The sequence below is a fragment of the Periophthalmus magnuspinnatus genome, chromosome 15 (assembly GCF_009829125.3).
Source record: "Periophthalmus magnuspinnatus isolate fPerMag1 chromosome 15, fPerMag1.2.pri, whole genome shotgun sequence".
Lineage (NCBI taxonomy): Eukaryota > Metazoa > Chordata > Actinopteri > Gobiiformes > Gobiidae > Periophthalmus > Periophthalmus magnuspinnatus.
The window spans coordinates 10,056,621-10,200,799 of NC_047140.1; the positions used below are offsets into that span (position 1 = coordinate 10,056,621).

The window sequence follows — 144,179 nt, forward strand, 5'->3', positions numbered from 1 at the left end:
GAATGTCCTCAAATGAGGACATTTTAATAATTTAAAAACATTTGAATAATGATTTGCAAAAACTATTTATTAAGACCCTGAACACAGCAACATTTGTCCTGAATGTAAAATCAAAATGAGAAACAACACTTGTGCCTCTTGGAACAATGTGTCTCATGTGAAATGCTGCTGACAGAAGGAGGAAGACATGTGCCTTAACAATAAAATAAATACAAAAAATATTCTAAACATTCTTAACTCTTAAAAATGTTCACAATTGAATATATTTAAATTGTTGCTGTTCTTGTATGCTGTTGTATTCTTCTTTTAAAAATCTGAATTGTAGCATAGACAACCCAAAATGTGTTGTCCACATATGAGGACGCCAGGTCCTAGGAGGACACTAACACTTATCAGCCTGTATTCAGTGTGTGTGGTGTGTGCAGGAGCTGCTCTGCTGGACCTCAGCACAGAAGACCGTGAAAACATCTCACCAAATGCCCCAAAGTCCACCTGGGATTTGGATTAAACAGGCTAGATTTTCCTTGTGAGCACATCTACAGACTGCTGTTTTAATCATGTGTTATGCTAAAATAATGCATGATTAGGCTCCTCAAAAATAGACCTGGAGTTGTGTTTTGTGTCATTCACACATGTTTGAGTAACATTTTATTATTATTCTGTCTACATTTCCAAAGCTCAAAATGCTCTATTCCACCTTGTGATGTCTTGAAGTGGTAGTTTTCAAGTTAACAGCTCCTTACTTTTTTAGTAGAGTTTGGCAAGTCCAGGGCTAAAATTATGCTAATTATTCTAGTGAAGGTGTATGGAGTTTAAAAACACAGCAGAGCACTTCCTGTATTACCACATGGCATCACAAGGTGGAATAGGGTGTTTTCAGTCTGAGAGAAGAATACAGCCTAAATATGCAGGGTTTGTGTGTTAAACATGTGTGAATGAAACAACAGTGTAATATTGTTAGTGCCCCAATCAACAGGCTTAAGTAAATATATCTAGAATGCACAAGTAACTTTTCTAGTGGAGGATCTGCTACCTGCTTTTTTCTGTAGAGATGTCATAATTTCTTTATCTGAATTGATCCACAGTGTGGCATTAAACAGATCTATCTCCATGGAGACAAACAGGTCAAGTTACAGGTCAGATCATATATTCTTGTTCCTGAACTTTTAGCAAGATGTTGTAGGGTTTTGTAACCCCCAGCTAGCATCACACCTCCAGGCACTGTTGATGACATCAGCAGCAAAGCGTCAATAATTCTAAGGGGGGAGGGTACCTGTAATTCAACACATACAAGTTTAATGCCATACAGTTGGACATTCCAGGCAAAGCCGTAACATCTCCATGGGACAAGCAGGAGGTGGACCCTCCAGTAGAAAATGCATATAGTGCACCTTTAAATACTATAAAAAGCACATGAAGCAAACAAACATTTATTCATTTATAAAACATGAACTACTGATGCAAAGGGCAAAAAGTCCTAATTCAGACCTATTCTGCAGAATGGACTTTTCACAGTTTTTCCACCATGTTCTAATCGTTTATTCTCATTGAGCCTCTGCAGTTTTATTTGGAGTGATTCATGTTTGAGCAATCTTTAATTGATTATTTTCAACCCCCCGTTTTCACCTCCACTGATACACTCCCACTGTGACTTATGCACTTTGTTTTTAAAATTTTTCGTTTTTAATTTGTGATACTCGTAGGATTCAGCAGCGTTGCGTAGTAATTTTTGTACAAAAATGGGCTGTTCCCTTGTGTGATGTGCAGCTATCCATAGGGGGCGTCAACAGTATGTGGCACTTTGTTGTGATAACGTTCACAATGACGTCAGCTCTCATTGGGCAACACAATTTTCTAACGCGGAAGTCAGTGGACTTGTTTCTTTTATTACGTTGTTTTAGATGAATATTGTGATTTAAAATGTGCAAATTATAACATAATGACCCACAAGTGTCATAGATGAGGGCATATACAAGCAGAGTAGGCCTGTCTTAAAGAACACATATGATGCATCCTTCAGAAGGATTTGTTGATGTATAATTCCAAGCCTGGCTCTTACAAGACTGAAATCCAATAAATTTGACAAACCTTGAATTTTTAGGGACATTTTCAGCCAGATCTAGTTTACTCAAATACTAAATAAATATATAATAATATAATAAAAAATATAAAATAAAATAAAATAAAAAAAATTTAGTTTGTATTATATATGCTAACAAAATGAATCAAGAAATTTTAACCTGTAAGTCTGAATTTTTATTTGTTTCTTAACAATGTCTTAATTTGTTTTATCTATGATGCCACAGTCTGGGCAAAATGTGAACATGCTCTCGTTAGGCCAGTTAATACGCAGCAATAATGTGTCCTACCACAACTATGCAGATGACACTCAGATCTATATCTCACTGGCAGCAGGTGAATATGGACCAGTGGATTCACTCTGCCACTGCATCCAACAGATCAGTGTGTGGATGTGAAACAACTTTCTTCTGCTAAACTCAGACAAGACTGAAGTCATCATCTTTGGCCCACAGAAACATAGAGAAAGTGTCAGCAGTCACCTCCAGTCTCTCTCTCTAAAACCTTCAGATCAGGCTGGAAATCTAGGGATAATAATGGACTCAGACTTGAACTTTAACAGCCACATCAAATCAATAACATCTGCAGCTTTTTACCATCTAAAAACATTGCAAAAATCTAAAGTTTACTGTCAAAACCAGACTTAGAGCAGCTCTGCTCTAAAGTCTGTTCTATCTCCATGGCCTAGCACCAAAGTACATCTCCCACACGTTAGATCAGGGGTGGGCAAACGTTTTGACACACAGGCAACAGTGGGTTCTAAAATTTGACAGAGGGGCCGGACCTTTAGTAATGATCCTGTCACGAGGATGTTATCAAAATACAAAACTAAAGCTAAATAACAGTAATTTAATCAACAAAATAGCACTGGGGAAGAAAAAAAACAAGTCCAATCTCACAGAATCACAGAAAATTAACAAACAGCAGGACTAGACAATGACAATACAGTGGTCCCTCGTTTATCGTGGGGGTTACGTTCTAGAAATAACCCACAATAGGCCAAATCCGCGAAGTAGTCAGCTTTATTTTTTACAATTCTTATGTTTTAAGGCTGTAAAACTTCTCACCACACACTTTAGACACTTTTCTCAGACAGGCATCAACTTTTTCTCACATTTCTCTCTTGTTTAAACACTCTCAAAAGTCAAACCTTCGTAGATTATATCCCTCTTCCTCGATGAACACTTTAAATGTGTTGTTCACGTGCCTCTGCTCCAGCGGTATTTGCAGAAGCACCTCTCTGTGCAGAGAAACACTTTTAAGTCCAAAGCGTTTCTGAAAATTGTCGGTGCAGAACATTTCATCAACATTGTGGGTTTTGTCGGGTAGAAAACTTGCAAACATACAGCACTTAAGAGTCACGCTGTGATCTAACATTTATGTAAATTTGCCTGAACACATTCTGTACTGTGCAGGAGACATGGCATGTCCCTTAACCAATCAGTCTGTAAAAAGCATGCAGAATTGCACTAAGAAAAAATCTGCGAAACAGCAACACCGCGAAAGGTGAACCACGTTATAGCGAGAGACAACTGTACATCAACAAAGGACAAGGAGAAACATGAGGCTAAAATACACCAGGAAATAAGAAACAGGTGGAACACATGAGGGAGGGCAGAAATCAACAGACAAGAAGTAAAACTCAAAAACACAAGCACACAGGACACATGTCAAATTAAAACTATAGCCATGTCCCAGTTCAACAGTGACACACCTCATCGGCTGCATTTAAAGAGCAATTACTTAACTTCCGGTGCGACAAGGCCTGTCTCAAAAGAACATTGTCAAATTTATCACATTTATAGACATTACACTAATTTTAATGTTTGTCTTTTTAGTCATAAGATTTGGATGACATTTATTTTAATATCTTGGTCTCATGGTTCAACTATTTGATCACTAGAGCGTAAGCTTTTTAATTGATCCATGTACATAATATGTGTGGTGCATGTGTCTAACGTTCACATTTGCTTAGCATTTGTTTTAGCATTAGCAGCGTGTCTCGGTTGCTGGGTGACTCTGTGGGCTAGACCTGTCCCATTTCGGCACGGCCTATGCGGTCCACGGAGGCTACACCGTAAGTGAAAGACACGAGTATTCGATAAGACTTTGGTGAAGACAGTCACAGAGCAGAGAGCAGAGACCACCTGATATTAACGCACAGTTAGCGGTTTATATAACACAGCTGACAAATTAGTGCACAGTTAACGGTTTATAGCCCCATTTTTAAAGACTTTTTTCAACATTCATAGCCGTATTTAGGCACAATGGAAAAAGTACAGAAGTTGAAATTAGGTGGTGTTCTAATGGAGACGGAACAGGAAAGGAGTTCTCCATCCTCAACAAAGCAGTTGAGACACATGGAAAAAGAAGTGAAGGCAGCTTTGGAGACAGTGGCCAAACTCGAAGCAGAAAACGCCAGTGTGAAGAAAGAACTGAAAGCACTGAAAGACTCATATCAACATGGACTCAGACATGTTGGTAAAACAATTACAAGAGGAGCTCAAGAAACTTCAGATGGAGAACAAAAAGCTGAAAGAGACCTCCAGGAACAGTCATCAGGAGCAGCAGCCCTCCATGAATACTTCTCGCCAGGGTCAAGTCAAAAGGGACAGACAGAAATATGAAAATCTCCTCAACGACTTTAACAAGCAGAAAGAGGAGATTAAACGTTTGCAGAGGACAAGCAACATTCTGATTTGCAGTAACCAGGAGCTAAAGAGGCAGGTTGAAGACTTGGAGGCCCATATTTCCAACCCTAAAGGAGTCCCACTGATCGAGAAAGCCAAAGTGGAGCAGGCTGTCCAGTGTGAGATGGAGTTGGACTCAGTAAAAGAGCTCAAGGACCAGCTAGAGCGTTTACAGAAGGAGAAGGCCTTTTTTAAGACTCGCCTGGACAGAAATATCTGGGAATTACACCAATCTAAGATCACCATAAGTGACTACATTGTGGAAAATAACAAAATTAAAGATCAAATCCACAAAGTAGGAGCACAGCCAGCAGCTGAAGTAAAAGGACTCCAAGATGAGCTCAAACGGGAGCAAGAAAAATCCAAAAAAACTCCTGGCTGAGAAGAACTCCTTGGAGACGTTGGTGGTGAAAGTGAAATCTGATTTGGCCCAGCAGCGAAGTGACCGAAACAACAAAGAAGCAAAGGTCAAAGAGCTCGAGAAGAGACTCGAGGACGAGCGATCAGTTTTCAAGGTCGTAATGGAAAAGTGCCACGCTGCCTATCAGAAGCTCGCAGCCAAAGTCCAGTAAAGACACACACCCACACACAAACACACACACACATAAACACAAGCATATGGAAGAACCCCCCCTCCCTCTGCCCCCCAAAAAACTAACAAAAAAACTGTCTTGACTACTGGGACTTGAATACAGGGAGAGATTATATAATTGTAGTCTGACCTGAGAGTACAGACCATGGACCTATATGAGATTCACGATCTGTTCTAGGGTCAGGAGTCTGGAGTCTGGCAAAACAAAATCTAATCCCAACAACTAAAAGCCCAAACAAAACCATTTAGTTAACAGCCCCCCACCCCAACCCCTCAAAATAAACAAAAATAAAACTTACAAAAAAAGATGATTTATAATGTGTCTTTTATTCTGTTTTAATATTTGACTTGTTCTTGCACAGTGTTCTTGGTTTTGAAGGTGTTTTTAAAGGAAATGTGTTATTATCTACTACACACCCTCATTTTGCTCCGTTCCCATTGTGTAATAAATCTTATTTTTAAAAAACATCAGATTGTATTTTTTTCAACTGGATTATTTACAACACATCAGTGTGTAGAATTCCATCTGATCCACTGACCATTCTTGATATTACATCCAGCATCACAATTTCACAGTAAAATACATATAAAGATGCTATTGGCAAGAACATGTAACAGATAAAAAGTCACCTGTCCCACACACACCAACAAATCAGTCAGTGTTAAGTTCCTCTTGTCTCCATGGATATGTTATTGCTTATATATCAGATTTTATTTTATTACCATTCAATGAAATCGTAGACAATGATTTAACTTAAAACTAATCCGATTAAACATTAGTGACCCTTCCTGGCACTGGTGTTATTGTAAAGAGTATAGATAGAGCAGATTTAGCCTTAACTCTGCAATATCTGAACATCTGGTTTACTTTTCACCTTCTTAAATATCAAAAAAGAGTCCCAGGAGATATTTGTGAAAAATAAAGCCCTATACCTATAATATTTTTTGTTTGTTTTTTTAATAAATAGTAAAAGCCAAAAGTAAAATCTGTCAACTGGACAAAAAGTTTTAGAGTGAAGACTGTCATCCAAGTTGCTTCTTCAGTTGTGGTCAGATTACTGCTGGACACTGCCTTATATGTGTCTGAAGGGAGGAGCTAACTACACTCAAACTGTAAACAGCTATTGTTTACAGTTTCTGTATGTAGGCTAGGTCTTTTAAATAAATGCATCTGTCTGAAAAAAAAAATAAAATAAAAAAAATTTTAATGTATTGTTAGATTCTGTACAAATCAAAGAAAGTAAAACCAAATCTGTGAGATTTTTAAAAAACATTTTTAGTAATGATACTTTATTTCACATTAGCTCAATCTAGCTCTTTCTTCAAAATTCTTGTACATTTAAGTAAACTAACCTCGCTCTGCTCAGTTACATGTTTCAACAGAACATTTTTTCAAAATGGAGCAGGTTCAAATCATAACAACTATTCAGCATATATATATATATATATATATATATATATATATATATATATATATATATATATATACACACACACATTACATTAGAGATTTGGTCTGTAACATGTACCAAAGCATGAATATGCAAGGCTCATTGTACAAATTGTTATAAACACAGCAGAAAAACTTTGAACAAGGTTTACCCTTACCTATTTTAATATAATTTGGTCACACTCAGCGGGCCGGATTAATAAGCCCAAAGGGCTCTGTGTGGCCCTCGCGCCATAATTTGCCCATGTCTCTGTTCGTGCCATATGAACCATCTCACACACGACGTCAGGGACCAGCCTCCTGCTGGACTCAACCAGGACTAAACATGGGGAATTGGCATTTCAGTTTGATGCAGCTAATACCTGGAACAGAACATGCAAATTCCACTGGATTAATGAAACAAGCATGGATAAAGCAAAAATACAACTTTTTTTGATCAAGTGTTCTTTAAATGAAATGCACAAAAATATGTAGTGTATGTCTTTTAAAAAAGAGTGTGTTGTGAGCGTTACACAAGAGCCTTCATTATGAGCCTGACTGTTACCATGGAGATGCTGCACACATTTCTGTCTTTGTCTTTATTCATATATATTACACTTTATTCCAGTTATGTATGTTGTTATATTCACACAGACTCTCCTCTCACGGCCCGGCTTCAGATGGTCCAAACACACTTGAGGTGAGACGACCTCAAAAGAGTCCATGGGAACAAGTCATAAACACAACACCATAATAATAATAATAATAATAATAATAATAATAATAATAATAATAATAATAATAATAATAATAATAATAATAATAAATTTATTTTTCAAGAAAAATACGTGGTCATATTTTGGGATGTGTCAGAGGTTTTTCACTACTCTTTGAATTATAATGGAGTGCAGTCATTATACTAGACCCTCCAACACTAGAGCTGCACTCCTGCCATGCACAGTATAAAGTATGTGAAGTACACTGTGACAGGCCAAGAATAGCAACTATAAATATTCATAATATTTCATAATATTCATAATTCTGTTATTACACAAGTCCATCCATTTTCTAGAGGACGTGGAACTCAGCCAAGTGAAAGAATATCTAGACTAGATATTTTTCAAGCGTTTAAGTGTCCGATATCAGGAAATGTGTGTTCACATTACTGTGACGGCTCTGGCCAGTGAAAGTTGTGAAAATTGCTTATAAGCTCATCATGGTGAATAATTAGAATGCATAAGGTAATTGAGGAATAACTTTGAACCACTGCAAACTGTTTGAAATGAACTAGTTCTTTTTTCACATGGATTATAAAGTGTTTGTCTGATGATAGGAAGTGTGTGTTAGCATGCTAGTTGTTAACATTACCGCGACAGCTTTGGTGTCTGAGAGTTGTGAAAAGCGCTTATAAACTCATTGTGTTGAATAATTAGGATGTTCTGAATGCATAAGGTAAGTGAGGAATAACTTTGGACGACTACAAAACTCTTGAACTCTGAACTAGTTCTGGTTTTACATGGATTAGAAAGCATTTAATATCAGGAAGTGCACGTTAGCATGTTAGTTGGACCAATGCAAACTGTTTAAAATGAACTAGTTCTGTTTTTCATGTCATCAAATCAGGTACAGCACCTTTAATTACAGCTAACTTCGCTTCTGTAGCTCCAGAACCGGTCTCACCACATTTCACCGAGACTCTGATACCACTCACCTGTCGCACCCGTCACACCAAGTTCACGCACACTTAAAATATGAAATAAACACTCACAACTCCTCCTCACGGATACGACACATTTAATTTTTACTATTTATTCAGCTCTCAAAGTCAACATGCTCCTCCCTGTACAGCACGTCTGGCACACGGGACAAAAACACAAAAGACAAACCAGAAGACTGTACAAACACACACCTTTAATACTGTTTATTGGATGAAATAAAAATAAAAACATGTCAAACGTTCAGTGGCATTAAGGAGAGACTGGCAAAATTCTTTCTTTTCAGTTTTTTTTTGTTTTGTTTTTTGGTCAGTTTGGTCAAGCTTTCATATGGAAACTGCGAAACCGTCTGCTGCTAAAGATGTTTTATCAATGAGTAGGGATATTTAAAGGGATGTAAAGATCAGTCTGTGTAATCCCTCTGTCGTCCAGGTTTGATCCATAGTAAAAGAAAAATTTTATTTTGTAACTGGACAAAAAGTTGTAGGAGCGAAGACGTTTGGCTGCTCATCCAAGCCGTGGCTTGGATGAGCAGCCAAACGTTTTCACTTTAATAAAGGATCAGCCCTTAAAGCACACCTATACACACCAAACTTTAGTCTTTTACGCTCTAGTTTACTCAAACACTGAATAGGACGCTAACAAAATTAAAAAATTTAAACCTGGCTCTGACTGAAATGTCCCATACTGCTACATTATGGCCATTTTTACATATTTATATGAAAACATTACACCATGAAAAAGTCATCATACACTTTTACTTACATTCAAACAGTGGTGGAAGGCAACGAAGTAAAAGGAGTAAAGTACTGTACTTATGTTAAACATTTTAGGTATCTGTACTTTACTTGAGTACATTTTACAGTGGATACTTTTTACTTTACGTTCACTACGTTTGAGAGCAGATATCTGTACTTTCTACTCCACTATATTTTTTTAACCGGACTGAAAAGTAAAAGTATTTTTTAATAGTTTGAGACCCGCTAAAAAGGCTGAGGGTTTATTTTAACACGTTCATAATTTGAGCAAACAAAAATATAAAAAAAACCCCGATTGATTCAGGTGTTTCTGTTGAACAAAATTACCACAATTGAAGCCTTATAAGATCTCAAAATCTGCTTCAAATACTTACTTTTTACTCTTTAAGTACATTTTTAAACAGGTACTTTATTACTTTTACTTAAATAGATTTTTTCATGTTTTTTTCACTTTTATTTATTTTTTGCTCCAGTATCTATACTTTTACTTAAGTAACAGAATGGAGTACTTCTTCCACCACTGCATTTAAAAAAACTACAGAAGAAATTTCAAACTGACGTCCCTACGTGTAAGACATTTTGGCGTTGACCTGCCGCGTCTCGCCTTAATGCTTACAAACCGGAACACGTTGGAAACATGGAGGACCTCTGGAGAAGAGCAGGTATGCAGGTCTCTACTCTACCTACAATACCAGGACTCCATTGCTTTGAATGATTGAAAATTGTCCCACTAAATGAAGTGTAAAGTGTCTGGTGATGGAGTGGTTAGCATTACCGTAGCATCTGGCTGAGGGCCAAACATAACAGGGTTTTGCGTATACAGAGCCGCTATGCAGACATGTTTAAATGTCTTGACATGTTTAGGAGGACACACGGGCCTTGTCTTCAGACGGCATATTCACAGCACAACTGAAATCACTGTCAGGTTCTTTGTTTAAGCAGGAAAGTTGCATGAAGCCTTGGAATTCTGGGTTTATAGTAAGGAAAACCTATGACACAGGGAGAACATGCAGACTCCAGAGAAAGACCTTGTGTCGCCCAGGACTTGAACCCAGGACCTTCTGGCTGCAAGGCTGAATTGTGTACCGGTGCAAAATGGACTTTTCAGAGCTTTTAACCATGTTCTAGTTGTTTCTTCTCATTGAGCCTCTGAAGTTGTATTTGGAGTGATTCATGTTTGATTAATCTTTAATCTCTTATTTTGCTGATCTACCCCCGTTTTGACCTCCACTGATACACGGCCACTGTGACATACGCACTTTTTCTCCAGTTTTATTTTCTTAATTGGAGATAGGACTCGGCAGCGTCGCATAGTGATTTTCGCACAAAAAAGTGTGACGTGCAGCTATCCATAGGGGGCGCCGACAGCATGCAGCGCTTTGTTGTGATGACGTTTAAGGCAACATCAGTTCCCATTGGGCACCGCAGTTTCTTGTTTCTTTTATTAAGTCGTTTTTAGATTAATTTAAAATGTGCAAATTATAACATAATGATCCACGAATGTCAGATATTATAACTATAGAGCTGGCACAAGCAAAACAGACATGGTTTAATGGTCAGTGCAAACAACATCCAAGGAGCAGAATGTACAGAACTACAACTTCTGTGAAAATACTTCTGAAGTCCAGACTCACTATGAACATAACATCTCATTTATGATTTATGACTCTTTGTCCTAATCAGACCGAATATGAGAAAAGAATGAAATATTAAGAACATTTCAGAACATGTGTGTAGAAATCCGAATTACTGAACAGGGATGGACTATCTACCCAAACCTGCGGTGAGGTCAAAATGAGGATGTAATCGGGTAATAGGGAAATAAAGCTCACGTCTTCTGTAGTGCACCTCACTGTGATGGGTTCAGGTTCACAAACTTTCTCTCTGAGTGACTTTTATTTTCTCAGTGGATGAGCTGGTGACACAACACTCAACTTCAGCTATTGTCTATTATGAAAATATTGTTATACTGGTTATTCTGGTTATTCTGTTATTCTTGTGATTCAGTTAATCTGCTTTTAAACTCTTTTTCAAAAACACTCTGTTAAAGGAACGGTATGTAACATTTTGATTTTAAATTTCATAATCAACCCCATTGATATAGATTTTATTCATAACAAGTATAATGTTGATTTATTCTTAGTTACAAAAACTGTTTATTTGGTGTTTTGTTTCAAGATGATTGTCCAATCAGAAAGCAGAATGAGCCTCACATGACTCTCTCATTTGGGTTGCCAGTTCCAATGCTGTAACCCAGTTGATTTAAACCTAAAAGGACTCTCTCTGATCTGAATGCTCACTAAACTCCAGCCTCTGCAGCTCAGTGAGTGAACTGGAGGTTCTTTCACATGAGGCCTGTCCATAAACTGAGAATGAGAAAATATATATGTTATATTCAAATCCTCAAAGTAGATACACTTTATTTTGTGGACAGCTCAAACCCTTATGCTTCTCTCAATGAGCTTCATGATGAAGTCTCCTGAAATGTTTTTCACTTCACAGCTGAGCCTCAGGGTCAAGAAACACCAAGAGTCCAAAGCAGTGACCAAAGCAGTGGGTGGATATTTTATAAAATCTAAAACATGTTTTCAGTTTCAGACGTTTTGTGTTTACTACTACTCTGAGTGAGAATCTACAATGTGAATAATGATGAAAATAAAGAAAAAAGCAAAAAAAATAAAATGGTCGTGTATTTAGTCACGACATTCGTGGGCAGTAGTGGACATATCTGACTTATAAACCTTTAACTGACCTATTTGGGCTTAGCTTAAACCAGGCACCGTGTTGTTTTCCTCCTGAATGCTCTGTATCACCTTACACTGCAGCTTGATAACAGAGTGAAATCCCTGCAGAGCCTCCCTGTACTCCCGAGTGTGCTCCAACACAATGACTACAACAGAGATCATTAACATGCTTACATAAAAATATTATTATGGGAAAAATATATGTAGGCCTGTGGTGTAGGGTGGCAATGGTTTATGTAATCTTAAACATCTTGGCACACATGGCTGGTATTATCTATAACACACACAACAATCAGCATGTGTCCCACTAATGAAACTACTGCACATCACATCAGATTTGTCAAGTCATAGTGTATTCTTTTGCATTCTGCTTTTGTATATTTATGGATCGTTGTGTGGTAACATGGATTAAGCTTTGGACAGAATCTTGCCGCTAACAGTGAGGAGGGTTCGAATAAAACCCAAGGAAAGATCGCTAGATTACTCAAACATGCATGGACGACATCTAAAACCTCTTGAGTCATGTTTTTGCTCAGGGAACAACGTTATAACATGGTACAAAAGCTCCAAAAAGTCGATTTTGCATAGTACCCCCTCATATAAGAGAACTTGTTCAATCATTCTTGGGCAGTTGAGGATGAGAAATGCTCCAGAGGTCCCAGGAAAAGATCTCATTCATTTACCAGTGCTCCTCCTCTGTCCTATGAGTATGTGCGTGTGGGATGTTCCTCAGGTTCCTTAGGTTCTTTGGGTTCTCTTCAGGCTGTTGTCTCATCCCCACAGTAAGAGAACCCTCTGAACTCATCCTGGTTGATCTGCTTGATGATGTTGTCCTCCACTGGGGTCAGAACTGGCTCCTCACGGGTAAAGTCCTGGTCAAAGTTGTTCACGTCCCGTTTGGTTTTCTACAACATTAGAATAAACATAGTGAGGAATGTCATAAAACTGAGGTAAGCAAACACAAGATTCTAGCGCTAATATGGATGTTGGTGACAGGTGTGAATGAAACAAAACACAACTCCAGGTCTGTTTGTGATGAGGAAACAACATCAGAACAGAGATTTTAAAAAATAGCCTAAGATGGGCCCTTTAAAAATGGAAACGATATAAGATCATATTCTAAAAACTCAGTAATTCCTGTTTGAAAATAAGATATAAAATTCCCCAAAAGCCTGATTACAACATATTAGCAGTAGCACGCACAATCCGAGGTTTGAAGGGTGGTGTGATCTTCCTTTGCTCCAGCAGGGTCCAGTCCATCTCTGCGAAGAACGGCTGCTCTTTGATGGCCTCCTCTTTGCCCTGGCTCGCCACACAGCCCAGCCGCTTGTGAGGGCTCTTTGTCATGAACTACAAACACAAAACACAAACATTAACAGGCCCATATTACACTGTTTTCTGATGTTACACTGCTTTTGGATCAGAATCAGAAGTCAGAACCGAAAAAGCAGCTGGTAAAGTACAAGTTCCTACCCCCTTTTTCAACAGTTTCCATCAAGATACAATGATGGTTCAACTAAAATTTTCTCTCAACTGCTCATAGGTCTGTACACGATAACACATAAGTAAATATAGACCATAAATGATAATACCGAAACTCATTTATGCCACTGATACAAAAACCCAAGAGCAGATTTAAACCACAAAACCACAAAATCTACAATATTGTTAAAAATCATGAGCTGCAACAAATAAACAGCAGAATGAAACACATTAGTTGTTAGTTTGCACCTGTAACGAGTCACACAAGTTATTAATTCAACCTTCGACAGACTACAATCTTATCGTGTAGCCAAAAAAATACAAATTTACCCAGGGCCAGTGCAGGGACACGCCCAAACAAACTCAGTAATATGCATTTTTCATAAGTTAATATGTAGTGCGGGCCCCCAAGATGATTTTTACTTAGGACCCAGAATTTGCTGCTACACCCCTGCTGAAATCATAAGCCTTTTATTACAGAGGAACAAAATCATGCAGGACACCCAGCTGAACCCACCATGGAGACTCAAAATGACCAGGGAATAAAGCATTTCCCATAAACTGTAGAAGAAATGGATTTAGCGAGAGTAACTTCAGGGAAAGAAGGTGCTTGAGTCATCTGTTATTAATGTTCATAACTTGATTTACAGACACAATAGTGAAATAAAAAACACTAGGATCACGTAGGGTGAGAGAGGGGCTACGGTTTTTTAGCTATGTCCATTTGTAGTTGTTAGTTACCGAGCTATTCCTGTTATTATCATGTTATTATTACGTTATTAATGAGCTGTAAAGTAAAGTACATTCTCAGTTCTTCTGTGAAAAAGACGTATGGGGGGGTTTATTTATCTGAAAATAGCCAACACGTTTAAGAATTATTCACTAAATATTGCTCCGCCTTTGACTTAATTATAAGGAAATGAATAGCGTAGACAGACACAAGACGGAACAATACGTGACCTCATCTCCTATAATGTTTTATTATTATTATTATTATTATTATTAAACTTAAACTGTAAATGAAGTGTCTGTGTATTTTTGGACTTGTTTACAGCAGGAACATTGTGCTATTATCTGCAGACGAGTGAAAGATTAGACGACGCATTTGGAAAACAATTATAATGATGGGACTGAAGCGCAATAAAGCAAAGAGGGACATGTTTAGCTTGTTTATGCTATATTCCGTTAGCCTGAGTATAGCATCAGTATAAGTTTTCTATATCCTCGGCAAGGTAAGGTAAGTTTATATAGAACAATTGATCCACAAAGTAATTCAAAGTGCTTTACAGAATAAGTAAGACATTAAAATCAAATCAAATAATACACCGGGACTAAATGAGGACTAAACCGGGACTAAGGCAGGATTAAACCAGGACCAAATCAGGTCTAAACCGCATCTAAACTGGGACTAAACTGGGACTAAACAAGGACTAAATCAGGACTAAACCGGGACTAAACTGGGAAAAAAAACGTGACTAAAGTGGGAATAAACCGGGAATAATACAGGGCTAAACCAGGACTAAACCAGGTCTAAACCAGGTCTAAACCAGGACTAAACCAGGTCTAAACTAGAAGTAAACCAGGTCTAAACCAGTACTACAGCAGGAGGCCGGTCCCTGAGGTCCTAATCTAATTACCTGTGATATTTTCAGTATAATTGTTCAAACATGTCTACCTTTATCCTGATTTGAGGGACATGTGCTTTACCTGGAATGTGACGCAGTAAGGCATTTAATTTATTTATTATTTTACATTTGTCAAGTTGAGGTGTTTTATTGTCTGCATATGCCACATGGTTGGAGAGTTTGTAATGTCGATAATGCATGTTGGTGTAACATTTCAAGCAAAGCATTAACATCTTCATGGAGACGTGCAGATGATGAACGTTCCACCAAAAGGTTACATAGTGAAAATTACTTTTTACTTTAGACTGATTTGAACATTTGCCTTTGCATTTCCAGTAGTACAAATTAAAGAGGGGGGTATTATGCAAAATCAACTTTTTGGGGCTTTCTACCATGTTATAATGTTGTTCCCTCATCAAAAACATGCCTGAAGAGGTTTTAGGTGTCATCCATACATGTTTGAGTAATCTAGTGATCTCTCCCGGGCCCTAATCAAACCCTCCTTGCTGTTAAGTGTAAGATTTTGTCCAAGGCTCCGCCCACAAGCCAACGTCATCTATACTCCCACATGACAATTATCCATAAATGTAACCTGATATGTCCAGTAGCATTAGGACATCAAAATTGAAAGCGAAACTTATAAAATATGTTGTACATTGTAAATATGTTTTATGTTAGTAGTTAATGCCCCATAGAAGTAATATACCCCGTCTTTAACACAATGTGTGTGTGAAATATATTTTCTGACCCCAGGAGACTGGACTGGCCTCTTCTGGTACACTGAAGAGTAAAGCAGTTTGAATAAACCTGAAAATAATAGCAGTGAGCTAAGCTTAGGTAAGTTGCTAAGACATCACAAGGTGGAACAGAGCATTCTGAGCTTTGGAGATGTAGACTGACTAATAATAAAGTGTTACTCAAACGTGTGAATGAAACAAAACACAACTCCAGGTCTGTTTTTGAGGAGGCAACAACATTATAACATGGCTTAAAGCTCACAAGAGTCAAAGCTTCCTGCTAAACCAGCGGTGCAGGCGCGGGAAGGTACCTTACCTTCAACAGCCTCACTTTGGATTGGCTCTTTGGTTGCTATGATACTTGCAGTCAGACTTCCTCATATGCAGCTTATCTCCAAATTGGCCCCTATAACAGCTCTAGCCTCGATGAGCTTCATTTGACTGGAGCCAAACACTGTGGGTGACGTCACACTCACTTTTTTATACAGACTGTGATGCAGACAGCGCACAGTGGCCTCATTTTGTTTTTAATTCTTTTACAATAAATCTGTACTGGGACAAAATACATGGAGAGAGATGGAGTACTGCCAATTTAACTTCATACAGATTTGAAGTTCAGACTCCAGAGGTCACATGACTTTCCCCAATCCTCCGATCAGAGTCCTTCCAAGCACTGCTAGTCACTCAGCCCCTCTGCAGAATAAACACTCTTGCACTTTCCCACAAGGCTTTGCAGCAGAGCCGGACAAACTGCCAAGGTAAACGGAGGGGTCGCGATGGAAAAAGTGGAAGCCCAAATAAACAAACTGACAACAAGGGGCATTTCATACACACAGACGGACACACGCCTACGCACAAACCACACACTGAGGGGACACTGGGGGATAGCTGTGGTCAACAGGAAGCACACAGGAACATGGGACACAAGGGCATAGCAGCAAGGGCCCCGAGGAACTAAGCAAGCATGCGACTGCACTGCACTGATGTGCGAAACATGTCCTACTGTTGGACGGCAACAACAAAATATTATGTAAGTGTGATCTGATCTCCTATTGGTCCACCTGAGTGACTGACCACTTTGTCACTATAGAGATATTTGATGCTTTGACTTTAATGTTCCATAGTGTGGACTGAAGTTCCAATCCTTAGTATGGCATTTATCTTTTTTGCATAATTTATGTATTTTTATTAGTTTGTATTGAATTTGCATCTCCTGTCAAGAGGAAACAAGAGGAGCAGACTGGCCCATGTTCCATTCACAAAATTCTCTTTTTACTCAAAAAAGTCTCCTGTGTTTTTTATCTGGACACTGAAGGACACAACAACAGTATGCACCAGAGCCGGCTGTCTCCCATCCCAACTTCTTCCCCCAAGGTCGCTCCCAGCAGCATTAGTAACAGGTTTTATTGATGACGTTCCTAAGCGCCCGCTCCCTGCTAAACCAGCGGTGCGTACAAGAAGAGACGTTCAACAGCCTCACTCCAGATTGGCTCATTGGTTGCTATGATACTTGTGGTCGGAATTACAGATATGGAACTCTGCCCCAAATTCACCCCTGGAACTGCTGTAGCCTCGATGAGCTTCATTTGACTGGAGCTGAACACTATGGGTGATGTCATACTGCCTTAGTCTACTTCTTCTACAGTCTATGGGTCAAACTCATGACATACTTGCAGACCAGGTCACCGCACTTCACTTGGCACCATATACCTGTGTGATTTCTCATGGACCCAAACCAAAACAAATACACATAAATCAGACGGAATAGAAGGCTATGTTTGGAATGTAGTCCTGCAAAACAACAAATGAAAGTAGGTCTGTGGTAGAAGTCAGAATGCTGCGTGTGGTTTTGGATCAGGAGCAGAACATGTTCATTCTTTTACCACAAGCTGACCACAGGTTTGTACAATACAGCCTCTGCATTCACAAACAGGGAGGTGGAGCAATCGCAACAGTTTATAAAGTTATTCATCACTTTGTCCTAAAAGCTTCAGATGTGGGCAGAGTATCCACTAATTGTACTGAAGTAAGAATAACATTGCTTCAAAATTATACAACTAGACGGTGTAAGAGTAAAAAAGTATTTGGGAAAAGTAATAATCTTTATTTAAAATTTGAAGTTAATGTGTAAATGTAGCTGAGTCCTCTTCACCACTGTAAATCTAAAAAACACACTGCAGGCGAAACACAAATATCTTACTGATTGATAAAACATACAGTTTCGTGCTCAGAAATTTCCAAACTAAATTGTACAACAGTTTATTTATGTTTGGTTTACAGCCCATCGGCCCCACTTCAACACTTCAGTCTAACCAAAAGCAGCTACACTTCTGAAGGATTGTCATGTCTTACCTAATTATCGTCATGGGGATACTGAAAAAATCAATAAATAAATAAAAAATGCACTTTCTATATCAAGAACAGCATTGCGTGAGATGGGGTGAAGAGTGGGGAGAGACATTTAGCAGTTAGTTGGAGCTCAGCACAACTGGCTGTGTGTGTGTTTTATAAATTTATTACAGTTTTATGTTGTTGCTTGTATTTGATGTCACTGTTTTATGATTAGTAACATTAACTTAATCATTTATTACTTTTTTGCCGTCTCTTTGCAGGACTTTGGAAACAGTTTTGTTGATGAAATGGGCAGTTAGAGACATATAATGGATTTGTATTTAGTTATTTTTATTTATTTATTCTTTATTTCTCAGGGGCCATATACAAATTAATCTTACAAAAGAAAAGATGATTTGTACCTGATTTAACTACTGCTGCACAGACATTAAAATGACATATTTCATTACAATGACATTATAAGACTAATTTAGATCATTATTAACATTAGCAGCAAAATACAATAAACTGTTTTCCAAAACGTGATGTTTCATACAGGTATTAAAAAACATTATATGGAAGTCTTTACAGTGAATACACAACAAATGAACTAAACTGATGTGGACACACTGGATTATATAAAATGTGCATTTTCAAATTTCTAGTAAAATTATTCAGATCTACAGACAGTAGACAGAAGTAGATCAGGGAGATAAATACATTTTTCAATGGAGGTGGAGCTGCATTATTAATCATTTTGAAAAGGGCTCTTAGATTTTAGATCAGGATTAAATTGTCCAAATCTGATAACTATAATAATCACATAACGCATTATTGGATCTGATATTTGCTGTAGAGAAATTTGATCATCAAAAACCTGGTGTTATGTGAATCAGTGGATTTTTGAAGTAACTGTTGTATTTGGAGGACAAAATAGTAAATGGTGACATTTTTATATAGTGCTTTTCCACCTTCAATGCACTCAAAGTACTCATTCACACACACATTCATACCTACAGGTGGGTTAAGTGTCTTGCCCAAGGTCACAACAACAGCATTCATTTGTGGAGGATGGAATCACACCCCAACCTGTGGGTCAGTGGACAAACTCTACCAACTGAGCTACTGTTGCACAGTACAATACATAACTCTTTAGGTCTTTAATATTTTCTGTCATATTTGCCTTTGTCATATTCGTTACCCATTAGTCAAATGTGCATAATTTAACTTAAAAAATAAACCAGATTACCTCAGATGTCGCTGTCGACATGACATTTCAATAATCTGAAAACTCAAAAGCAGATCAGATTTTCAGGTGAGCATGTAAACATAGAAGGAGGCGGGCCTTACCGCTCGGAGTATAGCCACGGCCTCTTTGCTGAGCCACACGGGGTACAGCACGTCGTCATGGAGGATCGACTCAAACAGGTCGTCCTCATTCTCTGCCTCAAAAGGCGGCTGTCCACACATCATCTCATACATGAGCACACCCAGAGCCCACCAGTCCACAGAGGGCCCGTACTCCAGCTCCTGTAGGATCTATACAACATACACACGGACACAATATTAGAACACATCACCTCATACATGAGCACTCCCAGGGCCCACTGGTCCACAGAGGGCCCTGAAAGATCTACACATATATATCAGTCAGCATTACATCAGAAATATCATGTTTTCTTTCTGCTTGACATAGTGATATAATCTGTTACAGTACTGTGTTACAGCGTTACAGTGGCGTAACAGTGCAGTTACAGAGCTTTGTTATGGTTCTGTGTAATAGAACGGTGTTATGATCCTGTGCTACAGTGTTACAGTGCTGTGCTATGGTGCTGTGTTATAGATCTGTGTTAGGATGCTTGTCAGAGATGTATTATGGTGCTGTGTTCTGTGTGGGGTGTCACCTCTGGGGCGATGTAGTCTGGGGTCCCACAGAAGGTGGTGGTGGTGACCCCATTCAGGATGCCCTCTTTGCACATGCCAAAGTCTGCCAGTTTACAGTGGCCCTCAGCGTCCAGCAGGATGTTGTCCAGCTTCAGGTCTCTGAAGGAGCACAGGGAAACATCTTCATTATATCTGACACAGGTCAATAAAACATACATTACAGATTGTAGGTCTTTCCCATGTTAAATAAAAACAAGTTTTGTTTGATGGCTGGAGAGAAAACATTGCATCACCTCCTCTTTGTTGCATTAATTAAATCTCTCCTAAGGCTGTTGGTTAGGGATGGGAATATCAGTATCAAAGTATTGATTTTTTTGATAGTGAGTCAGCACAAATGTGGGTATTGATGCTGTTATGCAAATATTTTTTATTGTTTTGCATCAAAACACTTGCAACAGCAGCTTATTAGACTACCCCATGTGTGTCAGGTGTCCTGCTTGGCCTTTAGGGCAAATTTCAAACAAGTTTTTATACATCTATTTACTGAAATCCCTTGACCCACAAGGTTAGACCAGTATCAAGAAAATACTTGGCATCGTATCATTAGCAATAACTGTGTTATCACCCATCCCTACTGTCTGCTGCTGGTATCGGGCTGTTGTATTAGCTCCTTCAAGTAAAAAAAAAAACAAAAACATTTAAAGAACGAACATGAGCATGGGATGTACAGTACAGATTTCCTCTGGGCATTTAGTAAACTGTCACAGAGATCACTGGCTGGTGTTCTTTAACTTACATCCTGTTGAAAACTGAATATTGATTTAAAATGCATAATAAAACACTGCCTGTTCAAAACTGCTGTTTTCAGTTGTCCAGGTATGATCCATGGTAAAAAAAAATAATTCTGTAATGCAACAAAATGTTTTTCAGTGAAGACATTTCTCTCCTTATTCAAGGAGCTTCTTCAGTTCAGGTCAGGCAGTGTCCACCAATTGACAGAATTGAAATTTTCTTTTATCATTGTCACAAACATATTTTCATTTGCCTGTGTTTATTTTTGAAAAATGGCTCTGAAAAAGTTTAACCCTCCATTTTATGACCTAGTGTCCAATTTTATTTTATTTTTTCCAATTAAAAAAAGTACAGGGCAGTGGGTGGAGAAAAGGGGTAGGTGAAAACTTTTTTTTCAGAGCAGTCGTGTCTTGTTTTTTAAATGTATTTAACCAGGAAAGTCCCATTGAGATTATATCATCAGGTTTATAAGACATTCAGGTGTGAGGTAAGTCCAAAAGTTAAACTTAAACTGCTGGCAATTTGCTGCTATAAGCAGCTTCTTCTGGGTTTAAGTGGCTGATTGTGACTCCCATTGAGGTCACTAATGTCTTTATCAAGGCAGTTCTGGCCAGGACAGCAGCACAGATCAGACAGGACAATTTACAAGTAGAACACTACAAGAATACGTTAGCTAAAACAGTTACGAGCCATAGACCTCATTTCCAAACCTTTTAACAGTCATTTAAAGTGACAAATTGATATGGAGCAGACACAGAACGCCCTTGTACAGGAACACAATGCAGCACAATAGAGCATGTATTCAAAAATGTACATTTTTGAGAAGATTTACACAATTGTACTTGTACTACTGTTCACATGTAAGTGTAATTAGTCCATTTAAAATCATAGGAGTCTCACAATATGTGGCCGTGTCTTGAACTCAATGAACTGTTGCTACTTGCTGCATTCGTCACATTCTGTAGCTGAGCTGCAGAATGACGATTATGATAAATGATTACATGTTTAGCACTGGATATACCTCCTCCTCCGCCTCTGGGCCCTCTCCGCCCCCTATAGGAGGAAGTATTGGCCCCGTGTACATGCACAAACCCCAGCGCTTTTAGCCTGAGACCCTGATAAAGTGGCGCGATGAGAGAGGTGGGGTTGGACATGAATGCGAACGCTCCGGGTTTGATGGTTGATTGCTACAAAAATGTCAACATGGCCGTCGAAGCCATTCAGAGCGCACTGTTTTTGAAAATATAGGAGCGAAGGGGACATGTGTTTGTCCAGAGCTTATGCAACTGTTCTGTTTTCTCAAGGGCCCAAAAATAAAAGGCGGCTGGAATAATGGGCCGAAGAGCTGCTGCTGACAAGTTTGTTCTCCTGTGCACAATCACGCTCTGATGGGGCCGATACGGAGACCACCTCAGGGTATTTAAAATGTTGGGGAACAGTGACTGATAAAAATACATTTAAGCTAATAGTCTGGTTAGAGGGGTGTTTTTTAAAGTTTTTGTGAAGCAGCAGGTTTTGGTTGAAAAGATTCTAAATTGGATTTGTTTACAGTAACCAGGACATTCTTTATATATTATAAAGATGCTGTACCTGATTTTTGCTGTCTTTAAAAGTGAAAACAGAACTAGTTCACTTCAAGTGGTTTGCAATAGTCCAAAGTTTTACCTTATGCATTCTGAACATCCTAATTACTCACCTGAATGAGTTTAAAAGAGCTTTTTTTACAACTATCAGAGACCAGAGTTTGCTGTCACAGTAAAGCTAACAACAACTAGCATGCTAACGGTACATTTTCTGATTATTGGACAACAAAATTTGATCATAATTAGATGCAGACCGTACACAGTGGACTCATTTTGAAGAGCTGCTTTTACAATATATATGTACTGGGGAAAGACACATTTTGGTCAGATACATGGGAAAGAATCAGAAAGGTGCACTGGGTAACTTTTCACCATGAATATGTTGTCCATGGGTTTCGGAATAATAAAAAAAAATATGATATCTATGAATAGGAAAAAGTTCTCAAGTCACTGTCAGTCTCAGTGTCAGTCTCAGTCTCAGTCTCAGTGTCAGTTTCAGTGTCAGTTTCAGTGTCAGTCTCACTGTCAGTGTCAGTCTCAGTGTCAGTCTCAGTGTCAGTCTCAGTGTCAGTTTCAGTGTCAGTCTCAGTGTCAGTCTCAGTGTCAGTCTCAGTGTCAGTCTCAGTCTCAGCGTCAGTCTCAGTGTCAGTGTCAGTCTCAGTGTCAGTATCAGTGTCAGTCTCAGTCTCAGTGTCAGTGTCAGTCTCAGTCTCAGTCTCAGTCTCAGTGTCAGTCTTCTACTCAGAGGAGTTCAAAAATTGAAGAGCCTGTTTCCTCTTTTACAGAGCTTTCACAGTGTCTGTTTAAAACACTTTAAAATGTCTGCTTCTGAATAACTGCACTTTTCCATTTGGCATTTCCTGTTTGTGTTTATCACATTTAAGCCCCTGAGGGTTTTTGGAGACCATCCTTCACATTTTATTGTATAAAGCTTCTTATTCTGTATTGTGCCAAGTGAAAATAAATGAAACTAAACTAATTATTATTGTTGATTACATAATTATTATGCACTTGGCAACGGTGTTTGTGTACACTGGTGTATGAATGTGTGTGTGAATGTGTGTGTGAATGTGAGTGTGAATGTGAGTGGTTCTATGATGTAAAGCGCTTTGAACCTTGAACGTATAAAAGCGCTATATAAAAATGTGACTATTTACACATTGACATTTTGACTTGATAAACTGTATTCTTAACTGGTTTTGTTTTGCCAAATTTTGCAAAGTTGTTTGCTGTATATCATACGCACATATTGTCCCCTCCCTGTTTTATCAGCCCTGTTAAAAACACACAGGCTGTGTCCGAACATCCACACTATTCCCTACAGGGGGCACTATTTAGGGGTCACACCATTTTTAGTGGTGTCCGAATGTCCAGTTGTTGAGAAAATAGTGCACTCAAAATTTCCCACAATGCACCTTGAAAAGTTGTTGGCATCAGTGGACCAGTCAAATATAGACCACAATGTACAGTGGGAGCTGGAAAAACAATAACAGACAGAGATAGGTGTTTAACTGGACACAACACGACTGAATGAAACAGAAAGAAGAGCTGATTTATCACACTTTTGATCCTGATCATGAATAAAACACTCTTAAATAAACTGCTTGCTGTGTAAAGCTGCTAGTGTAGTTTAGTTTGAGCTGTTAACTGAGCGATCATTTCCACATCTCAGTCTGTTTACAGGAGATCCAGCTTGACATAAACTTGTATGATTATTATTAGTCCATAAATAGGTGTGCTAATCCAGTCTGATCAATATTTATGACAGAAATAAAGTTTTATCAGAGTTTACCTTTAGACTGTTTTTCACCCAGATGCCAGAGTCACACGACCTGAGTGTAGTGAGCTGTGTGTCTGAACCTCTTGCTGACTGAGTGCAGTATAGAGTCTGCTGAAGAGTATAGGTCTGTATGTGTGTGAGGGGTTAGGGGAGAGGCTCACCTGTCCAGCCAGAACCACACGCTTTGACAAAACTTTACAAAGACGAGTGAATCTGGAGCAGTGTCCTGTGTCCCCAGTCGCAGGAGGGAGACAGGGACTGGCTGATCAGGACACAGCCTCAGTTGTAGCTCAGACTGTTGTTGCGTGTGGAGCAGGTATGAAGCAGTCATGTGGATAATCTCGCAGTGAGCCAGAGCCAGGATCTATGGCCCTGGGGCCTGTACCTGTCATGTTCAGAAGGCTTTTGGACTGGCACCAAGCCCACATGGAGAGGATCAGTCTGGGGTCACTAGGATCACAGAGAGGCTATAGACTGTATACGTAAATGGGCATAGCTAACCTGCGAGCCGCCACGTTCCAAATAGGAAGTGATCATGGGCACGCTCCCCGTTTATTCCAAAAGGGATTTTATTGAGTAACTATTTATCAGTAAAGCAGTTAATATTCCAAGAGTAAATTACACTGGGAGAGGGAAAGGTCACTGTGGGGTCAGAGATAAACCAGGGTCACATGGAGAGCTCATTGTAAATTCGGTTGTAATTGTCCTACAGATAAATTGACCTGTGTCTGGGGCTTAGTGGTTTTAAACTATATACTATATAATTGGGTTTTTGTTGTACTGTGGTGGTTGCCTGTTGTCTGTGTTAGGGACATGCTGTCTGTCCGTGATGGCGTGGCCTATTAAAGGTGCCTACAGGGGGCACTATTTAGGGGTCACACCATTTTGAGTGGTGTCCAAATGTCCAGTTTTGGAAAAAGTAGCACACTTAACATTTCCCACAATACGGTGGGAAATACAGTAAAGTAGTGAACATCACTAGTCACTAGACTGGTCAATATAGACCACAATGCATTGCGAGAGTTTGAAAAACAACAGTGGACAGAGACAGGTCTGGACAGAACACGACTGAATAAAGCAGATAGAAGCACTGGTTTATCACACTGCTGATCCTGATCATGAATAAAACACTTAAATAATCCGTTGCTGTGTAAAGCTGCTAGCTGCTGCTTACCTTAGCTTGAGCTGTTTTTTTGCACAGCTCAGATACAAAAGCTGAATAATCCAAGGCAAGGCAAGGCAAGTTTATTTGTATAGCACAATTCGTACACAAGGTAATTCAAAGTGCTTTACAGAATAAGAAAGACATTAAAATCACACAAATCAAACATAAATAATCACAAATAATCATCATAAAATCAACATTAAAAGAGAAGAGTGCAGAATAAAAACCTGTCAGTCATATGCACAGCTAAACAGAACTGTTTTGAGTCTGGATTTAAACATTGTCAAAGTAGAGGCCTGTCTCACATCTTCAGGAAGACTGTTCCAAGTTTTAGCTGCATAAAATTTAAACGCTGATTCCCCATGTTTAGTCCTGACTCTGGGCACCAGCAGGAGGCCGATCCCTGAAGTCCTCAAATTGCGAGATGGTTCATATGGCACTAACATGTCGGAGATATACTTTGGACTTAGGCCATGGAGAGACTTATACACAAGCAGAGCTGCTTTAAAGTCTATTCTTTGAGCTACAGGAAGCCAGTGCAGAGACCTGAGCACAGGACTTATGTGCTCATACTTCCTGGTTCTAGTCAGGACCCGAGCAGCAGCATTCTGGATGTACTGCAGCTGTGTTAAGGCTCGTTTGGAGAGGCCAGTGAGCAGGCCGTTACAGTAGTCTAACCTACTGGAGACAAATGCATGGATAAGTCTCTCTAAGTCTGGCTTTGACAGTATACCTTTGATTTTTGCAATGTTTTTTAGGTGGTAAAAAGCTGCAGATGTTATTGATTTGATGTGGCTGTTAAAGTTCAAGTCTGAGTCCATTATTACCCCTAGATTTCTAGCCTGATTTGAAGGTTTTAGAGAGAGAGACTGGAGGTGACTGCTGACACTTTCTCTATGTTTCTGTGGGCCAAAGATGATAACTTCAGTCTTGTCTGAGTTTAGCTGGAGAAAGTTGTTTTGCATCCACACACTGATCTGTTGGATGCAGTGGCAGAGTGAATCCACTGGTCCATATTCACCTGCTGCTAGTGAGACATAGATCTGAGTGTCATCTGCATAGTTGTGGTAAGACACATTATTGCTGCGTATTAACTGGCCTAATGGCAGCATGTAGAGATTGAACAGCAGGGGTCCCAGGATTGAACCCTGGGGCACCCCACAGGTCAGGGACATTTTATCTGATATACATTTTCCAATTTCAACAAAGTACTCCCTGTTTTCTAAATAGGACTTGAACCAGTTTAGTGCCGTACCAGAGATGCCCACCCAGTCCTCCAGTCTCTGTAAGAGGATCCCATGATCAACAGTGTCAAAAGCAGCACTCAGATCTAACAGGATCAAGACTGAGACTTTGCCTGCATCAGTGTTCAGGCGGATGTCATTTGCCACCTTGATAAGAGCAGTCTCAGTGCTGTGGTGGGGTCTAAAACCTGATTGGAAAACATCAAAGGAGTTGTTCATTTCAAGGAAGTTAATAAGCTGTTGGTAAACAACTTTTTCAAGGACTTTGCCTAAAAATGGCAGATTTGAGATTGGTCGATAATTGTTCAATATTGTGGCATCAAGACTGCTCTTCTTTAGGAGAGGCTTGATAACCGCAGTTTTCAAAGCACTTGGGAATGTTCCAGATTGAAGTGACATATTAACTATGTGAGTGAGTGGTGACAGCAAACTGTTGAGCACAGACTTTAAAAATTTAGTGGGTAGCACATCGAGGCAGCATGTAGATGAACTCAGACTGGTGACAATCTCTTGGACAGTTTTATCAGTTACAGGTGTAAAGTGAGTCAGCTCTAAGTGTCTAGGTGGGTGCTGGGTTGTTATTTGTGTTGTGGAATTTATGGCATTTTTAATACCCTGAACCTTGTCATTAAAGAATACTGCAAACTCATTGCACTTAGATGTGGAAATTAGTTCCAGTCCATTTACGTGAAATCCAGTTTGACATAAACTTTATTGTATCATTATTATCATTATTTATGACACAAATCAAGTTTTCATCAGAGTTAAGCCATTAGACTTTTTATTTTTCTCTGTATGTCGAAATTGCTCTCTGAATGAGACACTATATAATCTGCTAAAGAGTGTGGGGCTATGCAGTGAATGGGGGGTTAGGGGCTGGTGGAGACATTCAGACACAGCTTCTGAGTTTCATTTATCTTTACACAGTAATGCAATGTAAATGCAATAAGAGGTCACCTGTATGGCTATTGTGAGCTCAATGAAGTTGATCCATATGAGACACATCTGACTCCACATTAAAAACTACACAGCCTGAGCTGAAGCACACTGACGCTCACTGTTGAAGCAGTAAAGTCCTGTTGTGTTCATATTAAAGGTGAGGCCCCTGAGGGCCCAGGACCTCAGTGGGCCACTCCATCCTCTGTCCAGAGGGCCGTCTGCAGCTGCTCAGATCCAGTGTAATGTAATGAGATTACATTTACATGGCCTGACAGTAATGAGGATTACCTGTGGCCTTGTGCTAAATGTAATATGTGAGGCTGCACACAGCGTATGCTCTGAGGCACTAACACTGTTATGTGTGACACAATAATGTGAGATGTGAGAATATATCTGTGTGAACCAAACGAACTGTGTAAGAGTCTGATCAAACTGAGCATTTTGGATTTTAACTTTAACAAACACACAATAGTTTTCACTATGGACTCCAAATGTGTCGTTATCTGAAGGGGCCATTCACAGCCTTTAAGGACAAAACACTGACACCAGTCTGACAACAGGCAGAATTAATACATAGTTTCATGGAGGGGTTTTTAGAAAGAAACTCTTTACTACTGTGAAATACCCCTGTGTGCATGTTCTGTGTGCAGTGTGGCCTCCTCTCACTTAGACTCTGTCTGGTCTGGATGGATCTTGGCTGTGCGTGTATTGCAGTCATTGTTATAACCGATCACAGCAGCTCAGGGATTCACCCAGAGCAGTGGACCATGTGCAGGGGGCACCAGGTCCACTCACCAGCCTTCTGTCCCAAAGTGCACTTGAACCACTCAGAGCTCTGGCAACATTACATAGATACTGTAATGTGGAATTATTGTTTTCTAGTTGCCTCTTTAGCTAAATATTCATGTGTGTGCTGTTTTATATGAGTGGCCACTATTGTCGATTGGATCACAGGGCAATATGAATATAGTGGATGGGTAAAAGTGGAAGACAGGGGGACTGATGATGCAGAACGGAGAATCGTAATAAAAACTATGACTTTAAAGTACCTCAGTGGGGACATAGTTCCCGGATCCTGTTCCAGCTCATATTTAGCCCTGCGTTGGACCCTCTACTTCTCTTTGAGGATCTCCTCAATCTCACTTCTTTAAGTCTTCTGAGGAGGAAGCAGAAACTGAGAACAGAGGCAAACTCATCCATCACCCAGACTGAAGGTGAGACTGAGGTGGTCACAGCTCCTTTTAAGCTCCAGGGGTGGATGAGATCCGTCCTGAAATCTAAAATCTCTAAAATCTCTAAAAGTTTTGGGTCTTGGCTGGCACGCCTCTGTAACATCCTGTGGTGGTCAGGGACAGCACTTCTGGCCTAACAGACCGAGGTCCCTCTGTTTAAGAAGGGGGTCCGGAGGGTGTGCTCCAACAACAGGGGAATACACTCCTTACCCTAAGCGGTAAGGTCCAGGGACTGGAGACTCCAACCGATACTCCAAGCTCAGATTCAGAAAGAGCAGTGTGGTTTTCGTCTCAGTCTCTGTATTGGACTGTTGTGATGAAGAAAGAGCTGAGTTGAAAGGCAAAGCTCTCGAGTGACCGGTGAGCTCTGGTTTAGTCCTGGTTTAGATCTCTGGTCCTATTTTCAGCTATGGACAGGAGTTTTGGGTAGTGATCCAAAAGGACAAGGTGGCAGATTCAAGTGGCTGCCCTTAGGGTGAGCAGCTCTGTCACACAGGAGGAGCTCGGAGTAGAGCCGCTGCTCCTCCACGTCATCTGTTCTGGATGCCTCCTGGATGCCTCCCTGGAGAGATGTTCATGTCCCACCAGGAGGAGGCCCCGAGGAAAACCCAGGACACGGTGGAGGGACTATGTCCCTCAGCTGGCCCGGAACCATCTTGAGGTGTCCCTGGAGGAGCTGGAGAAAATGTGTGAGGGAAGTCTGGGGCTCCTGCTCAGACTGCTGCCTCCACACGTTGAGCCTTATCATTATTTGTTAGAGATTGGTTTAACAAAAGTGTCATATTGAACTTAAGGTTCAATAAGTCCTCACAACTGACGTCAATCATGTCTTTGAGGTCGAATATTGGCTACACTTTCTGACGTTATGGTGAAAAAATCATTTCACTTTTGTTTGTTTAAACTGACAGAAGACGCTGAATGCTGAGCCAGTTTTTGTTTGATGTGGATAGGCTCAGTAATTGCAGAGATATTAACCGTAAACCAGGTCAACACATCTGCAGTCTGACAGTTACACAGAATCCATAGTATGCACCAGCATTCTGACCTGTCTCCAACTCAGTTTAAACTATCATGCTAATGCACTCTTCCTGATTCTAAAACAATAAAATGCTTTATAATTACATGCAGACAGTACACAGCAGACTTGACCTGCTTACCGCTGCTTATACAATATATTTCTACAAAAGGGGGAAAGGGAACAGCCCGTTTATAAACCTCTAGCATTAAGGTCATTTATTTTTAAATGAAGTATAGTCTATTTCAACTACACATTGATGACAGCTTTTTAAATGCTCTACACAGCATAATAAATAGCCCATTGTATTATTAAGTCAGTACGATCTGTTAGAGCTTTGGGCGTAGAACTTTTACATCTTATGGAACAAAGCATAATATGGTGAAACACAAACATCATACAGGAGGGCAAGCTGTGAGGGCTGAGGTACTTTCAGCAGGTTCATTAGAGGAGCATTGTGAGGTTAAGTGGTAGAGCATATGAGAAGAACAATGATCCAGGCCCATAGGCTCCACACAGACTGGACTGGACAGTTAAAGAACTACCAAATGCTACACCGACAATTGGGCTGTGGACACATGGAGCCAAACATCTGACTGGAAAATGGTGCTGCTTGTCTTCATGGAGATGTTATTGCCTTGGCTGGAATGTTCCACTGTATTTAAATGCCCCTCACCAGATTGATATGTGTAGCCCTCTGAGTAGAGTTCTACACATCCATCTGGGATGGCTCTCACTAAAAGAGATCAGACCCTGTGATGGGAAGGTTCAAAGCAAGACTTCACGCTGGGTGGAAGCATCACAAACATAGATTGTACATATAAACTGACATAACTAACCTGCTACCTGCCGCACTCCAAATAGGTATTGAGCATGGTACATCATCTTGGTGTTTTCAGTTCACTATTGTGTCCGTAACTTAAGATATAAACATTAATAACTTTCTTTCCCCAAGGCCCCTAACATGTTTGACTGATAGCGTTGCTAAGCATCTGCTCTTTGCAAACCAGCGGTACGGTCGGGAAGTGGTGTTACCTTCAACAGCCTCACTCTGGATTGGCTCTTTGGTTGCTATGATATTCGTGGTTGGAATTCCAAATATGGAACTTTGCTCCAAATTTGTCACACTCATTGGTTTACTTCTTTATAGTTTTTATGGTCACAACAGTAGAACAAGCTTCAGTTAAATCCAGTTGAGAGAACAGCATCTTTCTTCCACTGATACTTAAAGCTCTGACATTCTGCACATTTTTCACAAACTAAATAGTTTGTATTTTCACTAAAATAAGCTGATGTATGTTTGTTGGTGTCGCCATATTCGTTTTGGTTAGTTCGGCACTGGCTTCTGCCCAAACCACAATGCTGCCCTGTGACTGGTCACTATCACAAGTGTTTGTTTCAGCTGGAGCCGAACAAGACAGATTCTAAGGACTTTGTCTCGCAATAATTCCTGTTGTGGACAAGGTTACCATTGTATGACATTAAACTGATCTTTCTCCACGGAAATAACTAGATGACACCCCAGGGCCTAATGACCTGAGATCTGTGGAGAGGTGAGCCCACTTGCAGTAAGAATGTATATATGAGTAATAAATCCAACTCTAGGCGGATGAATGCTAGTTATATAGGTTTAATGAAATACTATGGAACATCCCAGGCAATGCACTAACATCTCCATGGATACAAGCAGGGAACGGCGAAAATTACATTGCACACCTTTAATTAAAAAAAAAGTAAAAATGCTTTCTCATTTACACATAACTGGTCATATTGTGTGTGTGTCCAGAAGGGACATACAAACACACATCCTATTATTTTTATCCTCTCACTGCTTCACCCTTGAGTGTTTTATTTGTTTTCTATCCATTAAAGGTGCACTATGTAACTTTTCTGGTGGTGGCATCTGCCTCCTGCTTGTCTCCAAGGAGATGATATTGCTTTGCCTGGAATGTTCCACAGTACAGCTCGCCTATCCATAGATCTGACCTGTAACTTGGCCTGGTGCAGTGAGCATTTTGTGTGTGGATAGGTAAATGTCATACTGTGGTTATGTCATATAGAGGTGCAGTCTCGTCTGATCTCAGAACCTAAGCAGCGTGAGGCCTGGTTAGTACTTTGGTGTAATCTGAGGGTCACATCATTCAACTCAAAAAATTCTGGCTGTACTTTTCTGTACATCATATTTACAACAGATCAGTTACAGAAAACTCCAGACATTCCCATACAAACACACACAGGTCAGCAGTTACAGGTGGATATACTTTTGTTTTTATTTAATTCTCATGACCTCATGCACAATAACTTTTAACTTGTGAAGTTGTTGTGCATGAGACTTGACCTGGGACGACCTCGTAAACATCTGCTCCCATAATACACTGCTCAGCGCTTAATGACTTCCTGACTCCTTTAGGGGTAACATAAGGTCACATACAGTTTCATTTTTCTGATATATGAAAGTGAAACATGAGCAGTGTTGGAAACTATAGGCCAGAAGTACATATCTGGAAACTTTTTACTTTTTGAGAGCAGGTGTCTATACTTTCTACTCCATTACATTTTTTTAACTGGACTGAAAAGTAAAAAGTACTTTTCATATGACTTGAGGGGTTATTTTTACCATGTTCGAGTTCAAGCTTCTCACAAAATTCATAAGCAAAATTAAGAAAGTGATTTGTATTGTTACTGTGATCAAAATATATGTATATATATATATGTATAATTTTAAATCTATATCACTACATTTACACACATTAAATTACGTCTGTATCTGTACTTTTACTTAAGTAACAAAACTGAGTCCTACATCCATCACTGGTTACCAACAATCAATGAGTGTTTTGATAACACTCTACCGGCGGCTCATCTCCTCCCTCCTATTCCATATCCAACAGGAGGCGCTCTCTGCTGCCTCCCTGAGTCCTTTGTCCTTTCTGCTCCTCTTAGTTCAGTAGCTGTCTGTGGTTTCTAAGGTAATTGGGCTGGGACACCCCTGTATCCCACCTCGACAGGGTAAGGCCACACCTGCCACTCAGTAGCTCTGCATTCCTGCACTAGCTCCCTGTAGCGTTTTCTTCACACCTCTCTTCTCATGGCATTCCAAGTGGGAAGTCAGCATGGTGCGCTTCCGGCTCCAATGAGTCTGGCTCCATTTCACTTTACACTGAAAAACTGTGTCCCCTCTCTCTGTAACTGCCACTGTCAGGCTCGTCACTTTGGTCTTAAAATGTTTGTATAAACCTGCTCTACATGATTATTTCACTACTGTGTGCGTAAATTAAGATATGAACATTAATAACAGACAAGTCAGGAGCCTTCTTTCCCCAAGTTCACTCCAGCTAGCATTAGGAACAGGTTTGATTGACAGCGTTGCTAAACACTCGCCCCCTGCTAAACGAGCAGTGCGGGCAGCAACAGATGTTACTTTCAACAGCCTCACTCTGGATTGGCTCTTTTGTTGCTGTGATACTCAGAGTCGGAATTCCAAATATGGAACATGGCTCCAAATTAGCCCTTATAACTGTTAGCTTTGATGAGATTCATTTGACTGGAGGCGAACAAAGTAAGTGACGTCACACTCTCTCAGTCAACTTCTTTACACAGTCTATAGTAGCGAGTAGTAACTATCTCAACGTAGCGTGGACAAAGTTTTTTCTTTAGGTTTACTTTGAGCTCTCACACTGACTTTGGGCAGACCACACAGTGCTTGAGCTGGACTTGGCCCTGGAGCTTTGACCCCTCCTTGACAAAAGCTGTTGCAGAGGGCACCTTGATCTTATGTTGACATTTCCTGCTCCAAAACATCAGTGAGGACTGTTAGTACCTTGTTCTGATGCCAGCTGTATCTGCCCTGGGCAAGCGCTGTGCTACCTGTCAGAATGTGAGCCACTGTCCCATTCTGGCCACAGAGCTGACACAGTGGCCCATCTCTAATTCGGAATGGCTCACTCCTCCAGAGATCATTCCAGGACTGTATGGAAGCTGGTCCGATGTCGACAAACTACAAGGCAGACTAAAAGAAATAATAGATTTTTTTACCAAACGGAATTTATTCAAAGATGGCTCCGACTGAGATGCAAAACAATATAAACTCTTCACACAACTAAACAGAAAATAAGAAACTTAAATTAAATCTTAAAAAGTTCCACAGTATGATATTAAACATATCTATTGTGCAATTTTCCAGTTGTGCAGTTTTTACTGCACAAAAGTACCTTGAAAAAATACATTCTTTCTGTCAGCTGGGTTGCCTCTCCACAGTTCTGACCTGTAACCTGGGCTGGTGGCATCACCTTCTTGTCTCAATTGAGATAGATACATTTAATGCCATACTGCGAAATTATCCAGGCAAAGTGGTAACATCCATGGACCCAAGCAGGTGCTGGACCCAGACAAGTGACTTTAACGTGAACATATCGCGCTTTAGGTAATGTTCTTATTAGTTTTGTTCAGATCGTGTCACTGTTTAAAACAACCACTGATAACAGCCGTCTCACTGAGCTAACATTAAACATTAGCCAATAGCTGCGCACTAGCTTGACTTGCATGTTATTTGCAGCTGTGGGACAATAGTGTTATGATTGTCCATCCGTGTGTTTGCAGCAGATTCACAATGATATTATGACTGGGGCATCCTCGCTCACCTCCAAAAGACATTTTTAGTTCACATTTTAGCAAGAATGTACAGTTACGCAAAATGTTATGTCATTGTTTAGCTGTGAGCGGGTCTGTGATGTAAGGACTTGAATAGGGTTTTGTGAGGAAACACGTCTAGATAGTATGTTATGTTTCCTCATCATTGACTTCCTCAGACTTGTATTTTCATTGATTCATGTATGTTTGAGTAACAATGTTTTGTCCTGCATCTGAAGTTTGAGTCTTCTAAAATAAACAGTTTTACCCGCCACGTATCCCCGCCCACATCTATGTACTTATAAATTCTTTGAAAAATTCAGACTCCAGGTCATAGATGCAGTTTGGAACATGTTATTGGACAATGAATGAACCTGTGTGTCCAGAGCCTAAACCTGCAGACAGAGGACTCATTCTCAGTATATGGACAGGTCCTCTAAGCTCAGAATGCTCTGTTCCACCTTGTGATGTCATGGAGCGGTAGTTTTCAAGTTAACAGCTCCTTTTACATTTAGTTCATTTGAGAGTGGAAATTCCAGCGCTGAAATCAACCAAATGATTCCAGTGAAGGTGTGTGGAGTTGAAAAACACAGTGGAGCACTTCCTGTATAATCACTCGATAACATCACTAGCTGGAACAGAACCTTTTCTATTTGAGAGAAGAACTCAATATAAATATGCAGGGTTTGTGTGTTAAACATGTGTGAATGAACAAAAACACACCTCCAGGTATATTTGTGATGTGGAAACAGCATTAGAACAGAGATCAGAGAATAGCATAATATGGGCCCTTTAATGATTAGCCGCAGTTGCTGTGGTTTAAGGAGTGACCATTCAGATCAGAGAGAGTCCTTTTATTTTCAAACCAAATGGATTTCAGTTGAATCTGGCAACACAAATGTCAGGCTCATTCTGCTTTCTGAGAACTAAAACACCAAATTATAACAAACCTTGGCCCTCATGTTTAGTGTTTTTGTAATTAAGAATAAATCAGCTTTACAATCGTGACTTGTAAAAGATGAACTTGATTTGAACCTATTTACCTCGTATCTACGGACACAGATAGGTCATGTTTATGGAATTTAAAATCTTCGTCTTATAATAATAATAATACTAATAATTATAGTTTTTTTGTTTTCAGTGGAGCTGTCAGACCAGGGCTGAGTAAAAAACAGCCGGTCTCAGCATGAAGGATTACTCAAAGATGTGTGAATGAAACAGAACACGGCTCCAGGTGCCTTCTGGGCCAAACGGCATCATAAAAGCTCTGTGTGCAGAACAGGAGACAAAAACAGGGCAGAGCAGCAGCACGTCAAACTAAACCATCCAATGAATAGAGTGTGGTGAGATCAGCTCCAGGAATTACATTACACTGTTTTTCAGTTCATCCAGGTACAAACATGTGACCTCTACATAAAACTGAGCAGGACACTTACATTTACTCAAGTACATTTACTCGAGTAACCTATAACTAACTAGATACGATTGTACTTCTCAGAGTAGTTTACAGACAACATACTTTTACTCTCACTTGAGTATTATATAGTACAGTGTAACAGTACTATTACTTGAGTAAATCTATACTAACTTGAGCTTTACATTTGTGTTTCTTGCAGCTCCTTCAGATGTGATTTAGTTTGGCTCATTTTTGTGTCTCTTTGAAAATAAAAAATGACATCCAATTAAAATTATAAATCAGATCTTTTTTATAAATCAAATCAGACTTTTACTTTTGCTTTAAACTTTTTTAGTCTTACTTTTACTTACTCTTACCCACTTCTATCTAAATATGTTTTGGTAATGGAGGGATTCATAAGTTTAAAGTCTCTGTACCTGATTTTTACCGTTTTAAAACGTGAAAAACAGAACTAGTTCATTTTAAACAGTTTGCAGTGATCCAAAGTTGTTCCTCACTTCCCTTATGCATTCAGAGCATCCTAATGATTCACAGAGATGAGTTTATAAGCACTTTTCACAATTTTCAGAAATCAGAGCAGAGTTTTGCCTTCACTGTAAAGCTAACAACAACTAGCATGCTAACCACACTTCCTAATTCTCCAGCAGAAAATCCTTTATATTTAGATGCAGACAGCACCTGCTCCTACAATATATCTGTACTGGGGCATGGCACATTTTGCTCTGAGAAGTAAGTTTTTTGGTACCAGACTCACCCAATTATTTCTGTGCCTACTTGCAACTGAGTATTGGTGCTCAGCTCTACCTGGGGCAGTAAAGTGAGTAAGGGGCCATTATAATGTTTTCCGTGGGAGCTGTAGGTGTGTACCTGTATATGACTCCATGGAGATGCAGGAACATAAGCGCAGACGTCACCTCTGCAGCGTAGAACCTGGAGCGGGCCTCATCAAACTTCCTGGACCTTTGGATCTGGAACATCAGGTCTCCTCCATTCACATACTCCATCACGAAGAACAACCGCTCCTGGAGAAGTACAAACACACACGGACACACACACATTTAACACGTGTGCGAGGGGACATGTCTGGAAATGTGTACTCTGTCATCTATGTACGTCACTGCAAAAGTTGCCAAACCTTCTTGTCAAAGCCTGATCTTGCCAGATCTCAAAACTAAACAAGTCTGGGCCTGGTTAGCACTTAGATGGGAGACTGCTGTGAATACCAGGGACCACAGTGGGGCATCAGTGGCAAAAACTGTCCTAATGTGTGATGTGTGGGTGAATGTTGGTGGTGATGGTGCAGATTGTCAGCCTCACTTCAATTTGCTCCAGGACAGATGTGGCTACAATAGAAGTTTAACACCCCCGAGTGTGGAGTGAATGAATTGTGAATGAAAGTTTAGATTCTATTAACTGGCCTAAAGTTTTTTTTTGTACTTGTCACTTGTTCAGCTCTGACAGGGTTCTTTAAGTCACTGCCTTATATCTGTCTGAAGTGAGGAGCTAACTACACTGACACTAACACACTCTAGTTGTTTTACAGTAAGGCAGGCATGACCAAACTGGCCCAGGGGCCAAATGCGGCCCTCAGACCAATTTTTTTTGGCCCTCAAGTGTCCAGGTGAATTGGCCCGTATTACCTTAAACAGACCTTTTTATTTTACATTTCTGAAAATCTACTTACTGCCCATATCAAATATTTAATGGGTCCCATTGAGGATGAGCATGAATAAAGATCTAATGATTCAATCTAACTTGTAATAATAACACAGATATTGACTGTATTGGCCACCAGTCTATGGCCCTCAATTGGCCCTCAGCTTTGTCTGTGTTTTTATATGTGGCCCTTAATGAGAAAAGTTTGGACACCCCTGCCGTAAGGAGTATTGGTTATTAGTTAAGTCCACTGCACGGTCACCTGAGTAATCAGTCCAAACCAAAGAAAACAATATGGCTAATTAGAGTATGCTATTTATTTGTTAGATTACAAATTAGGAAAGGAACGATGCAACAAATGACCTAGGAACAATTCACACCTTAGGGAAGTTCAATGGACTTAACTAATAACAGATACTCATTGCTCTAACAACTATGGTGTGTTAATTTCAGTGTAGTTAATCAATTTTCCATGAATCTCTTATTGCGCCGTCTGGAGTGTTCCACAGTATAGCATCAATGTAGCTATTGTTGTGGAGAAAGGAGATAGTTGTCTCTTTTTTTTTTTTTTTAGCAATACACCTTTTGAAGGGAGAAGGGAGCGAAGTTCAGGGAAAGAAGGAGTCTGATTTGTTTGTTATTAATGTTCATATCTTGAGTTGCGGACACAATTGCAAAATAAAAATACCAGGATCATGTAGAGCAGGTTAACACGAACATTTTAAGACCAAAATGAAGAGTGTGACAGCAACAGTTACAGAGAGAGTTAATTAATTGGAGCCAGAGTCTATTGGAGCCAGAAGCACGCTAACGATCACTTCCTCTTTGGAACATGGCTAGCAGGTTAGCTATGTCCATTTGTATGTACAGTCTATGGATTATGTAGACACATTCCCACTCTCAGTTTAAACTATTTTAAACAGGTCTGAGTCTTGGTTGTTTCTCTCAGTGATTAGTTTGTTGTTAAAATGAGTTCTCTGTCATATAAATACATATTTTTTTAAGTATTTTAAACGGCTCTTTGAGATGAACAGATCTAAAAAATTTGGATTACATAAAAGAGTCCCATCACTATAACAAAGTAAATGTTTAAATCCCACCATAATGGACACAGATAAACTTGGCTTTAACATGTCTCCTTTGACCCAGTTCCCGAGCGCCCAGCAGGTGTCCGGGAAATTCCTGAGTCATATTTACCGCAGTTAACCTACACTATTTAAACACAAAACATAAGACCCCCCTCCACCCCCATCCACCCCCTCTCCACCCCCCTCCACCCCCTCTCCACAATCTGCACACCGCACCCTCGGCTCTGTTCCTCTGGTACTGTAATGGGCGCAAGGGAGAATGGACCACTTCCTGAATTCCTGCCTGTTTTCTTCATATAGGAAATGTGTGTTATATATGTGTGTGTGTGTGTGTGTGTGTGTGTGTGTGTGTGTGGTCATGATATTTACAGCTCGTATATAAGCCACAGGAGGAGTCTGCTGAACTCAAATGAGGGGCTGTGACTGAGGCTGGTTTGATTAGACGTTTTTAGCCGATGCCATTATCCGATATGTGTCTTGTTTTCATTGTTCTAGAAATAGTTACAAATTATATCTGTAATTAATTTGTATCAGTGGACAAACACTGAGCCACTGTCGCCCTCAACTGTCGTTATCATTTTCTATGTCCTTGAGGGTGATTTTGAAGCATTTAAAATCACTATCAAATGCACAAACTGCAGCAGCTCCTGTGTAAAAAGTTTGCCCCTGTCTCTCCTGTACTACATTATCTCAAAGTTGGAGCTCTCATGGTTGTGATAGCACCAGCAAAACAGCTTCATTTGCATGTCCTCTGCCTCAGATTCTGTGCATGTTGGTTAAAAAAGGCCCCATTTTGCAGATTCATTCACTCATTGGAGCAAAACTGTGCTGTGTCTTCTGTAGCGCCTCTGTAAGAAACACTGTTGGGTTTTTGCTCCACTTTTAGCATTATGCAAAAACACTTTATAAATTAGGCCCATAGCGAATCTTCAGACATATTCTACAAAACTGACTTTTCAGAGCTTTTAAACATGTTCTATTTGTTTCTTCTCATTAAGCGTCTGAAGTTGTATTTGGGGTAATTCATGTTTGACTAAACTTTATTCTTCTGTATTCAAAACATCATAATTCTGATCTACCCCTGTTTTCACAGACGTACACACTTCAGTCTCCTTTTATTTTCTTAATTTGTGATACCCGTAAGATTCGGCAGCATCACATAGTCATGTCAACACACATTTTTAAAAAATCCACAACTCACAAGTGTGATGTGCAGCTATACATCATTTTTTTATGATGATGTTTATGGCGACATCAGCTCCCACTGGGCACAGCAGTTTTCTAACGCAGAAGTCAGATATTACATGAAATAGACTCTTGTGAGCTTTAAACCATGTTATAATGCTGTTACCTTCTCAAAAACAGACCTAGAGTTGTGTTTTGTTTCATTTACACATGCCAAAGTAACACTTTATTATCATCTGTCTACATCTCCAATGCTCAAAATGCTCTGTTCCACCTTATGATGTCATCAAGTGGTAGTTTTCAAGTTAACAGCTTCTTTTACCTTTAGTTCAGTAGAGATGGGCAATTCCAGGGCTGAAATGATCCAAATGATTCTAGTGAAGGTGTATGGAGTTTAAAAAACACAGTAGAGCACTTCCTGTATTACCACATGATGACATCACAAGGTAGAACAGAGTGTTGTTGTTTTTTTTGAGAGAAGAAATATGCAAGGTTTGTGTATTAAACATGTGTGAATGAAACAAAACAAAACTCCAGGTCTGTTTGTGATGAGGAAACAACATCAGAACAGAAATAAGAAAACAGTGTAACATGGGCCCTTTAAATAGTTTCAGATGAATATTTTGATTTAAAATGTGCAAATTATATCATAATGATCCACAGGTGTCAGAGATTATAACTACAGAGCACACACAAGAACAATATGTCTGCTTTAAAAGGCGTTCAAAGATTTTTGGTGTTAATAATAATAAAGAATAATTGAAAACATTCTGCCTGAAAACAAAATACTCATATTTCCAGAATTTTACAAACTGTATATAGTCTGATTAGTACAAAATGTGAAATAACTTTGAGTTCAGTTGTCTGCTTGTGCCCCTTTAAACTAGCAGGCCTCCTCTTTGACTCATACCACACAAAATTACAAAGGCAGCTTTCAGTTTCAGCCAATCAGAGCGAAGGACACTTACACAACCGCCCGCATTGGCTGTGCAGGCTCTTATCTGACCCAAAAACTCACATCTCGCCTGGCCACTTTTCTGACAGAGGGTAGAGCAGCCAAAACTGTACTCGAGTGAGAATACAGTTACTTCAAACACTATAACTCAAGAAGAAGTACAAAATAGTGGTCCAAAACAATACTCAAGTAGGAGGAAAGAGTTTAACTGTTTGGCTATAAGACAAAATGGACTCTGATGAGCTTTAAGTCATGTTATGATGCTGCTACCTCATCAAAAACAGACCTGGAGCTGTGTTTTGTTTCATTCACACAAATCTCCAAAACTGAAAATGCTCTGTTTCACCTTGTGATGTCATATAGTAGTTTTCAAGTTGACAGCTCCTTTTACCTTTAGTTCAATAGAGTTGGGCAATTCCAGGGTTGAAATGATCCAAATGATTCTAGTGAAGATGCATTGACACAGAGGAGCACTTCCTGTATTATCAAGTGACATCACAAGGTGGAACAGGGGTTTTCACAAGTGTTTTCTGTCTGAGAGAAGAACTCAGCCTAAATGTGCAGGGTTTGTGTGTTGAACATGTGTGAATGAAATGAAACACAACTCCAGGTCTGTTTGTGATGAGGAAACAACATGTAGAACTTAAAATAATGGCTATAAGTAGAAAAAGACATTATTTTCCCTGTACTGGAATCTGGTGTAGAGCTCCGTCTACTGACATCAAAGGGAATTACCATGGTAAAAAACTAATCTTAGCTAATAATGAACATGCCCCCACATGCTAAAGTTGGCAAGCAGCAGTAATGCACATAATCTGATGGCAGAAATGCTTTGAAAGAGTCAAATTGCATATTTTCGAAGAGTTAGGAAAATGACTTTTTTACAGAGTCGTAGAAGGTTGAATAAATAACTTATATGATTTATTATAAACACCAAATAAGTACGAATGTTGTAGATTTAGAATAGTTTTTTATGGTTTAAATCTGCTCTTGGTTTTTGTGTCAGTGGCATAAATGAGTATCAATATTATCGTTTATGGTCTATATTTACTTCAGTGATATATCAAACTTCAAAATGTGTTATCAGCTATCTGTATGAGGTACCGACAACTGCATGGCTGTTTCCATATTGTCAACATAAAATATATAACTGATGTTGGAGTAGAAGTACAGTCTCAGGAAGCTACTCAGAGAAGTACAATGCCATGAAAAAGTAGCTGAGGTAAATGCGGTGTCTCCATTCCCACACAGGTGATGAGTGTCTGCTCCTGACATAATGACGTCAGGTAACAGCCGGATTCGTTGGAGAGAGTGGCGTCTGGTCCGAGCCAAGCCAAAGCGAAGGAGCTCCAGGATAAATGTGCTATGGTTTATTCTGGTGAAGACAAAAACAGGGCTGCTCCAAATGTCCACACAATTATAGGACAATTTCAGCTCATTGTTGCCAATTCAGCTCAACTGGATTGTGAACGTCTGACCATGTTTATAGCCTAATGTTTGATTCTGCATCAAGTTTGCCTTCTGCATTTGACCCATCTTCTACTCATAAAGAACTGGATAGTAGCAGTTATAGAATTTGGCGCCGCTTTCCACATTTGGAATTCTGACCGTGAGTATCATAGCAACCAAAGAGCCAATCAGGAGCGAGGCTGTTGAAGGTAACGTCCCTAATGTTCATATCTTGATTTGCGGACACAATAGCGAAATAAAACTACCAGGATCATGTAGAGCGGGTTAATACGAACATTTTAAGACCAAAATGACGACCCGGATAGCAGCATTTACAGAGAGAGGGGCGACAGCTTTCCAATGTAAAGTGAATTGAAGCCTGAGTCGATGGAGCCGGAAGTGCGTCCATGATCACTTCCTGTTTAGAATGCGGCGACTAGCAGGTTATCTATGTCTTTTTATATATACAGTCTATGTCTTCAATGTCGCTGGGGTGACGTGTCAGGAGCAATAGGGGCCCGTCTCCAGGACTTGAGTTATGGCTTGTTCAGGACAACCTTAGCTGTAGGATTTGATCCATTAGGTATGGGAGTTTTGTTTCATTCGTGCTTGTTTTAGTGATGCGGGACTGAAATCATGGTTGACAGCTATTTGGAGTTGACTTTTTGGGGCTTTTAAACAAGTCATACTGTTATATCCTCATCAAGAACATACCTGGAGTTGGATTTTGCTTCATTCACACTTGTTTCACAAACCCATTAATCCAAAGTCGTCTTCTCTGAACACTCAAAAATGCTCAATTCACATTTCACCTGGATTGTTGCCTCACAGGTAAATATCCAGACTTCTCCTGTAGTTTTTAAGCCCATAAACCATCACCAGACTCATTCTACAGTCAAATGTGTCCAAATATATTTTAATGGGCCCATTTATAATGCTGTTTCCTCATCACAAACATGTAACTTGCATAATCTAGGGCCTTTGAAACTGATTAAACATGTCAAAGTAATAAACCATGTGTTACCTATAATCTCTGATATATGAAAAACTAAATAATTTTACTAACAAGACAAGATGACTATTCTTAATGCATGGCTTTTGCCAACATGGCGCCAACAGATAGATGCTCTGTAGTTTGAGCGGGTTTAAGTGAGCTGTGTGTTTGCTCAGACGATGATCTCGCCAAACGGGTTTACTCAAAGTTGTTGAACCTAAATACAACTCCAGGTACAGTCATTTAAATAACGGCTGTTTGATCACACTTCCTCATACTTTTGAAGTACTTGAATTTTTTTTTAGTCCTTCTCAAGTTTAACCGTTGTTTCCAGCAGCACCCTCTATCAGTAGACTGTCTGTACCAAACAGCAGAACAAACTAATATGGAGAGAAAATCAAACTGATGATATGATATTTTGGTAATGGTTTGGTTATTTCTTTCTTGAATGCAGCTCTATGTTCAAACAAAGACTCTTTTCCCCACCTACACCTCCTACTGGCCAGACTCAGTAATGCTCTGAGTGGTGCATTATGTAACATTTCGGTAGAGGGCTACTTTATTTATTTATTTATTTATTTATTTATTGGTTTATTTGACAGGGACAGTGTACATTAATAGCACTTGACTCCATATACATGTTATTGTTTTTCTTGGAATGTTCTACAGTGTGGCATTTAATAGAGACAAGCAGCCCACATTATTATTATTATTAATTATATCGGCTTTTGGTATTATTTTTGTTTTTGTTTATGTTTGTAAAGTTGTTGTGAAAGACAGGCCCAGTGTAGAGATTTTAGAACAGATCTGTGGTAGAGATGCACAATATTACTCTCAAAAGACATAGCCCACAGTTAGCGTCAGAGGAAGTCAAGCTGTTACTACCCACATTTATACCGCGCCCCATGGAGCGTGTCCTCGCTGGTTGGCAGCATGGCAAAAGAATCTTTCCTCAATAGATTTAGAATGATCTTGAGCTGTATCAGAACAAGTATAAGACACATAGACTAGTGTACACCCATGGACCACTATGGAACCTACTGGACCATATGGAAGTATAAAAGAAAGTACTACCATTCAAAAAACTTTAAGAAAGGCGGGTGGTTTGAGTCATCATGAGAATATTTCCAGATGTGCTATCTGCTGATAGCAGAGGATACGTCACATGTTGCGATAGCTGTTGTCGCCTGTGTGCCTGTGCCTGTGTGATCCCTCAGGTGTGATCAGAGTAAAACTCATTTTATTTTTTTCTCACTAGACAAAAGGTGATTTGAGTTTTTTTGTCCTGTTAACAGAATAGAAATTTCTTTTACTATTCCCTGATAAGTGGAGACCTAACTACACCAAAAAAGCTGTTGGCCCAGCGCTTATATCAGTCCCCACTCAAATGAGGATCTTTTTGTTTCATTCACACATGTCTAACACACCTTCACTAAAATCATTTGGATCATTTCACACCTGGAATTTCTGATCTGAACTAAAAGTAAAAAAGTAGTTGTTAACTTGAAAACTACCACTTCATGACATCACAAGGTGGAACAGAGCATTTTGAGCTTTGGAGATGTAGACAGATGAATAATAAAGTGTTACTCAAACATGTGTGAATGAAACAAAACACAACTCCAGGTCTGTTTTTGAGGAGGTAAGAACATGTAATATGGCTTAAAGCTCAAAAGAGTCAATTTGTGTAATATAGGAGCTTTAAGTTTAAGCATGTAGTCAGTGTTGGAACGTAACAGAGTAAAAGTAGTAAAGTACTGTACTTAAGTATAAGTTTTAGGTATCTGTACTTTACTTAAGTAAATTGTTAAGTGGATACTTTACTTTTACTTCACAACATTTGAGAGCAGTATCTGTACTTTCTACTCCACTACATTTTTAACAGGACTGAAAAGTAAAAGTATTTTTTATTATTATCTGAAAGCTGCTGAAAAGGCTGAGGGTTTATTTTTAATACATTCAGAATTTGAGCAAAAATACACAAATAAAACAGAAACACAATTGATCCAGTGGTTTCTGTTGAACAAAATCCAGCACAGATTTTTATCAAAATGACTACATTTGAAGCCTTATAAGAACGCAAAATCTGCACTAAATACTTTTACTTTTTAAATAAATTGTTAAAAATGTACTTTTATACTTTTACTTTTGTTTTTCTTGTGATACTTTTACTTTTACTTGAGTATACTTTGCTCCAATATCTGTACTTTTGCTTAAGTAACAGAACTGAGTACTTCTTCCATCACTACATGTAGTTTTGATATTAGTTTTAGTACTGTTCCGTATCTGACTCCAGGTGTGTTTCTAAGTTGAAACCCACTTTTCAAACTAAACAGACCAGAGTTGGCAGAACATGGAGAGTTTCCTCGACATCCTCCAGTCACTGTCACTGGGCCTCACAATTAGCTGTTACATAAGTGTCCGCCTAGCAACCTCTTCTCTCCCTCTATTTCTCTCTCTCTCCCTCCTCATTCTCTCCGTCTCTCTCCCCCTCCCTCCCTCTCTGCTCCCCATGACTTTAAACAGGATGTGCAAATAGTTTGTTTAAATGTACCCGAGTCCCAGCTGGACCCACCCAATCAAACATGAAGAAACATTTCCTGTGTGCAATTACAAATGTACAGACACTGCTTCCACACGCTGGAGTCAGATAGCATGTTATTGTCTACGCTCAGCTAAATCAGCTAGAGCCAATGCTACACTATCCTTACACTAATCAGTACACAGGGTTTTATAGCTCTGGAGAATTAACGCCAACGTTTACAAAAACACTGCAGTTAGTCTCTGCTGTGAGAATCAGTTAAAGGAGCTGTACCTGATTTTTAACATCTTTAAAACTTGAAGAACTGAACTAGCTCTCAACTGTTTATTCTCAGTGATGGATGAAGTACAGATACAGAGGTAAAAAGTTACTCAAGTAAAAGTAAAAGTATCATGTGAAAAAATCTGCTTAAGTAAAAGTATTTAAAAATGTACTGTAAGAGTAAAAAGTAAAGTGTTGTTCATTTCATAAAGTGTAAATGTAGTGATATAGAATTAAAATGATACATATTTTGGTCAACAGCAACAATATGAATCAATGTCTTCATTTTTCTTATGATTTTGTATGTATTTATTTATGTTTTGCTCAAAGCCGAAGCTTAAACTCAAAAATTTTAGTCAGGATATTACAGTGAACATGGTCAAAATAACCCCTCAGATCATATGAAATTTACTTTTTACTTTTCTGTCCAGTTTAAAAATTAATTAAGTAGAAAGCACAGATACACAGATCTCAAATGTAATGAAGTAAAAGTAAAAAAGTATCTACTGTAAAATGTCCTTAAGTAAAGTACAGATATCTAAAAATACCCCTTAAGGTCAGTACTTGTACTTCATTATGATCCGCCACTGTTTATTTGTAAAGGTCCAAAGTTATCCCTCACTTCCCTAACACATCACTAGCATGCTAATCATTCACGTGTCTATAAGAGAGTTTCAGCCGTCACAGTGATGCTAACACAAGCTGTTTGTGCAGGATAAAGTGCTTTATATTAGGATGCAGACAGTACACAGAGGTCCCATTTTAACATTTATTACATGAAAAAATTAGCTGACCTATTTACTTCTTTGACTGAGCACAATTTAAACATGCACAGTGTAACTTTTCTGCTGGAGGGTCTGCCACCAGCTTGTCTCCATGGAAACTAGGGCTGTCAAAAGTTTTGAAAATCTGATATTAATCAATACTAAAAATAGTATCAAAACTAGAGCAGGTATCGATACAAAAAAGTCCCATTGACAGGACAGAAACAAATCTTTCCTGAAGATTTTTAGAATGATTTCAATGTTCGAATGCTCCACAGTCAGGCGTTAAACTGTTCTAGTCAAATTACAGGTTAGCTCTATGGAGAGGCACCTGTAATTGTGTAAATGCAGGATAAGTCTAACACCAAACTGTGCAGCAGAGGGTAGATCCCCCACCAGAAATGTTACATGGTGCAGCTTTAAACATCTGCAGAAGCATTAAAAATAAAAAATACTCATCTTTGCAAATGTGGTTTTAAGAGGAGACACTAAGGCAAAACATTTTTGTTTGTTTTTTTGTTTTTGTTTTTTATCTCAGCACACAAGCTTTCAAAATGTTCCAAAAGCATTCATATGAATTTGGCAAAACATAAAGAAGGATTTGTTCTCTTATTCCAAGTCTCATTTATTAAAGTTTTAACTCAAAAAATCCCTCTGTGTAGTTTTTAGTATCTAGTATGACAACAAGATGAAGCAAGAAATTTAAACCTGGCTCTACACATGTTTCTGTTTTGAATGCCCCAAATTTGGTCATTTTTGGTAATTTTTACTCATAAAACGCCTTATTTCTATATGAAAACATTGCAGGATTAAAAACCTGTAATACATTTTGTTTCTTACATTTATGTGAGTGAACTACAGCAGAAGTTTCAAATGGATATCTCTAAATGTAAGCTTTTTCCTAGTCACCTGCTGCATCTGGCCTTAAAGCATTTTTCTACATCCATATCACAGACTGTATATACACATGGACATAGCTCCAGTTCACTTTACATTGAAAAACTAAAAAATGCTCTACATGATCCTGGTATTTTTATATTTATTTCAGGTGCCTTTTTTTCCCTGAGGTCACTTCCGCTAACACGTTTGATTGACAGCGTTGCAAAGTGTCTGCTCCCAACCAGTGATGAAAGGGCGTTACCTTCAACAGCCTCACTCCACATTGGCTCTTTGGTTGCTATACTCACGCTCAGACTTCCAAATATGGAACTCTGCTCCAAATTCGCCCGTATAATCTTTAGCCTCGATGAGCTGCATTTGACTGGAGCTGAACTGTGGGTGACCTCACGCTCACTTCTTTATACAGTCTATTGTCTCGCTTTAAAGTCCTTTTCTACGTTCATCTGTCCTTGAGGAAATGAGTTGAGAAATATGACCTCTGACCTTTTGTACAAGAGTCTACTTTCAGTGGTACATTTAATGTGAACAGTCAGAGGGTTTCTCGGACTACTGTGATACTGAGCCAACACGGAACACTGAAATCAGCCTGTTTTATGAGCTATGAAGTATTTTTTTATATTTTCAAGCCCAAGGGATTTATTGGACAGAACAGTAGCGTGAAATGGGGGGAGAGGGGAGAGATTTGTGGGCTACTGCATATGTGGAGTGTTGTTCTTTCATTCAAACACTGACCTGTTTTATGAGGTCTCTTTTACATTTCACAGATCACATTTTGTTTATTGGCGCTGTTTAGGCACTCACCTACTATCTGCTGCTAGAAGGGGGAATGAAGGTCAGATGCCCTCCCTGTGTGTCAGATGCCCTCCCTGTGTCTCCATGAGGTCTTATTCTGCATAAAAGCTGCAAACCCTGTAGCTTAGATCTTTACAAACATGTTATGAAATGTGATTTTAATATTAGTTTGTCAGATTTCAGTCTTTTTGGCAGTTCTTCAAGGAGTTTGAACAGAATACTAACACTGAAACATAAATCACAAATCTAATTATAGTAGCAATGCTTTCCAAAAAAATTGCAATGCGATATTTTGTCCAAGTTGTTCAGTTCTAACCACTTCTGCCTCGCTCCGACGGCACACAGAGCTTCAGCGCAGACGAGTCTTGATGAATGTATTTTTTGTAGCTTTTAATAATTCCTGCGTTTCAGATCACAACATTCTATAGATACTTTATACAGATGGGGGCAGCTAAAATGAATATCGTTAACATGCAGATTTTTACTGCAATATAGCCAGGACTTGGGTCTAGTCACTGATAGAAATGATCAGGTTCAGCGTTTATGATACGGGTCCAGATTATACACTGTATAAAGAAGTGGACTAAGTGAGTGTGACGTCCCCCAGTGTTCAGCTCCAAATGAAGCTCATTGAGGCTAGAGCAGTTATAGGGCGAATTTGGAGTCAAGTTGCATATTAGGAATTCTGGTCACGAGTATCATAGCAACCAAAGAGCCAATCTGGAGCAAGGTTGTTGAAGGTAACGCCCCTTCCTGCCTGCACAGCTGGTTTAGCACAGAGCGGGCGTTATTAATGTTCCTATCTTGATTTACAGATACAATAGCTAAATAAAAATATATAAATAAAAATGGATGGATGAATAATCAATCAGCAGCTCGTGTTTAGTTGATCAAGAATCTCTTTAGTCGACTACAGCCCTAGAATAAATGCAAGATAAGTTTAATGCCATGGCAACAAGCATGTGGCATTGACTCCTCCAGAGAGTTGCATAGTGCACCTTTACAGCAAAGCAAAGTTGAAAAACAAATTCTCTACGGCATGCAGTGGACTTGCTGACCTCCTCTCCCGATGGGACATGGCAGGTTTGGTGTTAAGTGTCCTGAGGAATGTACCATGAGGACACAGTGGAGACAGAGCAGAGCTGGCATATGTTTGGCACCGTGCAGAGCCTCTGGATGGCACTTGTTCACTAACTTGAGCTCATTTGTCAGGATTAAGTTTTTCAAAAACTAATCTTGGGCAAGAATACACTCTTATAACTAACGTGAAAGTTCTAACCACAGCCTGTATAAAGAAGTGGACTGAGTGTGACGTCACCCATAGAGTTCAGCCTATGGGGACCCCGGGGAAAGAAGGCGACCGATTTGTCTGTTATTATTGTTCATATCTTGTATTATGGACACAACAGCAAAATAAAAAACCCCAGGATCACGTTGAATTAAACACGTAGGTTAATATGAACTTTTTGAGATACTACACAGCCCTGCTCTCTTTAGCGGACTCTATAAAGTCTCAATCCCAGTGCGATTGGGACAGCTCACTACATTCGGGTCATGTGACTCTGCCGTACATAATGCAACTCAATACTTACAGTATAAAGTTCTCTGATTGGACCATGTAACAACATACATTTATAAAGTATTCCTCATCACTGAACATGAGTGAATGAAACAAACCAAAACTCCTAGTTAAAAGACTGGGACTGTAATGTCAAGATCCACCCACAAGACTTGGTCAACACACCCTGCCGCACTGACCTCTGCACCTGCCACACTCACTTCTGCACCTGCCACACTCACTTCTGCACCTGCCACACTGACCTCTGCACCTGTCACACTCACTTCTGCACCTGCCACACTTATCTCTGCATCTGGCACACTGACCTCTGTAGCTGCCACACTGACCTTGGTGGAGTGCCAGTGCAGGTCTGGGAGAGTCTGCAGAGAGAATCCACAAGAAGCGTATTTTCCTGGACTCTGTGGCAGTCTGCTGTGGTTTTCAGATCATTAGTCATATGTCATCACATTAACGCACATGAAATAGCATTGTTTTGGTCAAATACGCACCACAGTTTTCATAGTTGTTGTAATAGACAGTCTGCAAGTAACCTGCTCAAAGTACCGCCTTGCAGTCAGTATAAACCCAGTGTAATGGTGTCTGTGGTCTGTTCCGTCTGCTGTGTGTCTGCTGTGTCCTTGTCATATCTGTGTGTCTGCTGTGTCCCTGTCATATCTGTGTGTCTGCTGTCTCTGATCTCCTCTCACAGCTCTTCAAAAGCCCGGTGCTCTGGGCTCTGCTCTGGGCTAACTCGATGCTCCTGGTAACCATCCTCCTGCCAACAAAGTCCAATCTCTGACTTTGTGTCTCTCTTGCACAGCAGCCATCTTGGGACACTCTCTGTCTCAGCAGCCATCTTGGGACACTTGGTGTTGCTAAGGTCGTCCCTAACAACTGAGAAAAATACCATTCTAATTGTAAAAAAAAAAAAAAAAAAAAAAAAAAAAAAAAAAAAAATATATATATATATATATATATATATATATATATATATATATATATATATATATATATATATATATATATATATATATATATATATATATATATATATATATATATATATATATATATATATATATATATATGACGGGACAGTTCCATAGTTATTAAAACTAATGCTAGAGACATATTAAGTCATTTATTAGAATTTTTTAATGTGGCAGATTTGAAGTGAGTGTCCAGCAGGGGGCAGGAGAGGTTACATCACAGGGCAGGTTCACATGGCTCAAAAAGAGTTGTAATATCTGTGAAAAGGCTCTTTACAATTGCTGTAGAACTGATTTGTTTTTTACATTTTTATTTTTTATTATTTTTTTTTCTACCAAGGTGAGTCACACTGCAGGACAGACAAAAGGCTCCCCCCCCCAAACATCAAGTCCCTCCATTCATTTTGCAGTTACTTGTGCCTCAGTGCTGCTCTTGTATAATCTTATTTACATTTCTCAGAGGTAATTGGGCCGGTAGGGTACAGCCGTGATCACAGAGCTGATTAGGAACCAGGAGGGAGGGGCTACAACACAGAGGGGAGGGGCTACAGGAGAGAGAGTTTAGGGGTCAGACAGAGTACAGACGATGATGTCACCTCAGCCTGCACAACATGAGGGAGAACACCCACCCAGGAGCAGAGGACAATGGTGCTGTGTGTGAGGAACTGATCAAATGGGGTATTATAGATTATGTCACTCTTCATTTTTAATTTTTAGGCTTTACGTTTACATGGGTATTTCACGTTTGCAGTTCTTGAACCAATATCTTGGTCATGATTACACAAGTTGGATACGCCTACTGCATGTTTCCGGGTGATTGCAAAACTGGGGTACATGAGGAGAACACGCAGTCTCCACAAAGTAAGGCCTCGTGCCACCCAGGACTTGGGACAGTGCTAGAAACTCTGTCACTGTGTTGCCATGTCAAAAAAAAAAAAAACTTCATCATGGACACACTACTGACCAGTAAAAAGCATGCACTGTAGATATCTTTATTGCAGACTCAAAGTCCATAGTAATAAAATAAATGGGCTCAAAATGTTTTTATTCAGACTGGCTTTTAATACAGTGTCCGGATGTCACACTTCTCTCTACTTAGGACAATATTTCGGGGTCACTCCATTTTTAAGGGTGTCTGAACAATAGTTTTTCACTATAGGTAAAAAAGTAATACACTCAAAATTTCCCACAATGCACCTTGAAAAGTAGTGTCCAGCACTGGTCAATATAGGCCACAATGCACTGTGAGTCAGAAAAACAACAGTGGACAGCGACAGGTGTTTAACTGGACACAACACGACTGAATGAAGCAGATAGAAGTGCTGGTTTATTGCACTTTTGATCCTGATTATGAATAAAACACTCTTAAACAAACCGTTGCTGTGTAAAGCTGCTAGCATAGTTTAGCTTGAGCTGTTAACTGAGCGATCTTAGACAATCCGTCCGTTTACGTAAGATCCAGGTTGGCAAAAACTTGTATGATTATTGTTAGTCCATAAATACTTGCGCCAGTCTAATCTGATCAATATTTATGACAGAAATTAATCAATTATCCTTTAGACTTTTTTTCATCCAGAGTCACATGACCTGAATGTAGTGAATTTGAATGTGAAGTGAATGAGGAGTTAAGTGAAGGGGGAGACATTCAGACACAGCCTTTGTTTTATTATTTCACTATTTAATGTTTTTATACCGATGACTTCATGAGAAAGTACTTTGGTCACCTTGAGTGTTACACAGGGGTCTATACATAAACACCAACACTAATGAACAAACCACATTCATATAGGCAATGAGGATGAAGTGCTTTGCCGAAGGACACAACAACAGCTTTTTTTCTCTCCTACTGGCGCCCCACTGTGGCACCTGGTATTCACAGCGGTCTCCCATCCAAGTACTAACCGGTATTTACTGTAGAAGACACAAACAGTGTCAATGATTCATCTGGGCGAGTGGAGTCTTGCAGCATCATTGCAGGCCACTCTCAGTCTTTGTAGGCTTTTATAATCCACTTACAGATGAGCAGAGAGTCGATGAGTAGAGGCGCGACTCTCTAAATACTCGGCATTTTGTCTGGGGGCGGGGCTTAGCATTCCATGTCAATCAAAACTGACTGCCGCATGCTGTGTTTTCCAAGGAAGATGTTAATTTCATTATCAGCAAAAGTGATTACAGCAAATGTACAGTGACATTACCCAACCCTCATCCTGGTCCTCACCCTGGTCCTCACCCTGGTCCTCACCCTGATCCTCACCCTGGTCCTCACCCTGGTCCTGACTCTAACCTTTACTTGATGTGAATAAATATATAATCATAAACCCACATTTTTGCAAAAAGAGTCTTTTGTTTGATGTAACTGTGTTTGGGGAAAATAGAGTCTCTGATGCATCAACAGAAAGACAAATTCACTTTCACCTGCAGGAGCCGCTCAAGTGAACAGGAAAACACCATTTAAATGTGGGTTGTCATGTTGTAACAGAACATTAGGTCCCGCACCTCAACGAAATGCCAAGGTTTTAGTGAATCTCCTGTAGCAACATTGTATTGATAAAATCCTATCCCAATGGCACAGTAGAAGTGCACTCTGAGCCTGAGGTCCCTCTGTATCAGTGCTCTGAGCCTGAGGTCCCTCTGTATCAGCAGACTTCCTCTGGTCCATAGAACATGTCATAAACAGATGAAAAGCTGCTCTCTGCTCTTCCTGCATACTTTCCCAGTGCTGCTGTTTGTTTTCTCATCTCTCATCTAAGCTCGTTTTAATGAGCCTCACGCTATTCAGTCTGCTAGAATAAACAGCCTCCAGAACATGCCGTCATACAGTTTTGTAATTCAAAAATCTTTGTTCCGTTGACGCCATTTAACAAATAATTATGATTTTTACTTCGATACTACTTGAATGAATGAGGAATTATGTGACTCCAGAGCTAACAAAAAAGATTCACTTCATTCAACTGGACTCCTCCAGGACAGGGGAGTTACATAGATACACTAAACAGCTTTTATAAGTTAAGCAAGTAATGATGATTTATCCTAAAACTAATCAGATTAAACATTAGTGGTGTTATTTTAAAGAGTATAGATCATGTTGATTTTGCTCTGCAATATCTGGACACTTGGTTTACTTTTCATCCTCTTATAGCAAACAAAATCCCTGAAGATGTTTGTGAAAAATGTACTTTATTACAAAGCGCTGCACCTATAATAGTATAGTTAAAAACACTGTTTTACCACATGACATCACAAGGTGGAACAGAGTGTTTTCTGTGTTTTCTGAAGAATGTAGTCTAAATATGCAGGGTTTGTGTGTTAAACATGTGAAAGAAACAAAACATAACTCCATGTATGTTTGTGATGAGGAAATAACATTAGACGATAGATCTGAAAGTAGTCTCATATGGGCCCGTTAAAGACATAACACTTTTCTCAAACCCATTCTCTCTATGGCGTAGCCTCCATCTTGTTCCAAAAATACCAGGGCTGTGCTCGGTCTAATCTAATCTGATGATCTTCAGCAGTAACAACTGTTCTGCTCTGAACTGTCGGGACATGCTGTTCCTCTTTGTTCCTCTAGGTTTGACAAAGGCCCTGTACTCTAACCTTGTACTCCTGTGTGTACTCTAGCCCTGTACTGCTGTGTGTACTCTGGCCCTGTACTCCTGTGTGTACTCTAGCCCTGTACTGCTGTACTGTAACCTAGCCCTGTATTGCTGTGTGTACTCTAGCCCTGTACTGCTGTGTGTACTCCTGTCTGTACTCTGGCCCTATACTTCTGTGTACATGCTCTACACAGGCTCAGTACACTGCATCTGCTGTCTAATACTTTATGCTGACAATATGAAATGATTTGAATATGTGCATTTCTTGCAGCTCTTCTTCAAATATGATTTAGTTTGGCTCATTTTTGTGTTTAATTGAAAATACCACATTTTGTGCATTATTTTGCGTTTCATCTGTGCAATTTTCCAAATTATTCTGGGTTGTTATTGTTCCACAGTATGACATTAAACATATACATACATATATATATATATATATATACATACATACATACATACATACATACATACATACATATATATATATATATATATATATATATATATATATATATATATATATATATATATATATATATATATATATATATATATATATATATATATATATATATATATATATATATATATATATATATATATATATATATATATATTGCATTAATCCAGTTACAACTGTTTCTATCGCCCTTGTTAAACATGCATTTTTACAGCCACCTATACATAGATCTGGCCTGTAACTTAGTCTGGTGGCATTTCCGTGGAAATAGGTAAATTTAATGCAAAACTGTGCAACATTCTAAATAAATAACATCATCACAGAGACAAGAAAACTTCAAACTGGCCAGCACCGTTGTTGCGGTTACGATACACGCACCTGTAATAAGTACAATAGATGAGTAATGCCATACTGTGGAATATTCAATTTACTCTTACAATCACTCTTTCTTGAATAGTACTTCTACTAATGTGCTGGACCACTACTTTGTACTTGCACTAGAGTGTTATGATTTAGCAGCAGCATTAATCTTGCCTCTCATCTCTCTTCTGGGCAGTATGGAGCGGGGCGTATACATTTCCTGACGGGACACTTATGCAACATGTGATAGACCAAACATACACAACCTGAGCCTGTGTCTGTCAGAGTCCTACAGCGGCACACACACACAGACACGCACACTTAACCTGCCCCGAGACCGCTACATCCTTGGGTTTATAGGGATAGAATATAGATACAGGTAATATTGTTATGGAGCTCAACAGACCGCTCACTCAGGTTCCAGAAGTACATTTTCTATTCATTTTTCTCATAGACTTTTCAAAAAATCAAAGACAAAGACATTGCGAAGGCTAACAGCTGCATGCTAACTAATATTCATAATATTGAAACCTAAACAAGGAAAACAATAGAGCTAGTCAGTTTGCTAATACGTGTGAGAGCACCCATTAGGGGTTAATTTATCAATATTGTTCCACTATCAACAATTTTGATCTACTGCTTTAACTCATTGCTTTCCCTTGTATAAATAAAGATAAAGAACAGAAGATGAGGTCCATGTGTCATTCCCAGTTTGTCCTCAGTGTGTCAGATGTGTCTTTTTAAACTTATGCGAAACAATGGAAATAAAAGAGACATAAACTATAGAGGTGGCTATAATGGCTATAAAGAACTTAAACCTGAAAAATACAACTAGGACTGTATGTCCCAGAGAAATATGTTTTGAATTATGTTTTACTTTAAACTTAACTCATATTCAGTGGTTCGCTGTTGGTTCTATACTGATACTGATTGACATAAGCAAAATCGTTTATCGGCACAGGCACATTTTGGATATTGGCATCAGACCATCCCTATCTTTGAGCTCTGAGTTGTATTAATGCATGAGAATCGACACATTTCGATATCTCAGTTTGTATCGATATTGCTGCGTTTCACATGTCATCACAACATTTTATAGGCCAATAACATTTAATACAGATGGAGGCAGCTAAAATGAATATAGTTAATATCCAGACGTGTGTTGTAATACAGAGAGTTTTTGTGTCCAGTCACTGATAGAAATGATCAGGTTCAACATTTGTAAATTTACCTTGTGGATATTTCATGGTAAAGTACAATGTGATCTATGGAGAAAACTGCGCCCCCATCTGAGAGTATTACCAATGCTTGTGTTATCACCCATTTGCCCCTGTTTATTCTGGTCAAATTAAATCCAGTGACACAATGAGCTATTCAAATAAACACCATTAAACCAGAAAAAAGAGTCAAAAAAGGTCCAAGGCAATATCTGAAGACATTATAAAAAGTGCTTTATTAGTTACATGGGGCGGGTAGAGTATTTTTTTTTTAAGATGTTGAATTTTTAAGTAAAGACGGTATAACAGTTTTGTGATGTTTCATTTCCAGATATTTAGGCCATAAAGTAGAAAGGAGACCTCAGTTGGTAGTACAAAGTGTGGATGTACACAGTTTGGTTTGCTTCTGATCTTGTGTTTTGGAGCTTTTACAGAAAATGGTCACTAAAGTTTAGAACTGAACAAACTCTGTCAGCTCCAGCCATTCTACCAGTGAGCCCGTGCTGCCCTCTGCTGGTATAAGTGTGTATAAGGCCTTACGGGGGTCGGGAGTGGATGCCGCAATAGAGCTGTGTGATGTATGGCTGTGTTATATTTAGAGCGAGTATGTCATCAACATTCCCTGGGGCGCTGAAGCTAACTGGAGGCACTAGTATGTCTAAGACTCTTTTTGCTCATGTTAGACTTTAATCTGAGCTTTGTTTAAACAATCTGACCACAAAGAGTTGAAGCTACTGGGTGAGGAAGCAGCAGTAGAGCTGGGTGAGTTAGGGTGTGTTATAGTGAAAGCATAGACTGTATATATAAATGGGCTTAGCTAGCCTTTTATTTTGCTAAATCAAGATATAAAAATTAATAACAGAAAAATTAGGCGCCTTCTTTCGCCAAGGTCGCTCCCACTAGTGTTAGCAACAGGTTTAATTGACAGCATTGCCATGTGCCTGCTCAGTGTGGGACAGCGTTACCTTCAACAGCGTTGCTCTGGATTGGCTCTTTGGTTGCTATGATACTCAAATGGAACTCAGCTTCAAATTAGCCCCTATAACTGCTCTAGCCTTGATGAGCTTCATTTGACTGAAGCCCAACGCTATGAGTGACGTCACACTCACTTAATCCACTTCTGTATTCAGTCTATGAGTGAGAGTATCCAGTAGGGGTCTTATGGGGGTCTGGGTGAGGTAGGGGTGTATCATGTTGAGAGTATAGGGGTCTTACTGGGGTCTGGAAGCAGCAGTAGAGCTGGGTGAGGTAGGGGTGTCTTCGGGCCAGGGCCAGGATGCGTTTTTCAGTCATGGTGCAGTCCACATCGTCGTCCTGGAGGATCACGTCCTTCTTCAGGACTTTGACAGCGTACACCTCGTCCGTACCTCTGCGCTCGGCCAGCATCACCTGTGCATGAGGAGGATGACTTAGAGACTTAGACTACTGGTGGGACATAGCCTATAGTGAAAAATTGTTGTTATGGAGAGATGCAAAATTAGAAGGTCGACTACCATAAACCGCCTGATAAAAACAAATAAAAAGTCTGCATAGAGGGTATAAAGTGATGTTTCGGCACTTTACCTTTTTATCATGTCAGAGCAATTTTTAGTATTTGAACTGCAGTCCAGAGCATTTAAGCACATTTCTTATGGATTACTATAATATTGTCTGAAATACTGTCACTGAGATAAAAAAAAAAAAGTTACTTTTTAAATGATATAAATAAAAGCTCAAATTATAAAAACGCCTTACTTTCTTCACCAATTAGAGGATGTACTCTTAACAGTATATTATATAAGTAATCTCAGCATTTGAAGTATTTCCATCTGTAATTGTTCTACATTATGTTCTATTATGTTACTGTTCTATACTTTCAGTTAATCATGTTCAACACGCTCACAAACTGCTATTCCTGAACCCAGTTCATTCCTGATTTAGAGCAGGTTTAAGTCTATCATGATCCTGATTAAATCCAGATTAAATCTCGGAACAAGATTGTTTGGGAACAAATTCATCAACTAATAATGCTACCAACTTGTACTGACAGTCTTTTTACCCATCGTGTACGATCTATTTCGTCATATGTTATAAGAACTACATCTTGAAGGGCCTGTACTTCCTTTCCCATGTATTTGAGCAAAATATGTCTTGGCCCATATGTCTGCATCTAATTATGAAGCGTTTTACTGTCTGAGAATCAGGAAGTGTGCATTAGCATACTAGTTGTTGTTAGCTTTATCATGACAGCAAAGCTTCACTCTAATCACTGAAAGTGGTGAAAAGCACTTATAAACTCATTGTGGTAAATAATTAGGATGCTCAGAATGCATAACGTAAGTCAGGAGAAACTTTGGACCGCTGCAAACTGTTTAAAATTAACTAGTTTTGTTTTTTTCACATTTTAAGACAGTAAAATATCAGGGACACTGCATATTTAATTTTCCTTCGTAAAGCATGAGGAAAGACTTAAAATAATCAGTTAGTGAAACTAGTTCACACCTCCGACACTGACTCACCTTCCCGAAGCTCCCTTTGCCCAGCACTTTGATGAAGACAAAGTCCTGCAGGTCCATGCGTCTGCTCTGGGTCTTTCTCTGGGTCTGACTCTGGACCTGTCCATTCTGCTTGTTCTGTCCCTCCTCTGCTCCGTCCTGTCCCGTGTCCTCTGTTACCGTCACAACAGGACAGGGCAGGGACAGGGTGTGTGTGTGGTGGTCCAAAGACATGGCCTTCCTCATGCTCTCTAGCTCCTTCACATCTGAACACAAGTCAAAGAAGTGATCGTGTACATAGATCCTGTTGATATAGTATCATGTATATCTATACTATATTGATATAGTATGGATATACAAACGCTGAAAAGCTGCAGTACATGTATTTGTCCAGGACACAGTGTTGTTCCCTAATGACAAATGTCACCATACCACAGAAGTAGTCTTACTCCTGTTTACAACTTTGGGATCACTTTTAGACCTTGCACTTTTCTGAGCTATTGCTGGAACACTCAAATTTTTAAGTAAGTAATGAGGCATGGTTTTCTGACAGTTTCTTGGGTAAATACAATGAGGCCTAAAGGTGTTATATTTTAGGATCACAGGTCAGCTGCCTGCTGAGTGCAGACAGCCAATGACTGCAGATCAGGGCTGCACTCTCATCATGGCTGTGAATGCAGCCCCTTATAAAAAGCATGAACACCTTATTCACATGGGGAGGGAGGAGCAGACTGTTACCTTGGTCACATGGAGAGGTAGGAGCAGACTGTTACCTTATTCACATGGGGAGGGAGGAGCAGACTGTTACCTTGTTCACATGGGGAGGGAGGAGCAGACTGTTACCTTGGTCACATGGGGAGGGAGGAGCAGACTGTTACCTTATTCACATGGGGAGGGAGGAGCAGACTGTTACCTTGGTCACATGGGGAGGGAGGAGCAGACTGTTACCTTGGTCACATGGGGAGGTAGGAGCAGACTGTTACCTTGGTCACATGGGGAGGTAGGAGCAGACTGTTACCTTGGTCACATGGGGAGGTAGGAGCAGACTGTTACCTTGGTCACATGGAGAGGTAGGAGCAGACTGTTACCTTGGTCACATGGAGAGGTAGGAGCAGACTGGGACTCATCTTCTGAGTTCTGAGGTAACTCTGTCAGGGGTGGGGGCTCCTGGCCACGAGGAAGCTGAAAAACAAGATAATGATATAAAATGATACCAATCAGTGCCATAGTGAGTACTTTTTCAATACAGAATTTTCAACATGATAAAAGGATAACATGATGATCTAAATATGTAATGTTTTAAGAATTAAAACCCCATAGAAGTGTAATACTAGCTCTGGACATCTGGACATGTGGATTAGGGACCAATAATCAATCAATGTTTATTTATAGAGCACTTTACAACACTCATGGTGACCAAAGTGCATTCCAGTAAAATCAAATTAAAAACAAGTTAAAATCATACTAAAACACTAAAATAGGAGAATAAAATAAAATACATTAATACAACAAAATATAAATAATGATAATGTGTCACAACATTACTAAGTGTTGAAAGCCAGTCTGAATAAATATGTTTTAAGCCTGGATTTAAAAAGACCAAAGTCAGTAATGGTGCGCACATCAGGAGGCAGTTTGTTCCAAAGTTTGGGCCCAGCCACAGAGAAGGCCCAATGTTTGGATTTTGTTTTTGAAACTTCCAAAAGGAGTTGATTAGATGACCTCAAGGCCGGTTTGGATTTCGGACCAACAGTTCAGCCAGGTAGGGCGGGGCGAGGCCATTAAGAACTTTAAAAACAAAAAGTAAAATTTTAAAATCAACTCTAAAAGAAACAGGAAGCCAATGGAGCGAATAAATGACTGGGATGATGTGTTGGCGTCTGGATGTGTTGGTTAACAATCGTGCTGCAGCATTTTGCACAAGTTGGAGGCAACCCAGGGACGACTGGGAGACACCAAAATAAAGTGAATTGGAATAATCTATTCTAGAGCTAATAAAAGCATGAATCATTTTCTCAAGATCGTTGCGATTTAAAAATGGCTTGACTTTTGTTAAAAGACGTAGTTGAAAAACGCTTGCTCTGACCACGCTGTCAATTTGTTTGTCAAATTTAAAAGTGTTGTCAAGAATGACCCCGAGAATAATTGTGATGACATTTCGAGCTGCACTTAAATTAATTAATAATAGGTCACGATTCTTATTTTAATGGTAAATTTGTTAAATACCCCTTATAAGAAGCACCTTTCTACCACTGTTGAGCACTCATGACTCAAACCTATACAACAGTGGACACAAGGACTGAAAGCAGTGAGCATAAAAGGGCTTGTGCATTGACAGAATCAAACCACCAACCTTTGGGGAGATAATAAGAATTAAATGAGCAAGTTCATTATGTACTGAACAAACATAGGGTCCCCTTTAGACTGAGTAAAGACTACCTTCTTGCGTCTGTGTGTGGTGCTGGAGATCTTGTCGGGGGTAACTCCCAGGTCAGACAGGACTTTGGCGATCCCTCGGGCGTCCACTCCACAGGTGGGGGCCATATTCTGCTCACAGCGCCGATGGATGTTCACCTTACACACTGACACACACACACGTACAAGCTAGAGTGAGCAGACTGGAGTGAGCAGACTGGTGTATACACACTGGAGTGTACAGACCGGAATGAGCAGACTGGAGTGTGCAGACTGGAGTGAGCAGACTGGAGTGTGCAGACTGGAGTGAGCAGACTGGAGTGTGCAGACTGGAGTGAGCAGACTGGAGTGTACAGACTGGAGTGAGCAGACTGGAGTGACTGGAGTGTGCAGACTGGAGTGAGCAGACTGGAGTGTACAGACTGGAGTGTGCAGACTGGAGTGTACAGACTGGAGTGAGCAGACTGGAGTGTACAGACTGGAGTGACTGGAGTGTACAGACCAGAATGAGCAGACTGGAGTGTACAGACTGGAGTGAGCAGACTGGAGTGACTGGAGTGTGCAGACTGGAGTGAGCAGACTGGAGTGTACAGACTGGAGTGTACAGACTGGAGTGTGCAGACTGGAGTGTACAGACTGGAGTGAGCAGACTGGAGTGTACAGACTGGAGTGACTGGAGTGTACAGACTGGAGTGAGCAGACTGGAGTGTACAGACTGGAGTGAGCAGACTGGAGTGACTGGAGTGTGCAGACTGGAGTGAGCAGACTGGAGTGTACAGACTGGAGTGTACAGACTGGAGTGTACAGACTGGAGTGTGCAGACTGGAGTGTGCAGACTGGAGTGTACAGACTGGAGTGAGCAGACTGGAGTGTACAGACTGGAGTGTACAGACTGGAGTGACTGGAGTGTACAGACCAGAATGAGCAGACTGGTGTATACACACTGGAGTGTACAGACCGGAATGAGCAGACTGGAGTGTGCAGACTGGAGTGAGCAGACTGGAGTGTGCAGACTGGAGTGAGCAGACTGGAGTGTGCAGACTGGAGTGAGCAGACTGGAGTGTACAGACTGGAGTGAGCAGACTGGAGTGACTGGAGTGTGCAGACTGGAGTGAGCAGACTGGAGTGTACAGACTGGAGTGTGCAGACTGGAGTGTACAGACTGGAGTGAGCAGACTGGAGTGTACAGACTGGAGTGACTGGAGTGTACAGACCAGAATGAGCAGACTGGAGTGTACAGACTGGAGTGAGCAGACTGGAGTGACTGGAGTGTGCAGACTGGAGTGAGCAGACTGGAGTGTACAGACTGGAGTGTACAGACTGGAGTGTACAGACTGGAGTGTGCAGACTGGAGTGTACAGACTGGAGTGAGCAGACTGGAGTGTACAGACTGGAGTGACTGGAGTGTACAGACTGGAGTGAGCAGACTGGAGTGTACAGACTGGAGTGAGCAGACTGGAGTGACTGGAGTGTGCAGACTGGAGTGAGCAGACTGGAGTGTACAGACTGGAGTGTACAGACTGGAGTGTGCAGACTGGAGTGTGCAGACTGGAGTGTACAGACTGGAGTGAGCAGACTGGAGTGTACAGACTGGAGTGTACAGACTGGAGTGACTGGAGTGTACAGACCAGAATGAGCAGACTGGAGTGTACAGACTGGAGTGTACAGACTGGAGTGACTGGAGTGTACAGACCAGAATGAGCAGACTGGAGTGTACAGACTGGAGTGTACAGACTGGAGTGTGCAGACTGGAGTGTACAGACTGGAGTGAGCAGACTGGAGTGTGCAGACTGGAGTGAGCAGACTGGAGTGTACAGACTGGAGTGAGCAGACTGGAGTGTACAGACTGGAGTGTACAGACTGGAGTGAGCAGACTGGAGTGTGCAGACTGGAGTGAGCAGACTGGAGTGTACAGACTGGAGTGAGCAGACTGGAGTGACTGGAGTGTACAGACCAGAATGAGCAGACTGGAGTGTACAGACTGGAGTGTGCAGACTGGAGTGTACAGACTGGAGTGTACAGACTGGAGTGAGCAGACTGGAGTGTGCAGACTGGAGTGAGCAGACTGGAGTGTACAGACTGGAGTGAGCAGACTGGAGTGACTGGAGTGTGCAGACTGGAGTGAGCAGACTGGAGTGTACAGACTGGAGTGTGCAGACTGGAGTGTGCAGACTGGAGTGTACAGACTGGAGTGTGCAGACTGGAGTGTACAGACTGGAGTGAGCAGACTGGAGTGTACAGACTGGAGTGACTGGAGTGTACAGACCAGAATGAGCAGACTGGAGTGTACAGACTGGAGTGTACAGACTGGAGTGTACAGACTGGAGTGTACAGACTGGAGTGTGCAGACTGGAGTGTACAGACTGGAGTGAGCAGACTGGAGTGTGCAGACTGGAGTGAGCAGACTGGAGTGACTGGAGTGTGCAGACTGGAGTGTACAGACAGGTATGAGCAGACTGGAGTGTGCAGACTGGAGTGAGCAGACTGGAGTGACTGGAGTGTGCAGACTGGAGTGAGCAGACTGGAGTGTGCAGACCTGAGTGCAGCTGGTCCTGTACCTTTGCACTGTAGGCCCTGGCGCAGCAGCCCCCACAGCAGAGAGCCACAGTGGTCACAGAAGGTCAGCACCTTGAAGCTGTGGATGCTGAACTTGTGAGGGAGGTTCACACTGAACCTCTGACTCCCCACGGCCTGACAACAGGAGACAACACACACAGGAAAAGTGTTATATAAAAATCATCAGGTATCATAAACGGCTTGTTCAGAACCTACTTTTCTGCAAAGAGAGCATAATTATTTAATTGGTTAGTTTATTAATTGGAGAGTTTGATCAAATACATCCCTAAATCAAATTATTCCATTATTATATTAATTATGAACAGAATTTAAACACATTCTGCAGGTGCACTGTTATAGACCTCATAATGTGTCGACCCCCAACTAATCAATTCTCGCCTGAATAAAAAAAACATTGATAGAGTTAGTAGCACTGCCAGGAAAATTGGTTTGAAATTGCTTTGGTTTTCATCCATCAGATGTACAGCTGATCACAATTTATGTGAAACATGCAAGCAGATCGTCATGGCTAAGGGAGAAAAGACAACAAATATGTTTCATCATTTAAAGGGTTTAAATAAGACAAGACAGCCAGGATTTGGCAGCCTATTTATTTTTATTTGAAATGCCTTTTCATTACACAAATTATAGTTGATACTGCTGCCTGATACTGTGCCAGCTTTGCCCTAATAGAAGAAAACCAGAGAGCAAAGAGAACTTGCTCCACCTATTTTACCGGGGATGCATCAGAGGAGACTTGTCTATATTCGTGTCCCGGTATATTTCCCACAATGCACTTCACATAGTGCACACAGCTTGTAACAGTTCTCCTCATTGTGGTACATTTTTCATTCAGCCTGTTATAAACCTATGTCTAATTACATGTCAGGCCATATGTATCTTTTTATTTTCATTGCTCCCATTTCCTCACAATGAGTTAGTTTAAATAAACAATTATATGAACATATGAGGATAAATTCATGCTTTTCATGTTTTATATAGTGATAGTTTTTGGCCCTATTGCTCAAGCCTATGCCAAGAGTGTCCTCATGCACATTTGTTTACTACTGTTTTTATTTCCATTGCGCTGTATGGATTTAAATACAGTTCAGTGGCTGAGTAACATTGTATTTCTGGTTTAAGTTTATAACAAATAAGAAATAGACTAAAGTGTATTCAGACTGTTCTGAAGTGGTGTGGGAGTGCATGTTTTGCGTTCAGCCTTTTCAAAATGAACCACACTAATTTTCAGGCTGATTCCACATCATGCAGCTCCATTGTCCTGGGCCGCGACCGCCACATTCACCTGAAATTTACACCTGGAGCGACAGCGACATGTAACATAGACACATGTATTTAAAAGCATCAGTTTACTTCAGAGGCATCAGATGCTCCTGCTATGCTAACCTCTGTATGTGGTCACGTTTATTTCTTATTTTATTTATTTGTACAGGGATAGCACATATTAATGAACATTTAAAAATGTAAATATGTAAAGATTATAGCCAATGCGACTAATTTCCATCTTCAGTCCCTCCCTGCTCCCAGCTCCCTGTGAATAGACCTGTGCACTATAGTCCCAGTGGACTGTGAATAGGCCTGTGCACTACTGCTCCAGTGGTGACTGAATAGGCCTGTGCACTATAGTCTTTGGTGTGTGAATAAGCCTGCGTATGTGCAGTACCTCGGGCTGCCTGTCGTCCTTGTTCTTCACACCAGCACACTTTGTTATGATGAGCTCGTGGCAGCGTTTGTGGACCACACAGGTGCACACTGCAGAGGACATATGGGGACACATATTAAACACTACTTGAGTTATACTTGGTATGCTAAGTAATTATTCAGGTATTAGCATTTATAAAACCACCAAGATTAGTGTGCATATGAACTTTTGGGTTAGTACAAACAGATCCCTTTATGTTTCACATCCCAGAAGCTTTTATCAGATGGTGGACACAGTATAAATTTCAAAGTGTATGTGATTCCCAAATGTTTATTTAATTTGGTGGGATAAAACCTGTTGTAAATATAAATTATAGATTTACACAAAACCAAGAAGCAGTTTGTTAACTGTGTTTTAGTAAAATTAGTCAAACCTGTCATAGGAACTTTAAGGCTAAGGAAATAGCTAATGGTTGCATACTTAAACTTAAAATACTACTAATATGGCCATAGACAAAATCACATAGACATAATGAAGCACTTATACCTCACTGTACTTTACCTTGACACTGGTAGCCCTGCTTTCCCAGAACGCCCCTGAGGGAGAGAAGGACAAAATCAACAGTGTAAACCACAACCTGTATAAAGAAGTCACTAAGTGAGTGTGATGTCACCCACAGTGTTCTGCTCCAGTCAAATGACGCTCAGGCTGCAGTTATAGGGACCAATTTGGAGTCAAGTTCCATATTTGGATTTCTGAGTATCATAGCAACCAAAGAACCAATCGGAAGTCAGATGGTTGAAGGTAACGCCCCTTCCCACCCACACCTCTCGTTTAGCGAGAGTGACCTCATAGAAAGAAGGCGCCTGATTTCTTAATGTTCATATCTTGATTTATAGACAAAATAGCAAAAACACCAGGATCATGTAGAGCGGTTTAATATGAACGTTTTAAGACCAAAATGATGACCGTGATAGCAACAGTTACAGAGAGAGGGGCCACAGTTTTTCAACAGAATTAGAGCCAGAGTCGATGAAGCCGGAAACGTGCCCATGCTCACTTTGAAATGTGGCAGCTAGCAGGTTAGCTATGTCCATTTATATATTCAATGTTTATTTTTTATGTTTACTACTTTCTATTTACACACAGAAGACATCAAATATAGTTCTGTCATTGTGTCCTTAGGCAAGACACTTCACCCACCTTGCCTAGTATGAAAGTGGTGAGTGGGTGAGTGACTGGTGATGGTTGGAGGGGCCAATGGCGTAGATGGGCAGCCTTGCTTCTGTTAGTCTGCCCCAGGGCACCTGTGTATGGAGTGAATGAATAATGACTACAGTGTTGATGAGCCTGTAGGCAGCTGCTCCCTGCGTGTTTAAACCTGTTTACATGTGACTATAGTGTTCAGAGCAGAGGGCACGTGTCTGAAAGTTTTCTACTCCTGTCTCATGTCTGCTTCTATTCAGATCAACTTCACTTACCATTTTTTGCTAAATATTTTATTAAAGAGGTGGTATTATGCCAAATCTATTTTTTTTAAACTTTCTCCCATGTTATAAAGTTGTTCCCTCATTAAAAACATACCTGAAGATTTCATGCATGCTTGAGTATTTTTACAATTTCTTCTGGACCTTATTCAAACCCTCCTTAGCTAGCTGTAGTTAGCTTAGTTAGCTGTAAGATTCTGTGCAAGGCTCTGCCCACAAGCCTACGTCACCCATGCTCCCACATGACAATTGTCCATAAATATACAAAAACATGATACAAAACTGATCGGTTAGCAGTTAATACCCCATCCAAGTAAAATACCCCATCTTTACTACTCCACAGAAGTGAAATACCCCCTCTTTAACCCTCTGACACTCCAGTATTTTAAATCCCACTTGTATCTTTTGTGCAAATGATTTCTGACAATTTAAAGTGCTATACATTTTTCTTTTTTTTTTCTACTTTCAATGGCTCAAATCTGCTGTCAGCTTTTAGATGTGGGACATTTTGGGTGCAAAAGTCATTCTTTAAAGATGTTAAACACAAAATATGCTTAAAAAAAAAAAAAAAGAAAGCTGTAAGTGACTCCCCAAGTGAGTCAGAGTTAATATGTGTCATAAGATATGAAATTTACTTAACAAATGTAATGCTGATTCATTCTTAATTAATAAAAAGCATGGACATACTACTCTTATGACTAAAACCAGATGAAATTTTCTCTGAATACCCAGTATCTGAATGGTCACTACATAAACCCCAGCACCTGCAGCCAATCATGACTCAGTGCTAGTGCAGCCTCTGCAGCTCAGGGAGTGAATTCTGGAGGTTTTTTCACATGAGGCCTGTCCATAAACTGAGTGTATATTGTCTTTTAATAGTATTATGCTCTGTTCCTATTTCATTGTTGCCAATTTTAGTGCAAAGTAGATACATTTGCAACTTTATGGTTGAAAAACAGTCAAAAACTGAGGGAGATGCAAGTACTATGTGACATCACACAGGACTATTCTGATTACAGCCAGGTGTTTCTGATTATAAACACCTTGCTGCAGGGGCCGAGTTGGAAGTGTGGATACCTGTTAAACCAATGACACTGTTCCTTGTACGCTGCATACTGTTGGCCCCTCCTATGGATAGCACACTAGCGAGCAGATGATTAAAAAAAAATATTTGTACCAAAATGACTACTCGACACTGCCAAATCCTGAGTATCACAGATTCAAAAAATTCAATTGGAGAATAAAGTAATAAGTTTGTCTGTGTACTTGTAGTGTAAAGTTTGTCTGTGTACTCGTAGTGTAAAGTTTGTCTGTGTACTCGTAGTGTAAAGTTTGTCTGTGTACTCGTAGTGTAAAGTTTGTCTGTGTACTCGTAGTGTAAAGTTTGTCTGTGTACTCGTAGTGTAAAGTTTGTCTGTGTAGTCATAGTGTAAAGTTTGTCTGTGTACTCGTAGTGTAAAGTTGTGTAGATGTGAGTGTATACAGACCAGATGAAGTCTCTGCAGTGGGAGCAGTAGGTGGGCTGTCTCAGGTATGTGGCCATAAACTTGTGCCCGTTGACCTGGTGCACCCTCCTGCGGACAGCACCCTGGCGTTTCCGGGGACCCATCCTCTGCCGGAACACCCGCTCCTCATGGTCCCCGCATGGCACCGGGGCCTCTGCACACACATACACAAACACACACATGCTGGGTGTCAGTGCTGTTTAGGGACATTTCATTGACTTTCATTCATTTCCTGGAGACTGATCCAAACCTTAAACATAATGAGTATTTGTGGGGGAGACAGTAGCTCAGTTGGTAGAGCGTTTCTTCATTGATTTGAAGTTTGGCAGTGCAATTCCAGCTCCCACAGATGAATGCTGTCATTGTGTCCTTGGGCAATACACTTCAGTCCCCTTGCCTCCAGTGTATGCGTACACTGTTGTATAAATGTGTGTGAATGGGTGAGAGGTTCCTTAATGTAAAGCGCTTTCACTCCCTTGAAGGTGGAAAAGCTCTATATAAAAAATTAAGACACTGTCAATCTCAATATTGATCTAAAACAACAATACACCAACAATACCACCTACAATATGTGACCACATTCTAAACAGACACATATGAATCCAGTTCACTGATATAATCCCATGATTAAATATCAAATGGATTCATCTGGATAGCCTTAGTTTAGTGAGTTTACTCTGTTCCTTATTTGGCAGGGACCATGTACAAATTCATTCATTTCACAAAAGAATATATTATCTGATTTCTGATTTCCATCTGCAGTGCCTGGCCAGGCGCCTGGGCAGGCGCAGGCTCTGGGCATATACACTTCATTATAGGACTAACTTAGATAATCATTAAAAACACAATAAAATGTCACCACAGTTATATAAATATTAAAGATCATTATGTGCATATTTTCACACTGAACTGCTGTGTTTCAGATAACATCACAGAATTCTATCACAGATGGAGTTTTGTTGTTATAAAACCAGATCTAGTCTAGTCACAAATGAAAATAATAGGATTCAACATTTATTAATTTACGTTTTAGATATTTAGACATTAAAATGTCAAAATAAAATAAAATATCGTGATTTTGATCAATAATATCAAAATTTGAAAATATTCTCCATTAGTCATCATATTCCAGCTTGTATTTGGTCAAAAATGTGCTACAAAAATCTCAATCTGCAATAGAAATAATATAACTAGTTAAAATAATCAGTAGCTGCAGCTTTAACATGCCCACTAGGAGGCACAATCTCACTGTGTGTATTAGACGCTCCTCACACGGACTCTGTGTATTAGTGAGGGGTCCGGACAATAAGGCAACAGATTAATAATAACACAAATATAGAGAACGTATTATAGCAGCTTCATACTTAAAACTTAAAACAGACAAAAGTATTTATGTTAAAGTTTATTATTAAAGATGACCTATCTGCTCTGTAGTCCTAATGTCTGACACCCGTGGATCATTATGTCATAATTTGGACATTTAAATCACAATAGCCATCTAAAACAAATGAGCTGACCAATGGGAGCTGACGTCGCTGTAAACATCATCACAACAAAGCGCCGCATGTTGCCAGCGCCCCCTATGGATAGCTGCACATCACACTAGTGAGCAGCCCATTATTTTATTTTTTTATTTGCACCAAAATGACTATGCCATGCTGAGGAATCCTACAAGTATCACCAATTAAGAAAATAAACAGAATAAAATACCAGCCATATATGACTTGAACATATTTACCTTGTGTCTGGGGACAAGTCAGGCAAAGTTTATGACATTTTTAATCAAAATCGTACATACAGTTTACATATAATTATCTGAAATAGTCAGTGTGTGTGTGTGTGTGTATATATATATATATATATATATATATATATATATATATATATATATATATATATACATAATGTGATATAAGAATAGGGTGCATGTGTCTCTGCAGCACTAGTCTCACTGTGTGCACACATTTACATAAAGACAACAGTACTTCACATAAACCATCACTATAACACATATATACACTGTATCTATAGACTATATATTCTACGTGCTGACTGGACCTCTAACACTCAGCCTCTGTGGGGATGATGTCAGCTCCATTAACCACACTCCTCCCTGCACTTAACTAATCAATTTATCACCCTGCCCTCCATGTGGCCCTGTGCAGCTCTTCAGTGGGGTTAATCCTGCGTTTGTGATCCAATTCTGCTTTAGTGGGGTTTTTTTATCAAATTGAGATGATCCGTCTCAAATGTACAAAAAGTGCTTTTTTTTTTGGAGGCCATAAAATGGTGCCTGTAATGTTCCACAGTATGCCATTTTTGTACTAAAATAATAAATTAAATTGTGCATTATTACTGGGACTGGCTTGAGTCTCCACAGATCTAACCTGTAACTTAACCTGTTGATCTAACAGAGACAGCTAGGCTTAGATGAGGCGTGGTTAGATGACTTTGAACCATTACTGGACAAAGGTTACGTATCTACAGTATTGATACTTTGCAGCTGATGTCATCAACATTCCCTGGAGGTGTGACGCTAACTGTAGGCACTGCTCTGTCTGAGGCTTTGTTAGACTTCAATCTGGGTTTTGTTTTAACACAACCTGACCAGACAGAACTAACTTTAGCTGGAACTACAACAGATGAGCTGATTTGTGCTATTAAACAAGTCCCTTTGAAATAACATTACAGTCACAAGCTAACTAGCATTAGCCAACAGTTTTTCAGAAAATCAAACTCTTAATCACAGGCTGCTGAAAACGTGCTCTTTAAATCAACTTTGTATTTTTTCTTGAGTTTTCAGATGGTCTTAAAACGGTTTTGACTGTATTTGCTAATGTGTGCAATGTGTCACCGTGGAAACAGCTGAACATTCCCCCATAGACATACATATAGAACACCCCCAAGATGTCACTGCAAAGTATCAATACACTTATGTCCATAATTAGCATGTGATGCATTTTGGTCCGTTAAAATCAGTGTAATGTGGTAGATCCTACAGGCTGGAGACCCCTGCCATGGACAGACATCATTTTATTGTCGTACTGTGGAGAATTACAGACGTAGCAATAACATCTCCATGGAAACAAGCAGGTGACCCTCCACCAGAAATGTTACAAAATGCACCTTTGAATGCCCCTGTCACTCATTCATGACAGCGGCAGGAGGAGTGGGTGTGTCTGTGTTTGAGCATAGAGATGTATCCAACAGAGAATCAGCGAATCTCCACAGAACCACCACTTCAGATCCTTATTCACTATAATGTGTCGCATGTATTACCCAGCCCTGTATTTCCTCTGTGCACCTGCAGAGCCAATCACAGTCTGCTACTTCTGCCTCTCAACTAAGGATGGTGATATTGACAAAAAATTATATCCCTATATTTTTGCATTATCTTCATAACCATTTTCAGATATTTTAACAGTGCATCAGGAATGTGCTAAAATGTCCTGGTTAAAGGTCCTGTACGTGATTTTATTTATTTATTTTTATTCACGTGTTTGAGCAAAATGTGTCTTTCCCCAGTACAGATATATTGTATAAGCAACTTTTGAGGTCAAAATAAGGCCACTGTGTACTGTCCTTATCTAATTATAAAGCTTAGAATGGCAAAAAGTGCTTATAAACTCATCATGGTGAATACTTTGGATGCTCAGAATGCGTAAGGTAAGTGAGGAATAACTTTGTACCACTGCAAACCGTTTAAAATGAACTATTTGTGTTTCTCATGTTTTTAAGACAGTAAAAAAAATCAGGTACAACACTTTTGAAGTTCAGGTATGGCACAAAGAGTGAATGGACCAGCAGAACCATCAGCCCCCTCACCCTCTCCACCAACACCAGAGACAGCGCTCCAGAGTCTGTCCTGGTTATAGAAGTTCTCATACTGCAGAACAGTGGTGATATTACTCATGCTAATCAAACAGACTTTAGCAGGAGTTAGCTAGAAATACTCGTTCTGTCCCACTCTGAGCCTGATAGACATTCTGCTTAAGAGAATGGCCTTCAGGGCTATCTGCTAAATATCATATGTGAATCTTTTTACTTTATTTTACATCAAGCCACAAGTTAAAGTTTTTCAACTGTTAAGATTTATCTAATGAATCAATGGCTTCACTTTTTCAAGGTTCCGACTAAAATGAATTATATTCCTTTCAAACCTTTATTTAACCAAGAAAGTTCCACTGAGATTCAGACTCTTTTACAGAAGAGTTGTGACCTCAAATGTGCTTTTAGTGGGAGGGGTGAGCCTTTACTTATGAAAGCCGCATGCTGTGGAACTCACTATCTACAGAAAGTTAAGGACAAACATTATTGCTCTGGTATCTCATGTTTTCAAACTTAAAATAGTTGATATGTTCTGATAATAGGCCCCATGTTCCTACAGATGAGCTTCCTAAACTGATCTGATGTTAGGACACCATCTGCAGGCAGCAGAAGAAACAATGAAGAAACAATGTTTTAAGGCTCAAATAATCATTATTTTATAATATATGTCCTTCATTAATATTCTGAATGTTTCTGTTGTTCCTGGACTTTGCTCTGCAACACTGAATTTTTTGTTTCTTTGTGTTTCTTTGACACAACTAAAATGTGACATTGTGCCTCCATTAAACTCTAACTGGAACATTACAGTCTCCTGCCTGGTTAAGCACTAGTGCTGTCAAAAGTATCAAAAATACTAATATTAATCGATACTAAAACTAGTATCGAAAGAACATACTCATTTGAGCAGGTCTCAATACTAAAAAGTCACATTCACAGGAGAGAAATTTATCTTTCCTGAATAGCTTTAGAATGATCTTGAGCTGTATCAGTATCAGTATAAGACACATAGACTAGTGTACACACATGGGCCACTATGGAACCTACCAATATACAAGAAAGTACTACCATTTAATGTTGAAAATCCCAGTACATTGTTTAAAGAAAGAGTGTTTTTATTCCATCATTGTGGTATGATAAAGGTCCATCTGCAGACAGACCTTTACACAGGACATGATCTCACCTTCAGTGGAGGAGCCTATCAGGTCGATCACCACGTACACTCTGCCCTCCGGCTCCAGCTCCATCTGAGGACAGCACAGGACACAGAGACACCATTACTGCATGAACAGGGACGCAGGGCTTTCCAACTAATACTGTGCAGCTCACGTCATCAACATTCTCTGGGGGTGTGAAGGTAACACTTACTACGGCAACACGCACATGGACAAACGACGTGAAATATGTTATCTATTTTATATTATTCTTAAAAATGTTTTTTTGAAGTTAAATATGAGCCTAGCGTTGTTTCATGCTATCATCACCTTTAACTAGTAAAAAGCTTGAGCAAACCGATCAGACAAGAGAAACAACGAGGCCAACTGATCTGAGCCTAATATTTCATGTGGTTTGTGATTACAGCGCTAAACTATTTTACCAATTTTACTTAAACGAATGGAAAACTTAGGTTTCAACTGACCATAGACTGTGTATATAAATGTACGTAGCAAACCCGCTAGCCGCCGCTTTCCAAAAACAAAGTGATCATGGGCGCACTTCCAGCTCCATCGACTCTGGCTCCAATTCACTTTACATTAAAAAACTGTCAGACTCATCATTTTGGTCTTAAAATGTTCGTATTAACCCGCTCTACATGATCCTGATATTTTTATTTCTCTATTTTGTCCATAAATTAATATATGAACATTAATAACAGACAAATCAGGCGCCTTCTATCCCTGAGGTCACTCCCACTAGTGTTAGCAACAGGACCATGAAAGCTCAGATTGATCACAGGCTCCTCAGACAGTCTTCAAACGTTTTTGTCTTTTTTGTCTTTGCTAATGTGTGCATTGTGTCACCATGGTAACTGCCGAACATTCACCACGGAGATGTCACTGCAAAGTACAATGTCACAATATCACATTTGAGTGTTACAATTATTGTGAGAAGAAACAACATGATTTAACAAGTATTCACAATAAAATAAAAAATAAAAAATAAAATAGCACAGAGACAAAAAGACTTGTCTTTATAAACAGAGAAGTGTCCTCTGGTGAAGTATTCATCTCATTTAAATGTGATATATTACACAAAAGTGACTTTTGTGATCTTAAATCCATGTTATAATGTTGTTACCTCCTCAAAAACAGACCTGGAGTTGTGTTTTGTTTAAATCACATATTTGAGTAACCCGTCTACATCTTCAAAGCTCAAAATCCTCTGTTCCACCTTGTGATGTCATGAAGTGGTAGTTTTCAAGTTAACAGCTCCTTTTACCTTTAGTTCAGGAGATTGACAATTCCAGGGTTGAAATAATCCAAATGATTCTAGTGAAGGTGTGTGGAGTTTATAAACACAGTGGAGCACTTCCTGTATCGCCACATGACATCACAGGGTGGAACAGGGTGTTTTATAGAAGAACTCAGCCCAAATATGCAGGGTTTGTGTGTTAAACATGTGTGAATGAAACAAAACACAACTCCAGGTCTGTGATGAGTAAACAACATTATAACAGAGATCAGAGAATAGAGTGAAATGGTCCCTTTAAGTTTTAATTCATTTTAGTGTAACTTGACAAAATCTCCATAGAAATACAACTGGACATGCTAACAGTGAGCTAGTTGTCCGGCCTTGTGCACAGAGCCAATTGAACTTTCTAAATGACGATGTAAAGTTCATGTGACATAAACACCCACGTAATAAAGTTTACATTCAGATGTATTTTTAGATGAGCGATCCTTAAAGCCACAGTTCAAACGTACTACTCCAGTCAAGAATAAGATGTTATGGGTGATGATAGCGATGGGGGGCAGGAGCAGAGGCAGGGGCGGGCAGGTGCAGCAAACAGTGGCAGGAGAAGGTCAGCAGGAGAGGCACGACCAAGAGCAGGGACAGGACAAGAGCAGGGCAGCAGAAGGGCAGGAGCAGTAGTGACAGGAGCAGCAGCAGAAGCAGTGACAGGAGCAGGGGCAAAAGCAGTAACAGGGGCAGGAGCAGGGACACAAGCAGGAGCAGAGACAAAACCAGGGGTAGAGGCAGGGCTCTGTACTGTATGTGACAGAGACAGAACACAGGACACACAGAGCGGGAAGTGTGTTGGCAAACAGCAGCTATTGTCACTGCTCAGGGCCTCCAGCAGAGGGCTTATCATTATTTACACAATTTGAATTGAACTGTAAAGGCTGTAGTTACCAAAGTATTACTGATTTACAATATTTAGCCGGCATGTTATAATGGAACTTAAAGGACTGGATGTAAGATTTTGATTTGAAATTTCATAAACCTAACTATGACCTAACTATGTCCCCAGATATGAGGTAAGCAAGTTCAAATCAAATACAGCATTTACTAGCCACAATTGTAATGCTGATTTATTACAAAAACAGTGGACAAGATGGACCATTTACTTATATAATGATCTGGTATAATCATGGATATAATCATCCAATCAGAAAGCAGAATGAGCATCACATGAGCCTCTCATTTGGGTTGCCCGTTTCAATGCTAAAATCCAGTTGGTTTAAACCTAAAATGCCTCTCTCTGACCTGAATGGTCACTACCTAAACTCCAGCACCTGCAGCCAATCATGACTCAGTGCTAGTGCAGCCTCTGCAGCTCAGTGAGTGAATTCTGGAGGTTCTGAGCTGTCACATGAGGCCTGTCCATATACTGAGAATGTGAAAATCTTGTACATGTCCTCTATCTGTAGGTTAAGGCTCTGGCAACACTTGTTCACTTGTTCATAAAATATTTCTGATTAATTTTGTTTTTCCATAATCAGTATTGTCTCCTCAAAGAAGCTAATTCTCTGCAGATCCAAATAGAGAGAAAAAAAACAAGCAAATATCCTTTCTGGATAGGTAGCAAACCTGGAGCAGTACACTCGGCTGTGGTTGCAGATAATGAAAGGAAACACAGTGAGCAGGACACCAACTCTGCAGAGGGACCGTCAGAGAGGATCCAACTTTACTGTAACAACATCGAGGCATCAAGGTCTTCTGTAAATTTATTTTCATCGATTCTTTTTAAGATCAAGGTTTAGTTTGTTTTCATACCTGACAGTTTGGACTGCTCACTAGTGCCTCAGAGTGGTCACATGATGTTGCTGTGATGTGTCCGGTCAGCTGATTTAAACAGGTTTTGGTGCTGTCTCCCTACTGGTGGAGGCAGGACGACTACATCAACGCATCTGCAATCCGACTTCTTCAGGACAGTACCCAGGTGTGTGAGTAAAAAGGCCACTCGTCCTTGTCTCAAATCTGTGTAAATCAGCTGACCAGACACATAGCAACCTCACGTGACCACTCTGAGGACGAGTGCTAGTGAGCAGTCCAAATTGTCAAACATGAAAACAACCTAAACCTTGGTCTGGAAAAATAATCTTTTAAAAAAACATTGAGGCATGCCACCCCTTACCCAACAAAGCCTCCAGTGAGCTTTACCAACAGGAACAGAAAGACAGAGCTGCCACTCAAGTATTCATAAACACCTAACAAATGCAATGGTGACATTGCTAGAACAAACAAAACAACAAAATGCCAAAGGTATCAAATAAACTTTTGGGAGCTTTCTCTATAGCATTGTTTCCTCATCAAAAGCATGCTTGAAGAGATTTTAGATGTCATCTATGTATCTATGATGATTCTGTCCAAAGCTCCGCCCACAAGCCTACGTCACCCATGCTCCCATACGACAAGTCTCCATAAATAAACAAAAACATGATACAAAAGTCTACCTGATGTGATGTGCAGTAGTTTCATTTATGGGATGCACACTAATTGTGTTGTGATGGTGCTCTGACGGGGGAGTGACTTAACACAAAGAGCAAAGGAAGGTGAGATTCAGCGCATCACTGAAACTTAATAAAACTTAATAAAATAATTTAATCCCCAGTTTATAACAAAGCAGTAACACTGCATAAGCGCAGCATACACACACAAATCACTTTTCCAGTAGTGTGATACGTGTGTAACATAAGTGTGTCCAATGGCAAAAATATGCCACACAGCGCTCGGATTTTTCAGATTTTTCAGCATCAACGTTCCCTGGCATTTTAGCAGGAAAAACAGGAAGTAAGCGCACTGTCAAAATAAACTTCAAAAACTGTCAAAATAAGTTTCTAAAAACACTACAGTTGAGCTGAATCCAGGAGCTCGGGGAATGACTCGTGATGGACTGAAAAGTTTATAGTTGTGAGATGTGCTGACACTTTCTGATGCCCCTGTTGTAAACTGATGCTTTTAAAAATACTGCTATGCAGCATTGCCTACGTTATGTGTCGCTGGGTAATATGTTGTTTTAGGCGAATATAGAATTTTCAAAAACAATAAATGCCCCACTATCCCATAGAAGTAAAATACCCCCTCTTTAAGTTGAACAGGACACCAGAGGAGGCAGAAGTACTGCTCATCGGGAAAACTGAAGATCTGGACAAGTTTCAGTAACACAAAACATCAGATAAACTAAACACACAATGTGACTAAACACACACTATGACTGACTGAAACAGATTCATCTGGAGACACAACGTACAAAACTGACTTTTTAGACAACAACTTTTACAATACAATGAGGCTGTGCCAGTAATAAACTGTCTATTCTCCATATCAATGTATCAATCTATGCCAATTTCAACAATAAAAAGGATTATCTGCAGCAATTTCAACGGAGCCGGAAGTGCACCCATGATCACTTCCTATTTGGAACGCGGCGGCTAGCAGGTTAGCTATGTGCATTGATACATACAGTCTATGGTGTGGACTTTGGCCTGGATGGTTACAACCAAAAGATTCCACACGGTATAGACGAATAAGAACAGAAGAATCGATCAAGAGTCAAAAAAATATCTGAATATGCAGCACTGAGAATGTGTTTATAGGTCACAAGCACCTGCAAAAAAATATAAACCAGGTTGAGGATTTATAAATAAATTGGTATATATTTAAAGAATTAGCAAGTCTAGATCTTCAATATATCATTCCATGTCATTTTGGTGACTACACAAGGCTGCTGAATCCTATCAATGATTAAGAAAATGAAACTGGAGAACGAAGTAAGTAGAGAGCAGCAGTGGCAGTGAAAATGGTGGTTGATATATGGCAGCTTGAAAATAAGTGATTTAAGAATGCTTAAAAACTATAAGATGGTTAAAAGCTGAATTCTTTATAATGAGGTGATCAGTGGAGTCACACTGTGAACCAGACTGTGCATTTTACAGTGTATAACTATAACACCTTTTCTAATGTCTTTATGAGTCACTACCCTGCAGTGAATCCAATAAAGTACTTTAAGCAAGTATAAACCAAACATCATGTAGGCAAACGTCCCGGGTCCTGTGTGAAGCCCTTTTATAGAGGCTGCTGTGTGATGTGTGGACACTGAGGTACAGATGCAGCTCCTCTGACACTGAGCTAAGGGGACAGGAATGTGATGGCAACTACGCTTATGCTTCTCTATATGAGATATTCAAGGGGACGTATTCTGCAAAATGAGCTTTTAGCCATGTTATTACAGGGTTCAATCATCACTGGCTTTGTCAAACCTGCCGAGGAAAACTGGACCAAGTGTGAGCTCAGTATGAGCTCTGTCCTATGTCCTTTCCACATGTCACACATGTCCACATGTGCATATGTCCTGTCCATGTTTCAGTATGTCCTGTTCACATGTCCATATTTCCTGTCCACATGTCCTGTCCACGTGTCCACATGTCCTGTCCACGTGTCCACATGTCCTGTTCACGTGTCCACATGTCCTGTCCACGTGTCCACATGTCCTGTCCACGTGTCCACATGTCCTGTTCACGTGTCCACATGTCCTGTTCACATGTCCTCTCCACATGTCCTCTCCACATATCCTGTCCACATGTACACAGTAATAACATTAGAGCTGATGATTGGATTGAGCATACAGGCTCCATCCTGTCCTCATGCATCACACTAACTGTCCTCATGTTATCTCCTGCTGCCGAGGGAACAGGGTGGTTCCAACACAAGGAAAAAGAGAAATCTTCTCCTTCTGTCATTTACACTGACTTATGTAATAATAATAATAATAATAATAATAATAATAATAATAATAATAATAATAATAATAATAATAATAATAATACATTAAAGTCACACAAATCAAAACTTGTTCAGCCCTTGATATGTGTCTGTCCCAGTTTGTTCTCAGTACATCAGATGTGCATTTTTGCAGTCATTAAGAAACAATGGAAATAGAAAAGACATTAAGCTAAAAATATGGCTGTACGTTTACACAATCATGCAACAAATCAAACAAATATTCCAGGTAAATAGACCTTGTTATTATTACAAACATGGAAAGTTAACATAAACTTGTGGCCCTTGCTTTGTATTTTAAAGAGGGGGTATTAAGCAAAATCATTTTATTTTGTTTTTTCAGTTTTCTCCCATGTTACAACGTTCCTCCTTCATGAAAAACATGCCTGAAGAGGTTTTAGATGTCATGCGTGCATGAGTAATCTAGCAATCTCTCGCCCTATTCAAACCCTCATTACAGTTAGCTATATGAGCCGGTACAATGCTCTGCCCACTAGCCTATGTCACTCATGCTCCCACACGATAATTCTCCATGAATATATAAAACCACGATACAAAACTGTACACAGCAACTACACACATATGCTGTGATGTGCAGGGGTTTCATTAGTTGGATGTCTAATCAAAAACAAAACAGTTTTCAACAATTTTAGCATTTTCAAAAAAAACAAAACAATAAAAGGTAACATGGTCATCTAAATATCTCATGTTTTTAGCTGTTAATAAAATAGTCTCTCTTTAATATTGGTTATCAGTATTGGCTCCAAAAAAATCCTTATCAGACCATCTTTAATAAGAAACCTCTAGGCTGAACGATAGAGCACACAGCAGGTCGCAGACAATATGGCCGCCTCACATTTGTCGTAGCTGTCATGTGGAATGCTCCGGAACATGCCGCAGTGTCCTGGCTTATCTTACACTTGTACAGTACACACACATACCGCCAGCATTACTCGCATACACAGATTCTGAGACGACCTCGGAGTCTGCGACAATAATAGACTGACATTTTAAAAACCTCAACACAACCTTCATCTTATTCTATTGCTTGTCATGTTGTGGTGCATCCAAGAGGAGAGGAGGAGAATTTCAGTGACAGGGGGTATTGGGTTTACGCTCAACCTCTGCCTTAGGACTGAAAAGCAGTTCCCATCATCACACTTACTGTAACTATGATACAGCACTACAGTCACTCACTAATCTGGTGAAGTTTGATGAACGCTTTTCAGCCAGTACCAATATCGGTGTCAGGTCAGGTGTCAGCTCTAACCATAAACTGTATAATCAAGTGGACTAAGTGAGTGTGACGTCACCCACAGCGTTCGGCTCCAGTCAAATGAAGCTCATCGAGGCAAGAGCAGGTAAATATAAACATTTTAAGACCAAAATGATGAGTCTGACGGCAGAAGTTACAGAGATAGGGGCCACAGTTTTTTTTATGTAAAGTGAATGTGAGTCGATGGAGTTGGAAGTGCGTCCATGCTCACTCTCTATTTGGAACGCAGCGGCTAGCCCTCTTTGTTTCTGTGGTCTGTGCTTTTTGTCGCACATTTAAAAATCTTGCATTGTGTGGTGGGTTTATCAGCTTTGACAATAAAGGACACAGCGTTTACAGTAAGTGTCTTTATAATGCTTAGAGATGCACCAATCCAGCTTTTTCAGCTCCAATATATTGATACTTTGAAAATGGCTCCTATTCCCTTAAAGAACAGTTTTAAGAATTATTGCACAAGAAATACAATAGTGTTAAGTAACTGTTATTTCTCCTTCACATTACAACTGAACAGCTTTGTGTGAAGAACAATTCAGATATTATGAGACTTCTAGGCCAAAATCAGCCTGTAAATTGTCTTATTACGTCTTATGAAAGGCCCAACCAGCATATCGATACTTAACCAATATTACAGAATACGATACGATACCTGATCCAGCTAATTTTGCAGTATCGGTGGCGACGTTTGGTATCAGTTTTAGTGCATCTCTAAACTCTTCTAAAAATTCAGGCAGATCAGATTGGTTATAATTATTTATTAATGTATTATTATCATTATTATTATTATTATTATTATTATTATTATTATTATTATTATTATTATCTCACAAAAAAAATCACAAAACAAGTCAAATGACAATGGGTTGAACACACAGGGACAGACACACATTCACAGTAACCCAACAAGCCAAATCCAACACCTTTCTTCTCTCTATGGCTTTTATCATTTGTTGTTGTAAATCAAAGTGTATCTAGGATGAAGCCTCCCTCTTTGCACAGCTAAACACATGCAAATACAAAAGCCATGTGCCCAATAGTTTCATAAACAGGGCCACAAAGCATGTATTATAGATGAGGATTATTAATTGGACCCACCCTCTGGACTTCTTCTCATTGAGCTATCCGCCCCGCCCAAGCCTACACTCTCATCATCACCTAAGCAACGGGACAAACTGTTTCTGGGGCTATGTGAAAAACTGCTCGGACTGAAGGCTGTAGGAGATGATATACGCATGAGGAAAAGTAGACAATGCATTCCAGCAAATTCCAGTTACTAGAAATTATCAGGAATACTCTTCTAAACTTCAGTATACCGAGATATTTCTCAAAGGAATAATTAAGTTAAGAAAGAAGAAGTTAAGAAATTACTGTTTGTAAATGAAGATGCTAATGTTGATGTACACCAAGCACTGTGACTAACTGCCCCATTCTTTTATGACGGAACCCGTTGTGCTCTGTATTGACTGTCAGTGACACCCATACACTGCCTGGCCAAAAAAAAAAGTTGCTACCTGGATTTAACTAAGCAAATAGATACGAGCCTCCTGCAGTTGGTCAGGTCTAGGTTCAGCAACAGTCTGTGCTAAAAGAATGAGGTCAGCTGACACCTGAATATACTGAATGACCAGGTTATTCCATCAATGGATTTTTTGTTCCCTGATGACACAGGCATATTCCACGATGACAATGCCAGGATTCATCGGGCTCAAATTGTGACGGGGTGGTTCAGGAGCATGACACATCATTTTCACACAGAGTCCAGACCTTAACCCCATTGAGAATCTTTGGGATGTGCTGGAGAAGCTTTGTGCAGCGTCAGACTCAACCATCATCAATGCAACATCTTGGTGAAAAATTAATGCAACACTGGATGGAAATAAATCTTGTGACATTGCAGAAGCGAATCGAAACAATGCATGCTGTAGTCAAAGCTAAAGGCCGGTCCAACCAAATATTAGAGTGTGTGACCAAGTGGTTAAACTGTATTAATGCTATAGACATGTTTTACCAACAAGCTAATGGACGCTGCCTCTTTAGCACTGATGTTGATAAAGACAACACAGTACAGCGCTGGACAAACAAATTGTACCAGAGGTAGCTTTAGGCTAATTTACAGAGCAACACACAAACATCTGACAAAACACAGAGACAAACTGAAACACAAAGGGTATACATGCTTTAAAAGACACAGATGCAGAGACACACACACAGAGATACTCATGCACACACACAGAGACACACACGGACACACACAGAGACATGCATACATACAGAGACGTACACGAGACACGCACACACACAAAGACAAAGAGAAACACGCACAGACACACACAGACACATGCACGTAGAGACACAAACACAGATACACACAGAGACACTGACACACACACAGATACACACCCACAGACATACACACACAGATGCACACACACAGAGACAGACAGAGACACACACACAGAGCCACACACACACTGAGACACATACACCGAGACACACACACAGAGACACACAGACAGAGCCAAAACCATTGGAGTGTAGAACCTAAAGAAAAAAGTCTATGACTTTCCAGACTTAGAAGATTATTTTTGGCCGAGATGTTACAGTGATGGTGCATTAGAGACTTGTTCATGCTCTGAGTCTACTGTAGGACTATCAGCAAAGTTGAATGACATGATGCTAATGTCTTACGTTATGTTTGGGATGTATTTTAATGAGTATAGATAATAAACCTACAATCTCTTGTTTGACAACATAAAAAGACAAAGAAAATGACACAACATTGTTCTTTGCCCGAGATCGTTCCCACTAGCGTTAGCAACAGGTTCGATTGACAGCGTTGCCAAGCGTCCGCTCCGTGTTAAACCGGAAGTGCAGACGGGAAGGAGCATTACCTTCAACAGCTTTGCTCTGGATTCGCTCTTTGGTTGTTATGGTACTTGAGGTCGGAATTCCAAATATGGAACTCTGCTCCAAATTGGCCTCTATAACTGCTCTAACCCCCATGAGCTTCATTTGACTGGAGCCGAACTCTACGGGTGACATAACGCTCCATCTCACTCTCAGTCCACTTCTTTATACAGTCTATGGATAAGACACAGATGACATAATGAAAACCCTTGACAGAAGACAACACCCATCAACACGTGCTCATTCAAGCAAGTTCAGCCAGAAGAAAAAAAACACAGATAAAAGAGGGAGAGAGAAGAGAAGGAAGGTTTATTTTTAGTTTAGAATATAATTTAATACAGTTGTAGTATTAGTACAGTTTAACTTATAGAAAGAACTGAGAAGGACTAAACAATGGGCCATAGACTACAAAGCAGAACTTGACTCAGACATCTATGCCATAGTTTGGGAAGCACTGATCTAAAGAGAGACTGATGAAGAGAGATGGATAAGGAAGAGTGTGCGGCCTGTTGGGGTATGGGATGTTTGTGTGCGTTCTATGTGTATGTATTACCCTGGGTGGTACCCTCTACAGCACCCTTAGGTGTACCCCTAAGCTTGAACGTTTAGAATCACCCCTGACTATCTCTGTGGCAATACAAACTGGTTACATAGACTATAAGTGGGACGTTCTGTCAAAAACTCCTGCGCTCCTTTTTTTTCAGTTCCCCCCACAGCCAAACTAAGGTTAAAGAATGAAAGAGTTACTTTAAAATCGATTACACTTTGTCTTCCAGCCACTAAGTATCCAGCCTTTTCAGCTCCGATACTGCCTTTGATACTATGGTTTTAAGTATGTGTTGATACCTGATATTACCTGATACGAGTGCAGAGACTGAAAACAGCATTAATTTAATAAGACAAAACTGATCCAAAGGTAGGTTAGGTAGCTGTTATTTATAATGACAGAACAAATTTGTAAAAATAAAACATTATGAGACTTTCGGGCCAACTACAACCAGTTAATAGTCTTATTTCATTGATATTACATGTATTAATTTATCATCATCACCAAATACATCAGTTACTCTAAAAATCCACAGGTTCACTGAGACGTGTCACCGGCTGTTTTAATTGTCAGATCTCTCTTGTGCTGCAAAAACACACCACAAATCAGATCTATTTATTAGGGATGGGCGATATATCGGTTTCAGTGCTTTTAGCGGTCCATATTAATACAAATCTGTCAATATCAGTATCAGCAGATATCGATATTTAATACTATTTTTTTGCTTTGCCTATTCTGTTTGTGCCCATGTGTCAGTCCCAGTTTGTCCTCATCACATTTGAACAGACTCATGAGGAACATAAAAGTGAAATCCCTACTCATTATTAGGTTATTGATTAGGTGATCTGATTTGTGCTGGCCTTGAAAATGTGCACTCTGTCCTTAACTGCCAGGATCTATTCATTACACACATTTGTCAGTCTCTCAGTGGTAATAACACAGGGCGGCACTGTTTGAATGACTCTACAAATTCCCACAGCTCTCCTAAATAGAAGTGCGTTTGAACGGCTCCTTCACGCCTCTGTTCAGGGCAAGTTCAAACACAACACTGGCTCCACAGGCTGATGATCAGATCACACATTCCTCACACGTTTGTCACCATTAGACACTAGGGTTGTCAAAAGTATAAAAAAAATCCGACACTAATCGATACTAAAACTAGTATCGAAACTAGATACTCATTTGATCAGGTATGAATACTAAAAAAGTCCCATTGACAGAACAGAAATTAACCTTTCCTGAAGTCTAGTCACTAATACAAATGATCAGGTTCAACATTGGTGCTTTTACCTTTTGGATATTGTATGGTTTAGTTCAATGTAATCAATAGGGAAAACTCTTGGAGTATGACATCAATCCACCAATTATTCTATTTTTCTTTACAGTACGTGTAGGGGGAGTCCAGAGAAATAAGTGGGCGATGAAACAAACAGTTTTATATAAAAGAAGGGAGCCACAGCGTTCGACTCCAGTCAAATGAAGCTCATCGAGTCTAGGAGTTATAGGGTTGAATTCAGAGCCGAGTTCCATATTTGGAATTCCAACCGCAAGTATCATAGCAACCAAAGATCCAATCCGGAGTGAGGCTGTTGAAGGTAACGCCCTGTCCCGCTCACACCACTGGTTTAGCAGGGAGTGGGAGGTTAGCATGCTCAATCAAACCTGTTGCTAATGGTAACGGGAGCGACCTCTAGGAAAGAAGGCGCCTGATTTATCTATTATTAATGTTCATATCTTGATTTATGGACACAATAGCGAAATAAAAATACTAGGATCATCCACAGTGGGTTGAAGCGAACATTTTAAGACCAAAATGACGAACCTGATAGCAGCAGTTTTAGACAAAGTTTTTCAATACGAAGTGAATTGGAGCCAGAGTCGACGGAGCTGAAGCACGCCTATGATCACTTGTTTGGAACATGGTGACTAGCAGGTTAGCTATGTCCATTTATATATACAGTCTATGGTGTAGTTATACTTTTACAATATGTATTCACTTCACAATATTGAATAGGTCTGGTTCAATATGAAATTCCCATGGTTTAAAATGCATTTTAAGTCCTATTCACACGGGGTTAGTCAGTAAAATTGAAATGACCCCACGGCGTTTGTGTGTTTTGTGTGCATTCATACGGGATTAGACATGTCAGTAATCTACCTGTTTTTACTGACTTTATTCTGGAAATGGCGGACCGCTAAACACTGAAAGAACACAAGAATCTTTTAATTCATTATGTCGCCAATGTTGCTTTTATTTTAAGTTTGTTTTAAGGCTGATGCACCTGTATGCGGTCACATTTATTATGAAACAGCCGTAGTCTCTCTTCTATTAATCCGTTTAAACTGATATAATTTCTCCATCCAAACTTTAAACTCTGCTGTCAGTTGCTACGACAGTGGGGTTGTATTTCCGGGTTTTCACGTTTTTCCTGCAGTTTGTTTTATGTTTTTTTTTACGTTTTACTTTTAGGAAAGACAATAGCTGGATTACAGTATGGTCCATGGCGAATGAATATTATTAATTTAGTTCAATTATCTTTTAACATACCAATTTACAGACATGAACGTTCGCACGGGACTAGAATCACAGATGATGTTTGTAATTCCTACAATTTATCAGAGGACTCAAGGTAAAACAAATGCCGTGTGGATAAGGCTTTTGCTGAATCATTAAATGTAATAATGCTTTAACACTCTAGTCCTGTACTGTGGTTATTCATTGACTTGCCGGAGCTAATTCTCTAGCCACAACTGCCCTGGGGTAGACTGACAGAAGGGGCTGCCAATCTGCCTCCAACCTTCACCAGTCACTCCCTGATACACCACATCCATACAAGGCAAGGTGGGTGAAGTGTCTTGCTCATGGACACCATAGACCTCTAGCTGTGACGTGTTCGGTCGGCTGATTTAAACAGATTTTGGCGCTGTCGTCCTACTGGTGAAGGCAGGACGACAGCGCCTGAAGAAGTCGGACTGCAGATGGCGCTGTCGTCCTGCCTTCAACAAACTAAAAACAATGAAATAAAATAAACTATGTTCTGAAAAAGAAGCTATTACAATAAATAAATGGAAGACCAGATAAACCTCCTTGGACGGCTTTATAGGCCTGTCGCCATAATGTTACCAATTTATCGTTAATATATGTAGGCTGGAACAATATATTTTGGGGGTCAGTATTCATTCTGTGTAAATAGTGGGGAGGTTCTTGACATTCTTTATGTGGTAAAGTCAGATTTGAGCTGTAAAGAGTTGAGTAAGTCATTTCTGCTTTTTATTTGCTGCAGCTCATGCCTTTGAATGAAATTATTTAAAAAGGTCCACAGGGATTATCCAGTTTATTGTTATTGTGTCAGTGGCATAAAGGACAGTATTTACAGTATTATCAGCCATCACAATATTTCTCTGTAGCAATATGTCCTGCTTCAAAATTTGTTATCTGTTTTTTTGTTTTCCTTACGAGAAGTAGAGTTTAAGGACAGGGGGCGCTCTGGGACAGTTCTTCATTTGTTTGTTTTCTATGAACGCTGGTTAATCTGTCAGTTATTGGCCCATGTCCGTTTCACTGTTGGATTTCAAACTGTCTGTTGGTTAAATCTCTGATCTTGTTGAGGCCTAAGAGGCGACTGCTGTTTTGATTTTGGGCTTTACAAAAATAAACTGAACTGAATTATGGTGACAGGTCTAACACTTGAGAAATGATCATGATGATTCTGGTGAAGACGTGTGGACTCTGGTTAACTGGCACGACTGGGGACTAAAAGCTGAAACTGTGTTATAGTGTCATTTGGGGCAGATCACGTTCTCACCAAATTTCAGATTAAACAAAGTGAACCAAATAAAAATAGAGGTGGCGCTATATCACATATTTTCAACACTCATCCATGAAGCTGCCTCAGGGTTCTGTAGGTCGATGTTTTATGTCTGTCTGAAGGAAGGAGCCAACTACACTGAAACTAACACACCCTATTTGTGAGCTTTAAGGACTAGGATGTTTCAGTTTCAGTTTAGTTATGCCACTTGGAAGAGTATTCACTCTAAAAACTTTGTCCAGTTGTCAGAATCAAATTTCTGTTTGCAATGTCTGTTTGGACGACTGAAGGTTTACACAGAGTTTATGTTTATTTATTAAATATGGGACAGTGCACATTGATCAACATGTGTTAGTACAGCATGTAAACGTGCCAGAGTTAGCCATGTAGGCTCATTTTCATCCGTAGTCCCATTGGCAGGTTGATGGCAAGTACGGCTACTACTACAGTGTGTAACCTGAGCAGTCCTTCAGCAGCACTACTCCCTCAGTACTCATTGTGCAGTGTGTGAAAGTGACAACATTGATTTAACTACGTCACTTTGCAAGTTCATGTCCGGACATGAGAGCCCACTTTCTGTTCTCATCATCACCCACGTTTACTGAGCAGGAGAAGATTCTTTAGAATCACTGTTCAACATAAAGATACTGTTATAATTTTGTTCAAATGTTTGTGGTAAGATGTGTAATCTGTGTGGTCTGAACTACAAAACAGACCACACAAAACTACACAAAACTAATTTATAGCTTCCTGTAAATAAAAATATTTTGGTGTAAAAAAAAATTTAATGGTACTGAAACAAAATCACACTACTAAACTATGTAATAACTTTAATTTAAGACACATTCATTCATTCAAAATCCAACTGTTTGCAAGTTCTGAAGCCTATTTGGCACAGTGGCTGGGTGGCTAACACTCTTGCCTCACAGCAAGAAGGTTCTGGGTTTAGACTCTCAAGGTGCCCAGGCCTTTCTGTGTGGAGTTTGCATGTTCTCTCTGTGTCTGGCTGGGTTTTCTCCGGGCACTCCACTTTCTCCCATTCACTCAAAACATGTACAGTTCAGTTAAGGTAGTCCTGACCATGAACTATAGACCCTGAGGCAAATATGTTTTCTGTATTTGACCCATCCTTTAGTGCTGCTGGGGCGGTCAGGTGTAGAGACCCATCTCCAGATCTTGAGCTAGTCTTGGTCAGGACAACCTTAGCTGGAGGATTTGACCTTTTGTCCATGTTTAGGTACATTTCATTGTGAGTGGGTTTCACAGTGAGTGTATGGACTGTGACTCACCCAGCCCTCAAAGTGCCTGCTCCCGCTGTGGAGGATGTCCTCAAACTGGATGATGCAGTTGGCCACAAAGTCGTCGTATCCGATGGGCGCATCATGAAAGACTGCCAGCTCCAGGCTCCGCCCCCCCTGCACCTCTGCCGTGAACTCCTCGTTCCAGACCGGGCTGTTGGTCTTCTGCCTGGTGCTGGTCTGGCCCACGCGGGACTCATCCACGTTGAGGGCCATGTATGTGTCCAGGAGAGGGCTCTGCTGTTTGGGGCCCACAGTGTGACGGAGCGACCAGGCTGTGGGTTTGAGCTTCACAGCCTCGCAGATCTTTATCTTCAGCTGTCCACTGAAGAGCACCATGGCCAAAGAGATGAGCTGGGACAACAAAACACAGGGGTTACTGGAAATGAGTAGGTTTTCCAGGTAATGTTTTGGGGGGATTTTTAAAGAAGTTTCTGAGTTACTGAGTACACCACTAGTCCAGATTGTCCTACTGCTGTATCTGCTTCTTTCAATACTGACTAAAACATAACAGCCCTGCGAGACCGGGCTGAGTGGCCAAAGTAGGACTGCACCGATCCAGGTTTCTCTGCTCCGATACCGATGATGATAAGTGTGGCTTTAAGTATCTGCCCATTTCCGATATCAACCGATACCAGAGACTGAAAATTGAATTTCTTATTCTCATTCTCTTATTCCTTTAGAGCTCAAAGAATATGTGAATTACAGTTTACAACAACTTATTTCAGGGTTAAAAAGTTAAATGGATCCTGTATAAAAGGCTGATATTAAATGTAACTGAAGGGTTACCCTATACGTTTACTTACGTACAAATTTGGCAGTGCATGTTGTATTTGTAATAATGTACATGATAACACAGCAAGAAGAGCAGATTCGCAAACCATCAGCTCAGTCTGTCCACATAGCAACATAAAGACAAACATAATTACAATTATAAGATGTCATTTATTCATTGTACTTAATTTAAAACTTTTTCTCTGTGAGATCAATAGGCCTGTTATAATCCCAAACCTAAATATATAATATGGTCGTATATTAAGGATCATTATTTTATTCTGGGACACCAAAACAAAAAGTGTACGTAGTACACCTTGTGTTCAGAAAGATGGTGACGTGTCATTTTGCTTGTCAAAATATGGAGCAAAGCAAAGCTGAAAGTGTAACACAATATTACTAATAAAATATACTAGTGACACTTTGCAGTGACATCTTGCTGGAGCTGTTTCACATGTATGTCTGTGGTGGAATGTTCAGCAGTTACCATGGTGACATGATGCAACTCAAGAAAAATGCAAAATGGATTTAAAGAGCACATTTTCAGGAGCCTGTGACCAGCACGAGTGTTCATGATCCTGTTTGTTTGATTTTCAACAAAAAGATGAGAGTGACTAACGAAGTTGTGTCCAAACTATGGCCAAATGCGGCCCTCAGAACAATTTTTATTGGCCCTCAGGCCATCTGTTGACCTGGCCCAATTGATCATAATCAGTAATTTTTATGGCAAATTTGAGTATATCTACCTGTATAACCTATTATAACATCACATTGCGTGTAATACAGACCTAATAATAATATTTTAAGCCTTATTTAAAGTATGTTAAATGCACCCATCTGAATTATCCATATATCCACTGTATTGACCATTGGTCTGTGGCCATCCGTGTTGAATATTTTTCAAGATATGGCCCTCGGTGAAAAGAGTTTGGGCACCCCTGGACTAACGGAAAAGCTGTTGGCTAATGCTAGCTAGCTTGTAACTGTAATGTTATATGAGAAAGACTTGTTTAACTTGTTTAGTTCAGCTGAATCAGTTCTTTCTGGTCAGACTGTGTTAAAACAAAGCTCAGATTAAAGTCTAAATTGAGTAACAGAGCTTCAGAGAGAGCAGTGCCTCAGTTAGCATTACACCCTCAGGGCATATTGATCATATCAGAACATGACATGACTTCAAACCAACTGAACCACCATCGCATATGTCACACTACAGTGTAAATTTTGATCACTTATGCACTTATGCTTCTTCAGTTCTGACAGGTTCAAGTACGTCACTGACTATTATCTGTCTGAAGGGAGGAGCCAACTACACTGAAACTAACACATCGTAGTTGTTTACAGTAAGGACTAGGGAGTGTTTGTTTGAGTTTAGCTAGCTCCTTGTCTTAACAAACCTCAGTCAGACCTGAAGAAGCTACTTGAACGATCGGCCAAGATAATAACTGTGATGAGAGGTTGCCGGGTGTGCATTTTTTTATTGTGTGATTTGATATTTTTAAGCTTGTGTGCCGTTTTGAACCAAAAATCTGTGCCATCACTCAAAAAGACTGAAAAATAGGGAAGGGTCTGTGTCAAATGAATCCATAACATAAGGCCAATACTTCAAGTAGATCTACCCTTTTAACCAATCCTACTTTTTAGCAGTGTTGGAAGAAGTACTCATTGTTACTTAAGTAAAAGTATCACATGAAAAAACTGCATAAGTAAAAGTATTAAAGTACCTGTTTAAAATTTTTTTAAAGAGTTAAAAAAAAGGATAAAAATGGAATCAGTTTGACAAAGATTTGTGCTGAATTTTGTTCCTACCTGTTTTTAATGGTATATTTTTGTTTGTTCAAATCATGAATCCTTTAGACTTTTCTGCAGGTCTAAAACAATAATACAAAATACTTTTACTTTCCAGTCCTGTTCAAAAATGAAGTGGAGCAGAGAGTCCAGATACCTGCTCTCAAATGTAGTGAAGTAAAAGTACCCACTGTAACATACGTACAGGTTTTAGTACAGTACTTTGTCACGTTCCACCACTGCTTTATACTTAAGTTTTATGATGATGGGTCATTAATAGAACAGGCCTCCTACTGCAGCCACCCAGGGCAGAAGATGACCTACTCACTTGTGGTTAATTTGAAAACATCAGGCTTGGATCAGCAGCTTCATCCAGTGGCTCTGTGTTCTCCAAACTCCATGAATCCTACTGGCCCATGTCAGTCCAAACCTATTGTGAACTGTCAGCTAGTTTACTGCTTTATATTCCAGAAACAAAGACACGTTATTGCAGTGCAAATATACAGCTGGCATGCCCAGGGAGAAGCCTCTTGCAAGCCCGCAGTAGGTGCTCAGTATCCCGGGTAAATGTTGCAGTCCCCCGGTGCTCTGGATAACCCTCCTGTTGCCCGCTCCTCTCCGCGGTGAACGGTGCTGTTGTGACGGGACTGCTGCGCTCTGGAGGCGGCTGTGGAGGCACTGCAGCGCGGCGTGGTGGAGGTGAGAGTCCGCTGTGAGCCGTCCCCGTCCCAGCGCGCTCAGACGGCGGGCGCGTCCTCTTCGCCTTCCCCTTCTCTTCTCTTCTCTCTCCACGTTTCTGCTGGAGACGCAAAGGACGTCACGTTTGTCGGAGGTTGCGGTTGTGATAGACGGAGTAAAAGCGTGTGCAGTGATGAAGGAAAGTGCGCTGGGGAAGAAGAAAAAAAAGGCTGGGGTCTGGAGCAGTGTGCGCGCGGTGCGGAGGGGCGGAGGAGCAACAGTTCAGATGCTGCTCAGGTAGAGATGCGCAAACCCCGTGACCAGGGATGTGCGGAGGTCAGAAAAGGGGCAAACAAGGACACGGTGATGTCTAATATCGCAATGGTGTTTCAGACAGGCCTGGGCTAAAACAAACAAAAAACCTTCAGAGCACAAACTCCGAGACAGGTAGGGCTCCTAGATACAGACGAATGAATGAATGAATGAATGAATGAATGAATGAATAAATAAATAAATAAATAAATAAATAAATAAATAAATAAATAAATAAATAAATAAATAAATAAATAAATAAATAAATAAATAAATAAATAAATAAATAAATAAATAAATGGAAACTGCTTTGCCTACTTTCTTGAATTTATTCTATTACATGTGTTTTATTGAAAAATTGCCTTCAAAACTTGTAATGTGATTGAATGAGGTGGTCACCTCTCCACAGATCTGGCCTGTAACTTGGCCTTGTGATGTTACGTGCTTGCTGGCATGGAGATAGATACTTTAATGCAATGTAATATAATGCAATGTAAACACAATTTTAAGACTTTTAAGATATTAAGACTGAAAATAATAATTGCTTATAGTCTTATTGCAGTCTGTCTTTAACCTCCTGAGACCCGAGCTCTTGCAGGACGTTATTTGCAAAAACTGTTAAGTGCTTGAACACATACATTTTGTGTAAAAAACAAAATGAGAAACAATTGTGTGTAAAAAAAAATAAATAAAAACAAATAAAAAATAAAATAAATAAGTAAATAAAATAAAAAAAGAAATTAAAATATAATAAAAAATGAAATAAAAAATTATAAAAAGTAATACAAATTTAAAAAAATTAAATAAAAAATTAAATACAAATAAATAAAAATAAATATTCTAAACATGTTCTTCTAAAAAATTGCACTGTGGCCTAACCAACCCAAAATGTGTTGTCCACAGATGAGGACACCAGGTCTCAGGAGGTTAAAGAGTGGGTATTATGCAAAATAGAGTTCAAAGCTGCCTGAAGAGGTTTTAGATGTCTTCCATGCATGTTTGAGTATTTTAGCGACCTCTCCCAGGCTTTTTTCAAACCCTCCTTATGGTTAGCTGTAAGATTCTGTACAAGGCTCCACCCACAAGCCTACATCACCCATGCTCCCACATGACCCCAATTCTCCATAAATATATAAAAACATGATACAAAACTGTACACAGCAACTTGACAAACCTGATGATATGCAGTTGTTTCATCAGTGGGATGCAGCTGATTGTGTTGTGATAGTGCTCTGAAGGAGGAGTGGCTTAGTACAAAGAGCAAAGAGAGGGGACACTCAAAGAGTGAAAAATAAAAGTGAAACTTATACAACATGTTAATATGTTGTTTTAGGAAAATAAAGCATTTTCAAAACAATAAAAGGAAAAATGGTGATCTAAATATGTTGTGTTAGCAATACCCCATGGAAGTATGTGATAAGTATTAAGTATCACAGTAGTGTCAAAATCAAGCTCATTCCTTAGAATCAAAATCGAGTTTGAAATGTTATTGTCGTGACAAGAGAAGTAGGCAGCAGATCATTCTAGATGTATGTGTATTAGATTAAAGCAGATGGCATTTTGTTAGCTTCAGTCTTACTATAGATCCAGTTTGAATGTTAAGTACTGCTGCCACCTTTTGGACATTATTTGTAATGCAGAGATTATGAGGGGACACTTCAGTACATGCCATCTGATTTAGGTACTGTGACCTCTGTAGGTCAAAGGCATGTCAAGGATTGATTTGGCATGGAGGACATAAGGCATCATCTCTCCATAGCAACAGATACATTTAATGCTGCCTGGAATGTTCCACACTACAAAGTCATCTCCATGGAGACAAGCAGGTGGTGGACCCTCCACCAGAAAAGTTGTGGACCTTTAAAATTATATTATTTCTTTGCTTGTTTATGTGTTATGTTTTATCTTTCCAGTTAAACCTACATTAACTTCAAATTATAAATCAGATGTTTGTCCAGACCCTGTTATTTAAGTGGTCTAGATCTTTTTTTAAACACAGTAATTTCTTGGAGACCTAATATTTTTTTTGAACTAACAAGACTCTGGGACCCTTTCCCAAATCAGTCCCTGCCCAGACCCTCACATTGCGTTTAATGGCAGATGGTGTATTAACGTCACCTTCAGGATTGTTTTTTTAGTATTTGTGCTGTGTATATAATATAACGGCAGTGTTAAAATAAACTATTGTTACCAATATGAATAATTTTTAGTGCAGATCCAGATCAGCCTCATCTCACACTTTACCAGAGTAAAAATAGCAAACATTTATCTTGTATCAAATATATTTTCCAGACAACACATAAATCTGTATTTGATCTCAGTACCACTTCTTTTCCATTTATAAATGGTTGGATGACCTTCCTAATGTCTAAGGTCGTTTTCACACTGCTACTAGTTTGGTCGACGTAAAAGAGCGTTCTCTCTGAGAGCGGTGCTTGGGCCAGTGTGAACCTGTGACAGTAAAAGTGCTTGGAGCGCTTTGTCATTCATACAAATATGTGATCAAGTGCTTTTTTAACCAATTCCAAGAACTTTTACTGCCATAGCAGACTGCATAGGTCAGCCCGAGGTCGTTTGCGTTCAGGCTACATTCGCCCTGCTCCAGACTGTGGGTGGAGCTGCTCCGAGACCTCCTGTTTCACGCTCTCAGACCAACTGGTTCAGAGTGGGACTGGACATCGGCTTAACTAGTGGCAGTGTGAAAATAACCGAAACGAGTTTGGTGGGTGTAGCTCCTGGGGCTGCCCTCCAGTGTGTGAGGGTGTCGGTTTCTGGTGTAAATGTCAAAGACGACCATGAATCTGAAATGTAAAGTAGTAGTAGAAGGGTTTATCGAGTCTCACACAAGTAAACTCCATGGTGGGTAGGCAAAAGGAAACAGTGTAGCTACAGGCGTCCAGAAAAAACAGAGGGAGAGCCCTGAGGAGTGTGTGTTTATAGTTTTTATAGTGTCTATCAGGGCAGGTGTGTGAAGGAGGATCTTCTAGTCAGCAGAGTGTTATCTTCCTGAGCTCCTATGCAAAGGCCGCAGGAACTCAGTCCCATCCTTGAGTCAGAGCAACACCGTTAGTATTATTCATAATTAACTTGAGTACATCGAGATAAAAGTGTAATAGTAAAGCACATTGCTTAATTTAGATACTTTACTCCTGTCTAAGGGCCACCCACACCTCCCTCGCTCTGCAGGGCCTTATCAGTCCCTCTCCCTCAGAGTTCATTTTGGACAGCACTCGCACAAATCCGACTGTCAGGATATGGGGAAGGGTGAAGGAAGATGTCTGGGAAAGGCCCTAGTGGTACAATGTATGACCACTGAGCAAACCAATGTAAACATGGTACACCCTGGCATTTTAACACATGCACATTTATGTGCCATGTTAAAAAGACGACATTTTACTTAGATGGGGTAGTAACAAAAATGCTGTAATTGCCAAAAACAACTATTAACATGTTATAAGTTTCACTTTCGTTTTGATGAGTCAAAATGACTCAGATTATCACAACACAGTGAGCTAATACTGCTGTGTACATCTGTGCTGCTCTACACTCCACAGTACACTAATCCTAAGCTAGCGCTAGCACACTTATACAGTAGCATTAGCAAACAGCCTCATAGCTCATCTGGACAGTGTGGACAGTTCATTGCAGCTGGAGACTTTAATCACACCGATTTAAAACAGTTCACAAATTCCACCTAAATGTGAAGTGTGCAACTAGAGGAGATAAAACTTTGAACCAAGTGTAGTATATCAATGTAGCAGACACATACAGAGGCCCGCTGCCACCTGCACTGTGAGAAATGTTAACGTATTTTGAAGGATTTCGTCTTAATTTACTTTTTCTGGGGTTTCTGGAAACCAACATGTGTTCTGTAATTCAACAGGGTTTGCTATTGTTATTATAAAAGACTGTTCCTTTTTATATTTTATGTAAAGTTCAGTATTTCCTGATATGGGGGCATTGCATTATGGGACATATTAACCCAGAAGCAGGCAAAGTCTTCTCAGAGGAGAGCCCATTGATGTATTAAATAATGAGAGAGCCTTGCACCTTGTGGTAGATAAAAACAGTTTTAAATTACAGATAGGAGGGTCATGGACTGTTGAAACTAACCCTGCGTTAAACAAATCACCATTAGTTCAACTTTTAGCTGAAAGGGGTTTTCAGGGTTTTGACCTAACGCCAGTTTACGGTGGTCCTGATTGTGTCTCTGTGGCAAAGTAACCGAACCTAACGTTATGTCCGGACACAAGCGGACGTTGGCCTATAGAAGGGGTCACCGACCTTTTTGAAGCTAAGAGCTACTTCATGGGCACTGAGTCATACTAAGGGCTACCAGTTTGATACCATCCATCCATTTTCTTCCGCTTATCCGGGGCCAGGTCGCGGGGGCAGCATTATAAGCAGTCCCAAACTTCCCTCACCCCAGACACGTCCTCCAGCTCCTCTGGTGGGACCCCAAGGCGTTCCCAGCCCAGCCGAAAGACATAGTCCTTCCAGCGTGTCCTGGGTCTTCTTCGGAGCCTCCTCCTGGTGGGACATGCCCAGAACACCTCCCTAGGGAGGGGTCCAGGAGGCATCCTGAGCAGATCCCCGAGCCACCTCAACTGCTTCCTCTCGACATGTAGAAGCAGCGGCTCTACTCCGAGCTCCTCCTGTGTGACCAGTTTGATACGCTCTTCTGAAATAATACATTTGCTCAGTTTGCTTTTAGTTATACATTACTAATAATGATTAATGATAATCATCTATGTGAAGACACTGATCACATTAATGATTTCTCACACTAATTATTAATTTAATTAACTTTATTAATCTTAGTAAATGTTACATTTTCAGATGATCACTTACATCACTACATCTCATTGGAAAAGTGTCCCATTTTCACAAGCAACTGACAAAACAAACTATGTTGGACCATGGTTCAAAAAGTGAATCAATTATGTGTCCATTAAAGAAAAATCAACTTACATATTTTAATATAAATCTCGGTTGCTTTTTGTGACTTTTTCACTGATCTCATGAAAAAAGACCTTACCCAAACCTGCTTTGAGCTCTGGGCTTGTTCTGCCCGTAGCATCCCCGTGGGCAGTGCGCGTCCCCGTGGGTAGTTGGGGTGGAGTTTTGTGACACGTAGTGAAGTGTCCCTCCACATTGTGCCGCTTTGCCATCGCCACAGTCGCTCCGCAGATAAGACACATGCAGTTTTCTTTTATAGCCGTAAAATTTGTTGTAAAAGTGATTTTTTTTTTCTGCTATGTTTTGAGGTAAGAAACTGCATTCAGTGCATCTTCACAGCGCTTGCGAGCGGAGCACATGGGCCGTGTCCCAATTCGCCAAAATGGCCTTAGATTCACCATTGGGAGTGTGCGTCGAAGGGCAGTTACGTAATTTCCGGAGCAACAAGGGCTGTCCCAATTCAATGCACCCTACTGAATGTGCCCGACAAACCTGCCCTGCCCTTTCCACCGTTTCCATGGAGATCGGACGTAACCGAAGCGTGCATCCATGCTCACTTCACGCACTGCTATATCCCATCATGCACCGCGGCTACGCAAAAAAGAGAAGAAAATGGAGAGCGCGCAGGAGGACACGTTTAAATGTAAGTACTGGTTCACGTGGATTCAACTGGTTCAACAGTGCGACATTAAACTGTTGCTACATGAAACTCTCAACTTAGTGAAGTCCCGTGAAATTGAGTTTACAGTAATCGCTGTGTAACTGTAACAATGAGCGAATTATCGCTTACACTTGTATATTTGTGTATTAATCGTAATCTTTAATATTGTTCCTTATTTAAGAATATTCTTTTGTCTTTAGGGAGCAAGGAGCAGACGGCGAGGTTCATCTGCCTGAGGGGGGAGAACGCGCACCTGTTCAGTGGGGCCAAATTCTCCGCACAGGCGGCGTGGAAGTGAGGGCTAAAACACTGTGATATACCCAGATAATATAAGAAGGACCCTAGAAATACATGAAAGTTGCCCTTACTGCGAATTTAATACCTTTTACATTTGTACATATGTGGATAGTAATGACTTAAGATGGATTTCCCTATTTCATTCCCATCTTATCCACAGCCTGTACTTCTGTAAGCAGAAGTACAGAAGAGGCTCACTGATGGCCCTGAAGATGCATATTTGAGATCACAGTGGAGAACTAAACGTACCTGTTTTTCAGTAGACTGTTGCTCACAAAAACGTGGGAATTATTCATTTGATCATCATCAAAACTACCTTCTTTACCAAATAAGACTCAAAAATATATTAAAAAAGACATAATGAACTACATAAATGGAATGATAGAATGTGCTGCACAGTAACTGAACAAATGTTTCAAATAACTCTAGGAAATGTGTCACAGTGTTGTAGAACATTCTGATTGTCAATGTATTATATGCTGCTGTATTTATAATTGGGTAAATTGTCAATGTTTTTCTGTGTCACTTAAATACTACAGAAGCTGGGCCTGGAGGGGAAGGTCACCCCCTTCAGGCCAAAAAAAAAGTGGGGAAACCTGCAAAAGAAATATAAAGTATGTACATGATCTGAATGTGTACTGTTTTCATTTGTACTTATAAACCATTGTGTTAATCTTGTTTTCACATGTCTTGTACTAATATTTATTCTGTCAAAGGACTGCAAGTATCCAAAGAGTGGGGAAGGTGTGGCGGGGAAAGCTACTGCTGAAACTTGGCCCTGGTTTGTCCCCATGGATGAGGTGTTGGGGCAGAGGGCCTCCATCAACCCCCTGTCCTCATCGCCTCTATCCCTGAGGACACACCAGGGCCAAGTACTGCCTGGCAGCAGCAGCCGCTGGAGGAGGAAGAGGAAGAGGAGGAAGTAGAGCAGCAGCAGGAGCAGCAGCGGGAGGAGGACGAGCAGCAACAACAACAAAGGAGAAGAGGGCAAGGAGGAAAAAGGAGGCGGGAAAGCGAACTTGTTAAGCTGTACAGGGAGGATTTAAGAATGCAGAGGGAGCATTATGAGAGGGATGCGGAGGAGAGGAAGGAGTGGTTTGAAAAATTATTTGGTTTGCTGGAAAAATTAATTGATAAAAATTAAACAGTTTGATTTTGAAACATTTATGACTTTTTCTTTACAAATATTTACATTCATCTTACATGTCTTAAAGAAAAATAAAGTACTATTTACAATTTATTAACGTAATAACTTTAAACACTAAAGTAAAGTGCAAATGAATAAACCTGAGTGTGTCAGTGCCAGGTTTTAATCATGAACACACACTTCCTAGCACCTTGTCAGTGCTAATCTACCTTCTCTGCCTGGACCGACTTGAGAGTGCTGAGATTGAGGTCTTCATCTTCTGGCTGGTACGTGGGGCTCCCACACCAGGTGCTGCTCCACTGTCCACCGCATCGTTCATGGGCTGGGTTGGTTGGAGCAATAGATGACTGGCATGTCACTTTAGAGAAATCGGAAAGAATATTGATAGTACTGCTCATGTTACATCACATCTATTTACAGTTACAGTGTTTACAGGTAATTACCCTGAAACACTTCCAATAACAATTTGAAACTTGCTATTATGTAAATACTTAGATATAATCATGATCCATGGGAACCTCCTCCAGGGCAGAGACCTCAGCAGACAGCTGGTCCCGCCACTGTGCTCCAGCGACGGCCTCGACTTCATTGCCCCCCTCATCTTCCACTACATTCTCCTGGGGCTCGTCCTCCAGGGCAACAGTGTCTCCTGCCCCAAGGCAGATGTTGTGGAGGACGGCACAGGCAGTGATGACCTATGACAACAAAATATATTTCATGATATTTAACATTTCACTTACATACTTACTTGTGTCTCTCCATGGCCTAGCACCAAACAAAGGCCTACCTCTACATATGAACTCTGACAATGTTTAAATCCAGACACCAAAGAGTTCTGTTTAACTGAAAGGTTTTTATTCTGCACCCTTCTCTTTTATTGTTAATTTTATGATGTATTATTTATGTCTTGATTTGTTTGTATTGTGATAATGTCTTTCTTATTGTGTAAAGCACTTTGAATTGTTGAATTTGAATTGTTGAATTGATGTTGAATTATGTACAAATTGTGCTTTACAAATAAACTTGCCTTGCTTTGGTATACAGACAGCGGCTGTAGTGCGCCCTCAAGTGGCGGTTAACGTATACTACATTTAACCGTTAGTTCACAGTCAAAATAAATGTAATTAAATAACTTATGAACGATAAGGACTGAAATCAATGGTAGAAGTTTTACAATATTTTACATCGATTGCCAATATAAATTTTATTTTGTAGTCTTAACTGCATTTTAACTGTTACAGTTTGACGTATATTTGCGCATGCGCAGTAGACAATTTCCGCGCCTGCACAGTGGATCTATTAAATTAACAAGCTGCAGACGGACCAGAGACAGACTTAAAAAGCACCGAAACCCCGTTGCAAGCTCCTCTAAATGCCCGTGTTTCTTCGTCATGTTTCCCCCCGGTAAACACGTCCCCACCGGGCCTTCTCCGTACAGCCAGCACGCCCTAGCGCACATGTACTTCAGGCCGCCTCTCGGTGTGCCTCCGCCGGGGATGATGGCCGCCGGAGCCGTGGGGTCCAGGCCTGCTCACCCCTTTCCCCCGCCGCCGCTGCCGTTCAACCGGCCACCTCCACCGACCACCCCCCTCGTCCGAGTACGTACACAACCGGAAAATGTTGTAGGTTTAAAAGCACGCCATAGAAACAGTTTTTGCCGAAGCTAGCATCGTTAGCTTGTAGCATTTAGCAGCTAACATTTTCCCAGTGTTTATTATATTTCTAAAACAGAGAACATATTTATGCTGTTACGAGGACATATGTTTTCTGTAACCATGGCTTTGTTTCGCAGGGTGGCATTTAGACATCTCTGAAGAATTTACGAACATTTTAAAGGTTTTTTGAGCCGGCAGAGAGAGTTAACAAGACGTGTAGATTTCCTCACTCGAGAACCGTGTCACTGGGTCTTAACACCGTTTATTGCAGCGACATCAGGCAGGGGATGTTCTTTTAAGATTGTCTGAAAACTCAAGGAAAAAAAAACCCCAAATGTATTCAAACAACATATTGTCAGGAGCCTGTGATTAATTAATGTTCATGGTCCTGTTTATAAGTTTGATTGATAAACAAAAAGGTGAGAGTGACTCACTGAAACTGTTGGTTAATGCTAGCTAGCTTGTGACAAATTTTATGTGAGAGGGACTTGTTTAACTGCACAAATCAGCTCACCTCTAGTTTCATCTAACTCGACTCTTTCTGGTTAGATCGTTTTAAAATAAAGCTCAGATTAAAGTTCAACAGTAATAGTTTCAGACAGAGCAGTGCCTACAGTTAGCTCAGTGCTTCTCAAATAGTGGGGCGCGTATGACTCCGCGTATGACGCTGTAGGTACTGTAGACACTGTAGACAGCGCGTACGCAGCGCACACAGCAAAGAGCAGGAAAGAGCGAACAGATCGTGACAGAGCAGTGAACAAGAGACACTATGGAAAACATCTTCTTTATAGGGGTGCATGATAGAAAATAATTGAGAAGCACTGAGTTAGCTTCACACCCTCAGGGAATGGTGATGTCAGTTGCAAAGTATCAATAATAAAACAAACTAATCAAAAAACAAACAGGATTAAACCATTTCACTTGTTTTGCTTTTGCTCTTCTCCTTATTTTGAAGATTAAAGTACTGTACAGTGAATAGAATAAATAGTTTAAATTCCGCTGCCATATCTTGAGGTGTGCATTTTGCAAAGTGTTCTAAACTTTCTAACTCAGTTTTGAGACTCATGCTGGCGCAATGAAAACTCTGGTCTATGATGGATTGTTTTTCACATGAAACCACAGGTCTATAACTTTATTATTGGTTGGTAAAGTTGTTTAGTTTGCTCTGATAGAACTTTGTGCCATATCATGCACATTTAGTTTTTTATGTTAGTAGTTCTCACCAAAGATCAAATATTTTCAGTAAATTTAATCCATATTTTTGCCCATAGTCATGGTTTGGAACTAGTAGCAAGTGTATAGTTCATTTTATATCTGATTTAGCCGCAGTTTAGAATTGTTTGAATTGTCTGGTTTCAGACCTGGTTTAGATCTGGTGGTACTGGGAAGGCCAAACATTTTGTCAGATGAGATTTGGGCTGTGTCAGAATGTCCACACTATCTCCCGCAGGGGGGCAATATTTAGGGGTCACACATTTCTATTGGTGTCCGAATGGCCAGTTGGGGAAAAAGTAGTAGACTTAAAATTTCCCACAATGCACCTTGAAAAGTAGTGGCCATCAGTGGTCACTAGACCGGTCAACGTAGACCACAATGCATTGTGAGAGTAGTAAAAACAACAGTGGACAGTGGCAGGTCTTATAGATAGAAATGCTGATTTATCACACTGTTGATCCTAATTATGACTAAAACACCCTTAAAATGTTGCTGTATAAAGTATAATTGCTAGCGTTAGCCGCTTACCTTAGCTTGAGCTGTTAAAAGAGCTATATTTTCCAATTCTCAGATAAAAAATGTCCTTTTATGTGAGATCCAGCTTGACATAAACTTGTATGTTTATTATTACTTCATAAAGACTTGTGCCAGTCCAATCTGATCATTATGACACAAATCAAGTTTTATCAGAGTTTAGCCTTTAGACTTTTTTCACACAGATACCAGAGTCACATGACTTAAGTGTAGTGAGCTGTGTGTCCAAATCGCATTACGGAGTCCGCTAAAGAGAGGTAGAACAGAAGGACAAGCCTAATCATAAACTCGACTAAAACTGGGCCTTCAGATGGACTGTAAGCTAAAGGAAAGATTGTTCAAATTGAAAACTTGGGCTTCTAATTATGCCTTTTTATAAATGGTGCACTAATCATTAATGTCTTGAGTCATTAAATAATTTATAAAGATGTGTCTATCCAGTTCTGAAAAATGTGCTGGGTTGGATATCGGCTTCCAAATATCAGTTCAGCCGATATTCTAGTTTAACAGATAAATTGATCATGTCATAGGTCATAGGCAGCCCAGAAAAAAATATTATTTTAATTTCTATTTGTACAAAGTAGCTCTTTTGTTACTGCCATAACAGCTAAAACATTTACATCAGTTTTGTCTTATTTTGTTTTAAGGAAATAAATACTCTTTTCGATTTTTGCACTGGTATCGGCAGATCGGTATCAGAACTGACATGGATTGTGCTTCCCTAATTCCCTAAAGCATACTCGATTCAGATTTTTTATTTATTTTTTTTGTTTAATGTCTTTTTGTATAATTTTGATTTATCATCTGCTCTGCATATTACGCAAAACAAATGACATGGACAAAATGTAAAATTTACTATGAAAAGTTCCACCGGTGTCATGCCTGGCCACGCCCGCCTACGCCCGCCTACACCCGCCTACACCCGCTTACGCCCGCCTACGCCGAACACAGTGGGACAGGTTTTGTTGTTTGCACCATTTCGTCATTTTGAAGCGTTTTACCTTCTCTGCATTTCCTCTGTTTGGTAAGTTTCAATGTCATCAGTATCTGCCTCTCTGCCTGTAATGTTTGAAAATAAACCAAACACAAGTATTTTTAAAGGTAGACTACATAATTTTCTGGTGGAGTGTCCACCGCCTGCTTGTCTCCGTGGAGATTGCATTGCCTTGAGCATTCCACAGTAAAAGCTGGTTTATGGTCCATTGTTAAATCATTGTGGATGATTTGACAATCAGACGCTCAAAGTCAGATGCTGGCAGTGTTTGCTGTGTATGTGCATCTTGGATAAAATGTTACTATGCAAGGGCTGTGATTGATTGATCCGTAAAGACTATACAGATAACTGATTAAAAACAACTCAGAACAGCTAAAGTTTGGCACAGAAATTTCTGTATATGATCCTAGAGTGACTGTACAATGTCCCATTAACAAAATTAGTGTAGATTAAATGGTTTGGATCCCCACAATGAACCTGGATCCTGATTAGCTCCAAAGAAGCTCATATGGTTTGTGTAAGGACCATAGACTATATAAAGAAGTGGACAAAGGAAGTGTGATGTCACCCATAGCATTCAGCTCCAGTCAAATGAAGCTCATTGCAGCTAGCAGTTATAGAGGAGAATTTGGAGCTGACTACCATATTTGGAATTCTGACTGAGTATCATAGCAACCAAAGAGCCAATCTGGAGAGAGGCTGTTGAAGGTAACGCCCCTTCTCGCCTGCACCGCTGGTTTAGCAGGGAGCGAGCACCTGGCAATTCTGTCAATCAAACCTGTTGCTAATGTTAGTACCTCGGGAAAGAGGGAGCCTGATTTGTCTGTTATTAATGTTCGTATCTTGATTTACGGACACAATAGTTAAATAGAAATATCAGGATCATGGAGCCGGAAACGTGCTCATACTCACTTCCTATTCTGAATTGCAGCTTGGCAATGTCCATTTATATATCGTTTATGGTCAGGACGTCTGCTCAGAGCGAGGCCTGATGCTGGACTATAAACCAGGCTTTAGGTGTTAAACTCATATGGAGAAAGCAGGTGATGTCACAGGGCCTGTATTTAAGTACAGATCGGGCCTGTATTTAAGTACAGATCTTGTGTTGGGTCTACAGTACTACTGTTTCTGCTGCTGTCTCATATGTGGTTTTGTACTAATGTAAATGTTACTCTTTCAGATCTGTTGGACACTGCACAAATGTAAGTTTGTTTGGATTTTGTTTAAAAACTGAAACACTGAATTGTAAAAATATCTCATTACAATTGCAAAAACATTAAAACTAATTTGATTTTATAATATTAAAATTTTTTTGGTATATGGTTCGTTTTACACCTGCAGTGAAAAACTAAATTATACTTATGTTTCAGATGCTGCCCTTGAACAAATCTGCAGAAGATACTGAACCTGGAGTGACTTAAAATTAAATTTGAACTGTATTTTGCCAATAAAATGTATTTTTTTTTACAAGTTGGTTTTCTTGTTGACTGTCTGCAGTAGAGTACTTAAAATCTTACCCCTGCCTCTGTATCCTCTGCTCTGTCTGACCCTCTCCTTTGCATCTTCTGCCCCTCTGACCCTCTGTTCTGCTCCATCTGACCCGCCCCCCATTCCATCTGACCCCCTGTCTCCTCTGTATCCTCTGCTCTTCTGCTCTGCTCCCTCTGACCCCTTCCTCTGCATTCTCTACTCCATTTGACCCTCCTGTCTGTTCCATCTGACCCTTTCTTCTGTATCCTCTGCTCCATCTTGACCCTCTCCTCTTCATCCTCTGCTCCCTCTGACCCCCTCCTTTGTATTCTCTGCTCCATCTGACCCTCTCTAATTGCATTATTTTGTAAGAGGGAAAAAAATTGTACCCTCCTCTCCAAAACCCATTCACCCATGTCACTTCAAACGTGCTGTTTATTTGTATTTTTGGTGCATATGACACTTATACATCTGAATTATTTTAAAATATCTCTCATTGATGACTTTTATTCTTGTATGGTTTAATGTATGTGTGGCGTTTTCTGAGAAGAGAGAAGACCTGGGTCCACCCCTATTATTATTATTATTATTATTATTACTGTTATTAATTTGTTTGTGTTGCATTGTGCATTGATTTGGTTAAGTACATGATTATGGTATAATGTGCTGTTGTAATATTTTAAAGCAGACGTATTGTGCTTGTGTACAAAGAGAGGTTCATCTGGTCTTCTGTTAATTTATTTTAATAGATTTTTTTCAAACCAAGGTTTTGTTTGTTTTCATATCTGACAGTTTGGACTGCTCACTCGTGGTCTTCGTCGGAGTGGTCACATGATGCTGCTGTAATGTCAATGAGATGGAAACGACTGTCATGGTTAAAAGCTGTAAAAGGTCCAGTTTTCAGATTAGGTCTAATTTAAACCTTTTGCATTTTAATTTTGGACAAAGTTGATCAAGAATTTGTTTTTCTGTAGTGTTCTATGAAGACCCTTAGTCTTTATTTTAGGGCATCGGGGCTGGTTTTATGGTGAAATATTGTGTGAAGTGTGAAAAAGTGAAGAATTTGTGATTTGGGGATTTTTTTTTCTTGGTCTCCCTCATTTTTGTTATTCACAAGCTTCAAAGCTTCACAACTATTGTTGGATTTCAGATGACGATGATTCTTAAGCCCAATCATATTTACTACAGATGAGGGTAGCTCAAATAAATATTGTTGAAATGCAAGTTTTTGTTAAGTCACTATTAATGATCAGGTTCTACCCTAGACTGTATATATAAATGGACGTATCTGACCTGCTAGCCACGGCCTTCCAAATAGGAAGTGTTCATGGCCGCGTTTCTGGCTCCATCAATTCTGGTTCCAATTCACTTTACATTGAAAAAGTGTTGCCCCTCTCTCTAACTGCTGCAGTGAGCCCCATTATTTTGGTCGAAACGTGTTACTATGAACCCATTCTATGTGATTTTTATTTTGCTATTGTGTCTGTAAATGAAGATATGACCATTAATAACAGATGAATTGGGAACATTCTTTCCTAGAGGTCACCCCCACTAGCATTAACAATAGGTTTGATTGCGTTGCACCCACTCTGTGCTATACCAGCGTTGTGGGTGGGAAGGGGCATTACCTTTATCAGTCTTGCTTTGGATTGAGTTTTTGGTTGCTATGATACTCGCAGCCGGAATTCCAACCATGGAACTCGGCTCCAAATTCTGCTACTCTCGATGAGCTTCACGTCACTCTCTCTTAGTCCACTTCCTTATACAGTCTATGTCTTCAACATTTCTGCATTTACTTTTTGGATATTTCATGGTAAAGTGCAGTGTAATCAATAGGGAAACTGGCTCCTGCCCCCCTCTGGCAGTATGACGACATCACATTGTAGAATCTGAAAATCACTGACATTTAAAAAAAATTATATATATATCATATATTGTAAATGTTAGTACATTGCTGGTTTTATTGGGTGAGATGTTTTTTATGACCCTCAGATCTTGTAGCTCTCTGTAGTTATAAGCCCCACCATTGTTTTTAATGTTGGAAATAGGACTGTGAAAAGTATTTACAGTTCTTAAATTAGATTGAAATGTATGTCTCACTGTTGTCTGCAAGTACATTGTCCATAATACTATCATTGAACTAGTGTGTATTTAAACCTGTGTTAACCCTTTGACACCCTCAGCCTGGGGCCAGCCCTGCTACGACGGGCAGCACTCGACCCGTTCGCCCTGAGGCTCCACCCACCAAACTCTGGAAACCAATCCCCACTGCACCTGAAGCCGACAGGTAATTGACGGAGAATGGCAGCCACTTCTGTCTGCCACTGGGTAGCGGCCTGTCGCCACAGTAATTTCCAGACCGTTTCAAGTACTCTGTGAATTTATACAAATGGATATTGCCATTTAAAAGACTTTGAAAGTCCATGAAGGAATTGTGATAATTTGCTGCAGAAAAGGAAAAAGGGAAGATTATTGTTGACAAGCAACTAGAGTCTTGAAAATATTTTATATCAGCTGAACATTTATGGTTCTCTGACAATATTGTTTCTTTTTCCAGTGACAAAGCCGGAGAAGAGTTCCTGCGCTGTCTCGCAGCCAACAAGCCTCTGCCCGATTACCTCAAAGGAAACATGGAGTACAACCTGGCAGAGGCCATTAAATCTGCCAACGCTCTGAAAGACGCCGTAAAGTCCGACCCGGAAGTCCAAAAACTGACTAATCAAAAGAGGAGCCGGAGCCGCAGCAGAGGGAGGAGCAGGGGCAGGAGCAGGGGCAGGAGCAGAGCCAAAAGCCGTGGAAAAAGTCGAGCACGCAGTAAAACCCGGAGCCGGAGCCGAGACAAGCGGAGCCGGAGCCGAGACAAACGGAGCCGGAGCCGAGACAAGCGGAGCCGGAGCCGGAGCCGAGACAAACGGAGCCGGAGCCGAGACAAACGGAGCCGGAGCCGAGACAAACGGAGCCGGAGCCGAGACAAGCGGAGCCGGAGCCGAGACAAACGGAGCAGAAGTAGAGGCCGGGCAAGGAGCCGAGCGAGGAGCAAGAGCAGAGCAAGGAGCCGTAGTCGAAGCGCCAGTCGCAGCAGAAAGAAAAGTCGTGCCAAAAGTCGCTCCAGAAAGTCCAGATCTCGCAGCAGTGAAAGGAGCCATCACAAAGACAAGAAGAAGAAAAGTCCAACTTCCAACCACAAGTCCTCACACAGCAGCAGCGGAGGAGGAGGAGAGGGAGGGCTGGTCACAGTGAAGGAGGAGAAAGGCCTAAACGTGGAGTGTGGAGCCGCGGTGTCGGCTGAGAATAGTCTGTTAGAGGGACTGAAGAAGGTGATCAACAGTAAAGAGCTGGAACACAAGAAGCTCAAAGACAACATCCACTCTGCACAGGTAAGAGAGCTTATTTTTTTATTATTACGGAGTGAATAGGAATGTTGTAATGACATCCTTCTCATTGTACAATATTGTGGAAAGTTTAGATTGTATAAATTAGGGCTAATTGCAGATGATGGAAGAATGCAGTGCAGTGTTACTGTTTACATTTCATTTGTCTTAAAGGTGTATATTTCCGGTGGTGGGCCTGGTCTCCATGGAGGTGCTGCTGCTTTGCCTTGGAATGTTACACAGTATGGCTTTAAACGTATCCATCTACTTGGGACAAAGCAGGAGATCCCGCTCACCATAAGAATGTATGTTTTAAAAGGTATTTTGGAGCTCTAGGATGTTGGATAAGTTTAATACAATACTGTGGAACATTCCAGGCAAAGTCCCCGCCCCATCACATGAAAAGTTACATATTGTTAATTTACTGGAGTGAATACAGTAGTAGCTTTTTGCTTTCTACTAGGACAGTTTTACATTCAGACACTGTTATTGGACCTTGCTGAAATCTATTTTGTATTTCCTTTTACAGCCAGTTGCCCCTTTGAAATCAGCTCTTAAATCTGTCCTTAAACCTATGCTCAAAACTGCCCCAGCTCCTGCCCCCACTCCAGGGCACCCCTTTCTCCCTGGACATCCCCTCCCCTCTGGACACCCCTCCACCCATGGACCAGCCTGGGAGGGATCCATCTTCTCCATGTTTTCGGACAACGATTCGCTGCTGCCTCACGAACGTAGCGGCTCTGACTTCTCCTGGATTCAAACACAATCTGCGGTAAACTTTGATTCCAAATAGTCGGGCTGCAACGAGTAATCAGAATAATGGTGACTATTAACATAATTATAAATGTATTTTTGATTACCTGAAACATTAACTGGACCAGTGGTTCACAATTTTCATTATAAATGGGTTTCCTAGAAAATTGGAAATTATATCTAACATATTTTCAAAATTGACTTTCCAGAGCTTTTACCCTCTGAAGTTGTATTTGGTCCAATCTTTAATCAGTTATTTTAAAGACACCGTATTGCCCGTCAACTCTCATTTTCACTGCCACTGGTACACGTCCACTGCTCTGTACTTCGTTCTTTAAATTAGTTTTCTTTATTGGTAATGCATGTAGGATTCTGTGTCATGTAGTCATTTTGATACTTTTTTTTTTTTATTGTTAACTAATCGCCTACTAAAATCGTTGCAGCCCTGCTAATAAGACACATGTTTTAATATCTTTTATCATGGTTAATTGTTGAATATGTACGGTCTTGTCTCTCAGGAGGATCTGGTGAAACTAAAAGCCAATGAAGTTGAAGATGAGGAATCATTTTTGTACGGAAATGATGAACTCTCCAACTCGGCAGCTAACATCGCTAACACGGCTAGCGCCCCTCAGTACCCTGCCCCCTCGTCTTCTCAGTCCTACCCCATTCTCAACACCGCAGAGTTCGATAAGATTAAGAACATTCTGAAAAGCGTAGGGTCGAACAGCGAGGGGGCCAAAGTAAAACACACAGTGCCCCCTGCTGTCAGTGAACCTGCGGCGTTCACACTTCCAGCTCTGTGCAATCCCAATGTCCGACAGGCCCTGGAGTCTCTGCAGTCGCTCATCAAAGGTAACTGTTAATTTTAGTTTCAGTTTTAAACACTATATTGGACAGATGTTTGTGTGAAGTGGGGATGAAGATTCAGGGGAGACATCAGCAAATTGTCAGATGTGTGGTAACATCCTGACTAAAGTTTTCCAGTACAAGCGTTGGCTTTGAGCAAACAAAAATAAATTCTCAGAATTCATGAGAAAAAAATTTATGATTTTGTATTTTTACTATTGTCCAAAATATGTTTCATTTTTAATCGATATCACTGCATTTAACACTTTAACAAATTACCAACAGTTGTGTGAAATACTTTTACTTTTTACTCTTAAAGTACATTTTTAGACCGGTATTTAAACACTTAAGTTGATGTTTTTTTTCGTGTGATAATTTTACTTAAGTAAGCCTCTGTATCTGTACTTTTACTTAATTAACAAAAGTGAGCACTTCATCCACCACTTCAGAGTTAAAAAGTGTATATCGTGCAACATCTCGTAGGAAAATGGGTTATACTTATATGCTATACTTCTGAAAAAACTGTTTGTTGAAGTGTGAAGTCATGGTTCACTAAATATCATTCAGTGTCATAGACTGTATATATAAATGGTGCAAAGCTAACCTGCTAGCTGACATGCTCCAAATAGGAAGTGAGCATGGACGCGCTTGCAGCTCCATCAGCTCCTATTCACTTTCTATTGAAAAGAGTCTACTCTACTCTGACTCTAAGAGTCAGACTCGTCATTTTGGTTGCCAAGCGCCTGCTCCTTGCTAAACCAGCGGTGCAAACGAGAAGGGGCGTTATCTTCAACAGATTTGCTCTTTGGTTGCTGTGATACTTGCAGTTGAAATTCCAAATATGAAACTTGGCTTCAAATCCGCTGCTATAACTGCTCTAGCCTCGATGAGCTTCATTTGACTGGAGCTAAACTCTGTGGGTGACGTCACACTCCCTCAGTCCGCTTCTTTATACAGCCTATGTTCAGTGTTCATTTATTACAGTGCATAGTATTAGCTTTACTGTAGTTTGCATTTGTCTCTAGGGTACTTTTGGTCCACTGCTGGAGGTGAACTGTAGTCTTAACATTTGTTTTAAAACTATTTAAGTTCAAAACTAAATGTATTTTTCTCGTTACAGCAACAAAAGAGAAGCGCGCTCAGGAGAAGGGAGACGGCGAAAGCAGCGTCTCATCTCAGTCTTCGTCCAAAAAGGTACAAATTTCACAATATATAAAAAGTCAATTTAGATTTCAAAATAATGATCAAAATGTTGACTGTTTTAACTTGAACCTTCAGGTGAGCGCAGAGTGCAAACAGGCACGGAAAACCAAAATTGAGTTTCTCATTAAGGAGCTGGAGGGATTACTGAAACAAGATGGTAAGATTTTGATTTTATATAGAAAGTTTTATGATGTGAGAAAAGGCTCTGAGCACAACGGCAGCCAGCTACTTCTGGTCAGAGAGAGGGCCGGTGCAGGATTTTCTGATTTAATGTAATCCCTATGAGGCAAAAACCTTATAGGGATTACATTAGATCAGGCAGTGGACACAGAGCAGGGACATGGACAAGGAAGTGGATGTCACAGGATGTCTTTGTGTGTTGGTGCCATAGACTGTATAAAGATGTGACGTCACTCTCCAGTCAAATGAAGCTCATCGTGGCTAGCAGTTCTGGGGGGGGGGGGCTTTGGAGCTGAGTTACATATTTGGATCTTCAACTGTGAGACAATCTGGAGCCAGATTGTTGAATGAATATTAATGTTCATATTTTGGTTTATTGACACAACAAAATAAAAATACCAGGAGCAAATTAATAAGAACATTTTAAGACCAAAATGATGAGCCTGACAGCAGCAGTTACAGAGAGAGGGGCGACAGTTTTTCAATGTAAAGTGAATTGGAGCAGTCGGAGTTGATGGAGCCAGAAGTGCGCCCATGAGCACTTCCTATTTGGAATGCACCGGCTAGCATGTTAGCTATGTCCGTTTATATATACAGTCTGTGGTTGGGGCTAATGCGGATTTCGGGGTTCAATAAATATTTAAATAACACCACTGACTTATAAAATGTACACCTACAAATAATAACACATTTAATGTTCTTATGTCAGATGTAATGTATTGATTGAAGGTAGCATTAGCATTGACACACAAAGATGTAACTTTCTAAACACAAAAGAGTCCTCTGGTGAAGTTTTCCTTGCATTTATAAAGTGTTGTTGGCAGTGACATCCACCTGCATCTCCATGTCTACTAATCTGTCAGGATTTTGTGATTTTGGCGCAATTCTGCATGCCTACACGACCCCTCCCACTGATCAGAAGCAGCCAGCTGCCGTTGTGCACAGGGCTATTGAGATCACAAAAATGTAACTCAAATTTAGAACATTTCAACTCCGGTCAATAATGTGATTTATTTTTAAACGAATAATGTTGTAGGTTTGGGATTTCTGACGCCAGTGATTGGCTTCTATTGTCATAAATGTGAGGAGTTCATTGGAAATCTGAGCACAGCTGAGAAACACGCAGCCACTCATCGATCCAGTGGAGTAAGTATAAGACTTACAAGAGTTATTTCGGTGGAGCTTATTGAAAGTATGCACTGGGCAGTTTGAATCCAGGTTTCATTTTAAGGCCGTGCCCTTCTCTGATAGGCTAGTCCACTTGTCAATCATCCAAATTTGGTAAGACGTGACCAGACAATGAATCTTCTTGGGTTCCAGAAGATTGTAAAAGGTTGTAAAATATTCTGCATTTGAAAGCTCTGCAGACTAATTTGTTATAAGGTAACCACACAAGCCCAAAAGCCAGGCTGATATTACAGGTCTAATAAGGTTAGCTGTTTAATGTTGATCTGGAAATGGTACAAGTTGGAAAAGTCAGGACTTAAAGGGTACTTTTAGATCACAACAGCCAATTTCATTGTCACAATAACGATGATGTGTTGCATTTTTTACCCTTATGTTTTTAGCTATTATTAATGGAATGTTCTAGATTGAAAATATTTCCACATCTTTGCATCCTCATAGCAGATCCTGAGCCCAAAACTGGTATTAAAAGTCCTATATTACAGAAAATTGACTCTATTGAGCTTTGTGCCATGTTAGAATGTTATTATCTCATCAAAAACACAGGTCCACACATGTTTGGAGATATAGACATCATAAAGGGCTACTCAAAGTTCAAAATGCTCTGTTCCACCTTGGGGTGTCATGAAGTGGTAGTTTTCAAGTTATTATTACTACTATTACTACTGTTACTCTTATATTTTGAAGCTTTTAACATTTTCAATTGTGTGTAAAGATTTTTAGGTGAAGGGACAGTTAAAGATCAGAAAGCAATCCACAAAAACATCTAAAAGGAAGGCAGAAAGCATAAAAGGAAAGGAAACGAGTGAGGAACCAAATGGGCCAAATGTAGATCTTACTTTATTCTATCAACTAAATGAGTGTTTTCCTACAGAGGTCTTCGGGGGACAAACATCCAGGAGAAGATAAAACGGACTTGAAAAAGGACTCGAAGAAAGAGAAGCAGAAGTCGTCCACACACGCTACAAAAGCTACCAGTGCTACCAGTGTTACCAATGCTACCAATGCTGCCAATGCTACCAATGCTTACCTGAAGGAAAAACTACAGGCAGAACGCATGCTCATAACTGTGTCATGTGGGGGTGAACCGACCAATCAGAGCGCCCAAGGTAAACAGGAGAAGGGCAGTAAGAGAGGGAGGGATGAGAGAAGTCGCAGCCGTAGTACAAGGAGCAGATCCCGGAGCAGATCCCGGAGCAGCAGTGAGGGAGAGAGGCTAAAAAAACCTCACAAAAAGAAGAAAAAGGGGAAAAAGAAAAAGGATAAGAAATAGTTTTGTGTTTTTGACTGAAACCATTTGGGTCAGTTTGGTGCAGTTAAAGGAGCACTGTGTAACTTTTCTGGTGGAGCGAACCACCTGTTTGTCTCCATGGAGCTGTTACTGCCTTTTCTAGAATGTTCCACAGTATGGCGTCAAACTTGACTATTCATCTTGCTTTTATTTAAAGGGCCAGTATTAGGTTATATTCGGATCTTTGTTCTAATGTTTCCTCATCACAAACAGACCAGAGTTGTGTTTTGTTTCATTCTCACATGTTTAACACACAAACCCTGCAAATTTAGGCTGAGTTCTTCTCTCAAACTGAAAACACTCTGTTCCACTTTGTGATGTCATGTGGTAATACAGGAAGTTTAGCCTCCTGTCTCCAGGTAGTCTCTGGAGAAGGGCGTCTCAGGTGTGTGAAAGGAGGAACATCAGGGCTGATGCTGTCATGCCTCGTTTTCTGTTTTCAAATGCCAATAGGCAATCTAAAGAAGTGGACTAAGTGAGTGTGACATCACCCATAGTGATCAGCTCCAGTCAAATGAAGCTCAATTGAGGCTGCAGTTATAGGGGCAAATTTGGAGACGAGTTCCATATTTGGAATTCCCACGCAAGTATCATAACCATAGAGTCAATCCGGTGCAAGGCTGTTAAAAGTAATGGCCATTTTCACCCCACACCGTTAGTTTAGCAGGGAGCGTGTACTTGTCTGTTATTAATATTCAAATCTTCATTTACAATAGCAAAATAAAAACACCAGGATCATGTAGTAGCAGGTTAATACTAACATTTTAAAACCAGAGAGAGGGGCCACAGTTTTTCAATACAAAGTGAATTGGCCAGTCGATTTAGCTGGAAGCGCACCCATGCTCGCTTCCTATTTGGAACGTGCCGGCTAGCAGGTTAGCTATGTCATTTATATATATATAGTCTATGGTTTGAACTTGTTATCCAATCCAGTGACCCATGCCCCGTCCAAATACATAATGCAGTCAACAAGGTACATACATCTCCTACTGTATTGTCTTAACCCACAACACTAATGTAAAAAAGATGAGCTTTGGGAATGAAGACAGACTAATAAAGTGTTACTCAAACATGTGTGAATGAAATGAAACACAACTCCAGGTATGTTTTTGAGAAGGTAAAGGCATTATAACATGGCCTAAAGCTCACAAGATCTGAGGTTGCCAGAAAGGGGAGCAGCAGATGCGCAACAACTCGTTTACCCATCTGAACAAAACCTGCCCTAAACTGAACCATGCAATCTTGTGTTTTTACTTTTTATTTTTACTGTAAAATTTTGCCTTTTGTATTTTTTGTACAGTTTCAGGTGTCTGTAAAATTGGATTGAAATATGGAGGTTAGACTTAAAAATGTATCTACACGAGTTAAAATGATTGAAGTTTTATTTAAACTCACTGTACCTGATTTTTTATCATCTTAAAAACATGAAAAACAGAAGTAGTTCACTTTTGCAATGGTCCAAAGTTATTCCTCACTTACCTTACGCATTCTGAACATCCTAATTATTCACCATGATGAATTTATAAGCACTCACAACTTTCAGAGACCAGAACAGAGTTTTGCCGTAACAGTAACACAACTACCACAATATATCTGTACTGGGCCAGACACATTTTGCTCAAATACATGGATTTTTTTTGTTTTTTTTAATTGGCCCTTTTGAATTCAGAATACCAATTTGTCAGAAACTTATCATTTTAACTGCAGTAGATTTATTTTTTGCAGTGTTTAATGCTCAGTGCTTGTAAATGCCGTTTGTGTTTTGAAAGTGTTTTTGGTTTTTTTCCTGTTCGTAAATGCTTTCAATGTATGTTAGAAATGACTGCTCTCTCGTCCAATCAGATCTCTCCATTCTCTTGCAGCTCCTCCCCACTGTCTTTATTCAGCAGTGTTATGTTCTTTGCCTTTTTTTTTTTTTTTTTTTTTTTTAAACGTTCAAGAGGTTGTACATAATTTTGTTTGAAAATGCTTTAACTAGGATCAACAATATTTTTATTTTACTTTTGTCCTGTCTGCTCCTCCAGGTTTTATTCTCTCCACCTCTGTCTGCATCAAGGAATAAATTGTCTTTCAGAATTCAACATTTTTAAATCACTTGTTTTTACGTATTAAAGTTGCATTATGTCACTTTTCTGCTGGGAGGGGTCTGCTACCTGCTTGTGTCCATGGAGATGTTATTGGATTGCTTGGAATGTTCCACGTATTTCTCACCTGTAACTTGGCCTGGGGGTGTCTTGGGTTGTCAAAAATATCAAAAATCTAAAGAGTATTTTTAAGTATCGTGACAACACTGGCATCGCTCGTTGTTGCCATGGAGATGAACAAATTCAATATCGTAGAACATTCTAGGCAAAACAGATGGCAGACTCCCCCAGAAATGTTTCATAGTGCACCTTTAATTTGAATGCAGTGGAGTACAGTGGTAAGTGTGTTTGCTTATTCAGATTGTCATGTTTTGGAATTACGCATTTTTTGATTATTTTAAGGTTAGCGTTGAAGGTGAACGTTTGAATTTGTTTGTGTTGTGTTTAATATGGAGACTGAAAAATATGTGACCCATTTTCTATTTTCAGCTTCAAAAAAAACATACTCTGCTCTGAGACAAATATTTAAAATCCAAGTATTTCTCGACTATAATCTGCTTTGTATTTTAATTTGTGTATTCTCTTCACAAGACGTTGGACACAAAGGTTGGTACCCCTGGCAGCTTTACACTGTTGTGTCCATGGGCAAGACATGTCACCACCCTGCCTGTCTGAATGTGGTTGGAGGTTAAAGAGGCTCAGGGTGCAGAATGGTAACCACTTTTCTAATACTCTGTCCCAGGGCAGCTCTGTCGTGCCACAACTTGGAATGGTACATTTGTTTTTGAAAGACAAACGTCTCCTGTAGTATTAAGTAAATTTCAACAAGTTTTCAAATTTTTTATTTATATATATACAATTCTATTTTAAATTGGAAACCCATTTCTGTGGATTTAGGGGTGAGAGCGGGCTTTCACTTCAGGTAAGTTGAGCCAGTATAGGTGTTTGTTGTTTTTTGTTTTTTTGGGGGTTTTTTTCCTAATTCAAGAATTAATGTATTTTCTAGGTAATGTAATTTTGAGAACTGAATACAGACATGCAAATAAAGTGATTCAAAATTGTGCAGTGTGTCATTCTTTAAAACAGTTCCATATAGAAAAGTACACAAGTTGATTTGCAAAATTATAAGTGCCATTTGAAAAAGTCATTGGAGGCTCACCTGCATATTTAAATATTCCATCCCTCCTTAATAAAATGCATCATACATAATTGTATTTCATGATACCTGTAGATCACATATGTCAAACTCAAGGCCCGCGGGCCAAATGTGGCCCTCCGCATCATTTTATGTGGCTCTCAACAGGGTAATTAAAAGGTATGATGATCTTAAAATCTCAATTTATCAGGAGATACGCAGTTACACAGCCATATTTTTACATCTAGGCAAGTGCATATGTGATAATTGTAACTTGAATAAGTAATAAATACAGCAAGTTAATTGACAAGTAAAAAAAAAAAAAAAAAAAAGTTAGATTTATTTTACATCTGGCTCTTAGACAGCAGCCATTTCGGTGATGTGGCCCTTGGTGAAAATGTGTTTGACACCCCTGCTGTAGATGGTAACAAAGGTGCTATTCCTAGAGTGTCCACAAGAGGGAGTTCTGATCCTATAAACCAGGGGTCCCCATCTCTGTGCGCGGGCGCCATGTCGCCCCCAAGCCCCACATGAGTCGCCCGCAGACCGGTTCTAAAAATAGCACAACTCACTAATGAGCTGCATCTAAAATTTTATTTTATTTTGTTGCTTTTTTTTTCTTTTTTTTTTATCACCCTTGCGTTTATATAGATTTAAAAATGACAATATTTTAAACATATGTTCATTATACGTGAAGTTTAGATAAGTTAAGGTGAACTTTGACCTACTCACTTCAAAGGTCAGTATTGTGCGCGTGACAAAACCAGTGCTCCGCTCACGAGCGCTGTAACGATGCGCTGAATGCAGTTTCTTCCTCCAAAACATGGTAGAAAATAAAGACATCACTTTCACAACGATTTAAGACTGTGAAAGAAACCTGCGCGTATCTCATCTGCAGAGCGACTGTTGTGACGGCAAAGCAGCACAATGTGGAGGGACACTTCACTATGTCTCACAAAACTCCACACTAACTACCCACGGGGGCGCGCACTCCCCACGGGGACGCGCACTATGGGCAGAATAAGCCCAGAGCTAAACGCAGCTTTGGGTAAACAACAGGCACCGGTGAAAAAGTCACACAACGCAACCGAGATTTATTTCAAAATATGTAAGCTTATTTATATTTATTTATTTTATATATATATATTTATAACTTTATAAAACATGGTGCAGTGTGTATTATTTATGTTTTGTTAAAGGTTTGTCAATGGATAGTGAAAATGGGATACTTTTCCTATGAGATGTAGTGGTGTAAGTGTCATCTGGAAATTTAACAATTACTAAGATAAGATAAGATAAGATAAACTTTATTGTCCCAAAAGGGAAATTTGTCTTGGGCTCACTGCCCGCAGCTTAAAAACACAGTTACACTCACACATACAGTACAGTCAGGCAACAGTCTCAAGATACATGTGCCATTATTAATGTCCATTATCCATTTGTGCACTGCACAACCATAAAGTGTCCAAGTTATTGCACAAGCCACACTTTGCAAATAATTACTGTACCAGCCCATAATTGCACAGTTTTTGCACAGGCAGTTATTGCACCACTGAAAATAAAGTGACTAAGTGTGCCTTTGTTGTGCAGATTTGTTCAGTAGTGTAACAGAAGTGGGCACAAATGAGAATTTGTATCTGTTACAATCTCCTGATGGTAGGTGGAAAATACAGTCGCCATTATGAAGAAGACTCACAATAATTGTGTCATCTGAGAATTTAATGATTTTGTTTCCTGGCTGACTGTTACGACATCCATTTGTATACAGGGTGAACAAAATGGGTGAACATGCTGCACCTTGTGGCACACCTGTACTACAATTTTTTGCTCTAGATAATGTGCTGTTAACCCTCACTTGTTGTGATCTACAAGTGACAAGTCAAGTCAACCAGTTTTTGAACAAGAAGATTCGGCCGTACTTTATTATAACTCTATCCAAATGATTCTAGTGAAGTGGAGTACTTCCTGTATTACTACATGACATCACAAGGTGGAAGGTGGAGTGTTTTCAGTTTGAGAGAAGAACTCAGTCTGAATATGCAGGGTTTTAGTATTAGACGTGAATGAAACAAAACAACAACTCCAGGTCTGTCTGTGATGAGAACACAACTTTAGAACAGAAATCAGAGAATAACGTGATACGGCGCTATTCCTGTGTTGGTGCTGATCCTACAAACTTCTTTAGACTCACTGCCTACAGTGTTCACACATGTAGTCTTAAAACTCTGACAAAATATACAGAAATGGGACAAATCCAAACCCATAACCCAAACGTCTTTAGGAAAATGAAACTAGCCAAAAACCAACATTTCTACATGATAAAATATGTAACAAACAAAATGGTGGACCACAAGAAGTGGACTAAGTGAGTGAGATGTCACCCATAGTGTTTTGCTCCAGTCAAATGAAGCTCACTGAGGCCAGCAGTTATAGGGGCGAGGAATATCACCACGAGTGGGTGCTTAGCAATGCTGTCAATCAAATCTGTTGCTAACGCTAGCAGGAGGCAGTTATTAATGTTAATATCTTGGGTTACAGACACAATAGCAAAATAAAAACACCATGATCATGTACAAACATTTTAAGACCAAAATAACAAGTCTGAAGTAAATTTCATTTTACTTTCCACATAGACTGTCCTGAGGAGACCCCAGTCTGGGCAGGGAGGCCCAGACTTCCCACTCCACACACTTCCTCCAGCTCTTCTGGAGGGATCCTGTGGTTTTCCCAGGCCAGCTTCCTGTTCACCATAACAGTCTGCACGGCATACAGCGTCACTGCAGACGCCACCTGACGATCTCACGCTCCATCCTTCCCTCGTGAACAAGGCACTGAGATATTTGAGGCAATTTGTTTGGGGGATGGTTTTCACACATGCTGGTTTCAGACAGCGGTTTTGTTATCAAGAGTGTAATTTAATTTGTTTTATCTGTGTTGTTTTAATTTGTTTATGACGTTCCTGGTTTAGGCATTAGGTTTTCACAGTTTTTATCATTATTATTCAGATAAACCACCCCTTCTCACTCCTCAACCAATCACGATTCAGCAGCCACCAGCGGAACTTTTTAGTAGTAGTCAGTGTTGTGTTCGGGACAGTCGCACCAGCTCTCCTTCCCAACTTTAAATGTTTTTCCTTTACTTCATCTACAATTGTTCATGTGTCCTTGAGAACAAACCATGAACAGACATGAGCAACCATGGACAACTATGAGCATGAATCATGAATATGAGCATAAACCATAAACACAACTTCAATAAAGAGTGGTAGAGTGTGGACTGGCGTCTGGTCACTTTGTTCTTGCCAAACAACCTGGGGAGATTGTGGATACTAAACTAGTCCTAAATACAGTCCTTTCCTGAGGGCACAAGTTTGGGTTTCTTCCCAGCACCTCATTTACAGGTTTAACTTGGCTGACAACTCTGGAGAAACGCTGACACTGTTTCACTATTAACACAATTTTACTGAATCTCTCAGACAAACTATTTCAACACCAGTATGTAGGCTATGTCTGTCTATGGCCTATTGCATGGAAAATATCAGTGAGTATATGTAATATCACCAACTACTTACCTCCACCATCACAAAGGATTACTATTGCTACCACTATTTCAACTAGTACTACTGTCACCACAACCAGGACTACTACTACGACTTAGGGTTAACAAAAGTATCAAAAATCATATACTAATACTAGTATTGAAACTAGATCCTCATTTTTCATCGGTATTGATATTAAAAAGTCACATTTACAAAGCCTTTCTTTAGAATGATCTTGAGTTGTATCAGAACAAGTATAAGACACACAGGGTAGTACACACCCATGGACCACTATGAACCTACTGCACACTGAGGGATTACACACATATAACACACATGGGAATATAAAAGAAAGTACTACCATTTAATGTGGGAAAATCACACTATATTGTCTAAAGAAAGAGTGTTTTTGTTATCACTGTGCTATCAGAGTCAGTATTGAGTCTATTCCTTGGTATCAAAGTGCCGTTTGAGATTTGAATATTATGACAGCACTAGTACTAATGCACTGTGTACTTGTACTACTACTGCATGTGTTTCCTTTTCATTGGGAGTGAGGTGATGTAATGATCTCGTGCTGAAATTTGTTGTTTTGGGTGAATCCAGTGAAACCTGTTCCTCCACTCTGTGTCTCTGAGCCACTCCTGTAAGAAACACTGATGTTACAGCATTAAAGCCCCATTGCGGAACATTTCATTCCAATACAAACACAAAACACAAACACAAAATGAAAGAAAGAAAATGAAATTGAGTTCTGTCACTGGATAAACGTTTTAGAATGGAGACGTTTGGGCGCTCATCCAAACCCCGCAGCTCTAGGACTAAACCAAGACTGAACCAGGTCTAAACCAGGACTTTCCTTAGCGTAATCAACTAGAACTAAACCAGGATAACTTCAGATTTTACAAGGAAACAGTGTCTAAACTCGGTCTAATCCAAGACTAAACCAGGGCTGAACCAGGACTATGTCAGGAGCAAACCAGAGATTACACAGACTACACAATAAAAGCATTTCACACCATGTTGTTTTATTGTTAAACTATATTAGAAAACATGGAATAACCTTGACCTTAAACTTCAAAATAAATCCACTCATTGTGACGTTTCCCTTTTGAACCTGACATGTCTTGTTTGAACTCTGTAAACTTGAATGTGACCTGAGTTATATAAAACAGCACAAATATGAGTGCGTCTCATCTGAACCTGTGGTCACATAATCCAAGATCAGACTCTGTCACAACTCTACTGATCACATGACCACTTCCTCTTTTGGTTCAAAGTTCAACCTCTGTTTGTTTATAAGAGCAAATATAAGAAAGACATGAAAAGTCTCCAGAAAATGTGAAATATTTGGGCTAAAACTGGAATCTGGGACTACATTATACAACTGGGATTATGACTTGGTTAAGTCTATTGTGAATAAAAACAGGACTAGACCAGGACTGAACCAGGTCTTCACTGGGTCTAATCAACTAGAACTAAACCAGGATTACTTAAAACCTTACAAGAAAACAGGGTCTAAACCAGGATTAAACCAAAACTGAGCCAGGACTAAACCAGGACTTTGCTGGGTCTAATGAACTAGAACTAAACCAGGATTACTTTAGATTTTATATGGAAACGGTCTAAAACAGGTCTTAACCAGGACTGAACCAGGACTAAATCAGGTCTTAAACAGCACTAAACCAGGTCTTAAACTGGACTAAAACAAACCCATATCCCTCTGTACGTGCGCCCCCGATTGAGACGCTACCTCTGGACTCTCTGGATTACACTTATAGACCACATCAAAACCGGGACTATATCCAACACTAAACCTGGACTAGACCAGAACTAAATCAGACTAGCAGGACCAAACCGAGTCTACATGAGGACTGAAATGTGTGAACACATCCTTACATTACACAGACCATAATACTCATAGTGAAGTCTGAAGCGGGTCTAGACCTGCTCCAGAGCTCTCATTTAGCCCGGGTTTTCACTTGGTTTAGTCCTGGTTTAGACCTGGTTTAGACCTGGTTTAGACCTGGTTTAGACCTGGTTTAGACCTGGTATAGACCTGGTTTAGATCTGGTTAAGTCCTGGTTTATGTCTTTTGATGATTGTTTTGTTTTTGGTTCAGTGAAGACTTTATACCCACATCACACTGTTCCTTGTGTGATCAGCCAATCAGAACGGTCCTGTCTATGATCGGCCAATCAGAACGGTCCTGTCTATGATCGGCCAATCAGAGCACTCTGTCGGGTCCTTTATGTTTGCCCTACTTCCTGTTTCTCCAGGTGATTAGGGATATGGACAGTTGAATGCCTCAGTTTGACCTGTCTCTTACGACCTCTGACCTGTGACCAGATGCCAGAGAACTGACCGAAACCAAGGGCCAGGAATCACAGGGCCCCTCACTGTTCCATACAATACTCGATACTTGACTCATGATACAATAATATCACAATTCTGTGATGCACACTATACTGTATAGTGTATGTCATGAAACTCAAATTTTGAAATTGATTTCAATATTAAGGAATAGACTCAATATAAATACCACAATGAGAATAAAAACACTCTTTCTTTAAACAATAGTGTGATTTTCCACATTCAATGGTAGTACTTTCTTTTATATCCCATGTGGCCTTATATCTGTGTAATCCTCAGTGTCCAGTAGGTTCATAGTGGTTCATGTGTGTACACTAGTCTATGTGTCTTATACTTGTTCTGATACAGCTCAAGATCATTGTAAAGATATTCAGGAAAGGTTCATTTCTGTCTTGTTAGTGGGACTTTTTTTAATATCAATGCCTGTGAAAAATTAGGATCTAGTTTAGATATTAGTTTTAATATCGATTAGTATCTGATTTTTGAACAGCCAGCAGTCTTTTGACAGCCCTATGCAATAATGGATATAATGCACATGTTTTTCAGTCCTTTATCAATATTTTTTTTAAAACAAACACATTTTATATAGTATAGTAGTATAGTATTTCTTGAGGTTAAATCACTACCAGCACAAACATGATCTGAAATAGTTTTATTTTAATCATAAAAACAGTGAGGGTCAAATGTATTGCATGAGTTTACTTTCTCTTAAATCAGCCCTGTTGTGCTTGTGTGTGCTCTATGGGCCTAACTGATGACACTTGTGGATCATTATGTTATAATTTGCACCTTTTAAATCACAATATTCATCTAAAATGACTTAATAAAAGAAACATGTCCACTGACTTCCGCATTAATTGCGATGCCCAATGAGATCTGACGTAAACGCCGTAAACATCATCACAACAAATCGACGCATGTTGTCGACGGCCCCTATGGATAGCACATTACACTAGCAAGCAGCAGATTTTTTTCTATGTAACGCTACCGAATCCTACGAGTATCATCGTTTAAGAAAATAAAACTGGAGAAGGAAGTGCGTACATCACAGTAGGCGTGTACCAGTGGAGGTGAAAACGGGGGTAGATCGTCAAAATGGCGTTTGAAAATAAAATATTAAAGATTACTCATAGATAAAGATCTGTAAAGTCCAGTTTGTAGAATAGATCTGATTTAACAAGCAACAAAACTGTAGAACTATCACAAATGTATTTTGTAAAATGTACCTAAACACTTTGTGACGTACAGATACAGTGTACGATACTGTGTCTGCAAACTCACTATCATCATATCTGTCAGTGAAAGGGTCTAAGCTCCAGCTCTGATCTTCATCTTTACAAATCTGAGGAGGGTTAGTGTGGTTCATAATACAGCTTCTCCTCCTCAGTCTGTTTAGTTCAGTGGTCTGTGGTCAGAGCACTTTACAAAGCATTACTACTCTCTCTCTCTCTCTGACTGTTTCATCCCCTTTTTGTCCCCCTCTCTTTCTCACCCTCTCTCTCCTTTCGATCTCTGCCTTGTTAAAGAGGGGGTATTATCTACTTATCGCCTATTTGGAGATTTCTACCTTTTTTTTTACCACGTTTTTCCCTCATCAAAAAAAATGCCTGAAGAGGTGTTAGATGTCGTCCATGCATGTTTGAATAATCTAGTGATCTCTCCCGGAGTATCAGTGGCAGACGGAGTGATGGACACAGAGGAGCAGGATACAAACTGAGGACACAGTGAAAATAATTTATAAACGACTTCAGTTCTCAGCTCTTGTAAAGTTGTTTAGTATTATCCATTAGAAGTTTTACCTGAGTCCTCAACACAGCTCTTTGAATCTAGCCTTCTTTAAAAGTAAAAAGGTGAGAGTAGATCCTCATGTGTGTCTGTTTACATCCACACAGCGAGGATCAGGCTGAAGCTGCTGCAGACTGCCGATAGTGACTCTATTTCCTGTGTACTTTATCTCCAGCCTTCTGTACATTAAAAGCATTTATCTGAACCACTGCACCACATATCACTAATAATAACACACTTACACAGAGTTCTGACTTGTATCTCAAGTAGAAGTGCAATGCTCTGATCTGTTGAACACTTTAGAGTCTCAGAGTGAGTCGTTTTACTGTAGACAGTGTCATGTTGTGCGTTCATGACTTTTAGCTTGTAGTGTGCGGTCTCTTCATTGCAGTCTTTGTGCTCAGACATTTAAACTCCAATTCTCTTTGTGTCTGTGGTCTGCACTTTTTGTCACACATTTGAGAATTGTTTAAGACTGACAAACCCTGTAGTGCGTGAGACGCTTAAGGATTCAGCCTAGGAGAATCCAAGACCACACAGGGTCATACTTGGTCAAAAAGGGGTCAACCATTTTAAACATTTTGTTATAATCTACTCTTTTAGTCAAAATCAGAATTTGTTTGATTTATATTAGTGTTAGACTTGGTTTAGTCAGATAGTCCTGGCTCAGGTTTAGTCCTGGTCCAGTCCAGGTTTAGCCCTGGTTTAGTCCTGGTTTAATCTCAGTTTAGTCCTGTTTTAGTCTTAGTTTAGTCATGGTTTAGTCCTGGTTCAATCTCAGTTTATCCCTGCTTTAGTCCTGGTTCAGTTCATGTTCAGTCCTGATTTAGTCCTGGTGTAGACCTGGTTTAATCCTGGCTTAGTCTTGGTTTTAGGTCTGATTTATTCTTGGTTTAGATCTGGTTCAGTTGTGGTTCAGTCCTGCTTTAGTCCTTGTTCAAACCTGGTTCATAGTCCTAGTTCAGTCCTGATTTGGTTCTGGATCAGTCCTGGTTCAGTCCCTAAGAGACTGTAAGGGAGTGAGTGGGGAAAAAGAGGAGAGTGTGAGAAAGAGAGAAGAGGCATTAAAGTGGGAGAGGAGGGACAAAAAGGGAGAGAATGGAAGTATAGAAGGAGCGTGAGAAGGGGGAGAGGCATCGAGGGGTTGAGGAGAGAGAGATAGAGGGAGGGTGAGAGATAAAGAAGGGAGAGAAGAGAGGCAGAGAGAAAGCAGGGAGTGGGAGGAGGTATGGAGGGAGCGTGAGAACGGCAAGAGGCATCAAGGGAGTGAGGAGACAGAGAAAGAGATAAGGAAAGAAGGGAGAGAGAGGAGAGGGAGAGAGAAAGTGAGGAAGAGGAGGATGAAGAGAGAAAGAAGGGAGAGGGAGAGGAGAGAAAAGTAGGAGAGAGGGACAGAGAGATAGAATGTGCGAGGGAGAGAGGAGATAAGAGGTTCACACAGAGACAGTAATACACTCAAGGCCAAAGACACAGCTCAAGAATTTGGACTGATAAGTGTCTCTCAAACTAGACCTGGTTTAGTCCTGGTTTAGTCCTGGTTTAAATCTGGTTCGGTTCTGGTTTAGTTCTGGTTTGGTCCTGGTTTATAGTCTTTGTTTTGTCCCGGTTTAGTCATTTTCACACTGAGTACTACTAAAGAAAAGATTTGGCTTTGTGAGTACCACCAGGTCAAAACTAGGTCTATAACAGGACTATTCCAGGTCTAATCTAGGGCTAAACCAGGTCTAAAAGTGGACTACATTATAACTCACACAAAGTGATACTTTGTAGCTGATATCTTCAACGTTATCTGAGGGTGTGAAGTTAACTGAAGGCACTGCTCTGTCTGAACCTCTGTTACTCAAATTAGAGTTTAATCCGAGCTTTATTTGAACACAATCTGACCATAAAGAGCTGACATAGCTGGAATTTGTGCTGTTAAACAAGTCCCTCTCAAATAACATTATCGTCACAAGCTAGCATTAGCCAACAGTTTTTCTCTCCCGTCTTTTTGTTGAAAATGAAACTCCTAAACAGGACCATGAACACTTGGATTTATCACAGGCTCCTGAAAATGTGATCTTTAAATCTTTAAAATGTATTTTTTCTTGAGTTTTCAGATCTTAAAATAATTATTTATTTATTCTTAGTGTTTGCTTATGTTTGCATTTTATTATTATTGTTGTGATTTAATAGACCTTTGCCTGCATCACAGTATGGTCCATTCATGTGTGTCATATTTTCCACTCCAGATATGTTCATCGCTGCAGCCGCTTCCTGAGACTTGTATGTACTTGAATGTGATGTTGTTACTTGCGGTTTAAAGGGGTTGTCACTTTCGGTTCATCAGATGCAGCTGAGTCAAGATTCTGTCTCATTCCAAGGTTTTCTTTAGAAATCTCCAAAAGTCCCTGATCATTTCTATGAGTGACAAGCTCCATTCTCCCACATTATTCCTCCAACAAGGAGGATACAGGAGGATGGGAGGGCATCTGATACACTGGGATATACATACTTTGCAGTGAAATCACTCTGGAGGGAGTTCTGCATATTTGTGTATGGTGGAATGTTCATCACTTACCATGGTGATACAATGCACACATTAGCAAACACTGCCAAAAAGTTTTAAGATAAATTGAAAACTCCAGAAAAAAAAGCAAAATGGGTATGAAGAGCACATTTTCAGGAGCCTGTGATCAGTACGAGTGTTCATGGTCCAGTTTCAGAGTTTCATTTTTAAGAGAGTAACTCACTGAAAAAACTGTTGGCTAACGCTAGCTTGTGACTGTGATATTATTTGAGAGGGACTTGTTCAACAGCACAAATCAGCTCACCTGTGTTAAAACAAAGCTCAGATTAAAGCCTCACTTGAGAAACAAAGCCTCAGACAGACCAGTGCTTACAGTTAGCATCACACCCCCAGGATACGTTGATGACATCACAGACGCAAAGTACCAATAGGGGTGTTTTAAGTGTGTTTTTAGGTTGGGGGTCGTTGGGTGGAGCCTTATTGTCTTCAGGAATGCACCTTTAGCTGGGGGGCTGTTTACTCGGACGCCACCCAAAATAATCCCCCCCACCCCGCCCCGCCCCTCTCCCTTCTACCCCTCTCTCACACACACATGCTGGGTTTCTTTGCTTCTAGGGGACATTACATTGACTTCCACTCATTTCCTGGAGACTGATCCTATAAACCTAAAGTCTCTTAGTTTGCAGTGGTCCAGAGTTATTGGATATTATCTGTACTAAACAAAAGAACGAGGTACAGAGCCTTTAACCACAGTCACTACTTGCCAAAACCTCATGTTTGTGGAACAGAGAACAGAGGAAGAACTCAAATGAATACGTTTTTGTTAAACTGACTTCGGGCTTGTAATACTGGTGGAGGATCTGCTGCTTGCTTTTCTCATGGAAATGTTTAAACTTAATCTGGAATGTTCCACAGTCAGGCACTAATAGTTTTGTTATTTTAATTATTGTTTCCTGCATCATCTGACCCTCTGCTCCTCTCCTCTGCTTCCTCAGACTCACTGCATCATCTCCTCCTCTGACCCTCTCCCCTGCTCCTCTGACTCTCTCCTCCTCTCCCCTCTCTCCTCCTCTCCTCTGACCTTCTCCTCTCCTCCTCCTCTCCTCTGAGTTGAAAATGTTCTTAAGTCTGCTGTAACTCGATGCTTCCTGTTTTAATGCATGTTCTGATGGAGATGGATGGACTCTGTCAGAAGCTCTTAAACGCTGGACACAAGCAGAGCTGGTGGATAGTACTTGTACAAAATATTTATCAACGTTTTACATCAGTTAAGTGGCAAAAAAGTTGAGAAGAAAAGTCCAAAAATACAGGAAGTAGTAGTTATGGTTGCTAGGTAACAGTTATGGAATTACCTCTACATACGCCACATCTGCTGAGCGTATACAACCAGGAAGTAAACTTATAAACTTCAGTAGAATTAAAAACTAGAAAAAAACAGGTACGTTTTTGAGTCAAGTCTACAATGTTCTAACCTCATGTGCTCTTCATCATCTCGTTTTAGGGGATTTGGCCGATCACTTAAAGCAGGCTGCATTCACACTGATTTGGTCTTGGCATGATTCTCGTTTAGTCCTGATCATAGACTATATACTGCATATATTAATGGAAGTAGCTAACCTGTTAGTTGCTGCGTTCCAAGTAGGAAGTGATCATGGGTGCTCTTCTGGCTCCATTGACTCTGGCTCTGATTCACTTTACATTGAAAAACTGTGGCCCCTTGCTCTTTAACTGTTGCTGTCAGGCTCTTGATTTGCGTCTTAAAATGTTCGAATTAACCCACTTTACTTGATCCTGGTGTTTTTATTTCACTATTGTGTCCGTTAATCAAAATATCAACATTAATAACAGACAAATCAGACACCTTCTTTCCCCGAGATTGCTCCCACTAGCGTACTGGAGCCGAATGCTGTGGATGACATAACACGCCCTTAGTCTATGGTCCTGACGTAGACCTGGTTTGGTTCTGGTCAAGTTCTAGTTTAGTCGCAGTTGAACACAGCTTTATATTTTCTCATATTTTAAGTAAAATTATCAGTGTTGCCATCTTAACTTAAAGATTTAATATGAATTCTAATAAAAATGTATATATAAAAAATGTATTATTCTCACAAAATACATGTATGTATGAATGAATGTGGTGAGTGAATGTTGGTGATAGGAGGGGCCGATGGTGCAGACTGGCAGCCTCGCCTCTGTCCGTCTGTCCCAGGGCAGCTGTAGCTACAATAGTATCTCACTACCACCGAGTGTGGAGTGAATGAAGAATGCTCAAAACTGTACAATGAGTTTGAGTGTCTGGAAAAGCCCTGTGTAAGACTAAGGCATTATTATTATCCATATGTTCTTATTCTAGGGCTGTGTCCAAATGTCTCCCCCAGCCCCTAACCCAGGCATGTCCAAACTGTGGCCCGGGGGCCAAATGCGGCCCTCAAGCTTCCAGGTGAATTGGCCCATATTACCTTAAACAGTACTTTTTACTGTACATTTCTGAAAATCTACTTTCACAAGCCTATATCAAATATTTAATGTGTCCCATTGACGATGTAAGCATGAATAAAGGTCTAGTGGTTCAGTCTAACTTGTAATAATAACACAGATATTGACTGTATTGGTGACCAGTCTATGGCCCTCAATTGGCCCTCATCTTCGTTTGTGTTTTTATTTGTGGCCCTTAATGAGAAAGGTTTGGACACCCCTGCCCTAACTCCTCATTCACACTACACACTACTACACCACACAGCCCCACAGTCTTCAGGGCTCTCTATAGAGCCTCACTCAGAGAGATTCAAACACAACGTGACTCTGGGAAAGGGTGAAAAAAGTCTAAGGGCTAAATTCTGCTAAAACTTGATTTGTATCATAAATATTGATCAGATTGGACTGGCACAAGTATTTATGAACTATTAATAAAAAAGTTTTAGGATTTAAAAAAAAGTTTGTCTGAGATGCAGAAATGGTTGCTCTGTTAACAGTTCAGTCTAAGGTAAGCGGCTAACGCTAGCAATTTTACACCAACATAACAGTGTTGCGCACTACTTTTCAAGATGCATAGTGGGAAATTTTGTGTGCACTACTTTTTCACCAACTGGAGATCCAGACACCTCTCAAAAATGGTGTAACCCCTAAATAGTCCCCCCTGTAGGAGATAGTGTGGACATTTGGACACAGCATAAGTTTTTTACAGTATAGCTCTTTAGACGCTCCATTGATTTCTATTGTGATGAGTAATGCAGAGGAAGAACAGATAACATCATCTCTACAACCACTCCTACAACCACCCTGATCAGTTTATAAGCACTTTTCACAACTCTCTAACAATGACAACTAGCATGCTAACTGCACACTTTCTGATTCTCAAACAAACAAAAATCTAATTATAATTAGACACAGACAGTACACAGTGGACATATTTTGACCTCAAGCACTCAACTGAGGACAGATCTGACCTGTTATAATGTTGTTTCCTCATCACAAACAGACCTGGAGTTGTGTTTTGTTTCATTCAAACATGTTTAACACACAAACTCTGCCGTTCCTGTCTCCAACAGAAAATACTCTGTTTCACCTTATATATCATGTGGTAATACAGGAAGTGCTCCACTGTGTTTTTAAACATAGTGGAGCATACACCTTTTTCCATACACCTTCACTAGAATCATTTGGAGATTTCAGCACTGAAATTGCCAATCTCTACTGAACTAAAGGTAAAAGGAGCTGTTAACTTGAAAACTACCACTTCATGACATCACAAGGTGGAACAGAACACTTTGATCTTTGGGGATGTAGACAGACTAATAATAAAGGGTTACTCAAACATGTGAATGAAACAAAACACAACTCTAGAAGTGTTTTTGTGGTAGTGACAGCATTAACATGACTTAAAGTGCACAAGAGTCAATTTTGTGTAATATGGGACACAAGAACACAATTTAAAATAATCGTTAATGATTTTGAACGGGGTTCTTGGATTTGAATATAGAGTTAAATTGTGGAAACTGAGAAACTCTTCCACCATCTTCCACCTTCTCCACCCGCACAGCTCAAACTGGTCTGAGACAAAGCCTGAGTCTGTAGGAATCTGAGGAGACCATTAAGATGGAGGAGATAGACGAGCATCCGGGAAAGTCCAAAATGGTGACAGAAAAATGAACAGGGTCAAAGGGAGGCATGCTGTCCTTTAACATGTACTGTTTGTCAAAATAAGAGAGATCAGGAGTCGAACCCACAACCTCCTCACCGAATGAAGTAACACATTGCATTATTTAGGGAAATTCTTTGTCTAAACTAGGAACTGAAATGCTGCAACATTTCAAAGTTGCCCTTAAATATATTCCAATCACACTTTTGTTTCCTTATTTTCAAACTTCTTGTTTTAGTCGTCTAGCTTTTAAACAAAAAAGTCACAGGATTTGTTTCTCAATATTTACAGTAGTTTAATTATATCAGAACTAACCATAAATGTGTCAGATGCCCTCCCACCCTCTTACATCCGTCTGTGTCAGATGCTCTCTCATTCTACTATATCCCTGTGTGTCAGATGCCCTCCCATCCTCCTGCTTTATCTCTGTGTGTCAGATGCCCTCCCGTCCTTTTATGTCTCCATGCGTCAGATGCCTTCCCATCCTTTACAGCCTCAGTATTTGCACAGACACATCTCTCAGTGCTGAGCTAACTTTGGGTTAACGTTGTGGTAACAGAATAAGCTAACACTGGGCTAATGTTTCAGGCTCAGGTTTAAATCTTTTTTAGTCCAAATACCATTACTGTGTTTACCCATAATACAGAGCCCCCGCCCTCACACTGTGTGGTCAGACGTTCGTCAACACCTTAAGATTAGGAAGAAGTGGTAGGTAGTACAAAGTAGTTATAATAGTATTAGCAGTAGTACAAATAGTAGTAGCCTGTAACAATAGACTGTATATAGGGACAAAAGAGCAGATAAACCCCCCAAGATCATGTAGGGTGGGTTAATACGAACATTTTAAAATCAAAATGATTAATCTGACTGCAGCAGTGACAGAGAGAGGGAACAGTTTTTCAGTGTAAAGTGAAGTTAGTCAATGGAGCCGGAAGTGTGTCCATGCTCACTTCTTATTTGGAACGCGGCAGCTAGCAGGTTAACTATATCCATTTATATATACAGTCTATGGTGTGACCTGTTCATTTATATTTAACACTTCCTCTTCACATTTTAAACAGCTGTTCTCTCACAATGTTTATTGAATTAAAATAAACCTTTACTGCCATACTGGGGCTAAAGCAGAACTAAACCAGGTCTAAACCAGGACTACAGCAAGACTAAACCAGGACCAAACTGAGACTAAGGCAGAAATAAAGCAGGACTAAACCAGGTCTAAACTGGGATTAAAGCAGAATCAAACCAGAACTAAAGAACTAGAGTGGGACTGAACCAGGACTAAACCAGGACTAGACCAGGACTAATGTATTCCATGTATTTCAACGAAAAATGCCAAACTGTGGAACATTCAAGACAAAGTAATAACATCTCCATGGATACAAGCAGGTGGTAAAACCCCAACCAAAAATGTTACATAGTGCTCTAGATTTGGTTTGGTCCAGTTTTAGTCCTGGTTTAGTCCTAGTCCAGTCCTGGTTTAGTTCCAGGTTTAGTCCCAGTTTTGATGTGGTGATTGTGTGACTGCACCCTGAGTCAAAGAGACTGACCCAGATGCCTTGGTCACTGGTCAAAGTGCAAGAGGCTGGACGTGATCAGTGGAGCCATAAGCCACTGTGTAATGGTCGTCCTCAGAGGTTTACTAAATATTTAATGTGAACAAGCAGAGCGCTTCCTCCTGGACGTCTGGACAACCATATCTACAGCACAGCTATCAACACAAAGAAGAGCTCTGAAGGTCAACAAGACATCGCCATGGCACTTTGTACATGTTTATGCAAAATCAACTTTTTGGAGCTCACTATCATGTTATAATGTTGTTCCCTCATCAAAAACATGCTTGAGGTTTTGGATGTTAAAAACGGTCTGAGTCTCCCCTCCCTTTGTTCTCCATGCTAAGTCACTCCCCCTTCAGAGCACTATCACAACACAATCAGCTGTTGTTGTGCAGTTTTATATCATGATTTTGTATACTTATGGAGAATTGTCGTGTGGGAGCATGGGTGACGGAGGCTTGTGGGCGGAGCCTTGTACAGAATCTTACTGCATACTGTAAGGAGGGTTTGAATAGGGCCCGAGAGATTGCTAGATTATTCAGACATGCATGGATGACATCTAAAATCTGTTCTGAAGCTCCAAATAGTGGATTTTGAATAACACCCCCTCTTTAAAATAATACTATTACTTTAGTCTTCTGTTGTGGTGTCAAAGATTATAGACATTGACACTCATAAAACAGTATTCACTCTTTCAGCAATGCAAATATTTATTTTCCATCTCTTTGGCTCATTGTTTGGCCTGATTGATGTTCACACTGAGAGCTGTTTTCTGTTGGCTCATTTAACCCTATAATTACCTCAATTGTTCTGGATCTGCCCCAAAGTGGGTGGCTGCTCCTCACACAGGCTTCAAATCAGCCAGAGGGTCCAGCTCCAGACCAGGACTAGACTCAGATCTGGAGAAGTATCCAGAACTAAAGCAGGGCTAAAGCGAGACTAAAGCAGAACTAAACCAGGACTAACCCAGGACTAAAGTATCGACCTTGTAATTATCTCCATTGTTCTAAACGTTAAATTGTGGCTGGCTCAGTTGAAATTGTCAATAGAAAGTCTGTAATATCTGCTGATGCACCGAGAAGTGAAGCAGTTTAAATTAGGATAAAACAGTAGCTGTAACTTCAAAGTTTGGCAATTCCAAGGCTGAAACTATCCAAATGATTCTAGAGAAGTTGTATGGAGTTTTGTAACAGAGTGGAGCACTTCCTGTTTTGCCACTTGATGACGTCACAACTTGTTTTCTATTTGAGAGAAGAAGTCAGCCTAAATACGCAGGGCTTGTGCATTAAATATGTGTGAATGAAACAAAAGAGCAAAGGGAGGGGAGACTCAGAGCATTAAAAGAGGAAGTGAAACTCATAAAACATGTTAATACACGTTTTGGGCAAATATAGCATATTCAAAACAAAAGTTAACACGGTGATTACAGTGGGTGGGTTACAGTTAATACCCCAGAGAAGTAAAATACCCCCTCTTTAATATCCCATGGAAGTAGAATGCTTCCTCTTTAATACCTCATAGAAGTAAAATACCTTCTTCAATATCCCATAGCAGTAAAATACCCCTCTTCAATGCCCTATAGGAGTAAAATACTTCCTCTTTAATACCCCATACAAGTAAAATACCCCCCCTCTTTAATAGCCCATAGAAATAACATACTCCATCTTTAATACCCATGGAAGTATTGACTTTGTACATGGTCAGTCACGAACAAAGATCTAAACATATCTGCTTAGGTCTGTAGTTTGACTTTTTCATACTCACACACACATACACACAAGTGCACACACATACACGCTCACACTCACATGAACACACACATACACACTCACAGTCACATGCACACACACGTATTGCACCATCTAAAGGTCTAAAGGTGAGGCTGAGGCATGGCGGTACGTTACAGCACTACTGTTACTGGTACTCCATGAGTCAGTGGGACTTTTTTTGATTCAGTCCATGAGACCAAAGGTTCAGTCACTCAGAAGTGATCTCAAAATTGGCAGTGTCTAGTATTCCTCACAAACCTGTTTTCCTCTATAAGCTGAATTGAGTTATGACACGTAGAGCAGAGTTTGTGTGTTAAACATGTTTGAATGAAACAAAACACAACTCCAGGTCTGTTTGTGATGAGGAAACAACATTAGAACAGAGATCAGATCTGTCCTCAGTTGAGTGCTTGAGGTCAAAATATGTCCACTGTGTACTGTCTGTATCTAATTATAATAATTTTTTTGTTTGTTTGAAAATCAAAAATTGTGCTGCTAGCATGCTAGTTGTCATTGTTAGAGAGTTGTGAAAAGTGCTTATAAACTCATCAAGGTGGTAGTAGGAGTGTATGTAGAAAAAAGATATTTTACACTATACTGACATCATGCTGGGGGTGTTCTACATGTAACTCTGGTGGGATGTTCAGTGGTCATGGAATAAGATGCACACATTACCAAAACACAGCCTTACATTGTTCTTTCAAAATATATATCTAAAAGGTAAATTTACAAATGTTGAACCTGACCATTTGATTAGTGATGTGACGCCCATGAACGAGTCGGCTCTTTTGAACGTTCCTTATTGTGAACAGCTGGAACCGGATCTCATTTTTAAAAAGAACTTAATCTTTTTTTCTAATTTTTATGCATTTTTATACTGATTAATGTTGAACCAACTGGGCCTATCACAATAACAAATTTTAAAGTGCGATATATTGCTGAAGTCAGACAATAAATGATAATATTGAAACCAGATAATAAAGCAGAATTATTCCCAAAAAAGTATTATAAATGTACAATATGTTAAATGAACTGCAGAATGCAACACTTAAGTAGTTTGTTTGTGATTGTTATTGTAATTTTAGTTAATAATTCATCCTTCTACAGCTCAAATCTGAGCCTTGGTAAATTCTCACTGTAATTAGTTTGTTGTTGTTAAAATGAGTACTCACATTGGCTTCTGTTATATCAATATATATATAAAAAGAGTGAGCTTTTGAGTGGCTCTTTGAAATGAACGGATCCAAAAGATTCAGCTCCCATCAAAGAGCCGAACGTCCCATCACTAGTCTCTTGTTTATTAATATTCACAGTCAAAAGCCTGTTAATGCAAGTCAGCAGCTGCATTAGTGCGTGCATATAGGAGGAACAGCATTATCACTGGCGCTGGGGGAGGACTACACTTATGTGTGTGCATTTGTGGTGGAGGGAGGGCGAGAGATAGAGAGAGAGAGAGAGAGAGAAAGAAGAAAAGGAGGAACCGAAAGTCTATAGTCCACAACAGCAGCAGGGGCACATGGGAGCAGTAGCAGCACTTTTTTATACTTTCTTTCACTTGTCTCTCTCTCCAACCTGAAACCCTGAGCTCCCTCCCCCTCTCCTCCTCCTCCTCTCACCTGCCCATATTTGGACGTGCACACACCTGTTCTTACCTGCGTGCGTGAGTGTGCGTGCTGACGTCACACGCCGAGAGAACCTGCCGGGGCTCGTCCAGGTGCACAGGCCAGTCTACAGCGAGCTCCTGCAGCGAGAAGATCGTAATATTACACGGACAAAAACACACAAAACCAGTGGAATATTACTTTTGGTTTCATTTAAAAGGATAATTTACTTGTTTAACGAAGGATTACGACTACAGGGAGTTTTAATCCGATGGGGACCGCCACTTTTGCGGTTTTGGGCGCTTTGCTCGTGGTGTTACAGGTAAGATTTATTTCTTGTCATGCCAGAACTTGACTTGTGAATGGGTGTGCAGGCTTCCTGTCCTCTCCCCATTGTCCAACGAGATCTGCGTCAAGAAGTTTATTTACAACAAAATATCATGGATTTTTTTTTTACATTTTTTTATTCAAATGACATTAACAATCCATAGTAAATCTAGTTGACAGCCTACACGTTACTCAAAGCTTCTAATTACAAGTTTATGCATTGGTCTTGTCACTTAAAAGGTCCTGTTCAGCACTTTTTTCACGGGACATGTGGCTTAATTTGGTCAATAACGCGCCCACAAACGTTTTACTAAAGAAATGGATTGATAAAGCTCCATATTTCATTCAAATGACACATGAATTATTGTGATTTCCCTGTTTTAGTTTGTGTGAACCTGTCCTGTGTTAGCAAGTGTGGTACTTTTGCCCCATATAACTGAACGACGAGATGACAAATTTGATTATTTCTACACATTAATTCCCAATATCATAGCTCTTAACTACAGCTTGTATTAAAACTTTTTACATGCCAAGTTGTACAATTTCACATCTGAATCTGTCAATTCCGAATGCTAAATGGCTAATCCATGAATGTATAAAAAACTTTAATCTAACTCGAGATACCTGAACATTTAGCGCAATTTAGTGACTTTGGGCAATCTTTTCACGTCTTTTGAACGATTAAACGTGTATTTTACGGGTTAATCTTGTCTTAATTGTCCGTTAGCAGGTGCAAAACCCGGTATCAATCATGGTTCTATATAAAATGCATTACGAGGTCGCCATTTTGCACTTGTCGCGTATTTAAGCAGCTTTTTTCTACTTTTTAACGTCTGTAGAGCAGTTAAAAGTCCAGCTTAGGGGCTTAACTTGTCGCATATTGCAGAAAACGCATAAAAAGCCGATATAATTTATAGTTTGCTTTAAAAATGTGCGAAATCGCTTTTTCCGGAGGCGCTTTTTCGAGAGAGCTTCGGCTAAACTCGGGCGTTGCCTTCCTCCTCCTCCTTCTCCTCCGCCGCCGCTGCGTCATTACGTCAGCGACGGCAGGTACATTCCGGAGTGACGCACAGTTGAGGTGGGTTTCGGTTCAGACCCCGTAATGGCGCCGATTAAGGCCGGTTTCTGTGTGGTTTGAGTTTCATTTAAGAGGCCAGAGGTCGGGCCTCTGCCCCCGGGTGCTCCTGGGTCAACTTGCATTCACTTAAGAGGAATAATACACGGTTCAAACACGGATTTAGCGCGCTGTTTTTAAATTTAACCATTGAATGACTGACTGACCTACTTTCATTTGTGAAAAACCATTGGCAGCAGTTACACCTCATTGTTTGCATCTGAAAATCTTGATAATATCACGTTTACCAGATATAACTAACTTCACTAACCTGAATATTTACAAAAACTATAGATTTTTAAATAAATTGTTTTAGCTGAATGGCCCAATCAAAACGATATGGAGAGAATATATATTTTATTAGTTCTGTATTAAATCACCAAATGTATTCAACTTGTTAGTCCAGTAGGCTCCATGGCAAAAGTTTAAGAACAGAGCAGTTCTCTGAAGCACAGGTTTTATTGTCAGTATTATGAACCAGGGCTCTGACCCGAAACGTCACATGTGGTAGTGTTATTGAAAACAAAATCTGATGGCTTCAAAGAATGGCTGTGCAATCTGTTTTTGTGTTTACTATATTCATTAAAGGGATAGATTCATATTAATAACAAGAGTTGAGTATCTCATGTGCGTGTCTACACTTTAATTCTACATAATTCAGGTTCTGGTTCAGTTTGTTTTTAAACCTAAAATACCCACCTGTGTCTAGTCCTGGTCTAGTCCTGGTCTAGTCCTGGTCTAGTCCTGGTCTAGTCCTGGTCTAGTCCTGGTCTAGTCCTGGTCTGGTCCTGGTCTGGTCCTGGTCTGGTCCTGGTCTGGTCCTGGTCTGGACCTGGTCTGGACCTGGTCTGGACCTGGTCTGGACCTGGTCTGGACCTGGTCTGGACCTGGTCTGGACCTGGTCTGGACCTGGTCTGGACCTGGTCTGGACGTCATATAATCCTTGTCTGATCCTGCTTCAGTCCTGCTTCAGTCCTTATAACACTTATAACGCTCTAATATAACCTTAATTGTACTTATTTTGACCTAGTTTTGGACTTGGATTCCTGTATTTGGCAGAAGCACATTTAATAGACAGATGAAGATTGAATTTCTTCACATTTTAAGTGAAATGGCCTCAGTGCCTTTCTTTAGAATAGCATTACGTGTTTGCATTGAGATTATAGATGTAGTCACTGTCAGTAAAGATTACTCAGATTTAGTGAGCCCTCCCTAATCTAAAACCAAACTCCATTTAACCATTTCAGGGTTAATATTTGCAGCTCTCGCTCATCATAAACAGGGCCTCAGGGAAAATAGTCTGATTCTTGTTTTTAATGAACCATTTTCAGAAAGTTAAGTACAAAAAATTTAAATGTATGTATTCCTTAACACGTTGGTCATATTCATCAAAATTTTACCAACAGAAGAAATCAAACTTTGCAATATTAAGATGATTCAAACAGTTCACAAGATACAACAGTTTATCCCTCACAAAACTTAAATATGTATTAAGTTCAATCCTTTCATCACTTTCTTATGGGCAACAGTAGCTCAGTTGGAAGGTTGGCTGTTCAAATCCCACTCTCGACGTAAACGTCAATGGTTGAGTGGTCAGATCCACTGACCCACAGATTGGTTGTGCGATTCCAGTGCCCACAGATAAATGCTGTCATTGTGCCATTGGGCAAGACAGTTAACCCACCTCACTGCCAGTGTCTTTGTAGTCTGGTGTATGAATACGAGACTGAATGCCCTTTAAGTGCCTTGAAGGTAGAAAAGCGCTATATAAAAATGTGACCTATGTGGATAAAATTGGCATATTACAGTATTTTCTGATCTATGTTATAATGTTGTGTCCTCATCACAAACAGACCTGCAGTTGTGCTTTGTTTCACGCATTTTTAACACAGAAACACTGCATATTTAAGCTAAGTTCTCTCAAACAGAAAACACTGTTCCAACTGGTGATGTCATGTGGTAATACAGGAAGTGCTCTACTGTGTTTTTAAACTCCACACACCTTCACTAGAATCATTTGGATGATTTCAGCCCTGGAATTGCCGATCTCTACAAAAGGTAAAAGGAGGTGTTAACTTAAACTACCACTCCATGACATCACAAGGTGGAACAGAGCACTTTGAGCTTTGGAGATGTAGACAGACTAATGGTAAAGGGTTACTTAAGTTAAACATGCGTGAATGAAGCAAAATAAGGAGGAGATCGTATTAGTGTGGGCATTGATTCCTAAGCCCAGTCTCCAAATGCCTCTGTGCTTCTATTGTCTCATGAACTTCCTGCAGGGGTTTAATTATCAGCTCAATGACTCACTGAACTCAAACCACACACACACGCACACACACACACACAGGACACAAAAGCCACTTTAAAAGATGACAGTCGGATGTAAATGTGTAAAGAGTTCAGGCTTTTTTTTTTTTGTGTTCATCCCTCATACAATATACAGAGTGTCCATAAAGTCTCTTTACAGTTTAAAAATGTATATTTCAAAGGCAGTTCCTAAGCTGTCTTAATCAGACTTGTGTTATTTAGATAAGGATTTCTATGGGACAACAGCAGAAAGGAGGAGTGAGTGATCTGAAGACCTGGTATTTTTTTGCTATTCAAAAGTCAGATTAAATATGTGAATTAGATTAAACTCATTTCAATCTGTCGTTCTATAATTAGTGTTTCCTAGTTCTTTTTTCTACATAAATAATGTTTTTTGCATGAGCTCCCCCTGCAGTTTGTGTAGTCTTGTGAGTGCAGTTTGGGACAGATAAACAATAGTTTTGAGCGCTTTTGCTACGCCCCCTTTTTCGTTGGCTAATCGATCACCAGGGCATGTCTTTAGTCAACTACAGCCCTACTTCAGTCGGCATACTTTTAAAGCAATCTCAGTGGTATTGAAGAAAATTATATCAAAACTAGATACTCATTATTGGCAGGTACCGATACAAAAAAAGTCCCATTGACAGGACAGAAATGATCCTTTCCAATCTTGAGCTGCATCAGAACAAGTATAAGACACATAGACTAGTGTACACACATGGACCACTATGGAGCCTACTTGGATGACTGAGGGATTACACAGATATAAGGACACATGGGAATATAACAGAAAATGCCATTTGGAATGCCAATGTGGAAAATCGCATTCTGTGGTCCAAAGAATGTTTTTATTATTTATTATCTTTAACTTAGGTTCAGTCGGATGAGCCAAAGCATTCTAGCTAGTAAACAGTAGTCTGCGTAGTGAGAGCTGTGTGTTTATCTGAGAAAATATTTGCCGTTTTGAGCACCGCGACTCAGAGCACAGTGTCCCAGGACTCAGATATAAGCAACAACGCCAAGGCCACACACTGATGCATCATGGGAACCCTGCTGAATGGAAGCTATGTATTACTGTACTGCACTTTCCATCCGACACGACAGAACTTGGCCCCATGATTTTGTACTTTATAGGGCTGGGGAGATATGATAAAACTGAATCTAATTTTTCTAATTTTCTATTTTATTTTGCCTCATTTAAATCAAATAATCTAATAAATATAATTTAAATTAGAAGCAATTCATTGAAGTCAGACCATTCATTTCTATGATCCTCTGTCTGCTCCAAACCAGTCTTTTACTGACTGAGGATTGACTGCAGACCTCTCCATTCATAAGACCAGAGCTGAACACTTACTTGACAAACTGGCTACTTTTAGCACCGGTCGAGGGGTTAAAGTACTAAAAATACTAAAAAAGTACACGTTTAAAAATGTACTTTGAGTAAAAGGTAAATATTTCATGCAGATTATGAGGTCTCATAAAGCTGCAAATGAATTGATTTTGACAAAGATTTGAGCTGAATTTTGTTCAACAGAAACAACTGAATCATTTGCTTTTTGTAGCAGTTCTTATTTGGATATTTTGGTTTGCTCAAATTTTGAATGTGCAAAAAATAAAGCCTCAAACTAGGTCTAGGTCTCAAACTATAATAAAAAATACTTTTTACTTTCTACTCCAAAATTTACTTTTCGGTCCAGTTCAAAAATGTAGTGAAATGGTCATTTAATACTGGTGCTGATAAATTGCACAGCTTTACTTTAATGACTAAATCTCTCAGAACAGATTAATTTTGTCCCCTTAACACACTTAGTCCTTCACTGTGTTCTTTTTTTAAGGTACATTTAAGGGCAAAAATCATTTGAGCTTACCTGGCAAACCTGTTGTTTTTTTTTTTTTACATAGACGGGTATCAGTCTGGTGTATGTTTTTTTGTTTTTTTTTGTTTTTTTTCACGGCCAATTCCGATTGTTTGGAATCCAGAGGAAGTGATGACCGATGAGCTCTGACGATATTTTTGAGCTGATATGTTGGGCTGATCTTGGCCAGTGGGGACCTTAGACATAATCTATCTCCTACTTCTAACTCCATCCTCAGACCTAAACCTAAACAAGGAGAAACATAAGGGCTACCTTGTATGCTAATGTGAACGCCCATTAGGGGCCTGAATGATTATGGTTATGACCCTAGCGCAGTTCAGACTTAGTGTAAACCTACCCATCAAACAGGTGTATTAGTTTCAGTGTAGTTGGTCTCTCACTTCAGACAGATATAAGGCAGTGTCCACCAATAATCTGACCAGAACTGAAGAAGCAGCTTGGATGAGCAGCAAAACTCAGTTGATATGATTTTTTTCTTTTACTTCAATATAAATTCATCTTTTTTTCTTTTTTTTTTTTTTTTTTTCATTAACGTAAACTTTGCCTGACTAAGACGCCAACACCATTGACACTACATCCCTTTAAAGTATTTTATTTGGTTTTTGAAATGTGAAAAATCAAGTCAATTTCCTACATTCTTGTCTAGGCTGTTCGATAACGTCCCTTTAGATTAGACCACCTCTCGTCTCCATAAGGCTCATAATGCTCGGCCCAGCTCTTTAAAACCATACATTAACTGCCCGGGTCGAGTTACTTAGAGCCATCCACTATCCTAATGGGCTTTTATGGATGGATGTGGAACGCTCCTCCGATTCGACGGGAACATGGACAATTTTCCAGGACTAAATAAAGCGTAGCATAAGCAAACGTAAAGGATATAAACGGCTATTGACTCAGTTTAAATATGTTCTCGCTGATGATGGTGTGTTGACAGGAAAAACTAAAATAAGGAATTGAAAGTGAGTTTTGAAGGACAACAATGACTAAACAAAACAGAACTTAAATCGGCTCTATTGTGCTTGTGTGCGTCTATAGTTATAATCTATGACACCCGTGGATCATTGTTACAATTTGCACATTTTAAATCACAATATTCATCAAAATGACTTAATAAAAGTTCACTTTAGAAAACTGAGTCC

At 39.9% G+C, this 144,179-nt stretch overlaps 3 protein-coding genes across 3 annotated transcripts in view; 2 read left to right on the plus strand and 1 right to left on the minus strand.

Annotated features, from left to right (window-relative positions):
* Positions 1-8,685: 8,685 nt before the first annotated feature.
* LOC117382348 (protein kinase C epsilon type-like) lies at positions 8,686-93,076 on the minus strand. Its single transcript, XM_055227439.1, has 16 exons — positions 92,499-93,076; positions 89,603-89,965; positions 73,737-73,800; positions 68,711-68,882; positions 66,298-66,332; positions 65,758-65,846; positions 64,076-64,208; positions 61,542-61,684; positions 60,191-60,284; positions 59,127-59,368; positions 57,844-58,017; positions 36,730-36,884; positions 20,087-20,225; positions 19,533-19,721; positions 13,211-13,357; positions 8,686-12,912 (listed from the first exon to the last, which is right to left on the minus strand). Exons 2-16 carry the CDS (start codon positions 89,948-89,950, stop codon positions 12,766-12,768), a joined length of 2,271 nt encoding a protein of 756 aa, XP_055083414.1. The 5' UTR covers positions 89,951-89,965; positions 92,499-93,076; the 3' UTR covers positions 8,686-12,765.
* Positions 93,077-101,509: 8,433 nt separating this feature from the next.
* Positions 101,510-117,645, plus strand: si:ch211-195b21.5 (serine/arginine repetitive matrix protein 2). Its single transcript, XM_055227438.1, has 9 exons — positions 101,510-101,822; positions 108,276-108,379; positions 108,650-109,469; positions 109,993-110,235; positions 110,735-111,071; positions 112,186-112,259; positions 112,344-112,425; positions 113,485-113,594; positions 114,508-117,645. The coding sequence occupies exons 1-9, from the start codon at positions 101,616-101,618 to the stop codon at positions 114,904-114,906; spliced, it is 2,376 nt and encodes a 791-aa protein (XP_055083413.1). The 5' UTR covers positions 101,510-101,615; the 3' UTR covers positions 114,907-117,645.
* A 19,674-nt stretch (positions 117,646-137,319) lies between these two features.
* The window catches only part of cdh1 (cadherin 1, type 1, E-cadherin (epithelial)), a 27,268-nt gene continuing 20,408 nt past the window's right edge, over positions 137,320-144,179 (plus strand). Inside the window, exon 1 of the mRNA XM_033979579.2 lies at positions 137,320-137,731. Within this exon, the coding sequence (XP_033835470.1) occupies positions 137,681-137,731 (51 nt within the window). The 5' untranslated portion in view covers positions 137,320-137,680. The remainder of the gene's footprint in view (positions 137,732-144,179) is intronic.

Bases quoted from the DNA above. Each gene is read 5' to 3' on its own strand.
- LOC117382348 (XM_055227439.1), bottom strand. From the start codon at position 89,950: ATGGTGCTCTTCAGTGGACAGCTGAAGATAAAGATCTGCGAGGCTGTG. The intron at 73,801-89,602 runs GTGAGTCACAGT...TGCTGTCCTCAG, and splicing joins GCAGGCACTTTGAGGGCTGG to ATGGAGCTGGAGCCGGAGGG. The intron at 19,722-20,086 runs GTGACACCCCAC...TATGTTGTATAG, and splicing joins CAGACTACATCGCCCCAGAG to ATCCTACAGGAGCTGGAGTA.
- si:ch211-195b21.5 (XM_055227438.1), top strand. From the start codon at position 101,616: ATGTTTCCCCCCGGTAAACACGTCCCCACCGGGCCTTCTCCGTACAGC. The intron at 101,823-108,275 runs GTACGTACACAA...TGACACCCTCAG, and splicing joins CGACCACCCCCCTCGTCCGA to CCTGGGGCCAGCCCTGCTAC. The intron at 111,072-112,185 runs GTAACTGTTAAT...TTCTCGTTACAG, and splicing joins TCTGCAGTCGCTCATCAAAG to CAACAAAAGAGAAGCGCGCT.